This window comes from Phocoena sinus, chromosome X, assembly GCF_008692025.1.
Source record: "Phocoena sinus isolate mPhoSin1 chromosome X, mPhoSin1.pri, whole genome shotgun sequence".
NCBI lineage: Eukaryota > Metazoa > Chordata > Mammalia > Artiodactyla > Phocoenidae > Phocoena > Phocoena sinus.
The window spans coordinates 13196657-13340835 of NC_045784.1; the positions used below are offsets into that span (position 1 = coordinate 13196657).

The 144179-nt window shown below is 41.5% G+C and overlaps 1 protein-coding gene across 2 annotated transcripts; it reads left to right on the forward strand.

Annotated features, from left to right (window-relative positions):
- Positions 1 to 8646: 8646 nt before the first annotated feature.
- GRPR (gastrin releasing peptide receptor) lies at positions 8647 to 106825 on the forward strand. 2 transcript variants are annotated; one of them, XM_032620611.1, is made up of 6 exons: positions 8647 to 9211; positions 38199 to 38550; positions 39968 to 40347; positions 47722 to 47852; positions 105114 to 105175; positions 106801 to 106825. In XM_032620611.1, exons 1-4 carry the CDS (start codon positions 8799 to 8801, stop codon positions 47726 to 47728), a joined length of 1152 nt encoding a protein of 383 aa, XP_032476502.1. In that variant the 5' UTR covers positions 8647 to 8798; the 3' UTR covers positions 47729 to 47852; positions 105114 to 105175; positions 106801 to 106825. The 2 variants fall into 2 exon arrangements, with proteins under 2 accessions (XP_032476502.1, XP_032476501.1); XM_032620610.1 differs by lacking the exons at positions 47722 to 47852; positions 105114 to 105175; positions 106801 to 106825 and having other exon boundaries at positions 39968 to 40357.
- Positions 106826 to 144179: the final 37354 nt, after the last annotated feature.

A 144179-nucleotide genomic window follows, 5' to 3' on the forward strand; every position in this document is an offset into this window, starting at 1 on the left:
CCCTAGCGTCCGTGCGCGCGCCAAGCTCCTGCGCACTTTTTGCTGTTGATGGCTCGGGCCGCCCCGGCAAATATGGCCGTCCCTCACCCTGACACCCGCTGCAGTATATCACCCATACATCGGGCGGGCGCAAGAGCGCAAGGGCGGCCGCAAACTTTGAGCCTAAACTTGCTTTCTTTAAACAAATTGCAAATGTTGTCCTAGTTAGGCAATTATCTCCTTGAGGGTATGGACCATTGCTTGTTAATTTTTGTATTTCCAGGGTCTAGAACTGGTCTGGTAGGGAATGACACTTAATATAAGTAATTTTGAATGGTTATGTAATGTCAACATCATTACTTTGGGTGTGAATACAGTCATATTTCTGGTAATTAAAAGGAATCTATGCCCCCTAAACAATAACTTCACAGTGGAGAATCCTGACCTACACAGCCTTAACAAAGTGTTGAAGATTAACATGGCCACTGATAAATCATATGGATATCATGTACTCTGTGTTGGCTGAGTAATAGCCCCCACTGATATCCAGGTCCTGATCCCTGGAACCTGTGACTATTTTATATGGCAAACCTTATGTGGTGGGACTTCCCTGGTGGCGCAGTGGTTAAGAATCTGCTTGCCAATGCAGGGGATACGGGTTCAATCCCTGGTCTGGGAAGATCCCACGTGCTGCAGAGCAACTAAGCCCATGCGCCACAACTACTGAGCCTGCGCTCTAGAGCCCGCGAGCCACAACTACTGAGCCCGTGTGCCAACTACTGAAGCCCGCACACCTAAAGCCCATGCTCCACAACAAGAGAAGCCACTGCAGTTAGAAGCCCGCGCACCACAAAAAAGGGAAGCCCCCGCTCGCTGCAACTAGCGAAAGCTTTCATGCGGCAACAAAGACCCAAGGCAGCCAAAAATAAATAAATAAATAAATTTATTTTAAAATAATAAAATTACTTTTAAAAACAAACAAATAAAAAACTTTATGTGGCAAAGTGCACTTTGCAGATGCAGTCGAGATGGGGAGATTATTCTAGGCTATCTGGGTGGGCTCAGTGTAATCACAAGAGTCCTTATAAGAGGGAGGCAAAGGAAGATTTGCCTATGGAAGAAGAGAAGGCAATGTGATGACATAAGCAGAGACTGGAGTGATGTGGCCACCAGCCAAGGAATGATGGGGGCATCTAGAGCCTTCAGAAGGAACCAGGCCTGCCAGCAGCTTCATTTTAGCCAGTAAAACTTATTTCAGACTTTCATCCTTCAGACTGTAAAAGAATAAATTTCTGTTTTAAGCCACTAAATTCATAGTAATTTATTATAGTAGCAACTAATACATACTCCCTGATATGATGTGATGAGAAGAGCACCTCACCTCTATGGTTTTTCTACCCCAAATTCACATCTCCAGTCTCACAATGAAAAGATATCAGACAAACCCAAATGGAGGGATATTCTACAAAATTCCCGACCAGTACTATTCAAAAGTGTCAAGGTCACGAAAAACAGGAATGTCTGAGAAACTGTCACTGATAAGAGGAGACTAGGGCTTCCCTGGTGGCGCAGTGGTTGAGAGTCCGCCTGCCAATGCAGGGGACACGGGTTCGTGGCCCGGTCTGGGAGGATCCCACGTGCCGCGGAGCGGCTGGGCCCGTGAGCCATGGCCGCTGAGCCTGCGCGTCCGGAGCCTGTGCTCCGCAACGGGAGAGGCCACAACAGTGAGAGGCCCGCATACCGCAAAAAAAAAAAAAAAAAAAAAAAAGAGGAGACTAAGGAATCATGATGCGTAAATGCAGTGTGGTATCTTGGATTGCATAGTGGAACAGAAAATGACTGGTAGAAAACCTGGTGAAATCTGAATAAAGTCCATAGTTTAGATGATAGTCTTGTGCCCATGCTAATTTCTTAGTTTTATAGATGCTAACAATAGAGGAAGCTGGGAGAAGGGTATATGGGAACTCTTTGTACTATCGTGGCAACTTTTCTATAAACCTAAAGTTATTTCAAAATAAAATGTTTAAAAAGGAATTCATCCCAGCAACATGTTGTCTTGTCAGACATCTATTAGTAGAGGTATAGACATAATACAAGGGATGCGTTTCAGGGGGGCCTGGGGTCTCACTGATCAGATTCTTTCAGGAGAGAAGAAGAGCTGGAAAGAGAGATGGCTGAGAGCAGAGGGGAAGGTGCCACTTTATGTTGCCTTAGGTGCCACTGGGTGATACTAATGCCTCAAGTTGTCCTGAAGCATAGGCCAAGGGAAAATGCTCTGTATTTTATGGATGGGGAATCCATGGCACAGAGCAGTTCAGTGGCAAATAATGTTCACTCAACTGACTTGCCCAAGCTCACTGAGCAGATGGGGAAATGGGATATAAATAGTCTGATTTTCAGGTACATGGTGGCCAGGCAAGAAAGTTCACCTCATTTATAATTTTTTTAAAATACACATATTTTATCCAGATAAACACTCTGGTGGTACTGAATAACAAATGGATTTCGGTCTCCATAACTCTTCTAGATTTGACCATACTTTCCTTCACACTCTAACCACTCAAGGTTCAACCTGGTTTATAGCACTTGCCTTTTCTGGTATTTCTTTTCTGTTTTATTTTGTCTTTTTGGTGGTTCCCCCTGCCCTTCATCCATTCTTCTTACCAGGTGTTCCACATCTATCACTGCATAACAAATTACCATAAAGCAGTGGATTAAAACCAAAAACATTTATTAACTCACAGTCTCTGTGGGTGAGAAATTCGAGAGTGTTTTGACTGGATGGTTCTGGCTTAGAGTATCTCTTGAGGTCGTGGTCAAGATGTTGGCTGGGGCTGCAGTCATCTGAAGGCTTGACTGGGGCTGGAGGATCCATTTCCAAGTTGACTTACTCACAGAGCTGTGGACGGGAGGCCTCAGTTCCTCAGCCTGGGGATCTGTCCATAGGGTCACTTGAGTGTCCTCACAATATGGGGGCTGACTTCCTTCAGAGCAAGTAATCTAAGAGACAGTGCACGGAGGGAGCTGCAATGTCCTTTGTCATCTAATCTTGGAAGTTACACACTATCACCGATGCTTCATTCTGTTTGTTGGAAGCCAGTCACTGAGTGCAGCTCATATCCAAGGGGAGGAAAATTTATCTCCACCTCTTGAAGGAAAGAGTACCAAGAACTGGTGGAATATGTTCAAACCGCCATGCAAGGTGTTCTGTCAGCCTTGGGTCTGACTGAGAGTCCGGTGTTCCACTCCAGGCCTTCTCTGGGCATCGACCTGCCCTTCTGCAGCTTTGTGTGGCACAAAATGAAACCTGACTCTTTCTTTCAGAAGACTCCCCCCATCTCTCCTGAGTTTCCAAGCACCATGAAAAGCCACAGAATGTTAAGAGAAAAGAAGGGACTTGAAGTGATCCCAGCATTACGGGATCTGGATACAGTCATCCATCTCTTTTGTTCCTGCTGCAGCACTAAAATTTGACATCTCTGATTCTTCTCAAGCAAGAGTTGCTGCAATCTTTTCAGCAGCTTCTTCATGGTGCTGCCACAAATGTAATATTGCAATCATGTGTGGTACCCACTGATTTTCAGCACATGACCTTTTCCTCAAAGCCTAACTTCACTTGATTCTTGGTGATTTCTCTGTACAGTTAAACTACTGTCATTCATCATTCTGGTTCCCAGCCAGTCCTCTTAATTATTTACCTCTCTGCCTCCAGACTTCAGCTGTCATTTCCGTTGACTTCCTTCCTTTCCCTTGTTCATATAGTGAACTCGATATGCCTAAAACCAGATTCAGCATTTCCCTCCAGAGTGGCTTCCCTCTTGTTCTTGCTGTTTATACTGAGTCACAAGCCTAAAAAATTTCACCATCTTGGGCTTCTCCATTGCCTAGATTCCCTATGTTTGTAATGGGATTCTGGCCCCTGTCTTGTGGCAAAAACAGCTTGCCTGCCATGCAGTCCGGGACAACTCCCAGCCATTATCAGGGGGATATCAAAAACCCCAAATGAGGGATTCTTCAGTCAGCTTCCAGTTGGTCCAGTTGCTGGTTTCATTCTGAGCTTGAGATTCCAGTTTCCTATCTGTTCCCAGTTCCTGCCCTGGTTTCTTAACCTTTTCTGCCAGAGCTCCCTAACGCCTAGAGCAGTACTTTTCAAACTTTAACATGCACCTGAATGCCTGGGGAGCTTGTTAAAATGCAAATTATGATTAAGGAGATCAGGGGTGGTGCCTGAGTTTCTGCATTTCTCACAAGCTCTACGGTGATACCCAAGCTTCTGGCTCAAGGACCACACTTTGGGTATCAAGGGCCCATAGCAACAATCTCCTAAATGTGCTTCCTTGCTCACCCTCTCCCTCCACAGAGGGCAGGCACAAGGACTGTAATGTTGCCGTGATCTCGGGGTCACACACTGCCTGCATCATTGGTCCCCAGCATAGCACAGGGCTGGAATCCCTTCAGGACCTCATGAAAAATAGTGATTCTTGGGTTCCATCCCTGGAGATCTCATTCAATAGGTCTGGGGTATGGCCTCAGAATCTGTATTTTTAAGAAGCACTCCAGGCAATCTTGAGTTTTTTTTGAAGAACCAGTGTTCTATAGACTGAAGTCCAACCAGAAACCTTAAATGTAGTCTTCCCCAGCAGATCCAATCTCCTTTTTCTCATTTATTACTCCCCTCTACAGCTTTGTTCAAGACTATCTCACAGACAGACCCAAAGCATCCCCTTCTCTTTACTCTGGTTCCACCTACAAATTCTACCCACTCTATAATTAATTTATCTTTTCTGTGTATGTTCATTGTCAGTCTACCAAGAATGCCAGCTGCTGGAAGACACAGTGCCATGCACATAGCTGGTGGGCAGAGACTTTGTCTTTACTCTATTTGGTCCTGTTGAGTCCACCCATCCTCCCAAATTCTACCAAATGACTGTGTCCCACCCCCATATTTAAAAAAAAAATCCAATTGTCTGGAAGAGTGGAAAATGTGACTCTCTTGACTGAAATAGAAGTGACGCTCCTGCCCCAACACGTAAGAAAGGATGCTGAGTCACACTCCAATTCTATTCAGAAACTGGAGTCCCTGAGGACGGGGACTTTGTATTATGTTTGTTCTATGGCATTTTCATAAGTCAAAGGCATCTCATGCTCACCATTAAATAAAAGCTAAGCAAATTGTCTAAGTATGTTTGGTGATCTGCTGGAAGGTGACACATAGTGGTAGGGATAGAAAGAGTCATTATAGCTAATTAGTTGAAATGACATCAAAATTCTCTAATTAGCTTTCTAAAACATCCTTGCTCCCAGAAATATTAGGTTGTTGAACCTCAATATATCCTCACTCCTAAAATACCGTCAGAACAGTCTATAGTGTTGTGGGACACCTAACACCAACAACAGCCATGAGGAACCACTGCTAACTCTCAGCATCAGTGTAACTTACACGGGAAGAAACACTAACAGCCCAGTTGGATTTAAGAGGTGTGGTTGACTCAGCACACGGGTGTGTCTAAAGAAATAAAGGGAAACAACATCTGGGAGTCCTCTTTGTGAACCAAAAACATGCCCTTCAGACCAAACTTCTTAACAAGAATACAAGATCCATCGCAATTTCACCCAAACCTGCCTCAGGCTTCATTTCACACTGCTCTTTCCCTGCCCCCTCTCTTCCAATCTGGATGCCCTTTCCGGGCTTGAAGCTGTCCCCTGCTCAATGCCATGCTCTTTCCTTTAAGCCTCCATCCTAGGTGCATACTATTTTCTCTGTTCAAAGGGTTCTGCCAAATAGCCTTTAAGGTCAAATGTCGGGACTTCCCTGGTGGTCCAGTGGTGAAGAGTCCACCTTGCAATTCAGGCAGCGCGAGTTCGGTCCCTGGTCAGGGAACTGGGATCCCACATGCCGTGGGGCAACTGGGCCCGTGTGCTGCGGCTGCTGAGTTCACACGCCTCAACTAGAGCCCGTGTGCCACAGACTACAGAGCCCATGTGCTCTGGAGCCTGCACGCCACAACTAGAGAAGAGAAAACCCACTCACCACAACTAGAGAGAAGCTCGTGCGCCTCAATGAAGATCCCGCATGCAGCAACTAAGACCTGATGCAGCGAAAATAAATTAAATAAATAAATAAATCTTGAAAAAAAGATCAAATGTCACCTTCTCTGGAGAAAAGGGAGGGGATGGGGTGGAAATGCTGTGACTTTTTTTTTTTTTAAAGAAGCCAGAGTTTATTTCTATTTAAACAATACTCAAGGAACTTTCAGAACGTTAAAAGGCCCAAAGATGCCCGGGTTTCATATAATAATATAGCCAGGTTCTGGCTTTTGCTACCTCTGTTTCGAAATGCTCAGGACTACCCTGGACAGTTCAATGCCTCACTAATTCTTCTAGTCCAAGAGTGGTGAATTTCTCTGAGTTTTGGCATAATTCCTACAAGGCTGTCCCTCTGATAATGACAACAAAAACAATGCCAGAAGCAATGATTGTCATTGAGAGGAAAAAAGGTAACTGATCAGAGAAGAAAGCCACCACAGCAATTTCAAGAAGCAGAATTATGAATACGGTATAGAACGAACAGAAGCATTTGCAGAATCTTCTTGAAAACCCTTCTTGGCATTATTCTTTGAAACCAGGTCCTCTGACTTTACGCTTGAGTAGTTGGGATCATGACGGGTCTTATCATAACATGTATCTTCATGTTATTTTTCTCAGACTCTTACACAGTGCCTGGAAACTGGCAGGTATTTGATAAATGACTTTCAAGTAAATGGAGGACTGGCTGCTATGATAGAACTTTTAGCCTATTGATCTGAGGTCAATCTCTCTTCTGACTTTACTGGGCTTTTCCAAAATAAAATCACAAAAATAGTCTCTTTCAATCACAACAATAATAGTAGGTTTAATAATAGCAGCTGATTATTATTTGAGCACTTACTATGTGCCAAATACTATGAAGTCTTAACACGGGTAATTTCATTTAACTTCACGAAGTATCCCCGCTTTACAGATGAGGAGCTTGAGGCTTAAGACACCAAGTAACTTGCCAAGGTAATGAATGAGGGAGCCAGGACTTAAGCAGGGAGTCCATGTACAGCATTATTAAGCTCTACTGCCAGTAACTCATCAACACCACTAGGCTTGTGGTTACTGACTCATTAATGGTGCTACTGATCACCACTGAGAAGCTCTTCCCCCTCTGGGCATGTAACATTAGACTCTACTGCTGGCTGAGAGGAGCACAAGCCCTTGGGTTTACGGAAGAAGCATGGCAGCCGCCTCAGTGTTGTAAGCTGCCATTGGAAATTTCCATGACAACACACTTGGTGGGCCCTGGCATGGTGATGAGTGCAAGCTTCTTTATTCCTTATGAATCCTGAAAAACCAAACTTTCAGTGGCAGCGCCTGCTAGTAACTGGCTTCCTGTGATGTATCTGGAAGGGCTTGAAGAGCTTCACACGTCTTGAAGATTCACGCTTGTAATGTAATTATACATTTTTGCTAAAGGTCTAAGCTTAAATCTAATAGTACCTCCTCAGTAAAGCCTTTCCTGGCACCTGTCAACTCTAAGTTATTCTTTCCACTCCCCAATTCCTCAGTATTCTATCTGTAACTCCTTTACGGTTCATTTCTCACTCAGAGCTTACGAGGAAATTTGCTATAAAACGCAGCAAACATTAATTTAAAATTGCAAATAGCTGCACCAGAATGCCAATTCATGTACCTTTTAGATCCAATGAGAAAATTCTCCTGGAAAAGACTACTTATCTGTGAGAGTTAGAACACAGCTGGCTTCTGATTTTATTTCTCTCTGGTAAAGGGAAAAAGAATGGCCTGGCAGATCTACAGGACAGAGCGTGTGTGCGTTCTGCTTTCTGCTCTTCCCAGATGTCAGGTGCTGAAGGTTTAAGGCAGGAGTCGTGTGCCTATTTGCCCTCAGTAGCAGTCCCTGTTCAAATAGGCAGTGGGAAGGCCGAGTGGGACCACCCACATGTGGACGCCTTGCTCATCTGTGTGCTATTTAATTCAGGGACAGACCTCATTTTATAGCAACCTTAACATGTCATCCTAATGTATGGGAAAAGACGAAAAAATGCGATGTGAGTCTGGCTTTGGAGCCTAGTATCAGAAAGATTTCCAGTGCTTTGCAGAGTGCTGCATCTGAAAAAGAGAAGCCCAAATTATCTGCTAGGACCCGCAGATTGTTGGGCGAGTCTCATCTGGGCAGAGCAGGCGGCCGGGCAGTGACTGAAGTGTCCAGCAGGGGGCTGGCACTCTCTGCCTATAAGTAGCCCTGTTCCTCTTCAGAGCCTCAGCTCAGCGGAGCTGCCGTTTGCTGGTGAAGCCGGTGACGTGCAAAGCGTTCCTGCCTATAGCATTTCAGGCTTTCTCGGTACAGTGTTTTTCTACCCTCTTTAAACCTTCAGGTTCTAAATATCAGGAAAGACGGGAAATGCCGTGTGAAAATAGCAGGCCAAAAGTTCTTAGTAAACTGCAGCCAGGGAGACTCAGACTAGAATGGAGGTAGAAGGAGTTGGTACAGAGTGGGTTTGATTCTAAGCCCTTTGGGAGCTGAGTTTTTGTGGGTGTTTTGTTGTTAACTTACTGAATTTAGAGATGTATTACATTGGTCACGTAAAGACCAGAGCAGCGCCAGCGTCAGAATAGTGACAATTTTGAATGCCATAGTCTCTATGTACTCAGAGTATTTTTATTAAAGAAGATAAAGAGCCCAGCATAGATTTTATCATCATCTTCACCAAACTGCAAAGTCAAAAGTTAAGCAACAGCATCTAAGGGCACTTTTTAGGTGGGAAAGAACCTAGAGGATGGCTCTGAATGACTGTTGGCTTCTAAACTTGGATGTGGACCATTTCGTACACTGCAACATCTCTAATCACAGTGTGGATCTCCCCACGAACGACGACTGGTTCCACCCAGGGGTCCTGTATGTCATCCCTGCAATTTATGGGGTCATCATTCTGATAGGCCTCGTTGGCAACATCACCCTGATCAAGATCTTCTGTACCGTGAAGTCCATGCGAAATGTACCGAACCTATTCATCTCCAGCCTGGCTGTGGGAGACCTGCTGCTCCTGGTAACCTGTGCACCTGTAGATGCCAGCAGGTACCTGGCCGACAGATGGCTGTTTGGCAGGACTGGCTGCAAAGTGATCCCTTTTATCCAGCTTACCTCGGTAGGGGTGTCTGTCTTCACACTCACAGCTCTCTCAGCAGACAGGTAAGTCCTGGAGGACAGCGACCTTCTCTCTGAGGGTGGTAGATGCTTCGGTAAATGAGCTACCACATCGGGACAAACAGGGCTGTTTGTGTGCAGGGAAGTTTCACTCAAACTCCCATTCCCTTCCAGGCATGTTTCTGTTCTAGGGACTACTTCTTGAGTTTGACATATTGGTTTCAGAAAGAAAAGTCAGTGGATAGCGGGGGGGCGTGGGGGGTGGGGGGGGGCTGAGAAAAAAGATCTCTGAGTATAAAATTGAGGTGCATTTTCTGGAGACAGCTGACTTAGCCTTGCTTCTTCCTAACTTCTCACTCCCTGCAAAATTAATTGACTGGTGAGGAAAAAAAAAAAAAATCACACCTAATAGAGTTTAAACCCCAGGTAAATGTTTCTTGGAAGCAATTCAAAGTCTTCAGAGAACAGAAAAGTCCCACTGCATTTCTTCTTCAAATGTTCTTTCAGAAATAACCAAGAGGAGAAAATAAGCAGCATTTCCTTGAAATCCATTCTCTTCAGACAGTTTAACTTTTCTCACAGCTGATGTTGTATTTGGTTCTCTGGAACCGAACAGTTTGTGTGCTGGTTTTTCTAAGTATCTCTTAGGTGAAACCAAGCATTATTTGGATTTTTTCTTTCCTTGAGAAAGCTCCATTCAAGGTTGATTTCAAATTTTAGTATCTTTATTGATGTACTTCCATATACAATACTTTTAGGGTTTTTGTTTTTTGGGCAGGGGGAGGGAGTCCAGTACAGTGTTTTATTCTGGGAAATATACATATTTGTGAACGCATTCTTGTGTGAACATATTAGCTTAAAAATTCACAATTTATTCATTCTTAACATTCATATTCATTCTTTGAGCATTTATCAGGTGTATATCACGTAAAAAACACTTGCTTGAAATAACCAGTCAGGAAATACCTGCAGATTGTTCACATAAATTGCTGAGCATGTCTTATGTACTTCTGGGCTCTAGAACTGGACACAGTAATGAATAGGCTTCAGACACATTGTCGACCATATGGTCAAATTAAGAAAAACTGGTGCAAGGAAACAGAGACTATCAATTTTTATTTTAAAATCAACTGTATGTTATGGTGTTAAAGATACAAAGGGATTTGAGAGTGTACTGAGGAAGGCATAGAAGCAGCTCTTGAAAATTTATACTCTGAAGAAAATGTCCCACATTTTAATACATAAGGTGCTGGATTCTCACTTTGTAGAGGAACAAACAGTCCCCAGGTGATCTGGGTTTGTGGAGTAATGGACAAATAAAGAGAGTGTTATCAGTATTTGTAGACATGTGTTTATACTTAGCTGCCTGAAGTACACTGCTCAGCACACAGAACTTTTTCAGACTGAAAAATAATAGCCCAGGAACGAGGTTTGCACATGGCACCCACTAGGCAGGGTTTCTCGGTTCCTGCCACTCACTCTCAGCTCGCTCTAACCCTGAACATATGCCCACCAAGGCCTGATGACCACAGGCAGTCTCACTGTTGAGCCAGGGCAGGCAAACTGTGGAGCTGGCAGCAAGTTTGTGGCTGGTTACCAGTGGCCAAGGGCACCTCAGGATGACAGTCATTTTCTTGATGGGATGATGAGATTTTGGTTTCCGGGTTGGTGAGTGCAGTGGTACAGATGGCCTTTCCTGTCTTCCTGGGATGGGGTGGGGAGTGGGGGAGGGGGGAGTGAGGGAGAGGAAAATGAGGGAGTGCAATGGAAAAATACAGCTGCAGGGAACTCTTCTCCGGGGTTTCAAAGCAGACCAAATTCCCCATCAGCAGAAAGGCTCTCTCAACAGCCAGGCTGCACCATTTGGCAGCTCTGGTGTGTCCTCAGTAAGTTTACAGTTACCGCACATCTTTCCCCAAGTTCAGAAATTACTGTAAGCTTCCATATAACTAACTTTCTGTGTTTTGCTAAGGCTTAAAAAAGCTGACCAATTACCTGAATCACAAGTAGTGCCTCTAACCAATTTCAGCAAGAATAGGTATTGAGCTAGTTAAAATATATAAGACTGTACTTATCTATGTGTCTCATCTTTAAAAGCTATTGGAGTTTTATAACAACCTCATGAGGTTGGCAGGGCAAATACACACGCGCATGCACACACACACACACACACACAATATCTGTATTTTTTTCTTCTCAACAAGGTATAATTATATACAGTAAACTGAACAAGTGTACAGCTCAATATATTTTCACATATTCTGTATAACAACATAATCACCACCCAGATAGAGATAAAGAACAGTTTCAGCACTCCAAGATTTTCCTTTATGTCCCTTTCCAGTTAATACCCAACCCCATAGAGAGGCAATCACTATTCTGAGTTCAATTACCATGTATTATTTTTGCCAGTTCTTTAATCTCATATACATGGAATCATACTTCTTATGCTTATCCTTATGTCTGGGATAGTCATCCACGTTGGTGCACATAGCAATGGCTTATTCTTTTTAATTGTTGTGTAGTGTTCCATTGTATGAATATATCTCAGTTTATTTATCCATTTTAATACTGACAGACATGGGATTTTTTCCAGTTTGGGGTTGATCATAACCTGCTCTGGGTATTCTTATTCATGCCTGTTGGGGGAACAAAAGTGTTTCTCTTGGGTATATGCCTGGGAGGGGAATTGCTGGATCATAGGGGCAGGTATTTAGTAAATATTGTCAAAGAGTTTTCCAAAGTGGTAGTCTTTATCTGATGGATTGGTCAAAGGGTGAACCAGAAGACCCTCAAAACTGGATGATCATCGCAATCATTGGGGAGCTTAAAAGTATGCAAATTCTTAGCCCCCATCCATCCCTGACCCCTATAGATTGACCAGCAATGCGAGTACTCATCCCAGCCTCCCTTCTGCAGCTTTCTCTCCCCCAGGTGAACTTGAGTCTTTGTTAATATGAAAAGAATAACATTTTTCTAGAAAAGTTTATACTGGGGCACTAAAGGGAGACTTCAAGGCAGTCCCAGAAACCAGAATTCTGTGTTTCACGAAACTGACCAGTTGCAGATTTGCATTCAAACCCCTTCACTATTGGTCCCAGCCTCCCCCTCACCCCATGCTATCTCCCCCTCCTTACACACACTGAGATCCTCATACACGGTTGTTACACCAACAAGTTCCTGGCTCTGCTTCCTTGCTTATGCTGAGTCACATCCACTCTCCAGAATCCTTTCTCCCTTCCTAAATAGAAGACTCTTCTCCCCAACCCATGTGATGTATGGAAGTGGAATGGATATCAATAGCCCTGCATTTTAGGCTTCTTTTATTCTGCCATTACTACCCATATAAGGGAGTCAGACCAAGTCTCTTACCTCTCTGACCTTAGTTAAATCATCTGTAAAATAATAGACTTGAGCTAGATTATTTCTAAGGTCCTTCCAAATTTTAAACTCATGATTTTTATCTGTCATCTTGCCCATCACTCAGATTCTGGCTCAAGCCTCCTCCTTAAAGCCTTAAGTTGGACCATTCTAGTCCAGATTTTCTGGCCCTCTTCTAAACATGAGGCTTATACATGAATTATCTCGTGACATCTTTCATCTTGCTGTTTTGAAGTATTTCATTCATTTGTCTTATTTTAGTCTCTCGTATATTCATTGCTTTGACTTTTCAAGTAGATTATTAAGAATGTAGAAGGCAGAGATTGCTTATATATTATATCTTACAGTGCCTCAGATGGTTTCTTGTACCTAATGGGTGATCAAAAAATATTGATTAGGGCTTCCGTGGGGGTGCAGTGGTTAAGAATCTGCCTGCTAATGCAGGGGACATGGGTTTGAGCCCTGGTCCGGGAAGATCCCACATGCCGTGGAGCAACTAAGACTGTGCACCACAACTACTGAGCCTGCGCTCTAAAGCCTGTTCGCCACAACTAGAGAGAGCCCGCGCGCAGCAACGAGGACCCAAAGCAGCCAAAACTAAATAAATAAAATAAATAAATTTATTTAAAAAAAAAAAAAAAAATATATATATATATATATATATATTGATTAGGGGCTTCCCTGGTGGCGCAGTGGTTAAGAATCCTCCTGCCAATGCAGGGGACACGAGTTTGATCCCTGGTCTGGGAAGATCCCACATGCCGTGGAGCAACTAAGCCCATGCGCCACAACTACTAAGCCCGCGTGCTGCAACTACTGAAGCCCGCACTGTAGAGCCTGTGCTCCACAACAAGAGAAGCCACCGCAATGAGAAGCCCACACACCACAACGAAGAGTAGCCCCCGCTCGCCGCAACTGGAGAAGGCCTGTGCGTAGCAATGAAGACCCAACACAGCCAAAAATAAAATTAAAAAAATTTTTTAAATAAAGTTAAAAATAAATAAATAAATATTGACTAATTAAAAGTATGGTTAATCATCTGAAAGCATACTCTTAAAAAATATATCACACAATCGCCTGCTTCTTCTCTGTTCCTCTCTATTAAGCTCTCATTATTTGGGCAAATGAGAGAAAATCTATTCTTTGTGAGTCAGTAAATAGATTTGGGGGATGAGATGGGTTGATGGATGGATAGATGGAAAGAGGTGGATGCATAGGAGGATGGGTGGTTGGATGAGTGGATGGGCAGATGGATGGAGAGATAGTGAATGTTTGGGATGGATGGATATTTTTTTTACATACTGGTCTTTGCTACTAGATGCCCATCTCTATACTAGGTGCCTCAGTATTATATAAGTGGAATTTAAGACCTAACAGGAAAAGGGTAAGGAGAGTTTGCGTTTTCTTTTCCAGTATAAAAGCAAAGAATAAAGGTGGATTTAATGTTAATAGCATTTATATTACATGCCCAAGTTATCTTGTGTCTGCTGCAGTATTATTACTCAGTTTTATTTCTGCTAGAATGGGGCTGACAGAATAAATCCTATGGCCAGATGTGCTCCACTGTAAAGTGATCCTTCTTTGATTCCATAGAAAAGACTTTTCCTAAGTTTTCCCCTCCCTTGTGATTTGGAATGTGTAAAGAAACAGGAAAGTATTACATTAATGCAACCTTCCTGAAGTACAGATTCTTTGAATTCACTGCAAGGAATTTATGAGATAATGTAGTTTTCAGCCTTTCCTGACATCTAGAGCTGCATGGTCCAACATGGGAGCCACTAACTACATGTGGTTATTTAAATTTAGATTTAATTTATTATTATTATTATTATTTTGGCTACGCCACACGGCTTGTGGGATCTCAGTTCCCTGACCAGGGATTGAACCTGGGCCACAGCAGTGAAAGCCCAGAATCCTAACCACTAGGCCACCAGGGAACTCCCAAGATTTAATTTAAATAAAACTAAAAATTCAGTTCCTTAGTCAAACCAGCCACATGTCAAGTGCTCAGTGCCACATGTGATTCTGCTGGACAGCACAGACAGCACAGATACAGAACATTTCCATAATTGCAGAAAGTTCTGTTGGACAACGCAGAAAAAAGTTTGTTCTGTGCCTTGGCGTCCAAATCTCTTTCCCAGGATCCATGTTAGCTGCTTTCGTTCATTGAGGTTATCAGGAATCCCTCAGGCAAATAACGAATGCCTCCCAGCTGCATGGGCTCTTCCTGTCTGTAAAATATCTTCTATTGGAAGATGCTCAAAGATGAAGAGAGAAGAATACAGGCAACCAGTGCAATCACCAGTCACAGGCTTGGGGAATTTAGGCATCCCACTGATGAAGTTTTGAGACTTTCTGAAGAATACCTATGGGGTTCACTTTCCAGTCTGCACTATGAACTTCTGTCTGATCCTTCCATTCTCTTTTGCCAGGCCCTCTTCCATCTGCCAGTCTATCTTTTTACCTTCTTATCTCAAAAGTCACCAGAGCAAACACTGCTCTAGGTAAACTCTTATCGCCTCCCATACATGCTGCCTGACTTCTCCCCTCTTTTACTTCACTTCCCCCTCCCTGATGACTGAGCTGTTCCCTCCATCTATCCAAATGCTACCAGTCTTTCAAGGCACAGTTCAAGCCCTTCTCTTCCATGAAGATTCCCCGACCCTTTGGCTTTCATTGATATTTTCCCCTTTCCTAAGATGCTTTTGCCTGTACTGTTCTTTAAATATCAAATTTATCCTACCTTGTATTACTAGGTCCTTTTTATAGATGTGTTTTCTACTTGCTTCATTATATGAGACGCTCCATGGGGTCTGTGCCTGCTACAACGCCCAGGCCCACCTTACATCTAGTAAGAGGACAATAACTACAGCGTGGTTGATGTTTAAGCAGCGACAAGATGATGAAGTGTAGCAGCTACAAGTAGAAGTCATTCTCAAGTTCATACCTTTATACATGGTGTTCTGAGACTCAATTTCCAACATTGGGGGAAGGAGTTCCCCACACATCCAACAAGCAATTCTCAGAACACCAGCTAGGTGTCTGAGAATTCAACTCAATTCTGACACTATTTAACCCAGAGGTAGCGTCGGATTTCACAGGTTGAGGGCTCAGTCCTACTGAGACTTGCACCACCCGCCACTCCCACTTCAGATGCCAGTCACAAACCTGTGCTTCTGACCATCTGGCTAAAAATCAGAGGTCCCCATGACCCCCTGTCCTCAGGTTCTATTAATTTGCTAGAGTGACTCACAGAACTCAGGAAAGCATGTTGCTTATTAAATCACTGGTTTATTGTAAAAGGGTACAATACTTTTATCCTCAGGAACAGCCAGGTGGAAGAGATGCATAGGGCAAGATACAAGGAAAGGGAGCTTCCTGGCCCTCTCCAGGTGCCACTCTCCCTGCATCTCCATGTGTTCACCAACCCAGAAGCTCTCTGAACCTTGTCCTTTTGGGTTTTTATGGAGGCTTCCTTACGAAGTCATGATTGATTAAACCACTGGCCACTGACAACTGATTCAACCTCCAGCCACATCCCCCTCCCCAGAGGTCTGGGGCTGGGACTTAAAGTCCCAGCCCTCTAATCACGAGTTTAATCACTTGGTGACCAGCCCCCAACCTTAACTCCTTTCCCGAAGTCATTAACATAACAAAAGACACCTTTATCACTCTCAACACACTTAGGAAATTCCAAGGGTTTTAAGAGTGTGAGCCAGGGACTGGACAAGACCAAACGTATATGAGAAATATGTATTTGGTCATCTGAATGACCAAATATATATTTCTTATAAATCACAATATCTCACCTTGTTTGACACAGAGACCAAAAGAGGTGATGGAATTTGGCCTCGTCACAACAAATTCAGAGTAGAGTCACACTAGAACCCCGCTTTCCTCATTCCAAGTCCCAATTCCTTCAGGGAAACTGAAAACTTTTCTTCAGAAACCATCAAAACAAAGTCTGATTCCATTTCCCTTCTCTGGGCAGTGGGAGCTACTGATCCTGACCTCTACTGTTCTGTGGAAAGATACCCTGAGTGATTCCAAGTTAGCCCTCTTCTGAGGGGATCACCCCAGTCATTCCAAAGCTCCTCTACTGTTCTAGAGCCCAGCTTCACTGATCCCAAGGAGACTGGCCATTTGTCACAAGGGAGGACAATTTAATCTCTCGTAAAGCAACTTTCCCAGGAAGTCTCTCTGTTGAAGGAGTTTACATGAATCACCAGTCCATAACTTCTCTAGGGTATGATTTTTCTGAAGCATATGCTGCCTCTCCAGAGGGAAACTCAGCTCCTGTCTCGCCGTGGGGCGGGATCTGTCACAGCTGCTGGCCGGCTCTGGGAGTGCTCAGAGGGCAGGCGCAATGGGAGGGGGGGTTCCCAGCAAGACTCTTTGAGTTGGAGTGCTATGGAGACAAGGGCAGCAAAGAAGTCTGACCTTGTCTCTCACACATTGTCTTTTAAAGTGGTAGACTTTTATGTGATTAATGATCATTTCTGGCGACTTAAAATGCATGGAGGCGAGACAGGTCACATGCTTAATCATGAAACATAGAGCATAGACTGAAAGGACTCCCTGGTGAGGTGTTTTTGAACTGTGCTTCTCAATACCGTCCTTTGAAAATAGACTAAATTTGCATTTTTGCACTTGTAAATCCTCCTAGCGTGTGGGGTTTGCATAAATTCTCTCTTAATTAAAACACATGTTTTGCAGAATAAAAGAAAAAATTTTTTCTTCATTCCTTTTTCTACTTCCCTGTAATAGATCAAGGGATCTTTTTTATTACAGTCATCTTTGAAATTCTGGTTATTAAGTATTGGATTAGTATCTGATATTTGCTGCTACATGAAATGATTTGATTTCCCTAGGAACCCCTAAGAGGCTGCAGGTTCATTTTACACATTAAATGTCACCTTCTGTAGGAGGTCTTTGTTGGCCACTGAGACTAAAGTGATGACCAACGCTATTCTATCATTCAGTTTCTTCTTTCAGGTTGATTGAGGTGTAACTTACACAGTAAACTTTTAGTCGTGCATTTCTATGAATTTTGACAATCTTCCACAGTCATGTAACCACCACCAGCACAATCAAGATATAGAACATCCCATCAGCCCCCCCAATTCTCTCATGTCCCTCTGTAGTCTATCCTCTTCCTCCACCCAGGAGGGAATTTTTTTTTCCACATCCAAACTTTCTTTAGTTTATAACCTCCATTACACACTAAGTTGTTCTTACAGAAAATAAAGCTCCTAGAAAAAGTAAAAGAAAAGAAAGAAACAAAGAAAGAAAGAAAAAATAAATCTGGCAGCCACCGATCTTTTCCAAAATATATGAATGACATCATACAGTGTGTAGTTGTTTGAGTCTGGCTTCTTTCAACTCATGTTGTTGCATGTATCAGTAGTCCCTTCCTTTCTATTGCTGAGTCCATTGCATGGCTAGGCCACAGTTTGTTTATGCATTCTTCAGTTAATGGGTATTGGGGTTGTTTTCAGTTTTGAATGATGATGAATCAAGCTGTCATAAACATTCACGTACAGTTTTTGTATGGATGTATGTCTCCATTTCTCTTGGATAAATATCATCCGCTATAATCTTTTTGAGAATTATTTTGTTCATTTGTTTGTTTACTTGCTTACTCTCTGTCTCCTACCACTAGAATATAAGCTCAAAAAAGAGAGAGGCTATGGCATTCATTAGCATATTCACTGACACTAGGACAGTCCCTAACCTGTAGTAGGTGCTTGATAAGTGTGTATTGAACACATGAATAGATGGATACATGAAGGAAGGAATAAAAGAATGAATGAATTCTGGTAGGTTCTACTATCCGTGTTGCTGCAAATGGCAAAATCTTACTTTTTTATGGCTGAGTAGTATTCCATTGTGTGTGTGTGTGTGTGTGTGTGTGTGTGTGTGTGTGTGTGTATATATATATATATATATATATATATATATATATATATACCACATCTTCTTTATCCATCCATTGCTGGACACTTGGGTTGCTTTCATATCTTAGCAATTATAAATAATGCTGCTGTGAAAATTGGGGTGCATGTTTCTTTTCAAATTAGTTTTTTGGTTTTTTTGGATATATGCTCAGGAGTGGAATTAATAGGTCATATGGTAGTTCTATTTTTAGTTTTTTGAGAAACCTCCATACTGTTCTCCACAGTGGCTGCACCAATTTACATTCCCACCAACAGTGCAGGAGGGTTCCCTTTCCTCCACACCCTCGCCAGCATTTGTTATTTGTGTTCTTTTTGATGACAGTCCTTCTGACAGATGTGAGGTGATATCTCATTATGGTTTTGATTTGCATTTCCCTAATGCTTAAGGATGTTGAGCATCTTTTCATGTGCCTGTTGGGTGATATGTTTTTCTATAGAGAAATTAGAAAGATACCTCAGTCTTCTCGCATGGTTGATTCAAATTGACTTATTATTAATGAGAGGTTAGAAAAGTTTCTTTCAGCTTCATAACTCATTATTGGTAATGTCATGTAAGTGTTTAAGATTATTATCAAATGTTTAAGATCATCTGAGAAAGACACTATCAAGTTTCTTTCCTATACGGGCTGTAAAATTTCACAGCATTTCACGTTTTCTTGTGCCTTGAGTAATCTTAAATACTCATTTAATTGATGGCGCCCATTAACCAATTTGCCATGGATGTCTTTGCATTATGAATTTTAAGTTACCTTTGTCAATGTTGGTATTTTGTGAGTATGCATGACATGAGTGACTTCACACAAATGTATTTGCTATTTGTAACTTGGCTATAAGTTTCTGCCCTATAAACACAGACACTCTGATAACCTCAATTTTGCTGATATATTTGGGGGTTTTTTAAAATTAATTAATTAATTATTTTTTGCTTCATTGGGTCTTCATTGCTGCGCGCGGGCTTTCTCCAGTTGCAGTGAGCGGGGGCTACTCTTCATTGTGGCGCACCGGCTTCTCACTGTGGTGGCTTCTCTTGTTGCAGAGCATGGACTCTAGGTGCATGGGCTTCAGTAGTTGTGGCACGCGGGCTCAGTAGTTGTGGCTCACAGGCTCTAGAGCGCAGGCTCAGTAGTTGTGGCACATGGGCTTAGTTGCTCCATGGCAAGTGCCATCTTCTCGAACCAGGGATGGAACCCATGTCTCCTGCATTGGCAGGCAGATACTTAACCACTGTGCCACCAAGGAAGTCCCTATATTTGGGTTTAAATCTACCATTTTATTTGGTTTTTGTTGGTCTCACCTGTTTCATAATCCTTTTTCCCTCCCATCTTGCTTTCTTTTCAATTAATTAAACATTTAAATTATTCTATCCTCCCCCCACCTCCTGGCATGAATTTGTTAATTATACAAACTCAATATTCTTTTAGGGGCTACTCTAGTGTTTACAACATGTATCCTTGACTTATTAAAATTTACTATAAATTAGAACTTTCCTACTTCCCAGACAAGGGTAATAGGACACTTTAACTTCATTCTAATTTCCTCCTGCCTTTTTTTTTGGTTATTGTTGTTCTATATTTCAACTCTATCCATATTTTAAACCCCACAAGACATTATGTTAATTGCTTTTACATACTTACATTTACTCACATATTTACCTTTAGATTTATTCCTGTATTCACCTTTTCTCGCTCTCCACTCCTTCCTGCATCTCTGTGACATCATCTGAGATTATTTCACTTCTGCCCAAAGAACGTCCTTAAGTATTTCACTTAGTGTAAGTCTAATGGGGATACATTTTATGGTTTCATTTGTCTGAAAATGTCTTTATTTAATGTCATTTGGAGAGGACAGAATTCTAGGCTGGCTGTTCTTGTCTTCCCCACTTTGAAGTTGCTATTCATTGTCCTCTGACTTCTGCTATGAAGTCAGATGTCAGTTTCATTGTAGCTCCTTTAAAATTATTGATTTTTTTCTCTTTGACTCATTTTAAGATGTTTCTCTTTATCTTTGGTTTTCAACAGCATTACTATGTTGCACTTAGGTGTGGTTTTCTTTGTATTTTTCCTACTTGAGATTCATAGCTTTTTTTTTAAACCTGTGACTTGATGATTTTAGCCACATTTGGAAAGTTCTCAACCATAACAACTTCAAAGATTGTTTCTGCCCCATTCTCTTTTTGCTCTCCTTCTTTATGCTGTCTACATGTAAATAGAATAACTGCAGGTTAACTTAAAGTTTTTCAAATTTTTTTCCCCTTTTGGTTGTTTTTGCTTTTATTGATGCAGGCGATTTCATACTTCAGTCAGGCCTCTGTGACTGGGAAGTATTTTAAACACAATTTCAGTTCACCATTTTGCCCATTCATTTCTATTACCTTTTCTGTGTTTCCATCCTTCTGTCTCACTGTACTTCACTCTGGCCATTTTCAGCTCAAAAATTCTCTCCAGCTGTGTCTAGTCTGCTTCTGAAGCTTCCATTTAATTCTTAATTTCAGTTACTGTATATTGCAATTCTAGAATTTCCATTTGATTCCATCTTGTCGTCTAATTTCTTGAATTAGTCCCAATATATTGTAAAATCCCTCTTTGGTAACTCTAACTTGTGGAACCTCTATAAATCTGTTTCTATTATATATTTCTTCTCTTGTTTTTCGACCATTTTGTTTTCTCTCCCAGTATATGAGGAAATTTTTGTTTGACAACTTGATTTTGTATATGAAGAAGTGTAGATAATTTGGGGCTCTGGATAGTATTATCTTCCAGAAAAGATTAGCTTTTGCTTCTTGTGGGCAGGTAGGAGGTGACAGTGTATCTGACCTTGTCAGGGATTGAATAGATTGGAGGCTGGGCTTGGTCTTTGTGAGAACTGGTCTATTTCTGGTTCAGTGCTACTATTAGGATGTACCTCTTTGGGCATCTCAACTGTAAGCCTGGGGTGTTTACCCTGGCTTCTCTCCTTTGTGGGCCCTGAACTCCATTTATTATTCCCCTTCATCCTGAAACAGCTAGAAGCTCTTCTCAGCTCTCAGTTTCTCTTGGTGCTGCTTGAAATTTGGTAAATGCCTTAAGGGGAAAATGATGCTGAATAATAGCTTCATCTCTTTGCATTTCCTTTCTCTCCAGGATTTTGGCCCCTTGAATCCTTACTGCCTTGTTATTTCTCTGATGTTTTCAAAGGGATTTTCTAGCTTTTCATTTCTGGAGAGTTGGTCAGCAACAAGCTAGGTTGCCATTATCAGAAGTGGAAAATCCTGTACCACCTCTCTTAAAGACCTGATCTGCTGCCCACCAAGCTATCCACATCCCAGTTCCTCTAAAGAGGAGTCCAGAACCACCTAGTCAGACCTTTGAGATCAGCATTCAGAGAGATCAGAGAGATCAGCATCAGCATTTAATTGCTCAAATTAAATCAGCAATTTAGATGCAGAGAAATGAGCTCTGGCTAACCTCAAAGTGCATAAGTCAGGAATCTCAGCTGAGGCCTGCGGCAGTGGACACTGCCAAGTATTATAGGTACATCAAAGCCTCTGGGATCTTTCAACTAGGCCAGGTCTCTTAGCCCCAATAAGCAGGAGCTAGAGCTGACATTTAGTTATGCAGTGATTGATAAAAGCTGCAATTTTGTGGGAAGGACAGCGCCAAAATGTTGCTAAGATACACTTCTTTAAACTTCAGTTCTTTATTACTTTTTCTTTTTTTGTATTGTACCCAGACTAATTGGCCAGTGGTGATAGCTAAAGGTTACATAGGAAAGAAATAGGGGGAAAATGTGAAATGTGGCACATAAAGAAATTTATTTCCAGTGTGAGAAGAATTTACTGTGACAATAGATAATAGGTCCATGTGACTCACTTATTTCTATGCTGTCTACATATAAATAGAATAACTACAGGTCAACTTTAAGCTTTTCAGGGTTTCTTTATTCTCTTTGGTGGTGCTTGTTTTTATTGTCAGGCAATTTAATACCAGGATCAGGCCTCTGTTATGAGAAATACTTTAAACATAATTTTAAAACAGTATAAAATTATGTAAAAACAAAATTACAGTAGTTTATCCGTGAGAACATATGGGAAATGTTATTTATTTTAACATAAATGGTGGACAGAACAGATTGTTAAGAATTTCATTATTATCTTTTCCCTCTCCACTTTAAATGATTGGAAACATCACAGAAGAGCAGAAAAATCAGAATTTGGCATCTTTTCTTTCCTAGATTGTCAACAGAGGTGAAATTGAAGGTTAAAATGATGGCTTCAGGAATACATATATATACTACAAGATGAAGATAAATGTGGTCAGTATTTAGTTTTAAGCATTCTTCACTTGTGCTTTAAAAAGCCTGCAAATCCGAAGTGCTGTAGACAAATATAAGTGACTTGGGGATCCAGAGACGGAGGTTCTACTCTTGGTTTTCAGCTAACCGGCTGTGGGAACTCTGTGGGCACAAGTTTCCTCTTCTTTAAGTTAAGGAAATGGGACTTGAGGATGCCTAAGTTTTATATTCCATAGTTATATATAAAGCAGGTTTATAATCAAACATATTCTCATATGTCTGTACCATGATGACAGCAGGGCATATACCGACCTAGCATCATCTGTTCTGAGTGTTCCACGAAGGAGAATATACATGTGTGAGTATCATTCTCTTGTTCTTTAAGGACTTTACCTGGATGTATCTCAGCCCCTCGACCAGATTTTAAATCCTTAGTGGCCAGGGACTTTTATATCCATTGTGCCAAGGAGAGCCTGAGATACTAAATTAGTATTTAAATGTGCTGACAGATTGACTAAGCATCCTGAGCCATGAGTGTTTAATACTGGAAGACCAGTGCCAGAGGTTAGTGGCCTGTAGTCTTCACTATCACAAATTAATAAGCCTAACGGGCGGTTCAGTGTGAAATGCAAGACGGGCTTTCCTCTGTGTAAAGAAGGAACCAACAGCTCCAGTGTGGACAGGCAGAGAGCAACAGAAACGTGAGCCCTGGTCACACATTCAGTGCACATAGGCCAGGGACCGGGGAACCTTTTCCGTAAAGGGCCGTATAGTGGATATTTTTGGTTTTGTGGGCCATGAGGTCCCTGTTGCAACCCCTCAACGCTGCCATTATAGCGCAAAAGCAGCCATAGACATGATGTCAGCAAACGGTCATGGCTGAATTTCAGTAAAACCTTATTTATGGACGCTGAAATGGGAATTTCGTGTAATTTTCACATGTTGTGAAGTATTCTTCTTCTTTTGATTTTTTTCCCCCAACCATAAAAAATGTCAAAACCACTCAGCTTGTGGGCCATATGAAAACAGGCAGAAGGCCAGGTTTGGCCAGCTGGCCTTAGGTTGGTGTCCCTGATATGCAGGCGTGTACACACTTGCTGAGGTGGTCATTTAGCAGAGAGAGTTTCCTATTTAGATGGAGTGGGACCTAAGGGGATCCATGACCCCTGTCCACTTAGCCAGGACAGACTTCCTAGGGAAGATCATAAAGACAGATCATACAGCTGTGTGATGCTTTACGGTATGAGGCACCATCATATCAGGCACATTAGCTTTTGGATCATCAAAAAATTGAGAGTCAAGCCAACGTTTTTAAGCCACGTGTCTTTTCCAGCATGCCTGGGTCCTCTGTGACACTAACAGTTGTTTAAATAAAGAAAATGAGAGTTTTAAACCCAGACTTAGCTGGGTTCCAGCTCCCATAGGAGGGAGCATCTTTTCATTATGCGCTCATGTAAGCAAGTCACCTTAAAATTGCTAAAAAGGGAAATTGTGCTCAGGGAGAATCATTTCTTCAGTACCCCCAGGGATTCTTCTGGGCTTGGTATGGTTAGAGAAATAGGATGTGTTTGGGTCACAGGAGATCTCTTGGGAAAAGCCTAATAAGATGGTGTCCAGACTGATCTGGGCTAAGTGGACTTGAGAGGAGGATTTGGCTAGGAGCGTGGCAGCGGAGGAGTGGGTTATTTTGAGCATTGTGAACCCATTTCCTTACCTGCAAGTGAGACAATACAGGCCAGACAAATAGGGTGCACAGTTCTAGATTTTTAATTTTAATTATATATTTGTTCAATAAGCAAAATAGGCATAAAATGAACAAGACATAGACCCAACACTTAAGAAACTCATAGTCCTGTGACCCAGGGTGCATGAGCCTTTTTAATTTCCAGGATGGAATAAGAGAAAATGTCACTGAGTGTCCAGGGCTTATGCTTCTCTTGACCTCTTCTGTACCTAGTACAGGACCGTGCAAAAGTAGGTGCTGAAGATATGCTTTTGATTATTAAAAGTGCTAGTTTTTGAGGAGTGGGGATGCCTCGCTTCATTTAGACGGGACGTGTTGCGCTGGAGCTAATCCTAGAAGGGATCTGTGAAGGCAGGGGCGTTGTCCTCTAGTGACCACCAGGGCTCCTCAGAGCTAAATGGACATGGTGCCCAGAGAGGCCAGCTGGTATCTGCAGAGCGCCGCCTGCTGGCTAGAGGAGTCATGGGCATCTTGAGGCAGAAATGCTTAGGCTATAGACTCTAAAAAAGATCTCAAATTGTATGCTCTGGATTCTGTTCAAAAGACAAAGGAAAGTTGGAAAGAAATATATCAAAACATCACATGTAAGACTTATGGATGATTTTCTTCTTCTTTTTTTTTTTTTTTTAAGAATTCTCTGTCTAAATTTCTACAATGAACTGTTAACACTTTTATATTAAATTTTTTAACTGAAAAAAGTTGTTCAAATGAACTAACTGCCTCTAGACCACCTTCCTTGACATTGTCTTTGCTGAATCAAAGCAAACTTTTCCAATTGGTTCTTAAGATACCCCCAAAATTTCATGGTGACAGACTTATAAACTCTTTTTCCCTCCCTCCCTCCCTCTTCCTTCTTTCCTTTCTTCCTTCCCTCTTCCTTCCTTCCTTCCTTCCTTCCTTCTATTATGTTTTGGAGGTTCACATTTAATAGAGCACTATTCATAGTAAGGATAAATTCAAAAGCATTGAATTTTGTTGAAGAGATGTCTGAGTTTGAGCTCTGATTCTTCTAATTGTCAACTGTGTGACTTTGGGCAAATTATAAGCCTCAGTTTTCTGCTTTGTAAAAAGGGATAAGGGCATTTACTTTTCATATTTCACAGGACTGTTGTAATTTTTGTCATGGTGAGATGAAATAATGTGTTGACTTCTTTATGAAACGTTAGAATTCCCAGTCAAAAAAGTGAGTGTACCATTAGCATGATTGTTGTTTCTGTTCATAAGGGCTCGAGCTACGAGAGTGTGGTTGAAATCTCACCTGATTGATGTTCTAGTGGACAGTCACTTGAAAAGTGTTGGGAGCTGTACCAGGCACACAATAAGTGCTAATAAGTTTTGGTTAAATAAAAATTGAAAAAGAAAACGAAACTGAGACAGCCTGCTTATACAGAAATAGCTAATTATGGAAGTGGGAGTAGAACACGGGGCTCCCAGTCTCCCTCCAGTCCCTCTCTCTCCCTGTCTTGGGCTCCTTCACCACTAGCATTTACCTCCGTGATGCTGGCAGGATCAGCCTTCTGGGCCAGGAGACCTAATGAGCTACAAAGTTGGGTCACCATATCTCCACGTATAAAACCTCTCACAAAAGGTTATTTAGATATAGTGCTCTTAAATTTTTATAATTAGCCACAATGACTCATATGCCATGATGGTATTTTTGAGCTTTAATGATTCTTATTTTGAAATAAAAAAAAAGATAATGTATTTTACTGAGATAATTTAGAAACTTAGAAATTCTTTTTTTTTTTTTTGCCGTACGTGGGCCTCTCACCGTTGTGGCCTCTCCCGTTGCGGAGCACAGGCTCCGGACGCGCAGACTCAGCGGCCATGGCTCACGGGCCCAGCCGCTCCACGGCATGTGGGATCTTCCCGGACTGGGGCACGAACCCATGTCCCCCACATCGGCAGGCGGACTCTCAACCACTGCGCCACCAGGGAAGTCCAGAAATTCTATTTTTATCCCCAATAATTTGAAGTATATTTAAAAACTGAAATTGTCTCATTTTCTGTATATGTTTGATAACTTAACTGGACCAGGGGAAGAACTGACATACTGGATGAGGTTGGTGGACCCCAGAGGTCACTTACAGACCTGGGCTTCCTGTGTTTCTCTGACCGAGGGTGATCCTGGCCAAGGGAAGGTGTGTGGCAGGCCGGAGTGCCCTGAATTAATACTGCAGGACAATTCTCGACCAAAGAGGGATGGGAGTCGGTGGGTAGACACCCCAGCCTCCTCGGCCCTTGGTGGCAAGTTCTGGAATGTGCTCACCACAGTCTCTCAGGGGGTCCCCAACTGGCCTGTGCTCCAGTTGCCCCGTGTGGTACCCTATATTGCATTTCATCCGCTCCCTGTGCCACTTCCCCACTCCCTCCCTGTGCTTCCGGAGAGCCCCTCCCAAATAAACTACATGCACCTAAATCCTTGTCTCAGGGTCTGTTTGGGGGTGAATGACAATTTATATAGACAATTAATTACCCAGAGTCTACTATACCCTCCACGCTAGAGCATGGGTGATTTTTTTTTTCTGTCTTTGTGATTTTTTTCCCGATTCTCTGTGTATCTTCTATGCCACGCAGTAGAGTAAATGCAGGCCGCGTAACTATAATTTGAGATGGGATTTATAAACGTTCTTCAAATTTCTTGGCTCATAAATTGCTGAGGGCTTCCCTGGTGGTGCAGTGGTTGGGAGTCCGCCTGCTGGTGCAGGGGACGCGGGTTCGTGCCCCGGTCCGGGAAGATCCCACATGCCGCGGAGCGGCTGGGCCCGTGAGCCATGGCCGCTGAGCCTGTGCGTCCAGAGCCTGTGCTCCGCGACGGGAGAGGCCGCGGCAGTGGGAGGCCCGCGTACCACAGGAAAAGAAAAAATAAATAAATAAATAAATTGCTGAAAAATTCTAACAAGTTATAAATATATGTTCCTCTCTCCGTAACATTTTTTTTTTTTTTTTTTTTTTTTTTTGCGGTACGCGGGCCTCTCACTGTTGTGGCCTCTCCCGTTGCGGAGCACAGGCTCCGGACGCGCAGGCCCAGTGGCCATGCCTCACGGGCTCAGCCGCTCCGCGGCATGTGGGATCTTCCCGGACCGGGTCACGAACCCGCGTCCCCTGCATCGGCAGGCGGACTCTCAACCACTGCGCCACCAGGGAAGACACCTCCGTAACATTTTTGAGGAATGGCCTTCGAACAACTTGTGCCAGGATGTTTGCACACCTACTGAAATTTAACTGGGTTGCTGCTTTCCTTTGTCGTTTTAAACATACCCTCTGGCAACTGTAATATTTCATCCTGTTTATACCCCTTCTGATGGGCTCCTTACAGGATTAGCACTGAGCTTTGGAATTAGATCATCCTGCTGAAACCCAGTTTGGGCCCAAGGGTCAATAGTTGCTCAACTCTTTCTGCCAGAGCACCATCAGATGTCCAACAGTTGCCTGTGTTTGTCTTCCCATTTTATACCTCAGCTTCTACATCCCTCAGAGCCCTACACTTCTGAAACCTTCCCCATGTCATTGGCTCTTTCTCTAGCCTCCTTCCAGCCTTTGGTTTTTAGTCCTTCCCTGATGCCTTTTTACCTCTGCTCCAGTGTCTCACTGAGATGGCCTCTTTAAGCCCTGCGAGTTCTGAATATATGAAAGAGTCCAGACCTCACTCTTGGCCTCAGGCCACAGAGAACTTCAGGGTGTATATATGGGGGTGAAAATGCAGGAGATTAGGTATAACAGACTCAAGGAGGAAGAATAAAAATTTTGTGTCTGTCTAGAAAGATACTACTTTCCCCATGGCTGCAGCAGGCAGGGAAGAGACACTCTGATCCTTTCTTTGGTTTTCTTCCTTAGTTCCAATACCAGTAAAGGGGAGCAGAATTTGCCCCAAAATGTGCCTCATTGGCATAAGGATAATTTTCGGCTTTTTTTTTTTATTCTTTAAGAAAATAGCATAGGAACTTCCCTGGTGGCACAATGGTTGAGAATCCTCCTGCCAATGCAGGGGACACGGGTTCGAGCCCTGGTCCGGGAAGATCCCACATGCCATGGAGCAACTAAGCCCGGGTGCCACAACTACTGAGCCTGCGAGCCACAACTACTGAGCCCACGTGCCACAGCTACTGAAGCCCATGCGCCTAGAGCCCATGCTCCACTACAAGAGAAGCCACTGCAATGAGAAGCCCACGCACTGCAACAAAGAGTAGCCCCTGCTCGCCTCAGAGAAAGCCTGCGTGCAGCAATGAAGACGCAACACAGCCAAAAATAAATAAATAAATAAAAATTTAAAAAGAAAATAGCACATATAGGAGAAGCTCTAAAAACTGAGTAGAAGTTACCCTGTTATAGGAAACATTTACATTTATAAGGGAAATCTCCATTTGTAAGGGTGTCTCCCTTTTGGTACCAGGAAAAAGAGGATGACTCTAAATCTCTAGAAACTTATCAATGTAGAAGGCATGGACTGAAATCTGTAGAATGAGCTTATACTTTACTGTTCTTTGCCTGGTAACCTCCTAGGACTGGCTCCCCCACCCACTTCTTTTTTTTTTTTTTTTTTTTTTGCGGTACGCGGGCCTCTCACTGCTGCGGCCTCTCCTGTTGCAGAGCACAGGCTCCGGACGCGCAGGCCCAGCGGCCGTGGCTCACGGGCCCAGCCACTCCGCGGCATACGGGATCCTCCCGGACCAGGGCACGAACCCGTGTTCCCTGCATCGGCAGGCGGACTCAACCACTGCGCCACCAGGGAAGCCCTCACCCACTTCTTTGGTCTTTAGCTGAAGATGGTATTTAAGGTGATGGCTCGGGTCTTTTCAGGGAGTTAACTCAGTTTTTCTGGGTCTCTCCCATGTTGTCAAGGAGGTATACATGTTATTAAACTTCTGTTTGTTTTTCTCCTGTTAAGCTGCCTTTTATTGTATGGGGTCTTAGTCAAGAACCTAGAAGGGTAGAGGGAAAATGATTTTTCTTCCCCTACACTAGAAAGCCCAGGTTGCCTGGTCAACCACAGGACCATCATTATAGGAAGCAGTAGGGCCTGGTGGTAGAGGCTTAGGGGAGAGCCTGCATGGGCTCAAATCTTGTTTCCACTGCTTAGCACTGATGGCCGTGGAAAGCGTACTTCACATCATTTCCCTCATCTGTAAAAGAGCAATAATACTAGTACCTGCCACATATTATTTTACTACTAGAACTGTTGTGAGGATAAAAAGCAACATTTTAAACAAAATTCATAGCTTAGTTACCTGATCCACAGGAAGTCTCCAGTAAGTTTTAGCTATTATTATTGTTGTTGTTTTTAACAGAATCAATCTAATTGAAACCCAGGTACAAAATGGTCTTGTTCCTCCGCAATCTGTTACAAGAAAGAATCCCCACATGATAGTTACAGAGTAAGCCTTTGAAGAAAGTAAATATTTAGAAGTCTAACTGCCTGCATCCATTGTACCCCAAATGTCTCTTCCATCTGCTGGATGGAGGAATAAACAAAAATACCTTGATTGGGAAACAGAGCCTTCCTTATATAATCAGAGGTAGAACTCTACATACAGGAAGGTCATCTCATTGACTTGAATCCATACTAAAGAGCAAATGACTGATACACACTCCCTTCCTCAAAGCAGGGAGACAGTGGGCTCCTACAGGGGGAGAACACAATGGAGGGGAAATTTTGATTCACAAAGGTGTAACTTCAGGATTTTACTCAGAGGTGGTCCTGCGTGGATCCACGATCTGTATCTGGATCTCTCTGAAGAAAATAAGAAAAAATATGAGTACACTTTGTAATGTGGATCTTGATCCTCTGTCTTGGTCTGAGTTTTAAGCTCCCCTCTTCCGGCGACAAGAAGGTCTTCACTGCAGACCCTTAGAAAGCCCCCTGAAACCTTAGCTAAATTTTCTGGAAAGTGTGTTCTGGGACAATGGACCCCAAAGTGGAGTTCACTTCTACTTATTTTGATTTTTATTTAAAAATAAGGATGAATTAAAAGTTAATACTGTGTAGTATCCAAATTGAGGCTCAACCTGTCACTGAGTCCACGTCAGAGGGTCCCTTGTCATGTGCAGCTCAGGCAGCAGGAGTGGGGTTCCCGCCATGTACAAGTCTCAACAATGACCTTACTCTTCCCTGCACTTTCAGCTAATGGAGAGGCATTACAGACTGACATCTGCTTGTGCATGATCTAGTTTTAATTAACCTCCCTAAATGAACGTTAGCTTAAAAATATTCCTGCCAAAACAAAACAGAGCAAAACAAAACCCCACAGATTGTAGATGATACTAAAATTGCAACTCCAAGAGAACAATATGAACATAGCAGAGAAGACACTTCCCTCATTCCTGGTAGAGTCGCTAATCAGATATGACACATTCAATCCCATTGAAATTATAATTATAATAAAGTTTTTCCCATGACAACAGCATTTACTGTTAATAAAATATATACTACATTATCTTAAGATTATTATTTTACTACTTGCTCATCTTTTAAAAATTCTATATTTTAGAGTAAGTTTTCTCCCCAACCTGTTTATGAACTCTTGTGTAATACCCACCCACATTCCACAATGAACATTTCCTAGATTTTGTTCTTACTCTCTTTGTAGCACATATATATATAAAGTATATAATAATTATATGTCTCTCTAGTATATATATTTGTTTGTTTTGTTTTATTTTGCTGAACTCTGGAAAGTAAGGTACAAACATCCTGACCTTTCACTTCTAAGTATGTTTGTGTATTTCCTAAGAACAAGGACACTCTTCTACATAACCCCAATGCTGCTATCATACCCAATGAAATTAACAATAATTCCTTAATACCAAGTAATGTGTAATCCATGATCAAATTTCCTCCATTGTCCCCAAAATGTCTTTTATAGCTTTTTTTGCCCCCTAAATCTAGGACCAAATCAAGGCATATGCATTGCATTTGGTTATTATATCTCTTTTTTTCTGGTTTTATTATGATATAATTGACACATAACATTGTATAAGTTTAAGGTGTATAACATAATAATTTGACATAGGACATATTGTGAAAAAGATTACTTGTTATATCTCTTTAATCTCCTTTAAGGTAGAATAGTAGCTCCCCTACATTCATCTAAAACAATGATGTTGACTGTTTTGATGAATCCAAGCCAGTTATCTTGTAGAATGTGCCAGAAGTGGATTTGTCTGATTGTTTCTTCAAAGTAGATTCAGGTTAAAAATTGGAGACAAGAACACTGCATAGGCAATGTTATGTCCTTCCCATTGCATTGCATAGGAGGCACAGGATCGCAGATTGTCCTGCTATCAGTGATGCTAAGTTTGATCAGGGCCACATTATGAATTTCCTGGGCCCTTTGCACTTTTACCTTCATGGGATCCTTTCGCCATAAAACATATAAAAAAGTATATTTTATAGTTGTATTGGCACAAAGATAAATATAATCCAAGGTGGATTATGTTTATTTTTTTCCTGATTTTAAAAGAAATTAAAACATTTTCCCGAGCCTCTAAAGTTATCATGGGCTCCAGACCCGTGCCTGCCTAATGGAGAAGTTCGCCCTGGGTTTGACCCCTTGATTAGAGAGGTGACCTCTGGACCTCCCCAACATAAAGGTGCATTTTCCTTTTGTAATTAAATAGTAATCTGTGGGGAAACTCTTTGAGACTATGTGTATATCTTGTTCCCCGAAAACCTCTCCCTCAGTGGTTTTACTATTTTTGCTTGAATCAGTTATTACATTGAAGGTTGCAGGAATTATGTCCTGTTCAGGGATGAGAATACTGAGGTGCAAGGAGTCTGTGATTTGTCCAAGATCATAAAGCTAGTGGGTAGAATCACCATTAGGAACTAGGTGTCTCTGCTCCCAAATTCACATTAGAGCCCCAAGGAAACTGGAGTATATTAAGAAGGAGTGAAAAAGAGCATTGGAGTTATTTGGCCCAGAGAGAAGAACAGAAAAGGATGACTATAATCTGTTACATAACTAAAGATAACAGTTGATGGGTACCAAGGACCAGCAAACTCTCCATTTGCAGTGTAATAGCTCAAAGGAGGTAAGACTCCATTGCTCTGGACTACAGTCATTTTACAAACCAGCTAATAATTGCCTCACATTTCTTCAGAAAAGTTCTTGGCATTATTCTCAGGAGGAAATAAAGCCAATGTTTAATAGTCTTGTCAAATCTTATTAGGTATTCGGATTCTAATTTAAATGCCGACAATGTGTCAATTACCCTAGAGAACATTTAGTTCATTTCGTCTTCTCTTCACCTCAGGCCTCTCCAGGTAGCGTGCATTAGGATTGTAATCGAGGTTTTAAAATATTGTTGTTCAACAATTCCTACAGACTTCGGTAGGTAATTGTGAACAAATAGGGGCTGAAATGCTGGATCCTTAAAACTAAACAAACTGCCCGTGTTTGAATAAAAGACATACCTTTCTGTGGGCAAAGGTTGCCAACCCTGGGTGTGGAAGCCAGCTACTTCTACTTGCCAAGAATCCCTTTGACACGTTAATCTTGCACAGAGAATGTTTTTGACCTTTCCGGTGTTTGCATAAGAAAAATGAAGCACCGGATGTTTTCAGAAGTGGGAAGCAATTGTCTTTGGCCCCATATTGTCAGAGAAGTGAATTGGTCATTCTGTGGAAGAATGACTCTTACTAGGTGTGCGAAAGTGAATCTGCTGTCGCTTACTTATGAGAAGTTGAAAATAAAAGACACATCTGCAAGTCACATATTATTAATCTTAATTGATTAGCAAGTATTTGCTGAGCCTCGACTTTGAAATAAGTGGTAAGAGGAACAGGGGACCTGGAGCATTTTCAGTGATACAGAAAGAAGAGAAGAGGAGAAGATATAAGCTTCTGACCTCAGGAACTTATGAGAAAGTCAGGTAGAAAAGACATGCCAATGGAAAGCTAGCAAGCAATTCAAGGTAGTGCAGAGTAAGCGTAACACGAGAAGAGTAAAATTAGACAGGTTGGGAGAAGGAACGGGAATTATCGAGGCCTAGGTTGATCAGCAAAAGCTTCAAGATGATATTTATAAGCTGGAATTTGGAAGGACAGGCTTCAGATGAATGGAGACTCTGGAATCAGGCATGACGAAAGGGCAGAGGCAAGAAAGTGATGGCGAATTTAAGAATAGGACATAGACTAGTCTCTCTCTTGAGTACAATCGAAAGTTGACAGCTCTTTCTTTCAAAGAACCAGAAGTGGGGGATAATCTATGCGAAATGATCCTGGAAATAAAATCTGATGATGGCTTTAAATGACCACCATGTCTAATCGTTCTAAATAAGGCTCTTTTGTTGACAAAGAATGGTTGCCACTTAAACTAACTCAAGTGAAAAGGGAACGGGAGAATTGTAAGATTATAACAGAACACCTCTTGGACATTCAAAAGTGGTTTGTGGGCCAGGAACCAAGGACCCTCTGTATGACTTAGAGCCACATCATCTCAGCTCCTTCTGCTTTTATATCTGCCTGATTCTCTTTGTCTCACTCTACCTACTTTGCTTATTCATCTTGCACTGATCCCTTACTCAGCATCATAATATTTTATTTCCATCATCTACGATTGACTAACTACATCCTCTCAATTTTTCAGTTTAAATGCTTAAGAGAAAGAGAGACTCTTTGGTAGTTGGCCAGGCAGTTTATTGGCTGGTTTCGATTATTATTGGCTGGTATCCATCCTAGTCCAACTAGTCATCACTCTTAAACAAGAACCGCCCAGTGGGGTCTCCCTTCATTGGGAGCTCCAGGCAGAGCAGCCCAAACCAGAAGATATAGACTGCTATGTTCCAAGCTCTATAGAACCATTAGACTTCCAGGGAACAGTTGGTATGTTCCGTACACATTTGGGAAATGGCTGTTCTATTTTTCTATCTCTAGGAAGGATTTTCCCAGAGCTTTCTTCTTAAAGAGCTGTACTATCCTGAAAAGAGCTGGTCCCAAATTGAATATTGACTTCACCACCTCTGAAACCATCTGAGCTTCAATTTGTTGCCTGTAGAGTGGGGATAATAGCACCTACCTGTTGGAGTTGTCTGGAACATAAATGAGATCATTTCAATGCTATTCTCTGCTTGGCACAAGGCAAGAGCTTAGTAAATGGGATTTCTGTAATTTCTTTGATATTTTATGAATATTTCATAATAGAAAACTGTTGGCAATGCATTTTTACTTATTTTTTAATTGTACAAATGATATATGAATATATATGAGTATTTTAAAGCAAACCCTAGACATTATATTATTTCACTGATAAATATTTTAGGGTGTGTTTTTGTTTTGGGGGGTTTTTTTTGGCTGCGTTGGGTCTTCGTTGCGGTGCGCGGGCTTCTCATCGCAGTAGCTTCTCTTGTTGCGGAGCATGGGCTCTAGAGCGCAGGCTCAGTAGTTGTGGCACATGGGCTTAGTTGCTCCGCAGCATGTGGGATCTTCCCGGACCAGAGCTCAAACCCGTGTCCCCTGCGTTGGCAGGCGGATTCCTAACCACTGCGCCACCAGGGAACACCTAGGGTGTGTTTTTAATAAATAAAGATTTTTAAAAAGCACAGAACCACAATACCACTATTATACTTAATACATTAAAGATAATTCCTTGATATCACCAGTACTAAATCTATATTTGATTTTCTTCAATAGTCTCAAAAATATTTTTTTATGGTTGTTTGGTTTGGATCAAAATCCAAAAGGAGTCTAAATATTGCACTGATATCAGTCAGTCTATAAACCATTTTCTCTGCTCTTCTATGCCATATATTTGTTGAAAAAATGGGGTCATTATTCCTGTAGAATTTTCCAGTTCAGGATTTGACTGACTGCATCATCTAGCAGGTTCTTCTATCCCCACATTTCTTGAAAACTGGTACATAGATCTAGAGGCTTATTTAGATTTAGATTCAAATTATTTCTCTGGCAAAGCTATAAAAGAAATATTTTATACTATCTTTTATGTTTTAAAAGTTGTGAATTTGAAATAGTAGCTCAATAGTTCCCATGGCATTTTGCACTTAGGAATAGAAGACTCCCAAGAGAGAAGGAGGTAAGCCATTCGCTCTGGTTTCTGCTTCATGCCTGAGGGAATCACCTTCCCTTGGAGAGTTAATGGTACTTGTGACTGCTATCTGCCAGAAAACGCACATGGAAGTCATAACTACCAGTTTATCTCTAATGGATTTATCAGAGATATCTTTAGTCATATACATCTCTGGCTGAGGATATTCACATATCTTTCATTAAAAATATCAATTCCGGGCTTCCCTGGTGGCGCAGTGGTTGAGACACCGCCTGCCGATGCAGGGGACACGGGTTCGTGCCCTGGTCCGGGAAGATCCCACATGCCGCGGAGCGGCTGGGCCCGTGAGCCGTGGCCGCTGAGCCTGCGCGTCCGGAGCCTGTGCTCCGCAACGGGAGAGGCCGCAACAGTGAGAGGCCCGCGTACCGCAAAAAAAAAAAAAAAAAAAATCAATTCCTTGCCTACATTCTAAACTAGGAATTAAAATGTTTGAAATGACTAGTGACTAGAGAAAGCACCACAGGACAGTAGAACCGCCTTTGAAATTTTTTTTTTTAATAAGTGTTTTGTTTGTTTGTTTTGTTTTTTTCGCCATGCCGTGTGGCATGTGGGATCATAGTTCCCGGACCAGGGATTGATCCCGCCCCCCTCCCCTGCATTGGAAGCGCGGAGTCTTAATCACTGGACAGCCAGGGAAGTCCCTGTAATTGTTTTAAATGCACTAATACAAATTATGGACGGAAAAGCAAACCCGGGTACACAGAAGCAGGACTACAGTGTTGTTCTGGAGTGTTGGGGATATCTGATAAATAGTCACCTTTTCTCCCCTACCTGAAGTGGGAACAGAGAACTAGATATAGAAATAAGACAGATGACAATAGAAATAGTTGCTTCTATATCTGATAAAGCTGTTTGGAGAATGTGACCTAGGTGCCCAGCAATAATGAACTTGCAGACACTCTGATCTCCTATATTAGATATGCCACTCCCCTTGTCAGGGACACTTAGATAAGCACAGGCCTCTCGAAGCCCAATGCACATGCTGGGTTCTTTTTCCCAAACTCACCACTCAAAACTCACTCCCCCTCCCTGGAGGGACGCAGAAAGTGAGCGAGGAGTCAGAGTGCAGCCAGGAGTGGTAACTCAGTGGAGGTTTAATCAACATGGAAATAAGTGGAAATAACTGTTCCTTTCTCACTGAAGTCCACTATATAGAAGAGTATCACAGGTAGAACCCAGTGTCAGCACGGCGTTTTCAACAATGAACACCCTCACATTTAGGTGGTCCCAACTCATATTACCTTCTACACTATAGTAGCTCTTGTGCAGTAGAACAAATGTTTGTGCCATGTGTGCAAATCGCAGTGCTGGCAGATACCAAGATAGAAAAAGACCCAGTCTTTGCCCACCAAAGGTTCATCCTCTAGTGGGTTCTCAACAGGTGGACCCAAAATAAGTGTGTGGCCCACTGTGCTAGGCGTTGTATGGGGAGTTGTAGCAGGCGTGGAGATGCTCTGCTCAGACCTCCCTTGAAGGAAAGACTTGCTGTTCAGCTCTCAGCTCCTTCTGGGTCCGCTTCACCTTTCAAGCTACGGTCATGCTCTTCTTGGGCAGCTCCTGCCTAGTGACAGAACCAGGTAGCAACTGAGGTCACCTTCTTTTTGGGTGGCCCCAGCCAGCGACCAAGCCAGGTGACGATGCAAGGGCTTGGCCATTTCCACGAAGACAGGACCCCTTCATTGGGCAATCTTTGCTCCTGAGCTTCCCATTGGGCTGTTGTAGGGTGACCAGCTGTCACGGTCACTGGGAGTGAGAAGTTTCCCAGGGCATAGAACTTTCAGTGCTAAAACTGGGAAATGCCCAGGCAAACTAGGATGGTTGGTCACCTTGGTTGGTGTAGACCTTGTCAGATCTGCATCAGGGTCTGACAGCTCCCTCTGCCCAGTCCTGCCTCCTTCCCTTTCCCCACAGGTGTTCATCAACAATAAACTCTGTGTCCTCCTGACTACATCTCAATGTCTCATTCCCAGAGCACTCGACCCACGACAGGGGCACAGGTAGCACAGAAACCAGGAAGGACCTAAATATTGCAAGAGAAGATAAGGCTGAAAGAGAGTGGGGGGGGGGCGGGGAGATTCATTTGTTAATTACACGGATGCTTCTGTGTGTGACTTTTTCAGCGGACTATTTGTTCTGCAACCTTTGAAAAAGAAAAGAGGCTTATGTAAATACTCAGTGACTAAAGGTTTCCTAAACTGCATTTGAATACTCAAAATGAAGGCTTTGCCAAAAAAAAAAAAAAAAAGCCAACCTTCTTGTTCCAGCATCCTTTGTTAAACATGCGTTGTTATTCATTTCTGTGATTTAAGAAGAAAAATAAATGGAGCTTCAGCTTTTCTGAGAAGTATTCTTAAAATCAAGAAAGAATGTGGGCAGAATATTACTGCAGGGGGAAGGGAGCAGCACCCCTCAGGGCCAGGACTAGGATGAAGTGAGCCAGGTACTTGGGGTGCAGCATTTAAGGAGGCGCTCGCTGTGAGTTCAGAGTCAGCGCTTGCATGAACATGACAGTCAACGCCTCCTTAAGTATTGCACCTCAGGGGCCTCACTGGCCTCACCCTAGTCCCGGCCCAGGCACCCATAATAGTAATAGATAACTTCCCTCTTCCCTGCCCCAGGTACAAAGCCATCGTCCGGCCAATGGATATCCAGGCCTCTCATGCCCTGATGAAGATCTGCCTCAAAGCCGCACTGATCTGGATCATCTCCATGTTTCTGGCCATCCCAGAGGCTGTATTTTCTGACCTACATCCCTTCCACGAGGAAAGCACCAACCAGACCTTCATTAGCTGTGCCCCGTACCCACACTCTAATGAGCTGCACCCCAGAATCCACTCCATGGCTTCCTTCCTGGTCTTCTACATCATCCCGCTGTCGATCATCTCTGTTTACTACTACTTCATCGCCAAAAATCTGATCCAGAGTGCTTACAATCTACCCGTGGAAGGGAATATACACGTCAAGAAGCAGGTGGGTGCTTAGAAGTGATTCATTTCCTCCTTGGGGATTTGATTCCTTGCGTTTCTTTAGGACTCCACTGACAAGTTCAGTATTTGGGTGGTCATGTTGCCTGATTCTGCAGTAGAAGTGGTGAGTGATCTGTGGCCAGATGGTAAACAGGAACTCCTAGCTTCAGAAGACTTGGCATGCAGGTGTTCTTTAAGAATCTGGTTCTCCTATTAAAGAGACCTAGGCTAGCGAGGTGTGGAGAACCTGAAAGCTTTGGAGTATGGGTTTCTTTTTGAGAAAAATCTGTTGTTGTTTTTTAAAAAATAAAATGTTGAGGCTCCTAGGGATGTGACTTCTTTAAGCTCCAATCACATTGTTTGGGTAGGAAGACAGTTACCACATGTGATAAAGCAGAAAGGGCAGGACAACGAGGCTGGTTGAAGAAAAAGCAGTAGTTTGATTAAGATGGGTTCACATTGGTTTGAGTTCAAATCCAGGCTTCCTGACTTACTTACCCTTTCTGAGAGTCAGTTTTTTATCCATGATGAGGGTAATAACCCATATATTGTAAGGCTGTTGGAGGATCACAAGAGAGATACATGTACCCCCAGATGGCCCAGAGTGCAGGATGCCCTCCTTATGTGTTAGGCTCCCTTCCCCAATCCCCCTGTCACCCCCATAATTTCATCCTGTGGTATAAATGGTAGAAACCAGGGGCTCTGGCTTTGTCGTCTTCATCAGTTTTTGTCTTCTAGTCCAAATGTAGATCATGTGGTATTTATGATGGAAAAGCAGAAAGACTCTCCCTCCATTTAAAACGTGTAGCTGACTCAGTTAGAGGCTTCACCCTCTAAAATTCTTTTTTTCCCCTCATCAATTATGGGGGGAAAATGGCAGTTCTCAGTGAAACTGTCTCCCTGCTTGAAAGACCTCTCAATGGTGAACATCCATTGTACCCCAGATTCTTTAAAGAGAACAATGTTTCCCCTTGCTGTAGCAGAGGGAGCTGGGAAAAAAAGGAGATGTTCAGCCCACTTTTCTCTGAGACCCTTCCTGTGTTATATAGGCCAGAAAAAACTTGAGAGTAAAAAAAATAATAGGCAGTTATCTTGGTTTGGCGAATGAGGAAGAACAAAGCTGGCTGCTTTTGTAAGCATCAGAGGGAAGAAGAAATTATTAACTGTGGAGCCGAGAAAGACATGAAGTCATATGGCTGATAACTGCACCAATGCCCTCCTGAGGACAAAGGGGGCACTTACTAGAATTTCATTGTGCAGTCCACTCAAGCATGTAATCAACTTTGTTTAAAGAGCTCAGAGGCACATTGGAACTATTGAACTTGTTTTCTGTGGCCTTGTGAGCACGTCCATTTCCCTAATTCATTTTCCCCATCTTTTGCTCTGCCCACATCTTTGCCTCTGTGTCACTCTGTCCTCAGATCGAATCCCGGAAGCGCCTGGCCAAGACAGTGCTGGTGTTTGTGGGTCTCTTTGCCTTCTGCTGGCTCCCCAACCATGTCATCTACCTGTACCGCTCCTACCACTACTCCGAGGTGGACACCTCCGTGCTCCACTTCGTCACCAGCATCTGCGCCCGCCTCCTGGCCTTCACCAACTCCTGCGTGAACCCCTTTGCCCTCTACCTGCTGAGCAAGAGTTTCAGGAAACAGTTCAACACCCAGCTCCTCTGTTGCCGGCCCAGCCTGATGACCCGGTCTCACAGCTCCGGCAGAAGCACCACCTGCATGACCTCCTTCAAGAGCACCACACCCTCCGCGGCCACCTTCAGCCTCATCAACGGAAACATCTGTCACGAGGGGTACGTCTAGACTGACCCTTGACCCTGCCCCCTAGGGACTCCTGGTTTTGCCTTATGGCTGGTAAGGAACCCTCGCCTCTGTTGTTGTCTCTGTACCCTCCGAAGACCCTTTGGCAGGCTCACGAGCGATGTGGGCGGGCTGGGGGGAGGCCCAAATGGGTCACCATTATGTTGGAAAGGCCCATCAAGGCGTGTGTTTTCCATTTCAACTTGTGAATGCTGCTTCTGACGCAGAGCAAACTTTCCCTTTTTTAGAAAAGGGAACAAATAGGAAATCATTATTTTAAGCATTAAACCCTGACATACAGATGTGCTCAACTAAGTCATAGAAACTATATGAACAACCAGATTTATATAGCAGAGAAATTGTACACTGAATGTTCACTCTGTGAAAGACTTCACTTTGTCATTTCTTTAAGCAGAAGTCAGTGCTTTAAGAATACGATTTGAGTCGTTTTTCAGGAATACTTATAATCACAAACAGAGGAACTTTTTTTTACACTTGTAATATGAAAAGTCAACCCTAGGCGAGTCCCATGTATAAGGGACAGTCCCCAAACTGATAACACCGGAAGCCAATTTAAAACAAATCCCTGAGTGTCGATTGTTTTTAAAAGACATTGCTGAGGACATAGGAGAAACACTCACCACATCATTCTAAGGCAAAAACACAACCAAACACACTGACACATATATTGAGGTCCAGGTGTGGCTGGGGAGTGATAGCTCACACTCCGAATTCTAACTCAATGCAGGTCCTTTTTGCTGTTACCCAATTGCAATCATCCATGGTGCGGTTCCACCATATCAGAGAAATCCTTCGCGGGGAAAATTGATCATACTATCCATTCATCAAACATTTATAAAAGTGCATAAAGTATAGTATTTATTTTAGGCATATAGGTTTTCAGACAAATGTATTTACTTCTATTTGGCTGTCCTTGTCTGCTACAGTGAAGAAGTAGTTTCACATGAGAAGAAAGGGATCATATTTGAGTGGAAATAGAAACATGTTTACATTTAATGCCTGCTTTACCTAAAGTCTGTGGCAGGAAATGAATTCAATGTCAGTAATATGTGTTTCTGTCTCAGTATGTGTAAGAAAGTTGTGGGGGGAGGTCTCAGCTTTAAGAACTGATTGAAAGACAGCTACAGATACATTAAGTTTCTACTTATAAAGAGTATTTATGAAACAGCCCATGTGCAGAAAAATACTGGACTTAAATCTTTTTTGTTTTCTAAGTGAGTAAAAGGATTTGACTCTCTTTCTTTAGATACCCTGAATCAAGTTTTTCTTGACTCAAGGACAGGCCAATTCTGACAGATTGCAAATGTGTTACCCCACTTTCAGATAAATCCAAATTCTGCAAATGTGCCCTCATGTGTAGCCCTTACCCACTAAGACAGTTTTAGTTCTGGTTTTCTCTATCCAGGTGAGATAGAACAGTCAGCTCTCTTCCACATGAGAGTTTTATAAGATTTTTGTGTCTTGATACAAGGAAGTGCTCACTGTCTACAGAGCTTTAGCAGTTGGGACCAAGACTGTTGTAAAGATCGGTATTTATAATTGTATTAGCTGGAGTGAACCTTTGCACTTCTGTTTGCTACATGCACTTACATACCATACACACCTGCTTTCCCGGTGCTCCATAATTACGTGGGACAGTTTGAAAAGAAGACAGGTAGTATAGCTGAAAGAACCAAGATTTTTAGCTTGACATCCCAACTCTGTCATATATGTGTGTGTGTGTGTGTGTGTATATATATATACATATATATACACATATATATATGTATATATATATATGGCTATCATTTTTTTAAATCTCTAGAATGAGAGGACAGTCCCTTCTATTGCTGAGATCCTCTGAGCCCCATCATTGTTTCGATTTCTGTCTCTTAAGCATGTATGTAGCCACCTACTCACAGGTGTCCCACTTCTGCCACCTTTGCAGCAACTCCTCTTGAGAAATCCTTCAACCACCATTCTACACGCATGTTCCCAATAGTGGAATGGAAGGAGACAGACAATTCCATTGCTTTGAATAATTTGTATGAATGATATCCCGTTAGCTTGTTATGTTTTGTAATTAGAGCTGAAAGAGATAGAAGAAAACACCTTGCTCAATCTCCTCCTTGTACAAAGAGTACCTTTCCTATTAACACTTCTTCAACCTCCACGCACCTGTTATCTTGAACTGCTGTTCCACAATTTTACCCTTGGCTTTCTTCAAAACTCTTGAGTATAAGTGACTCCATACCTAGTTAGTTGCTAAAGTGCATAGCATTCTGGGTTCCTAGCATGACTTGTTCAAGCATCTCTGATCTCCCTGCTTCCGAAGACATTTTGGGAGTAGGACCTATCTTAATGCCTCCCTCAGTTAACATCATGGCATAGACTGTGTCTGGCCTCCTTTCTAGTTTCTGAATAAACAGGAGATCGATGTCTGGGTCTAGCTGTGTGTCCTTAGGCAAATCTTATCACCTCTTTGAGACTCTTCAGTGAAAAGATTGGAGGAGGCCTTTGCCAGCCAGTGACCTAGAGGACTGATCAAATTATTTTGTGAATCAACTGATGGATTGACTCCAACTTTCTCACTGGGATGAACTCAGCCGGGCCCTTCTTTAGGGAAGTCAAAATTTTTATTTCACCTCCGGAACCTAAAATCACGGTGAGGGAGACCCAAGCCCACACGTGGTATCACCTCTCTGTTAGGGCTGAGTGTGGCAGCGGCTGGAGCTAAGACATTTCACTCCTCGCCTCCAAAGATAATCACGTTTAGAGCTAATGTCTTTGGTGAGGGAAAAAAAAAAAATCAATTTTGGCTGTGGAAAACCATCTGTGTTTATTCAGTTTATTCAGACACTACCTTTCAATCTATCTTAAATTGAGCCTCCCTGAGGCAGGCAGCTCAACAGTGACAGATTAAGCAATAAACAAAGCAGTCTTCCCACCAACGGCTGCTGCTCGGAGGGATTTTCCACAGCAAGAGATCCCGGCCCCGCCCTGTTGTTGACGTGATGATTCCCCATAAGTGCAGATGGCTGAACCCTGTTCTTCTGGCTGCCCTCACTCCCCCACTGAACCTGGCCTTCCGCCTCATTAATAAGCCCTGGATTTCCCTGCTTTGCCCCACAAACAACTTGGGTTCATCTTGAAGGATGGAGAGCCCTTAGATAAATAAACAGTTTAGAGGCTACTTCACACAGACCAAGTTCAGCTTGTTATGAAAATATACGTTAAATAAAAATAAATAAACTTGTCCACAAGACATGGGCGCACTTAAGTTATAAAGTCTTCGTTTGTGCCCAAGTAGCCGTTGGTTACTGGTTTCGGAGTCTACTCACGTGCCAAGTAGCTTCTGGTAATAGTGATTAGCTTTGTTTGGGGACTACAAGTTGAATGACACCCTCAATCTGTGGACTGCAAGGTGGCTAAGTCACTTTCCCCAGGAGCCACATAGAAACGATGGCCCCGGGAACCTGACTGTATGAGAGTGGAATAATTGTACATACGGTGTTGTGATGAGATGGGGAGGTGCAAACTTTCTTGCCATTTGAGCCCTTCACACCCACACCAGGAAGGAGCTCCCATTAAAGAGTAGCTTAGAATTAACCCTGCGTTGCTGAGAGGAATGGAGCACATTTGAAACATTCGTCTAATATTTGGCTGAATTTTCATAAAATGGATTAACAGCTGAAAACAAAGGAATTAGTCACTCTCCTGGGACCAGGCTTTGTGTGAGCTAGTCAATGAAACCGAGCCCTAACAAGCTCTACTTCATTCTGTATCTGGATGGTCACTTCTCTCAGCCCCAACCTCGACAACTCCGCCCCCCGCCCCTGACACACATACACGCCAAACACAAACACTGTAATATCAAGCAATCTCTTACCGTGATATTTGGCCTTCAAAGACACCCTTTTTTAGGAGCAATCAACAAACCGCACACTGAGAACAAGTTTTTCTCACGTGAAAGTTCACATCAGAAATGCATTTGGTGGAATTTATCTAAATTTTTAAAAAGTTGAAGAGCCCCTCGGTTAAAATATTACATAGTCACAATTAATTCAAAATATACTTTGCATTGACCTAGTGTTCATGGTCTACATTGCCTCATCTAATCCAAGCCTTCGCTGCTGACCAGAGAGCTGCTTTACATCCTTTACTGTGGAAATTTGTAAATGACATTGACTAGTGACCATTCACTATTAGATTAAAAGGCCCAGGGAACTATGAGGCCGAAGCATGAAAGTGTGGGTATGGGACCAGACTGACGTTAAAAAAGATGATTTCATATGGTTCAATGTAACCTGATCTCATTCATTCTCATGGTCCATTCTGTGCTTTTGAAGAACAGTGCTGATCGTCGCCACCCCAGTTTACAGGATAGTCTGTTGCCCCCGCAAGTGACTCTGTTTAACTGGGCACGAGGGAGTGAATGGAGTTGTCGATGGTTGCCTCAGGAGAGGCATACTATTGGGAACGGCATTCCGCGTCTGAATGGAGTCCTGTGGCTCTAGAAGTGCTGGAAGGAAGGGGCTCAACTTCCCCAAGCCCCCAGGACGTGCCACATGCAGTGCTGAGCACATTGCTGTTCATCCTAACCAGCACCTTGGAGAGCATTCAGAAGATGATGCCAAGGCCACATGGCACAGCTGAATGACAGAGCATTAACCTGGGCCTGCATCTCTCTTACGTCCTCGTCCAGTCCACTGCTCAGCGTTGCTTCCCAAATCCAGCCCACGTGAGAAACTCAGTCCATGGAACATAATAGACCGTCCTGTTCCCTACTCTAGATTTTGTCCAAAGGCCTGAACTAGTGATAAAGTCAAAGAATATGCACAAAGAGCATCGAAGATGTTTCTAAGCATATAAGTTAAGGACTCACTGCAGGCAGAGGCTGAAATGCAGCACAAAGTAGGTGGGCAAGGAGGTCCCTTAGTTCAGTTAGCCCCAGAGACACAATTCAGTTGCAATCGAAGGCCCTGGGAAGAATTTCCCACCTGGTTATGTGATTAACTGAGGAGAAAAAAACCTTGGTGAAGTGCCATGTTCAGAGAGAGGACCCCAGTGAGAGGAATCAGTCCAGGCATCCTTCTTCAAATCAGGATTAGTTGGCGAAAAGGTGTCAGGAAGAGGTGGAACCACCCACTTCCCCCTCAAAAGAGTAAGATATGACAGTGGATGGTTTCCTGGAGTCTGGAGATGCAGGCTACATGAATAGCCTTGAATAGAAAACGATCTCCTGGACTAAGGGGCCAAGTCATGGGCTCAGGTATGGACCTAGCTATCTGAGTGCCCAGCCCCAAGTGCCCTGTTATAATCCCAGACATCACTGTCTCTCTGCTCTCTCTGAGCTCATGTTCTAGAAAATAAGATTATTTTCCTTTTTTTACCCAAATTTAAATTTCATTCCCAGAGCTATATAATGCCATGGAAGGACTCACGTAATTTTATGGTCTTTTAAAAGGATCATTTTAATGGATAGTAAAACCTCACACACTGAACACCTCATTAATTCCCAGACAAGCTTGAAAATTTTGGTATAATCCAGGAGTTCAGTGTTCAAAGTACATTATATAATTTGGGCCTGTTGTGAATCTAAATTTTTCATCACTTTGCTTCAATTTTAGCTACTGATATTGATATATCAATATTGACCATGTACAACATTAAGAAAGTTAAACTGATTTTCTTTAAAAATGTTTTTTCCTTTAATTTGGGCTTAACTGATTCAAACATGACCTTTTTGCATCCGAGTCAGCAGGGTTTTGGGTAATAAAGTTTGTTGAAATGGTCAATTTAGTGAGTTGTAAAAATACCTGGCACAAACTTCTTTAATGTCATTTTCCATTTTGTTTTAAATATTATACTCATATTTTGTAAATTATAATTGTACTTGTTACTATTAACTGTAAATATTTATTACATTAAAAATGTGCTCTGTATTAAATAACTCGGAACAAGTTCCAGGTGTGGTACTTAGTATAAATAATGTCATGGCTTGGATTTGCCCAGACTCCTTAGAGTAATGAATTATTTATAAGAAATTCACAATAATAATGTGAATGATTCAGATCCTTTTAAATGTGCAAACTTAACTGTGTGACCATGTAAAATTTTGTCTATGAATCGTGCTCATTGATTGTACTCTTATTTTTCAAGAAATGTTCCCAGTGCTATCACATTGTACCTGGTCTGTATGACATTAAGTCAAATCCAGCGTAGTAAGCTGAATATTCAAGTCACAGAAGATAAGAAATGTGTTTTATTTCTTAATATAATAAAGCATAATTTATGAAATGGACAGATGCATGTATGCAGTGTTCAATAAAAATATAGATGTTGCATGAATGTAGTCTGTGGCTATATGCCCCATAGTTCCTTGGTTCCAGAACCATCTATCAGTACACCAGAAGCACCCAGGCTGCTTGTCGCAAAAGGCAGATTCCCCAGTTCGATCCCTGTTGATTCTGGACCATCTGAGGGCGTGGCCTAAAAATCTGCATTTTAAAGCACCCTAGGGGGTTCCTTAGAACGTGAGAGTTTTGTTTCATTAAACTTTTAAAATACGTATTTAACTTTTGAATAAGTAAGCCATTCTCATGATTCAAAATTGAAAACACAGAAAGGTATTCAGTGAAAAGACACTAGGCTACTGCAGTCCCCTGTCCTCACAGTTCTCAGCATCCATCACCACCTTCCTCCAAAGGGTGGCCACTGTTATCAGTTCCTTACATGTGTATACCCCTGAACATTATTTGTGCATATGCAAATAAATACAAATATGTGTTTTCCTGTATCCCACCACCGTTTTACATTTTACAGAAATGGTAGCATATTATATGCATTGTTTTGCCTCTTGCTTGCTTCACTACACACTGTATCTTGGCGATCTTTCCATATCATTATATAAAGTTCTTCCTCATTCTTTCTTTCCTTTTTTTTAAAAAAATATTTATTTATTTATTTGGTTGTACCGGGTCTTAGTTGCGGCACGCGGGCTCCTTAACTGTGGCGTGCAAACTCTTAGTTGTGGCACGCGTGTGGGATCTAGTTCCCTGAGCAGGGATCAAACCCAGGCCCCCTGCATTGGGAGCGCAGAGTCCTAACCACTGCGCCACCAGGGAAGTCCCCTCATTCTTTCTTACACCTACAGAGTATCTCCTAATTTATTTATCCAGTCTGCCATTGATGAACATTTAGGTTGTTTCCAATATTTTGCTATTACGAACACTGTTGCAGTGAATCACATATATAATTTCATGCATGAGCAAATGTTGGAAAAAGAAATCCTAAATGTGGAACTGTGGAACCAAAGACCATGTATCTTAATATTTTTGACAGTTATTCCAAATTTTTCTCTTTAGGGCTTGAATACCAAAGTTTGAGAGCCTCTGCTTTCTGGGATAATCCTAATCATCAGAGAGCAGGAAAGCCGCAAAGAAACGACACAACAGCTGGCCGCAAATGGGGGCTGTCCATGCTCCCTGCGCCCTAGGTGAGAAGGGGTAACCAGGCATGCCCATCGGATGCGGTCAGCCAATTCTGGGAGGGGCACACTGCCAGCCAGGCCCAGGGGCTCCAGCGTGTGGAGGTGCGTATAACCACCACCATGGGGTCATCTTGGGATAAGGCTCTCTATTCTCAGGTATATCACCACCTCCCCTGCCACGCACCCCACCCTTGTGAACTATAGCACGTACACCCCCTGGTTAAATTGTAAATGCTCTCTGAAAGTGTCAACGCTTTAAATAGCTAAAAGTGATGATTCATATTTGTGCCTGAAGTATACTCTGTATCTCTAGTTCTCCTGTATTATATGGGAAGACTAAAATCTTTGAGGCACCCAGGGCATAAAAACCCAAATTGACATTTAAGATTGATCCATGTTAATTGCTCAGAGCTCCACCCAAAGCACAGGTGATTTTTCCTATTAGAAACTCTGAAGCATGCTGCCTACTATGTCAGAAAAGAAAGCTTTATTAATGCACAGATTGTAGTTTGAGAATTTAATATTCTCTTAGAGTCATGGATTATTGGAGTTGGAAGACACCCCAGAGAATGCCCAGACCCAACCCCACATCTCACAAATGAGGAAGTTAAAGGAAAGTGTCATGATTTGTGTTTCCACACGTCATCAGGCTTTGGGAAAATGAAAACTAATTGGCTTGGAGATGACTTGGATGAGGAGAGGTCATCAGGCCCTTCTGCTAGAGGGAAGGTGAATCAGGCAGGACTATCCTATCACACACCAGGCAGAGAACCTTCCTGTTCACTGGGGTCAATATTGAGAAACAAGAGAAATGGGATAATATGTTGTCAAGAGAACGACACAAAAGCAGGAGTCCTTCCCCTTAAATATGGACTGAACTATGCTCAGTATTACAGAAATGAATTTATAAAAGCACAGCCCCCTTCCCAGAGCTGAGATTAAGGAGGTCAAGCATTTTGCTTCCTATCACTTGTCAACTTTGACACCTACCCAGTGTGTTACCCAGTGTGTCCCTCCCACCTCAGTGCCTCTCAGAGGGACTAGACTAGCTCTGACTCACTAGGGTGCTGTTTGCTAGAACACTCTATGTTGGTGTGTCCACTCTTGAGGAGTTTCCCAGGATATTGCAAAAGTATGGTCAGTGGACCAGCAGTGTCGCCATCACCTGGTAGCTAGTTGAAAATGCAGACTCTTGTGCCCGGCCTCACACCTATTGCATCAGAATTCTAACAGATGCCCAAGTGAATCCCACCAGATGCCAAGTGAATCCCATGCATATTCAATTTGTGGTCACTGGCAGAGGACATCATTTACTGTGAAGAAATCCACATTGGGCTTGATATTTTTTTCTGTGCCATCTGGTGATGTCTACACATTTCCCCAAAGCACCTGGGTTGAGAGCCTTGGAATCCCTTTCCTTATATGGCCTGAGTTCAATTCAACACCTTAGTCATTTGGACCTAAACTCTGTCCATACAGAGTGGCAAGGTCCCCCAGCGTCCCATCCCTGCTCTCTAAGAGCTGGGAGTATATGAGTTGAGGACATCAGCCTTGCAGGACTGCTCGCCCTTATCGACCTAGAGTCATCTTAGAACTCACCACACAATTGATTGTTTTTCCTTTCTGGGTGGTACACAAATGAGGTCAACCAACAGTGGCTGTTGTCTGTTGTACTCAAGTCATGCCTTACTCAGAAAGACTAATTTTACCTGATAGCAACTAATGGGACATGTCATGCTTCCCACGTTCCCATGAGAAACCTTTGTAAAACAACAACAGCAACAACAAAAAGTTGTATCTGCTTGTTGCTTAATGTTTCTTTTAAAGAACTGAGAGCTATCTGCCCATTAAACCCACCTCAAAGAAGGTACTGCTTTCCTGATTAGATGTTGCTTTTCCAATTTTACCTAGGTCAAAAGAGGTTGTTCTAAGTCCAGTGTACCTGCCTTTTCAGAAGTGGAATCCTGACTGCAGGCAAAAGCTTCTTTGCTGTTCCTTTAAAGCAGGGGGTGCAGTTCTGCTTGAACAAATGGAAAAGAAAAACATCTCACAAGCCAAGGGCTAAAACCAGTTGGGTCCTATCTGAATGTCGTGGCAAGGATGAAGGGGCATCACCCCCTTACTGGTCTCTAGGTCTCTTGAAGTCTCTGCCTTGTTGCACATTTTAAGAGAACACAGACAAGGGATCACTCCAAATTGTACAGGTGCCTAATAATGAAAGCCAGTCCTCCTTTGATGCCAACTGGTTATTTATATTCACGACCAAAATCACTGTCTCTCAAGATCCTTCACCTCTTTTTGTGGCCCTTTTGCCTTCTAAGGGCCGTCAAAACTCCCCCAATCACTTAAGTTCAAAACCTCACCATCGTCTCTGGCTCCATCCATTCAGCACCACCCACATCCAACTAGCCCCCAACGCCTGCAAATGACCATCCAAAATGTCTCGGGTAGCAGCCGTTTCCCAAAGGCTATGTTCTTCCAGTTCAAAAATACTTCTTCTGCTCCAGGGCCCCACACTTCTCCATGATCCACAAGCTAAGGGAGTAAGTCCCCAGAGCAGGGGTCTCTGAGGCTGGAAAGTGGAGGCCATTCTGATGGCTTGGCACCCATGTCACGCCCAACTTGTTATAATTTTGACCCTCACCCCTGAATCTGCCCAGCCACATGTCACTGCCCTAGATGAGATATGCTCCTTGTTTTGCTTAAACCCTTGCAAATAGTCCCTAACTGGCTCTTATTTTCTATCTATTCTTCACATTTCTTCTAGATTATGCTTCCTTATGTATACCTCTAATCATGTTGCTCTCATGCCCACATTCTGTTACTGTCCCTTTTCCTGGGACAAAATCCAATGTTTCTGGCCTGGATGTCAACTCCCTACTCCCCAAGCTTGTGTCCCACTCACTACCCTTCCCCCTGCACCTAGAGAGTTCTTCCATCCACACTTTGCTCCTGAGTGGTCCCCGACACCTCTATAGCCCACTGCTTCTCAACCTGGGCCACCCTTAGAATCATCCGGGGAGCTTTAACAAAGCCTGATGCCCAGGCCCTGCCCCAGAACAACTGAGTCAGAATCTCTGGCTTGGGGGGAGAACCAGGCATCCCTATTCCAAGCTCCCCAAGTGATTGCAATGAGCAGGCAAGGTTGAGGACCACCTCACCTGCAATGCCCTCTTGGATCTCAGCTGGCCCGAATCCACCCCATCCCTCAAAGCTCAGCTCCGGTGTTCTCCCTCCGAGAAGCCCTCCTGCTCTCCTCTGCTCACACAGCACTTTCTCTGTGGGTCCCAGCTTTTATCATATCCTGCCTTGAATTATATTTACTTGTGTGAATGCTGGTCTCTCCTGGTAGATCAGGGACTGACAGTCATTTTCTATAAAGGGCCAGAGAGTAAATATTTTAGGCACTGTGGGACATACAGTCTCTGTCAAGACTACTCAACTGTGCCCTTGTAGCATAAAAGTAGCCACAGAGGGCTTCCCTGGTGGCGCAGTGGTTGAGAGTCCGCTTGCCGATGCAGGGGACACGGGTTCGTGCCCCGGTCCGGGAGGATCCCACATGCCGCGGAGTGGCTGGGCCCGTGAGCCATGGCCGCTGAGCCTGCACGTCTGGAGCCTGTGCTCTGCAACGGGAGAGGCCGCAACAGTGAGAGGCCCGCGTACCGCAAAAAAAAAAAAAAAAAATGTAGCCACAGATAATACGTAATGGATGAATGTGGCTGTGTTTTAAGTAATCTGTATTTGCAAAAACAGGTGGTGGGCTAGATTTTGGCCTGAGAGCTGTCATTGCTGACCCCTGCATGAGACTAACATAGTACTTTAGGGGCAGGAATCTTTTCTCCTCCCTCCCTCCCTTCCCTCCCCCTCCCCTCTCCCCCTCCTCCTCAAAAAAATCCAAAAAACCCCTTTGCGGAGCTCTATGTGGTCAGTGTCTCACAACCACAGCCTCCAGCACGAGCAGGCAAAGTGAAGTAGGAAGAGTCAGCGCTCATCAATTCTGCCCTTTAGGCAAATATTAATATTTACCTAACTTACTCCCTATAGAACTGTCAAACAAATGATTCCATCTGCAGTGCACAGAATCACTCACCGACAGTGAGAATGCATTTCCTATGCCAGGACTAATTTCCAGCAGTACGTGGACTCCCTTCTACCGTGCTGTAGGCCGGAGAGCATCTTGAGAAGGTTAGTAAGGTGCAGGCATCTGAATAGAAGTCAGTGTCTGTAAGAGGCAGCTGTCCAGTTTACAAACCCAGACTGGAGGAAAGCACTCTGATTAGCAGAACCAACTGACATTGACCTAATCCACCCTTATTAAAAAAACTATGCCCGCTCCAGACATGAGTGAAAGGAATCAGGGCTCCCTGGCCTGTAACCACAGACAGGTGAGGCTTCTGTCAAAGTTGTTATAAGGTGTCTTAATCCATTTGGGCTACTGTAACAGAAATACCATTGACTGCGTAGCTTATAAACAACAGAAATTCATTTCTTACAGCTCTGGAGGCTGGGAAGTCCAAGATCAAGGTGCTAGGGATTTGGTGTCTGGTAAGAGCCCACTTCCTGGTTCAGAGATGGGGCTTTCTAGCTGTGTCCTCACACAGTGGAAGTGGTAAGAGAGCTTCCTCAGGCTGCTTTCTATAAGGGCACTAATCCTGTTCATGAGGACCCTACTCTCATGACCTAGTCCTGTCCCAAAGGCCACCGTTCGTAATATCATCACCTTGGAGGCTAGGATTGCAACGTATGAATTTGGGTGGCAGGGGGGTGTGAGGACAAAGACATAGGGGCTCATTTCCATTAGGAAATATGCTGGTGAAAGAGGTGCAAAGACAAAAGTAAACTTTCTCACGCACGCTCCCAGAGAGTGGCTTATTTAAAATAAAACCACTCTCACACTATCCCAGTCATCCCAGCCTTGTATCTCTTAATTCCCCTTTCTTCTCTCTACTTCAAAATGTATCTCAGGCAGTAAGAAGAAAGACTGTGTACAAACTACTGGACTGGAATACACAGACGGAGCGATGAGAATACCAAAGTAAATGAAAAATATGAATAAAGAGAAAAGATAATATTTAGTGACCACGTGATCATCTATATATGCAATGTCAGATCACCTTGAAAGGACAGAGGCTCATAACATCTTGAGGCGCTACCCCTTAACTGTAGAAAGTTCATATATTCGAACTGAAGTAACCTAAGAGGCTAAGTGTGGCTGGTGAAGAGAGGGGATGGGTCAGCTTGCCGTTTCTCCCACAGCGTGCCCCCTGACCTGGGCCTCTTGCCTTAGGGCCAGCTGCCTCACCGCTCATCACTCCAGGACAAGGAACCATTATCTGTCAGATTTACAGAAAGGGAAACTGCTTAAAAGTTTGCAGGGATGTGGCGTTTCCCAGGAAGCCTTTAATCAAGGAGACAGGAGCCAAAATTAGGACCCCCCATGTAGGAGGACTGGAGAGACCAACCCCGCAGAACACAGACAACCCACAGAGCCCAGCCTACGGCTGCTCCGAGACCTACAGGGCCCAGGCAGGCCCGAGAGGCTGAGCATCCCCTCACTTGCCCTTAGGACCCGCAGGACCAGGAGGGCCTCGGTCTAAGGAGGGCGCCCTCAGGTCAGCAGAGGGCGGAGTGTGAGCCTCTGACAGACATCGAGGTAAGCACCTGGAATGAGGAATGAGGAAAGGACTCAGAGCAGTGGGGTCCCATAGAGCCCTGCCCTGGCTGTCGCCCATGGAGGTCTGGAACAGCCGTGGCTGGATCTGGGTCACCCTGACTGCCAGCTCAGAGGTTCCAGAAAGGTGAGGGTCTTGATCCGAAGCGAGCAGCCCCAGGTCAGCTGAGGGTGGCATCCCAAGAGCGGGCCTGACACCACAGCACTCGGGGGCAAGGTGAGGATGGTGAATGAGGAGTGAGGGAGCCACCCCCCCGGACACGGGAGGCCCCGCGAGTCCCTCCCCTCCCGCCTCGGCTGAGCACCGGGGGAAGCCCAGGGAAGAATCGTCAGCTTGAGGCGCCTCCTCATTTTGGCCTGGAGGGTCACAGGGAGAGGAGGGCTTTGGTTTAGTGGGGTGGCTCCAGTTCTATGGCGGTTCAACAAGAATAAAGGTTAGCGGTCTGAGCAATGTGAGGGGATCCCCCCGCAACGAGCAGAGAGGTTCACACAGAGTCCCAGTTGTTCTTATCCCTGGACCGCCCGCGGCAGAGCGCTCAGCTCAGGAGCCCTTCATTTTTGCCTGGAGAGTCACAGGGATTGGAGGGCCTTGGGATAAGGCGAGGCCCCAATTTTGCAGAGGGAGGAGCTTTAGCCCCAATTGGTACCCCAGTTAGGGCCCTGAGTACTAAAGGGCTTCTCCCCAAAACAGGGGGCCTGTCAGAGTCCCATCCCTGTACTTGGTCTTAGGAGACCTGAGGCAGGGGTAACCAGATGTGCCACGGCCAATGTCCTAAGGACTCATTGCAGTGAGGACCTTGGTTGGAGGCTGCAGAGGGAGGAGTCCCGATACGTATCAGTGGGGTCCCAAACAGACCTGCCCCTGCTGTGGGCCCTCAGAGGCCCTGCACAGCCTTGAATGGATGTGGTTCACCCTTTCTCCTTGGGGAATCCGAAAGGTGGCGGACCGTGGTCTGCTGGACACAGACTCAGGAAAGTGGAAGGTAGATAAAATATCTTAGTATTCTTTGCCCTTTAGACTCTCCAAGGATTGAGAACCCTTAATCACAACACTAGCAGGGAAAAACAGGAGCGCCTTTTCTTTTCTGGGTTAAGATTAATAAACAAAGTCAGAAATTTCAAGACATCGGTGCATTGAGATTATCCAGAGGGATTTGATATCACTCTTTTTTTTTAACTCTGAAATTTACGGTGCATATAGAAAAGCATATAAGATACGCATGTAGAGTTTAAAGAATAATTACGTGAACACCTATGTACCCACTTGTACATTAAGAAATAAAACATTGCCAATACCTCAGCAACCCCCAGTGGTCCTTTCCCAATGGCATATCCCTTCCTACCTGGTATGGATTGAATGATTATGCCCCCCAAAATTCGTATGTTGAAGCCCGAATGTCATGGTATTTGGAGGTGGAGCCTTTGGGGAAGTAATTAGGTCTTGAGGGTGGAGTCCTCATGATGGGATTAGTAGCCTTAAAAGAAGAGGAAGAGAGCTAGCCCTCTCTCCACCTTGAGAGGACATGACAAGAAGACAGCCATCAACAAGCCAGAAAGAGAGTCCTAGCGAAGAACCAAATCTGCTTGCACCTTGATCTTGGACCTCGCAGCCTCCAGAATTGTGAAAGATAGATGTTTGTTGTTTAAGCGCCCCACTCTATGGTAATTTGTTATAGCAGCCGGAGCTAAGACACTACCCCAGAGGTAGCCACTATTTTGAATCTTGTGTTACTTGTTTTCTTACTTTTCTTTTTCCCAACTTTGAACGTGTTCCTGAACAATTTAATCCTTTGTCCAGTTTTACCTGCTTTTGAACTTTGAGTGGAACTACATTGTAGGTAATCATCTGTGACTCGCTTTCTTTCCTCTCTGTTATGTTTGTGATATTCACGTGTGTTGAAGCATGTGCTTCTAGTTTGTTCATCCTCATTGCTGTATAGCATTCTGTTTTGTGCCAGTCTCAGCCTATCAATAACCAATGTTGTGGTTGGACTCGCCCTTGTAGTTTTTATTATGATGACAAGATGCCCTTCAGCAATAACCATCAGGAAACCGAAAAAATAAAGGTTTATTACTTACAGGACCTGGAAATTACACAGCACACCTGGGGCCACACAACGAGGTCATAGGTAGAGGGAGGGGGAGAGAGAGGGAGAGAGAGGGAGGGAGAGAGAGAACACAGGACTGGGGTTCTGCTTTTGTTGGGGTCGGGGGTGGGGTCGGGGCACTAGGGTTTTGAGGGCTCACTCTTTATTGGTGAATTTAAAACATAAGTGGGGGGATTTAAAGCACAGGAAGAGAAAACAAAAAGCAGCCCAAATGGTCAGTTATTGAAATCAACCAAGATCTCTAAAACAAAGGAAACTTGAGGGGGCGGGGTCGGTGGTCAACTGGGCTCTTTATCTAGTCTTGTGGCTGGTGATGTCTTTATTCAAGATAGCCCTCTTTGAAGTGGGCTGTCAGAGCTTCAGTCAGGTCCTTGCATTACAAAAACAAAAGCCAACTGTCAGGGCTTACACTACACGTTCCCGTGTCTAAATATACCATAACGTATTTATCCACTTTACTTTGGTTAATATTTGAGTTGTTTAATGCTGCTGTGAAGATTTTTGTAGATATCGTCTGGTTCATCTGCACAAGAGTTTTTCTAAGTTTCATATTTAGTAGTGGAATACTGGGCCATAGGGCATGCATAAGTTTAACTTCAGTACGTGATGCCTAACTCTTTCCAAAGTGGTGGTACTCATTTTCACCACAGTAGGAGAGAATGTGTTGATCTATATTTTTCACCAATGTTTGGTATCTTTCCACTTTTTAATTTTTGTTCATTTGATGTGTAGTGATGTCTCATTGGGGTTTTAGTTTGCATTTCTGTTTACTAATGAGGTTGGTGGCCTTTCCAGATGTTCATTGCCCATTTGGATATTCTCTTGTGAAACATCTGTTTAAATTCTGTACTCACTTTTCAGGTGGGTGATTTCCTTATTGATTTTTATATGAGTTCTTTACATATTCTGAATATAATCCTCACACAGTTAATATGTTTTGTAAATATCATCTCATACTACATGACTTTCGTTTTTTTCATAATTTTTATGGTGAGTTTTAAAGAAGTCTTTAATTTTAAGAATTTCTCTCAAATTTATCAATGCCTTCCTTAAAATTTTGTGGTTTTTTTTTTAAATTAATTAATTTATTTTTGCTGTGTTGCGTCTTTGTTTCTGCGTGAGGGCTTTCTCTAGTTGTGGCAAGCGGGGGCCACTCTTCATCGCGGTGCGCAGGCCTCTCACTATCGCGGCCTCTCTTGTTGCAGAGCACAGGCTCCAGACGCGCAGGCTCAGTAGTTGTGGCTCACGGGCCTAGTTTCTCCACGGCACGTGGGATCCTCCCAGACCAGGGCTCGAACCCGTGTCCCCTGCATTGGCAGGCAGATTCCCAACCACTGCGCCACCAGGGAAGCCCAATTTTGTGGTTTTATTTCTTGTTTATGAAATCCTGCCCTACTTTAAGATGATAAAATATTCTTTCATATATTCTTCTGAAGCTTTGTTATTTTGCCTTTCATATTATTTCTTTAATTCAACTGGCATGAATCTTTGGAAAAGTTGTGAGAAGTGTATTACATTTCTATTTTATCCATATTCAGTATCAATTACTGAAAAATTCATCCTCTCCCCAATGATATGTGCCTCCGGTCATGCACTAAGAGTCCACACATTAGTGTATTTGAGGGCTCTGTGTTTTTTAATTGGTTTATTTGTTTATCCCTGAGCCAACACTACATTGTTTTAATCATTATAGCTTTATAGTAAGCCTTGCTATCTGGGAGGGTAAATCCCTCCATCTTGATAGCGACAGAGTAAAGAGACAAATTAGGTAATTAAATAGTTAATCCCACGAGGGTACTGTAAGTAAAGAAAAAAGTATGGGAGACCCCTGTAAGTTAATGATCACTCAAGAAAACAGGTTTACTTAACCACAAAACCAAGCAGGCTTGCTTAGCAACAAAACCATGTGACAGAAGCACGAGACATGCCCCCAAACAATAAAACAATGGTGGCATGAGACCCACATCCTGCCCAGTGAGCTAAGTTAATGATCCCTAGGACATGCTCTCTGTACACATAAAAAACAATAATTTATGGAAAGGTGCTTATTGTACAGAGACCTGAAATAATTTTTACAGACATGGCTTGACCATGTAGGGACAAAAAAAACTCCCCTGCCCAACGTGGAGGAGGAGCTGATGATGGAAGCATGACGTCTACTCAAGAGTGAAGAAGAAAGTGGTCTTTCACACCCCCCACCCCCACTTTTCCTTGGATTATAAAACTGTAGCCCCCTAAGTTCTGGCGGCACGGCACCCTCTCACCCACCTGCCTGCTTGTAAGTCTCACAAGCGTCCTATTCTAATAAATCACTTCTTAGCTATCACTTTGCCTCTCACTGAATTCTTTTGCACTGAGACATAAAGAACTGGGCTCCTCGGGGTCCCCTGAAATGACCCATATTGGTTTCGATATCACTCTTCTTCTTCAAAAGTTTCTTTTTTCTTCTTGGCCCTTTATACTCTTCCACATAAATTTTATTTTTACTTAATTTGTATTTTTGGTGAAGGAAAGTGCTGCATTTATTGTAAGGCACCAGACAATGAGTCCAGGACAGCTAATGTTCAAAAACACCTGAGCTCCCCAATGGGTTTCAGGGAGGCATTTTTAAAGGCAAGGTGAGGGAGGGGAGTCCCAGGGTATGTGATCAGCTCGTGCACAATTCTGTGATAGGCTGATGGTGAGGTAAGAGGGCGGTGTCACAGGGGTTAACTTTATCAATCCCGAGGCTCCAGTAAGTCTGGGGGGTACGTGTTTATGGTCATCAAGTAGTTAACCTCTTCCATTTGGTGGTGGCTTCAGCACCTGTAAAACAACTCAGGAAATCTGCATCACATACTGTTATCTAGGTACTTCCGAGAGGAGCCAAAGCAGAGGACTTGGGGGGAGGGGTCTGGCCTGGGAAGGCCCCATAGGTGCTGCTTGGTTACAAGAGCATCGAAGTGCTTGTGTTCAAGAAACCCTTATTTTACTTAATAATGGCCCTAAAGTGCAAGAGTAGTGGTGCTGGCAATTCGGAGTTGCCAAAGAGAAGCAATAAAGTTCTTCCTTTAAGTGAAAAGGTGAAAGCTCTTGACTTAATAAAGGAAAAAAAATACAAACATATGCTGAGGTTGCTAAGATATAGTAAGAACAAATGTTCTATGTATGCAGTTGTGAAGAAGGAAAAAGGAAATTTGTGCTAGTTTTGCCGTCACACCTCAAACTGCAAAAGATACGGCCACAGTGTGTGATAAGTGCTTAGTTAAGAGATGGAAAAGGCATTAAATTTGCACAATATTTAGAGAGAGAGGGACCACATTTATATAACTTTTATTACAGTATTCTGTTATAACTTCTGTTTTATTGTTATTGCTGTTAATCTCTTACCGTGGCTAATTTATAAGTTAAACTTGATCACAGGTACGTATGTACATGAAAACCTTTATACATAGAGTTTAGCTCTATCCTCAATTTCAGGCATCCACTGGAGGTCTTAGAACATATCCCCCACAGATAAGGGGGATCTACTTATTTCCTTAGGTATTTAATATTTTTTCATACTCTATAATGGAATTGCAAATTTTTCGTTGTTGGTATATGAAAATACGACTTTTGTTGATTGATCTATCCAGAGACCTACCTAGCTAAAATAATATACTAGTTCTATCGGTTTGTATGTAGATTCTTTTGACTGTTTTTTAAATCTAAATATTCTCATAAACTGCAAATAATAAAAGTTTTACTTTCCTTAAAAACAAAACAAACAAAAAGCAAAAAAACGGGGCACCAGACATTAAAGCTGGGGCACCTGACGTAAAACCGGGCGAGTGACATAAAACCGGCACCTGACATAACCCCGGTGCCTGACGTAAAACCGGGTGCCTGATGTAAAATCGGGCGACTGCCGTAAACCCTGCTCCTGACAGAAACCCAGCACCTGAGGTAAAGCCGGGCGACTGACGTAAAGCCGGCGCCTGACATAAAGCTGGCACCTGACCTAAAACTGGGTACCGGATGTAAAACCGTGACACCTGACGTACTACCGGGTACCTGACGTAAACCTGGGACCTGACGTAAAACTGGAGCACTTGATGTAAACTCTGGGGAACCTGACGTAAAACCCGGCACCTAACCTGAAACCGGGTACCTGACCTAAATCTGGGGCACCTGACGTAAAACCGGCGCCTGACGTAACCCCGGTGCCTGACGTAAAGCCAGGCGCCTGAAGTAAAACTGGGTGACTGCCGTAAACCCAGTGCCTGCTGTAAAGCCGGGCGACTGACATAAAGCCGGAACCTGACCTAAAACCGGGTACCGGATGTAAAACCGTAACATCTGACGTATTACCTGGGACCTGACATAAAACTGGGGCACTTGATGTAAACCCTGGGGCACCTGACCGAAAACTGGGTACCTGGTGTAAAGCTGGGGCACCAGACGTAAAAACGGGCAACTGCCGTAGACCCAGGGCCTGACGTAAAGTCAGAGACGGACGTAAAGCCAGACTGCTGACGTAAAACCGGCGCCTGACGTACACCCGGCACCTGACATAAAGCCAGGTTCCTGACGTAAAACTGGGCACCAATGTAAAACCATGACACCTGATGTATTACTGGGTACCTGACGTAAACCTGGGACCTGACGTAAAACTGGGGCACTTGATGTAAACCCCGGGGCACTTAACGAAAACCCAGCACCTGACCTAAAATCGGGTACCTGACGTAAAGCTGGGGCACCTGACCTAAAACCGGAGACCTTGACGTAAAGCCAGCGCCTGACGTGAAATCGGAAGCCCGACGTAAAGCTGGCACTGACGTAAAACCGGGCGCCAGACGTAAAGCTGGCACGTGACGTAAAGCTGGCACGTGACGTAAAGCTGGCACGTGACGTAAAGCCACGCGATCGACGCAAAACCGACTGCTGACGTAACCCCGGCGCCTGACGTGAACCAGGCGACTGCCGTAAACCTGGGAGACTGCCGTAAACCCGGCACCTGCCGTAAAGCCAGGCGACTGACGTAAAGCCAGCACCTGACGTAAAACTGGGCGACTGACGTAAAACCGGCGCCTGACGTAACCCCGGTACCTGACATAAACCTAGGCGCCTGATGTAAACCTGGGAGACTGCCGTAAACTCAGCACCTGCCGTAAAGCCGGGCGACTAACGTAAAGCCGGCTCCTGACTTTGCACCTGACCTAAAACCGGGTACCGGATGTAAACCGTGACACCTGATGTATTACCGGGTATCTGACGTAAACCTGGGACCTGACATAAAACTGGGGCATTTGATGTAAACCCCGGGGCACCTAACGGAAAACCCAGCAGCTGACCTAAAATCGGGTGCCCGACGAAAAGCTGGGGCACCTGACCTAAAACCGGAAGCCTGACGTAAAGCTGGGGCACCTGACGTAAAACCGGGCGCCAGACGTAAAGCTGGCACGTGACGTAAAGCCACGCGATCGACGCAAAACCGACTCCAGACGTAACCCCGGCGCCTGACGTGAAACCGGGCGATTGCCGTAAACCTGGGAGACTGCCATAAACCCGGCACCTGCCGTAAAGCCGGCGCCTGACTTGGCACCTGACCTGAAACCGGGTACCGGATGTAAAACCGTGACACCTGATGTATTACCGGGTACCTGACGTAAACCTGGGACCTGACATAAAACTGGGGCACTTGATATAAACCCTGGGGCACCTGACGTAAAACTGGGCGACTGACGTAAAAACGGAAGCCTGACGTAAAGCTGGCACTGACGTAAAACCGGGCGCCAGACGTAAAGCTGGCACGTGACGTAAAGCCACGCGATCGACGCAAAACCTACTCCGGACGTAATCCCGGCGCCTGACGTGAAACCGGGCGACTGCCGTAAACCTGGCGCCTGACGTAATGCCGGCACCTGACGTAAAATCGGGCGCCTGAAGTAAAGCCGGGTACGTGGCAGAAAACTCGGCACCAGTCTAAAACTGGGGCACTTGACGTAAGTCCAGGGCACCTGACGTAAAGCAGGGGCACCTGGTGTAATAACGGGGCACCAGATATAAAGCTGGGGGACCAGACATAAAACCGAGCACCTATGTCAAACCGTGGACCTGACGTAATACTGGTGCACCAGAGGTAAAACCGGACTCCTGACGTAAAACCGGGTATCTGACATGTGTGAAAACTCACTCCTGGGAGATCCTGGCCCTGGAAGGAAGGCACAGAGATGCCGCCCGCCTGTCTCCTTCGTAGAGAACCCCAGCAGGCTCCCGAATGTGTCAAATCAGACGCCTGCCCCTCAGACCGATGCTTCAGGACCAGCAAACAGAGCCTCTCCCACACTGTCCGGAGGCAGCTTCGGCACTGGGCCCTGGGCCGGTGAGTCTGAGTGCAATCCTTACAGAACTGTTAGCTTCTCGGATGGCTGTAGTGTGGGTCTCCTGAAGTGAGCCCTGTTGGTTTTCAAAGTTAGATATTTGGGGGCTCATGTCTCAGGTGCAGGCCTTAAAAGCTGGGGGTGCCCCATGGGGAGTTCAAAGCCTTCACAGGGAGAAGCTCGGGGTTTGAGTTCCCTCCTGACTGCGAGTTGCTGCTCAGGGGTGGCGTTTATGGTGATCTGTGTCCAGACTGTCCTACCCCCTCCCTGTCTTCTTCTCTCCTTCACCTGAGGCGTAGGCGCTGCTCAGTCAGTTTTCAGGTTGTTTTCTAGAGAAAGTTGTTGCATATGTAGCTGTAGGTGCGGTGTGTATGTCACTGTCTTGGACTGGAATCTCCTTAATAAGATTTTCTTGAATGTTCTATGTTCCACTGCTGTTGTTTCTTTTAACAGGAAACTGAGGCCAAAAGTGGTCCAAGAGATTGTAGTACAACACGGGGGCATTGGTATCAAGATACTGGCATCTTGATTTACAAGCCAGCGTCCCATCCTGTTGGTGTTTTGAATCACTTTAAGCAGGACCTTCCACGTAAATTTTAGAATCAGCTTGTCAATATCCGAGATTGTTGGAGTTTTTTTTTTTTTTTTTTTGCGGTACGCGGGCCTCTCACTGTTGTGGCCTCTCCCGTTGCGGAGCACAGGCTCCGGACGCGCAGGCTCAGCGGCCGTGGCTCACGGGCCCAGCCGCTCCGCGGCATGTGGGATCTTCCCGGACCGGGGCACGAACCCGCGTTCCCTGCATCGGCAGGCGGACTCTCAACCACTGCACCACCAGGGAAGCCCGATTGTTGGAGTTTTGACTGCTAAGAATTTAACTATAGATCAGTTTGAGACTTCGTACCCTGATAATACTGAGTCTTCTAATCCATGAATGTGCTATATTTCTCTAATGATTTGTCTTTCATAATTTTCATTGAAGTTTTATAATTTGCTCCACATTGTTTGTTAGATTTAGAGGCACATATATTTTTGATGGTATCAATATTATACATGGGAATCTCATTCCCTCCCAATTTTTTTAATTGATAAAAAGAAATGTGAGAAATATATATATATGTATATATCATACATACAGTTAAGTAATCTTATTAAACTCTCTAAATTGATTTTCATTTATATGTGCATAGTTTAGACTTTTTTTATAAACATAAATCCCATCCCCTGTAAATAATGATATTTTGTTTCTTCCTTTCCAATTTACCTTATGTTTGTTTTTCATGCCCTACTGCACTGACTAGGACATCAGCACAATGTTTAATGGAAATGATGAGTGAACCCCTCACCTTGTATCTGAACATCAGAGGGAAGACTTTTAGAATGTCCTCATTGACTATGATATTTGCTATAGCTTTTTGTATTAGATTGAAAAATATAAAAATCAGTGACATTTGACCATTTTTGATTTACAAAAACAGTGATTTCATATATATTTTAACATAATAGTTGCTCTTACCAGGTTAAAGTAGTTCCCTCCTATTCTGATGTTTTCTAAAGGTTTGGGATAATTTTTTATATTGATATTATGAATGGTGCTGGGTTTTTTCAAAAGCTTTTTCTGCATCTACTGAGTTAACATATATTTTCGCATTTTCTTGTTAATGATTGATTTCTAAGTACTAAAACAGTCTTGTGTTTCTGGATTAAACTCAACATTTCTTATTTAATATTTCGTATTTATGTTCTGGAATGAACATGTCCTGTGAAAGTGAATTATGAATTCACGTTGAATGAATTATGTGCTGTGACTCTACTTTATTATACTGTTTGTTCAAATATTACCAGTGCCTATTTGCTTTCTCTTTGCCATCTATAATCCTATTAGATGTATATTAGTTTTCTTATGCTGTTCTCCATATCTTTTAACCTCTCTTCCACATTTTCCTTGTGTTTGTCTTTCCCTTATGCATTCTGGTTAATTTCTTCAGATAAATCTTCCAGTTTATTAGTTTTTTTGTGCAACTGGGTCTGATTTCTGATAAGGTCCTCTTTTTTTTTTTTTTTTTTTTTTTGCGGTACGCGGGCCTCTCACTGTTGCAGCCTCTCCCGCTGCTGAGCACAGGCTCCGGACGCGCAGGCTCAGCGACCATGGTTCACGGGCCCAGCCGCTCCGTGGCATGTGGGATCTTCCCGGACTGGGGCACGAACCCATGTCCCCTGCATCGGCAAGCGGACTCTCAACCCCTGCGCCACCAGGGAAGCCCAGGTCCTCTTTTGAGTTGTTTATTTATAACTTCTAGAAGTTCCATTTCAAATCTGCATGGCCATTTTTCACAATTTCTTGTCCCCTGCATGTATTTTTAAAATTATTCATTATTTAAGTATAGTAACCATTAGCTTTTTCATATTCTGTGACTAATGTGTGAAATCTTTGTAAGTCTGTTACTCCTTGTTGTTATTTTTTTCTGCTATTTCTCACTCGTGGTACCATACTTTCTTGACTTTTTTTATGATTTCTTTTGTCTCTTGCTTGTATTCCTTAAGAATTGTATCTGCTGGAATCCTTGGAGATTTGGAATACACTTCCTAGTATAGGGAGAATTGGCTTTTGCCAATTCAGCGAAGTGATTCAGCTTGGCTTTTACTTTCATCTGCCAGTTGTGGGCACTTATCAAGCCTGTCTTAAACCACTTGATTGGTTTCAGGTTTTGTTGAACACCCATATGTGTTATAAGAAGTATGAATTTGGGCTGCCTAGGCTCTAAAGGGGCAGCTTATGATTGCATTTTCCTGAGGGCTTCTCTTCCCTCTCTTCTCAGTGCAAAGATTTAGAGAGCAATTTTCATTGCAGTCCCTTGAGACAATAGCCCTTTGGGTTCCCAGTGTTATGACTGGGCCTTCTGTTAGGCCCTTGGTTTCTTCTTCTATATCCGTGCCACACAGGAATGTGACACTGAAGTTCAAGTTCACATCAGTTTGGCCACCACTCTCAATGTCAAAAACTGCTTTGGTGCACTACATACCTCTCCAGGTTTCCATCTTTAATCAATTTACTACCTACGTTTTCCTTTCTTTCTTGCCTGCCATCAGCTATTTTAATAATTTTATTAATCCAGTATTCTAAATTGTTTTCAGCAGGAGGGTCAATCTGAAATCTTTGTCTACTCTATTACTGGAAACTGAAGTCCAGATGCAATATTTTTTGCATGATTACTTTATAACTGGTTACTTTTCTACTGTGACACCTATCATGAAGTCAGTGAATATAATTAGCAACCCTCAGGCTCAAACTTATGTATTTCCCCGGGGAAGCTGAGACAGAGGCACAGAGAGAATCACGTATATTCTGCTACTTAAGAGGATAGTATCCTGCTCCATCCTGCCCCATCATTTGGCAGTAACGAAGATTACAGCATTGACTTGGCATAGGGGTCCAATAGAATCCCTACTGCCTCTTTATTCTCTTCCCCAAACAATGTTAAGCAGTACAGGCAGCCCTTTGGATCCCTGGGTCCTGCATTTGCAGATTCAACTAACTGCAGATCGCAAATATTAAAAACAAACAAACAAACAAAAAAAAACAATTCCAGAAAAGTAAAACTTGAATTAGCCATACACCAGCAACTATTTACATAGTATTTACGTAGTTTTAGGTATTATGAGTAATCTAGAGATGATTTAAAGTATATGGGAGGATGTGTGTAGGTCATATGCAAATACTACGCTATTTTATATGAGGGATTGAGCATCCATGGATTTTGGTATCTTCGGGGGGTCCTGGAACCAATCCCCCTAGGATACAGAGGGATGAATGTATTCGTATTGTGCCTGCCATGCCTTAAGGCTTCCACTTATGAGATTTCTTCTCTCCCTCACCCATGTCCGAGTGCGTCTGAATCGAAATGCTCAGTGGTTCTCAGACAGAGTGATTTTTCCCCCCAGAGCACACGGCACAAAGTCTGAAGACAGTTTTGGTTTTCACAACTCGGGGGCGGTGGGTGCTACTGGGGTCTAGTGGGTAGAGGCCAGGATGTTATAAACAGCCCCCCCCAAGAATTATCTGGCTCCAAATGTGTGTAGTGCTGAGCTTGAGACATGCTGGGAATTGATGAACCCAGAGAGTTTTGCCCGTGAGAGGATGAATTCCTTAAAGAGTGTAGGTGGCAGAAAATATGGGCTACATCATCAGCCAAATGCAATTCTATTGCCTCATGAGAGGAACGTCTAATTGTTAGGTCCCTCTCTAATGTAAAAATATGACATTATAGCAGGCTAGCACCACCTCTGGGCTGAGAGAAACCTTTCACAGAAATATTTAAGCAGTACATGTTTCTTTCATTGCAGTGCATGAAACGGTCTTTAGGGACATGCACACAGTGTTACTTAGTTAAGTACAAAAGAAAAAATCCCAATTTCCAGTCCTATCTGTTTCCCATAAGAGTGGAAAAAAATCACTAATTGTATATTGAGATATTGAGTGTTAAGTCAGGGCAATCCAGGACCATTGAAACTTCCACACAAGGGAATTTGATCAAGGGTCTCCCAGGACAGCCATGTAGTAATTTGACTGAAATCTGATTATTAGAGTTGCTGAATCAGTATACATCACCAGCAATTTCAGTGGCTTCCATTCAGGAGACCATTTTCCCTCAGAAAAAAATAATTCTCTAGCACTTGAGAAACAAAGAGATTTTCTTCAAGCTGATTCAATTACATTTTAATATTGATGTGTAACTTAGGACATAAAGTATATAAAATTTCAGTGATTCTGTACCAAATAATATTGTATCAGCAGACTTGCTGAAGTCATTAATGAGAAGGGGTGAAATAATTTCTAGGAGAAAATCTGAATCAATCATAGTTCAACAGAGAAGCCAAAACATGATGCGTGACATAGAGTAACGGGTTTATTATAGGGTTTATTGTGGGGATGGTGGAGCAGTTCATGGAAGGCTATTTTCTCTGCATCTAGTGTTGAGCCAGAAGTTCAGCCAGACCAGTGATTGGAGGTGAGCTGGGCATACATGAGAGCCAAGACAAACCGGAAGCTGCATCTGTCTTTCTCAACCTCCAGCCTCAGTGCCGTGGGTAAGCTTCAGGGCAAGCTGGCTTTGCCATGGCACTGCACATGCGCTTGTCCCAGAGGAGCTAAGGCGGGAAACTGTCAGGAGCTAGATGAGCTGTGTGTCCAGGTGCTGCCCCCAGCTGACAAGACGAGCCGGCAGATCGGTGGCGACTCTCCTGGTGCTCTACAGCAGGGTTGTAAATGTAGCTGCTAAAGCATAGCTGCTGCTTAACTTCTGAACTTCTCAATCTCATGCAACTTTCTGCTGTGGCCAACCTCAACCTGGAAGCGTACAGGGAAAGAAATCATGGGAAGCACAATACAAAGACACCACAAATACCCTGCTTTCCAAAGGAGGAGCAAATACTTGTGGCTCACAAGCATTTCCCACCATAAAATTAGTGGATGACAGTATGAGAGGCTGGCAGTAGCCTTGGGAATGTGGATGTTAGAGAATATAATCCCAGAGGATGACAAATAAAGACAAAATGACACTGGGAGTCTTTCTCAGGGAACTCTCTATCCAAGAGGTTGTGAACTGTGGAAGAGGCCATGGGCATCTTGTTTAAGCTGGCAGCTAGAACTGAGATTGGAACTAGGCATCAGTGGGAGCTGGAAGCTATTTCCTTAGACACTATGACGTTTGACTCTACCTTATAAATGTGGGAGTGTACAAACATGTTTGAAAGACTAAGTAAGCTGGAGATTGGAAGGTTAACAAATCAAAAGAAAATGACACATAATACTTTTTATAGACTCAGAGAAGGCATTTGATAAATTCAGCATATATTCATGATTTTATTTTATTTTTTTAAACATCTTTATTGGGGTATAATTGCTTTACAATGGTGTGTTAGTTTCTGCTTTATAACAAAGTGAATCAGCTATACATATACATATATCCTCATATCTCCTCCCTCTTGCGTCTCCCTCTATTCATGATTTTAAATGAACTATTAATAAAATGGGAATTGATTAATTTACTTTCTTATTATGATAGAATTTAACCAAAAACTCAGTATTACGATTTATGGGAAAATGGTAGAAGCTTTTCTCGTTAAAACTAGGACAAGGGACTTCCCTGGTGGTCCAGTGGCTAAGACTCTGTGCTCCCAATGCAGGGGGCCTGGGTTCGATCCCCGGTTGGGGAACTAGATCCCGCATACATGCCTCAACTAAGAGTCTGCATGCCGCAACTAAAGATCCTGCATGCCACAGTGAGGATCCCGTGTGCTGCAACCAAGACCTGGTACAGCCAAAATAAATAAATAAATATTTAAAAAAAAAAAAAAAAAAAAAAAAAAAAAAAAAAAACTAGGACAAGACAAGGATAGTTTTTATTACCATTCTTAATATTATTATTTTTTTTTTTTCTTAATATTATTTTTAACCAAAACAATTAGACTAGAGGATAAATCAAGAGGCATAAAAATTGGGAAGGAGGAGGTAAAGTTATCATTACTCATGGATAAAATTATATGTATAATTTTATATATTATTATATAGTGTATATAATAATATATATATTACTGCTAGAAAACCCAACAGAATGAACTAAAAAACTGTTACAAATGATAAGGAATTTTAGTACATTTCTGGTGATAAAATCAAATACAGAAAACAATAGCTTTCATACAAATAAACAATAACCAGTTACAAGTTATACTGAAGACCCTACTTGAGCAGTTGTGATGTGAACTGTATATGCTGCAAAGGTGAAAATATCTCTTATCTGACCCTTTATAGAAAAGGTTTGCTGACTCCTATTCTAGATCACGAGAAAACACTAGAAAACAAAACACCCAATGCAATACAAAACAAAACAATCTTTGCCCTCATGGAGCATATATTCCAATGGATTCTAGAAGATGAGAACCACCTATTAGACAAAAAATATAAAATCCTAAATATCTTTACAAAGTCTATGAAACCTAAAACAAAATTTCTTTATTAAAGGTATTCTAAGTATTTACCACTTTGCAGAGAAAACGTATCTGATCAATTTTCTAATTCCTTTCATCCTGAAGGAAATGCTACCTCTCCATGATTAATCTCTGTGTGAAATAACTAATTACTTCCTATCAAAGGCCGATTTTCATTAATGCTATTTATCTTATGCTAATCTCTTATGTTGATGTCAGTGATATATCCTGAATTTCAAGTTCATTACCTGTTAACTTTAAAAATGTACTTCTAGCTCATGTCTCTGAGGTCCTTTCCTCCATGCAACAAAATCAAGGCACTTAAAATATGCATGGTGCTTACAATAATATAATTTAAATATTTCCTCCGTTTTGATCTCAACAAATTAGATTTAATCTGTGAGCAAGGTTTCTCAGTCTTAGCACCATTGACATTCTGTGTGAGGTTACTGGAGCCCAGGGCAAAAGAGGCTCTGATTAAAAAAACAAAAAAACTATGGTAGATTAATTGCATATTCCGGACATCTTTGTAATTGGCAACTCTATAAAATATGATATCCCCTCTTTCCTGCCAGAGTAATAGTTCAGAGAGCGAAAATTAAAAGCCAACTTTTTCGCAGCTCTGCGTTTCCTGGTTCCTAAGCCTCACTCTGTGTTTATGAAATGATATAAGTATTGGTCTAAAAGTTCATCACCAAGCAAACAGAATAATATACCTGCTTCACAAACCCAGAGGGCTAGATAGAGCAGGTCATTCCACGCCTGCAAAGACTTGTTCTGTTAAATGCAAATACCCAAAGGGCACAGACATTAGCTTTCTTGGGTCGATGGCTACTAATTCAGACTTTGAGAAAGAAAGCCTTCTCAGTGATTGGGTTCTCAATCTTACAAGACCTAGAACAGCAGCTTCTCCAAGATTCTTATTCCTCACAATCTGTAGGAAAGAAATAGTGTGGTTAATATAACAGGATTGATAAGTGTGAGGGTTTTGATTAGGCAGACCTGGGTTTGAATCCTTGAACCATCACTTAGTAGCTGGATGACCTTGGATGCGTTACTTAACATCTCTGTGTCACATTTTCTCTACCTATGACATCGTGATGTTAATCCCTAACTTACAAGTTGTTGTAAGATTTGAAAATGACATGAAGAGATGCACCACTTAGCTAGTAATCAAGAAATGGGAAGACAAGACTGCAAGGAGATTCCATTTTATACACATATGATTGTGAAAAATAGGAAGCCTGGCTATACCGAGTGTTGAGAAGGAGGTGGAATGATGGATCTCTTATATAACACATCTCTCATACATTATATATTGGTCCAAATACTTTGGAAAATGATAAAACATTATATCCTAAAGTTAAATATTCTTAAATTCTATGAACTAGAAATTCTACCCCTAGATGTATACCCCAAGGAAACTTACAAGTGGTTATCCACAAATATGTACAAAAATGTTTAATAGCAGCACTGTTCAAAATAGCAAAAAATGTGAAACAACCCAAATGCCATTGACAAGAGAATGGGTAAACTAATTTTGATACATTTGTACAATGGAACATTAAACAGAAGTGAAAATAATTGAACCATAGCTGCTTGCAACAATACATTGGGTGAAGACTAAGTAAAGTACAAGATCCTGTCACAAAGTTCATTGCAAGTCAAAACAATTGTATATTGTAAAGCATATAACTATATGTGATGAAACAAAACAAAACAAAACGACAAGGGAACAATAAACACAAAATTAATACAGTGACTCCCTCTGAGAGAGAGGCAGGATGGGAGAGGGGCAGAACACAGGGTAGAAGTAAGTTGTTGGTGATTCTCAAATTCCTGGGTTGGGTAGAATGTCCGTGGACGGTCACAAACACTCAGTAACAGGTATTATTGGCATTATAAATGAAGGTTGGGGTGGATCCAGGTATTGTGGGAGTACTCTTTAAGAAAAATAATATGGACTTACAAATATCCAGTGTTCTTGGCCACTTCAGTCTTCCCTAACGTGAGGGGGAGGTGTGACAGAGAGCAAGTCAGAATGGAAAGAGACAGTGGTCTTAACTAATTCTATTTCAAACATCTTGCTTTTGCAAATTTTACCTATGACTCTGTCAACACATTTCTCAGGCACTACTAGCGATGTGGAAGAAGCTTCTGCAAGTTAGGGCCCTGAAGCTTAAGCTTCACCGACTTCATGGTAAATGTACTTCTGCCTGATCAAGGAGGATAAATGTAAAGAGGATTGCATGGGTCTGGTCTTAGCTCTACAACTACAGCTGTGTGTCAGGCAGGTCACTTACCCTCTCTGGACCTCAGCTTCCTTCTCTGTGAAATGAATGGATAAGGTAGGTCAGTCAAACAATATCTTCAATCTCAAATATTCTGCAACTCTATTAGTGAGGATCCAGAGACTCATTTAATACACACAAACAGTATGAACTGTGTGTCATTGTTTTAACGTGCTTATAGTAGGTTATAAATTAAAACTCTGTCATCCCCTGTGGAGCCTGTGATAATGGAATTTACCGTGAGCACAAAAGAGAGTCCTTTGGCATGGAATTTTTATTCCCTCAGGATGTAAATGTTTTAAAATAAAACATCATGAAAGTGTAAGGCAATGTAGTAAGACAGGAAAAGTAAGTTATATATGAAAAGAGGTGACAAAATGAAAGTTAACCTCAATTAACATGAATGTTTGCTTAAAATGTTAAGACAAAACAATGTATAATTAAAAGTACTAATAAAAGGGTTCAATGGGAATGAAGGGTGATAACAAAAACAGACAAAATGCAATCACTTTTCTTTTAATTCCAGATACAGAAATCTGATTTCTTTCATTCCCTAGACCACAGAATACTATCACCATGGGATGGTACATGGTCACTTGTTTTATTTTTCTTCATTACCAATCACTAGTCCCGTGGCTCCATCTCCTCTCAGAAACCCACTTGAGTGTATTTGTTCTCTCTCCTTTGATGTATATGCATCTTTGCAAACTAAAAACCATGTATCTTTAAATTTATACAATGGTATTGTCTTATAGATCTCATCTATTTCTTTTTCTTTTAATATTTGTTTATTTGGCTCCTCTGGGTCTTAGTTGCTGCATGCAGGATCTTTGTTGCGGCATGCAGGATCTTTAATTGCAGCATGCGAACTCTTAGTTGTGGCATGTGGGATCTAGTTCCCTGACCAGGGACCGAACCTGGGCCCCCTGCATTGGGAGTGCAGAGTCTTAGCCACTGGACCACCAGGGAAGTCCCTAGATCTCATCTATTTCTTTTTCTCACTTGAGAATGTGTTTTTAAGATCTTTCCACAGTGCAATTGCTTTTAATTCCAGAATAGCATGCATTTTATTTATCCATTTCACCACTGATGAACAGCTAGGTTGCTCCAACTCCTTGTTTTCCCAAACAAAGCTCCAGTGAGCAAGCTTATTCAGTTACCATCATGGATCTGCGCAAGAGTATATCTACATTCTGTACAAAGGAGTGGGAGTTCCATTTCGTAGGGAATATGTGTAATTTCACTTAGAACACCACAATTTTTGTCCACAATAGCTGCACCCTTCTAAATCCCTGCTGGTAGTCCATGAGTCTTCATGTCTTCACAAACACCTGATGTTTTATGACAATAAAATGACGACAAGGTGTATCACTATTTTACTTTGCATTTTTCTGATTACCAGAGAGGTTGTGCATCTCTTCTTGTTCTTGTTTGGCCAGTTACAATTCTGTTTCGGTGACTTGTCTTTTCATACAATTCATCCATTTTCCTATCTCCCCTGCCTTTTTTTTTGTTGATTTGCATTATTTCCCTGTATATTGTAGATATTAATCCTTTGACTCTAGTTTTTGATGTTGCAAAAATCTCCCACTAAGCCACTCATATTAATTTTCCATGTGATCTCTTTCGTTCTAAAAAGGTCTTTAGTGTTGATGTAAACAAGTAGTAACATCTCTCAACTAGACAATAATTAATTTTTTATATAATTGGAAAAATCCATTTACCAGGAGAAAATCATGTGGAAAGTGTATGATGTTGAGATTGCAAAGTGAAGAAGTTCAGCACATGTTTCCTTGAACTAATTTTGAACTACCTTCAGGTTTTTGTGAAAATCAAACACCTTGTCTGGATACAAACACTACTCTAAAGCACAGTGAGTAAAATACCCAAATTTCCAGGTCGTATTGGCTTTGACAAAGAGCAGAAGTCTATTTAAGAATCATGTTAAGCTGTTTAAAAAATCTATTCTTTGATTTGTAGATATATTTATTTTGTATATAATTTTTTTTTTTTTTTTTTTGCGGTACGCGGGCCTCTCACTGTTGTGGCCTCTCCTGCTGCAGAGCACAGGCTCCTGACGCGCAGGCTCAGCGGCCATGGCTCATGGGCCCAGCCGCTCCGCGGCATGTGGGATCCTCCCGGACCGGGGCACGAACCCGTGTCCCCTGCATCGGCAGGCAAACTCTCAACCACTGCGGCACCAGGGAAACCCATATTTTGTATATAAATTTTATACACAATGTTTGTGACTCGTATTACACAATAATAGAAATTAGTAGATGTGATTTTTGGTAGGTTTTTAATAGATCTTTATCAGATTAAGGGGTTCCTTTTTCTTTTCTCTTTTTTCTTTTTGGCTGCGTTGGGTCTTCATTGCTGTGCGTGGGCTTTCTCTATTTGTGGCAGGTGGGGGACTACTCTTCTTTGCAGTGCGCAGGCTCTAGGTGTGTGGACTTCAGTAGTTGCAGCACGTGGGCTGAGTAGTTGCGGCACGAGGGCCCTAGAGCATGCGGGCTTCAGTAGTTGTGGTGCGTGGGCTCAGTAGTTGTGCATGGGCTCAGTAGTTGTGGCACATGGGCTTAGTTGCTCTGCGGCGTGTGGGATCTTCCTGGACCAGGGATCGAGTCTGTGTCCCCTGCATTGGCAGGCAGATTCTTAACCATTGTGCCACCAGGGAAGTCCCGCTTTTTCTTTCCCTTCTATGTTTTGTGGTGGATTTCTACTGTTACTATAATATTATATTTCTCTTTATTTCTAACAATGCTTTTTAAATTAAATTCCACTTTACATATTGCTATCACTACCCAAATTTTAATTTGATTACTATTAATCTGGTTAATTTCTCTTAGATCCTTGTTTTAAACCTTTATGTGTGATTTGATTTTAGGAGTTTATTTTATAAATTAAAGATAGCAGATTTGGGTTTTGGTTTTAATCCAGTGTGATTAAGTCTATGCCTTTTATTGGGTGAATTTAACTCATTTAAATTTATTTTTATTATTTTGTATTTGAACATATTTTTTTTTATTTTTTGGAGGTCACCCATCAACTTTTTTTTTTTTTTTTTTTGCGGTACGCAGGCCTCTCACTGTTGTGTCCTCTCCCATTGTGGAGCACAGGCTCCGGACGCGCAGGCTCAGCGGCCATGGCTCATGGGCCCAGCTGCTCTGCGGCATGTGGGATCCTCCCTGACCGGGGCACGAACCCGTGTCCCCTGCACCGGCAGGCGGGCTCTCAACCACTGCGCCACCAGGGAAGCCCCCCATCAACTTTTAAAAACATATTTAAGTATAAATTTTTGTAAGCAAAAGTTATTCAGTTTTACTTATCCTCCTTCCTAAGGCAAAGATTTTAACATGCTGTAACTATGCCTTGAACAGCCCCCACCATTTTATTGTTGTTTTGAGATTTAGTTTCACTCATGTTTATAAAAAATGATTACTTTTTAAGTCATTAATTAAACTTACTGACACTTTTTAAGTCATTAATTAAACTTACTGACATATTTTATCAACTTATTTGTTCACTGTTATTTCACACATCTTAAGCATTCCCTCTGCACTCACTTCTCTTCTTGCCAAAGTATATACTTTAATATTTCTTTCAGGAAGGGTCTGTGAGTCATAAATTCAGCCTATGTAAATCTGAAAATATTTTTATTTTTCCCTCACTCTTAAATACGAATTTATATGCACATAAATTTCTAGCTTGAATATATTACTCCATTGTATTCTTGCAAGTATTGTTAGTGAGAAGCCTACTCTCTTTCTAATTGTATCTAGTTCTATTTGGTAGCTTTTAAGATATTTTCTCTTTATCCTTGCTGTTCATTTCCACTACAGTGTACCTAAAGGTGGTATAATTTTATTTGTCCTGCTCGGTTTCAAAATGAACTTTGTTCTGAAGATTCAAGTCTTTCTTCAGTTATGGAAAGTTTTCATCAATATTTCTTTAAATATTGCTTCTTCAACTTCCCTTTTTTTTTCTTTTTCTCATGGCACTTGCATTATGCTTATATATTTCTCAATCCTTCTACGTTATAACTTATCTTTTATATTTGGTATCAGGATCTGTGTGCTAGATTCTGGATGAATTATTCAAGACTGTTTTCTAGTTCACAAAGTCTCTATTCAAATGTGTCTAGATTTCAGGTTATCGTATCTTTTGAGGAACTATCCTATCCTATTTTTAATTCCAGTAACTATATTTTTCATTCTAAGTTTTCTCTACGGTTCCTTTCATATGTACTGACTCTTACTCTTTTAAGTCTGCTTTGTTTCATAATTTCCTGTTTAATTTATGAAAATTTATTTTTTAACCTGTCATCTTAGGCATACTTATGAGCAAATCTTTTTTAAGCTGTTTTCTTATTTCAGTTTCATTTTGAGTGAATTTGTGTTTTGATCGATGGTTTTGTCAACTGTCTCTCATAGCATATGGTTTATTTACTTTCTTTGGAATTTTAGTTTCCAAGATCGTCTTGAGACTTTGAGAGGAAATTCTTTCTCTCCTCTTGATGCTCTCCAGCAGGTTTTTAGTCCTGCCTTTGGGCTGATGATACAGAACTAGGAGTTATTTGGAGGTTCCGGGGTTGGGAGGGTCTCAGTCTTGTGACGGACAATATCAGGGGCATCTCAAATCCAGTCAGAATTAGCCTGTGGGCATCTTGGCTCCATTCTGGTATGAAGGCTGCCTGCGTCCTCTCTTCCCTCACAGGCCCACCTATGAACTGCTGCTGCTAAACCACAGCCCCAGGTGGCGGTGAACAGCAGGTCTTTACAGCTGCCTTCACCCTTTACTATCTTTTCCTTCGGCCTCTCTAGGCAAACAGGAGGAGACAACACTTGAATCCTATTTCAAAAAGGTGGCTGAACTTTGTGCTACCCCACTGCCTGGGTAATGTTCAGCATGTACAGCGGGGCTTCAATAAAGACAGAGAAGCAGACAGTCTATCCAGATAGAGAACTTTAGGAGTCAGGCTTTTAAAGGCCAAGAAGGAATTTTACTTAAAAATGAATCTAACTGGTTTTATGTTGGGTTATTTGGCTACAGATGACATGGAAAGATTTTAACCATAACTGCTTTTCTTTGGGGGATATATCAAGGACTCGGTAAATGAACCTACTTTAAAGAATGTGGGAACATGAGAAAATATTCCAAGGACCAAACGAAGGAACCAGAGCAGAGGAAGGGGGCACAGAGAGAGAAAGAGAATCTAGGAGATGGAAAGAAGGAAGCAGAAAGAAAAGCAAGGTAGAGAGACAGGGACAGGAGCAGAGGAAGGGAAGAGACAGAGGCAGAGATAGATGAGGCAGGGTTGCGGGGAGAAAGAGTCAAAGGGAAGAGGAAGAGAGAAATACAGGCAGTATAAGAGAGCCAAAGGCAGACAGAAAAGGAAACGGCTAGCAAAAAATATTCTGAATACGTTGAAGGAATTCCATTTTCTTGCTTTTAAAAAATAAAACATAGCCACAACCATAGGAGGAGATGTACCCTATTTGCTGAGTCTATTGAGGGGATAACCCAGAAGAGCAGAAGTAGTGAAAATGACTGATCTTCCCGTCAGTGGTATGACCCCCTCCAAGCCTGAGACAGAAGACTGCTCTCCACTAGCTGTTGCCAGGCACAGCCAAGGAGCACTCCCACTGCCTCTGGTCACTTCTTCCAGCCGGGCTGATCTGATGGTCTCTTCAATAACACATTCATCCGCAGCCTTATTAGTTTTCGTCCTGAGCAACATTAATTGCCCTCCGGCTGAGAGCATGTGTGAGGCATTGATTGATGACATTGCACTGTTTTCCGCTTCAGCAGCAGCCATATAGGTCTTGGCTGACGCACACACCCCTCCCCACATGGCAGGTGGGGTGATTCCAGGACCAGTGACTGCAGGGAAAGTGAGCCCTCATCAGCAAACTAGTAGTTGGGTTAATAGAATGAACCGCAAGAGATTAACCCCATCCCAGTGACTGATCTTCCTTTGAAACCACAGGGTCAGCTCTCAGCATGAGGCCAAATATTTGCTTTTCTCCAGGAGTGCTTCCATTTATCCAAACCTGTCTTTGCTTGGGTTTCCCCAGAAGCAGAGTCTGAGCAAAGCATATGAGAGCAAGTAGTTTATTTGGGAGGTGCAGATAGCACTGGTAGGAGAGTGGGGAAATGTGAAAAAGGAGAGAAGGCAGCCGACAAAGCATGCATTATCAAGCCAGCTTCCACTGTGGACAACTAGAGCTTAATCCTACAGGAAAACTCAGAGAAATGGTATAAAACCCATGCCCCAGGTTACTTAACTGAAGGGGCATGAGAGCTGGGTTTTTTTTTTTTTTTTTTTTTTGGCTGCGTTGGGTCTTCGTTGCTGCGCGTGGGCTTTCTCTAGTTGTGGCAAGCGGGGGCTACTCTTGTTGTGTTGCATGGGCTTCTCATTGCAGTGGCTTCTCTTGTTGCGGAGTACAGGCTCTAGGTGCGTGGGCTTCAGTAGTTGGCACACGGGCTCAGTAGTTGAGGCACACGGGCTTAGTTGCTCCATGGCATGTGGGATCTTCCCAGACCAGGGCTCGAACCCATGTCCGCTGCACTGACAGGCGGATTCTTAACCACTGCGCCACCAGGGAGACCCAGCTAGGGTATTTATACGCTAACTCTTGTCAGTCATTGGCTGCTACTGGATGGCATTCTGTCCAGGAAATTCCATCCTGTTCTATGTATGAGCAGAGTGGCCTTCCACCTAAGGCAATGTTGACACTGGCAGGTGGAAGTTAGCTGGAGTAGACTAGGTGGTAAGGCCTGAGGGATGTGCGGGGCTCCTACAACACTTGCCCAAAGCCTTAGTGGACACTTAGAGGCTTCCTAAGCTCCTCAGAGAAAAGCTGCCCATTTCTAAAGTTTTATAACATAGGCTCATCTACAGGCAGTATAGCAATGATTCCTATGGTCATATGTTTTTATCAAATTCACACACGCAAGCTGTTTTAACCACAGTTGGTCAAGGTCGCTATCTTTTTCCACTCTGGAATCTTCCCTCACACTTCCCTTGTATTAGGTGGTTTCTCTGATCCTCCCCTTCGGAAAAGCACAGTAAACTAATCAACAGTCATTCTAAACTAGTTTTAATGAAAAACATTATCACTGTTTGGACTTTGGAGTTATGGTCTATTGGGACTGCTTTAAAACAGGCCCCCATGGGAGAGGTAATGATTAGCAATAGTTAAATAATTATTCACTGTGGCTCTTTGGTGTCCCTGTGAACCAGAGCACTTTTGGGGAGGGCTGGTTTTGATAGTCACGATTACTTCTGGTTCAAGAACTAGTGGTAAATGTAAAGTGACGAGAGGAGCTGTCTGATTCTTTAAGGAAGCAAACTACTAAGCTTAGGGAAACAGTTTGGGAAAATCCAAATACAATTTATCATCACTAAGATTTGGAAATTTATGAAGCCACTTGTAGCACCTGACAGGTTTTTATTCATCCCTGAGCTAACATGGGCCCTGTAATTTGATAATATTTGCCCATTCAAGTACCAGTATCTATGAAAAACCCCATGTATGATACAGACACATATGTATTTGAGTGTATATGATGTACCCATGTAACTACGTAAATATACATGACATCTATGTAAAACTCTCCAAAAATAAAAATTGAAATATTAGGAATGGTCAACATCATTCTGTTTCCAAATACAGACTAAGAGTATAGGGAGTCACTACCATTTGTTGAAAGCTTACCGTGTGCCAAGCACTATGGAAGCCCTTAAAATCCACAAAAGCCCACAAAGTAGGTTCAGTTATTATTGTCTCTGTTATTCAGATAAAGAAACTAAAGCACAAAATGTTAAGGAACTTTCCCAAGATCAATTTGTAAGTGATGGAGCTAAGATTTAAAATCGGGTATTTCTGACTCCAGAACCTGATTTTTAACTACCACTGGTAGCTTTAAGTATAAATAGCCTGTTGGGACTTCCCTGGTGGTCCAGTGATAAAGAATCCACCTTCCAATGCAGGGGACGCAGGTTCGATCCCTGGTGGGGGAACTAAGATCCCACACGCCATGGAGCAACTAAGCCTGAACACCTCAACGAGAGAGCCCGCATGCTGCAAACTACAGAGCCCACGCACTCTGAAGCCTGTGCGCCACAACTAGAGAGAGAAAACCCACACGCCACAACTAGAGAGAAGCCCGCGTGCTGCAACAAAAGATCCCACATGCCTCAACGAAGATCCTGTGTGCCACAACTAAGACATGACACAACCAAAAAATAAAATAAATAAATAAAGTATAGATAGCCTGTCAAAAGGACAAGGTCTTGGCAAAACTGCCTAGAGCCTTGGGCCTGTAACTGTTCAAGAGTCTGCAGGAAATTGACATTTGTATGTATAGGCTGGGGCAAAGGTTAGAGGACGGATAACATTTTCTCCTTGTGTAAACACTAGGGGCATTCCAGGACTCAATCTCACTCTGCCTTTCTCCTATACTTTTTCTCTGTTAAGGTGATCACCCCAGGGCTCATCTAACTGTCCTCCAGCTTCCGTGAACTTTAGCTTCTGGCAAGGATGTCTATGCGCTCAGACCCGCTAAAGATTGGTACCTCATACTTCTCCCCGGGCATATTTGTCTAGAACAGACACATAGTCTATACAAGGTTTCTCTATGAGGTAGACAAGTTTTATTTGTTTGTTTCTGCCTCTACTAGCAAAGAGCTCAGGTTAAAAATGATTGAGATGCAAGAAGTCTCATTAAGTGGTATGTAACTGACTTTTGGTACTGACCTTTATGCAGATTATACACAAGGTGCAATTCTTCTTGGTCTTCATGTTGTCTTAGCAATTCCACTCAATTTCTTTATACTTCTGTTAACGTCCTCTAGCTAAAGACCATCAGAAACACACCTAGAGTCAAAGTTGGTTTTATTGATTTATTACAATGAGAGTGAATGTACACATTGGGGAACCATAGAGCATCTCAATAAGAGGGAGTTCAAAAGGATTTATTACAGTGTTTGGACTTGTAGTAGGTGACTTGGGGCAAAGTTCAGGAAATAGGGCTTTATTCTGGGTTAGGTGCTGTCAGGAAATGGGGATAATTCTATAACTGGGTACTTTAATAATTCTTTTTTTTTTTTTTTTTAATTTATTTGACTGTGCTGGGTCTTAGTTGCAGCACTTGGGATCTTTGTTGCAGTGTGCGGGATCTTTTAGCTGTGGCATGCAGGATCTAGTTCCCTGACCAGGGATCGAACCTGGGCCCCCTGCATTGGGAGCATGGAGTCTTAACTGCTGGACCACCAGGGAAGTCCCAATAAATCTCTTCTAAAGGAGGGGAGACTAGGGTGAGGCTTTACTGTAGTTGGTGAAGCAGCGGCAATCACTTATATGAGCCAAGATAAGGGGATGTTTGATCATTTTTGTTGTTTGAACACTGTTCACGCTTTCGTCTGTTTTCAGACATGATTGCAGGGTGGTCTTGTTTTTATCTTGATCCGTCTTGGTCTCAGCATGGGCTTATGTGATGCTGGTGTCTGTGAGACGGCTTATGTTCACCAGGGGAGCGCTGGGGCCCGGCTACGAGCAACGCCAAGGCTTAGCTGACAGTTCTGGGCCAACTTCTGCCAGTAGGGGCGCCTTACTCTTTCTCAGTTTTCTTATCCTTAAGCTGGTATTTCTGAGTCTCATCTTTTGGATGAACTCACCTCTCCTGTATGTAGACCTCATAGGGAAAGACAAAATACCACAAAGATGCTAACAATGGGCCTTAGGCCTTCCAAAAGATCTTTCCACATTGCAGCAGAAAATACTGATACCATGTTTTCCTTTCCTTAGTTTTCCATTTCCTCATAACATAGAAATAATTCCATCTGGAGCCATACCTAGAACAGACCAGGAGATGATGCGCCAAGGCCTGTGGTCTAATTAAAATAGATTAAGGAATGAGAAGTAAGGATCAATGTAAGCTAAAAGTTGAAATGCAACAGTTCAACGGTCACACGATGGCACGTAGTAACAATAATCGGTAAGGAAAGCTCAGATTAATCTGTGTCATAGCAGTGATTGTAGCTAAGTGGTCGGGGAGAATGCAGAAGACTGCTTAGGACAGTTCTCAGAGTTTGCATTCTGGCTTTGGAAGCCCTTTATGACTTGCCTCTCCCTTGGATAGTAGAGGGAACCCTCCTCCTTCTCTTAACTTTATCCCCCCTATAGCCACACAGACTGGTTTCCTTTGAGCCAAAAGCTTCCAGATGCCCTTCTGTGCTGGAGAATAAAGTGTCTGACCCAGCCACTCTCGATTTATGTTCCCTGGGCTGCTAATAATAACAGTTGCTATCTTGATACTCTCAAATAGATACTGAAGCTGTTTGCCAGTAGGATTTGTGTTTGTGTTTCCGACAATACAATTTTTCTCCCTGCACTGTTCATATCCTCTGTAGAGTTTTCCCTGCATTAAAAATATTTGCTAGAATTGAGACTTGTTAGCTTGTTACCCCATATTGATTTGCAAGTTCTACAACTTCATATAAATGAAATGTTGCAATGCGGTATGTGTTCTTTGTGTCTGCTTTCACTTATAATATTTGTGAGACTCATCCACGTTATTGCTTGTAGTAATTTTTTTTTTTTGCTGAGTAGTATTCTCTTATATGAATATACCACAATTTGCTTATCTCATTTGTTGATGGGTATTTGAGTTATTTCTAATTGAAGGCTATTATAGTTAAAGTTGTTACAAGCATTCTTGTACACGGCTTTTTTTATGGACATATGTTTTCATTTTTCTTAAGTAAATACCTAGAAGCCGAGATTTTGGGTCATAGGGCGGGTGAATGTTTAAATTTATAAGAAACTGACAAATAGATTTCCAAAATGATTGTACTGTTTTACACTCCAACCAGCAGTGAGACTTCTCGTTGTTTCACATCCTCACCAACATTTTTTGTCGTTAGTTGTTGAACTTTTAGCCATTCTAGTGGGTTTTATAGCACTTTAAAGTTTTCTGATTGTCCACATCAATAAGAATGCTGGATTCAATTCTTACCTGTTTTTTGCTTATATTTTTATGTTTTTCAATTCTTACATTTTATGAGTGAAATTAGAAAAGGTACAACTTTTTTCTTTAAAATTGTACAAAAAATACTAACCATAAAAGAAAAGATTGATAAACTGGACTTCAGTAAAATTAAGAACTTCTATTTATCAAAAGACACCTTTAAGATAATAAAAAGGCAAGATAGGAAGACATTTTATGTATACAAAAGATGACTCATATCCAGAATATATAAAGAACTCCTACAAATCAATACAAAAAAGACAAGTGACTAAATTTAGAAATGGGCAAAAGATTTCAACAGGCATTTTACACAGAGAATATTCAAATGGTCCATTAGCACATGAAAACATGCACAATTTCTTTAGGCAAACTTAGACCACAGTAAGATATTACTAAACAATGAGTAGAATACCCCAAATTAATAAGATTGATAATACCAAGTGGTGGCAAGGATGTGGAGCAATTGAACTTTCATATACATTTTTGGTGGGAGTGTAAATTGGCAAAGTCATTTTGAAACACTGACAGTATCTACTTAAGCTAAACATGCATGTATTGTATGAGCCAGCAACTCAACACCTAGGTATAGAACCAAGAAAAATGAGTACATGTGTCTTCCAAAGACATGTGCACATTTGATCATAGTATCCTTATTCATAAAAGTCCAAACAGAGACAACTTGAATGGCTATCAGTAGGAGAAAGATATATAAATTGTGTTATATTCAAAAAGAGAAGGAACTATGACAGCACACGATACAGATGGCTCTCACAGACTTAATGATGAGTGAAAGAAGCCAGACCCAAAATAGTACATTCTATATAATTTCTTTTGTATGAATTCCATGCATAGGCAAAGATCATTACTACTGATAGCTGTCAGAATACTTGTTGTCTCTGGGGAGAGGTATTGACTGGGAAGGTGTTTAAGACAGCCTTCCATGATGCTGGAAATGTTCTGTATCTTGACCGGGTCATAAAAATTCATCAAGCTGTACACTTATGATTAGTGCACTTTATTGAATGTATGTTATACTTCAGTATCTTTAAAAAACTTCTCATTGCAGTGTCTTCTCTTTGTTGCGGAGCACAGGCTCTAGGGTGCCCCGGCTCAGTAGTTGTGGCTCGCAGGCTCTAGAGCTCAGGCTCAGTAGTTGTGGCGCATGGGCTTTGTTGCCCTGCGGCATGTGGGATCTTCCTGGACCAGGGCTCAAACCCGTGTCCCCTGCATTGGCAGGTGGATTCTTAACCACTGTGCCACTAGGAAAGTCCCATGGAACAAAATCTTATTGGAGTAGCAAGAAGCCCTTTGGAGACACTAAAATGCCGACAAGGGATTATGACTTATAAATTACAGTAATACTCATATTTAGACACTCAACCATAGTGTCAACATGAGACTGTGTATAAGTTGCAGTGTTCCATAGAGGAAAGGCTAAAAGCAAGATAAATTCTGCATGCATAATGAAATTTCAAAATAGATTTTTTAAATGTAAATTTTCTTGTCACTAAGGCAGCTTATTCTGCTCTTAGAGTGTTCACTCAAGTTTGCCATGTGAATCCTTCCTTTGGAGTAAATGTGACACTAAGCAAATCAGTTTCTATACATAACTGATAAGCTCAGGTATTTGGGCAGAATAATGTAAGGTCTAATGATGAAATATTCATTAGCTGGGGACAAACTTGAGAAATATCTTCTACTTTGACTTCTGACAGTTGACTCGTGGCACTTTTTTCCTTGAGATGTCTGACTGGAGAACACAGTATTGGTGTATCATTGTCTGGGGGGCAAAAATTCAAAAGTGAATTGTCTCCTGTGGGAATCACATCCATATCCTAGGCTTTCCAAATGGAATAGCCAGTCATGTACAGGAGGTCTCAATTCTGCTGACTCTCCCGCGGACACAATGAGTGAGCCCTCTTATAGCCAATCTAATGCATAGAAGCAAGGCTGCCGCTCAGCAGGAGAGAAAAATGGACTTTGTCAGCTGCTGACTTTAAACCCTTGGACTAAACATTTTTTTGCAAAAATGTCCAAAGGTGGAGGATTTTGTAGGAAAAAACACTGTATCACAGCACCCCCCAAGACATCCCTCAAAGTCACAAAAGGAATATGTCAAGTAATTGAGGGCTTCTCCCTAGATTGGTCATCACCACTTACTGTGAAATGAGTAAGTCTGATTTTATAATATGTTTGCTTTCAGTAGATTTTAAAATTATTTTAATTCATAGCCTTTGTTGTTTTGATGGTGGGCTTTCAAGAGATGTTTGACGAAAGTTTCATTTGAGGACCTTTTGGGGTATTGGGGTAAAGTAACACCTGTTACACAATGTCAAACAGTGAGTGGCCGGGAGTTCCCTGGCAGTCCAGTGGATAGCACTCGGCGCTTTCAGTGTCGCGGCCCTGAGCGTTCAGTCCCTGGTCGGGGAACTAAGATCCCACAAGCCAAAAAAACCACCAGAAAACAAAAACAACACCAAAAAAACCCTCCCAGTGAATGGCTTTTTAAAGTTTTTAATAAAATTTATCTCTGCTATGCAGTGTTAAGCTTATAAGTGCGGAGTGCGGGGGGATTCATATTAACCATCTGGCTGTCTAAAGGGAATGTTTCGTCAAATGGGAACGTGACACTAAAGTTTGAAGCAGACTTACACTTCGGTCCACAGTCTCAAAGGTACATGAACTATCACTTCTTTACATATACACTTTTTGTATTTCAACTAAACTTCTGACTCCAAATTCCCATTACAACAGGCTAATGGATTACTAAGTCTGCACTTCCCCATCTTCTCCATAATGTTATCAGGCTTTTTATTTCTTGGGACATAATATTGACTGGAGGCAGGGGGTGAGGAGGGTTTAGAATGACCATCTGATCTTCAGTCACGGTCCTTGAAGGCTCCCTCAGTCAGCCCCTACCTCTGAGAGTATTACCATTGGGACAGGGACATCATATTCTACTTTCATCTGTAAGATGCACCGTTGAGCCAGTCACCTTTGGGGTCTTGCCAACCAACAGGAAAGCCAGGAAGTAGTTTGTAGATCCAAGATATTCCGAGATCCTTGGATTCTTTCTCATCCCATTTCCCAACCCCAGGGAAATTAATCTCTAGTCCAGGAGGGAGAAGAATCTCTCTTCCTTCTGCTTTAATGAAGCTCTGAATATACCTGAAAATGAATGAATGTATGAAGAAGTGAATAATGTTTCATAAGCCCCATTTCCTAGTTAGTCTGTCTTGTACCACAGGGCAAGTTCACTCTGTCATTTCTGCTGTTCTGTGACCTTAATCTAAACCTTATAGAAGTCTTCTAATTATTACCAAATTCAGCATTTTGTGCCAGGAGTTGTGAGGATCACAAAAGAAGCAACCTCATTGTTGCCCCCAAGGAGCCTCTTGTCTAGTTAGAGACAGGGCTTATATCCACACACATTAGAGAGCAGTATGCGGCAAAGAGAAAAGGAACATTCTGCTTGTTAGGGGAGAGCCAAGCAAAAGGCGATCACTTGCAGACTACGGTAGATGGAGAACACTATGAGGAAACAAAGGATCTGGACCACAGATGTCTTTGGTAGGTGGAAAGGAGAGAGGAGAAAAAACATTTGGTAAAAAAAAAATAATTCATTTCTCTTGCTATATCTTAGCTCCGTTACAGGTCCTACCCCAAAATTGAAAAGATACTCAATAATACCTCGTTAATTGATTGATTAAGGTATAAAGGTCTTTAAAGCTAGAGTGAGGAAACATGGACTCCATTCGCAGCTTTGCCACTAACTAGCTGTGTGATGTTAGGCAAGTCACATAGCTTTCCTTGGCATCAGTTTTCTCAATCAGAAAATGAGGAGACTGGATTTTAAAATACTCAATTCTCTTTGAGCTCCAAAAGCATATAATTAATTATCATTCAAACTAAGGAATCAAGTTGCAAAAGATTTTCTGGAAGAAATGAAGCCTGGGGACTTCACTGGTGGCGCAGTGGATGAGACTCCGTGCTCCCAATGCAGGGGGCCCGGGTTCAATCCCTGGTCGGAGAACTAGGTCCCTTGTGAATGCTGCAACTAAGAGTTCACATGCCACAACTAACGAGCCGGAGCTCCACAACTAACAGCTGGTGCTCCACAACTAAGGAGCCCACCTGCCACAACTGAGACCCAGTGCAACCAAATCAATCAATCAATATTTTTTTGAAAATAAAAGAAATCTGTTATAAAAAAAAGAAAGAAATGAAGCCTGAAGTGATTTTAAAAAGAAAAATATCAACGAGCAAAGATGGAAAAAGAATTAATGAATCTTCATTTAATAATAAGGGTAACACATTAATGAAATTACATTGTAAGCCAGAACTTGTATTTTCAGCAAAAGAAAGGAAACGTAAAAACATGTTGCTTCCTAACTGGAGAGGAGACTGTGTGGGTGAGGCACTCTCCATTATCGCTCCAGAGTAAGTATGTTCTCAGTGATGTGAATTTTCTGCTGTGACTTCCGCTCCAAGCTAGAAGTCAACAGGGACTTAGTAAAAGTTTCAATTTAGCAAAAATCAATTGGAAAGTTTAAAATCAATCGTAAGTCTTAGTTACTGAAATCAATTAAAACCTTCTCACAGAGTGTAATTTAGATAGTTCTCTGCTCAATATACCTTTTGGCGGGGAGGGGCCGGGTCAGAATGCCATAGTTTGAAAAATCCATCAATAGAATAAATATTTGAGCTCATTTTTCTTATCGTTCAGATTCCTATTTTACTGTAGAGCCTAAGGACACAGCTTGTGTATTTGTACTCCTCCCTAGATTTTTATCTCATTGTGCACTGTTTTTTATCAATGAGAAAAAAGACAAAGGCTAAGAAGGGAGTGGAAGCACTCTGAACCTATCACAGTTGATCCTTGGATCTTGTCCTCCATATGTAAGGTGTTAGAAACACTAGAGGATCGGTGTACAATCACTTATGGTGAGCCTGTCTTTACCCTCCACACCTTCCAGGAAGCTTGTCATAAAAAGATGATCAGGAACAATAAGATTGTCTTTCTCAGGAATTTACACTGGGAGATATGGAATGCATCAGTTGTTTGCAACGTCGACTTAAAAAAAAAGTGCACAACATGAGAGTTGTGAGTTAAGTTTTATTTGGCACAAAAGGAGGACAATAGCCCAGGAGGCAGCATCTCAGCTCTGAGAAACTGCTCCAAAGAGATAGGGGGGAAGGTCAGAATATATGTGATTTTTGGTGAAGGGAGAGTACATGCAATCAAGCACACATTTTTTGCAGAAGGTTTCTTCTAGTCTTGTGAAGCAGACGTCACAATGAAGGGTTTTACTGCTTTTCTAGATGTGAGGAGATATAAGAACTGGGCTCATAAAATCGGTTCCTGAAAATATCTAACTATCTGAAGACTTGTTCTGCCAATTTTTCCCAGAGCACAGAGTGCCTCATTTCTGCTCTCCACCCTGAACTCCTTTCAAGGGGTGTTGGAAGTCAGCGGCTGCAGCAAGCAGCACATGATTTAATCCTTGTAGAGGCAGATGGCAAGTGCCAATTTGTAGTTGACAGAAGAATGCATACAGGGAATGTCAGAAGGTAGGATCCGGATCATGAGGGACCACGGCAAATTCAAATAGTGAGAAAGTAGAAACTGTGTAAGTAAAAGGTGTGCGGAGGGGAAGACAGAAGGCAGAGGAGAACGGAGCAGACTCTCAGAGCAATGCAAAAATGCCATGACTAAATCTCCTCAGTCTAAAAGGAGTAAGTTCCCAGAATCACCTGTCACCTCCCATTTCAGTTCAGACCACCTGGGTCCTAACTACAGATGACCACTTTCCCTGCAAGACCCTACTCCTTGAAACCAAAAAGCCTTAATCAACACAGTAAAAATATTAAATGCCCTATACTTATATTCAACAAATAAATCCTGGAAGTAGGATATACTTAGTAACATCTTTTGAACTCTGGTGGCAGCTCAGTCCAATCACCTCATTTTACAAATGAGAATAATGAGGGCCAAACAGCAAAACAATGTAGGCAGTGCCATAGTGCTCGTTACTGTCACCCGACTGAAATCTAAGTCTCCTATGATGGCAGCTTCTAAAATGACTCCCAGGGATCCTCACCTCCTGGTATTCATGCCGTTGTGTGATTCCCTTCTTGAGTGTGAGCTAGACTTAGTGACTTGCTCCTAGTGAATAGAATGCGGCAAAAGTGATGCAGTGTCACTTCTGTGATTAGGTTATAAAGGACTGTGACTTCCATCTAGCTTTTACTCTCTCCCTGGCTCTTCTTGCTTGCTCACTTTGATGAAGCCAGTGGTCATGTTGTGAACTGCCCTATGGAGAGGCCTGCATGGCAAGGAAATGAGGGCTGCCTCTGGTCAAGGGCCATGCAGGAGCTGAGGCCCTCAGTCCAACAACCCACCAAGAACTGAATCCTACCCACAACTGTGAGTGAATTTAGAAGCCAGCAAGCCTTGAGATGACTTCACTCTCAGCCAGTACTTTGTTTTTGACCTTGTGAGAGATTCTGAGCCAGAAGACCCAGCTAAGCCATGCCTGTATTCCTGACTCACAGAAATTATGGGGTAACAAATATTTGTTTTATGAAGCTGCTTAGTTTCTGGGTAATTTGTTAGGCAGCACTAGATAGTTAATACACCCCAGTTCCCAGATCAGTGCTCTTTGCTGATGCCTGCAGAGTCAACAGTAGCCATGCTTGCCTCCAGCTGAAGGAAAGCTATGCCTGTGATTAATCTATGATCCTAACACCAAGTGATTTCACTGCTGACCGTGGCATGGAAACAATATTAAAATGACAGTGCGTCAGGTAAAGCTCAGGTGTGAGATTAAAACAAACAGAAACAAAATAGAGTTGCTGTTTCTAAAGTGACTGCAGATTTCTGTGATCTGGAGGCACAGACTCAAATTATCTACTGCTGCCCCTTAAACATTTCATCAGTAAATGCATAGCAACAATCTTGTTCCTGGTGATGTTCACAGTGAAAACAAACACTTGATTGATTTTTCCCTCCAATAGAATGAATTATCCGTGTTCTTTGTCAAGGTGGGCAAACATGTGTGCATGTGGTATGGGGAATATGCACATCTTTCTTGTGCAGTAGAGAGAGTTATGGAAAACTAAGATTTGAATTGCATTTGCAGAGACTTTGATAGCTAACAGCACCACAGTATAAATTAACTGAATGAAAATTGCTCAGGGAGAATAATTGTATCATTCTTTATTCATCCATCTATTCATTCAGTTATTCCCTTGCTTATTCAACAAATACTTATTATGCATCTACTATGTATCAGGCAATGTTCAAAGGTCCAGGAGATCAAACTATGAATAAGATAAATTCCCTGGTCTCTTTTCACTGGATGCCAGTAGCAACCCTCTCCTCACTCCCACAGTTGAGATAACCAAAAATGTCTTCACACATTGCCAAGGGTCCCCTGAAGGTCAAAACCACGCCCCAGTTAAGAATCACTGAACTAGAGTTCTTGGGGCCAAGGAAAAATCAACTGACATCCCAAGTATTTAAACATTTCACAGAATAAACTTACCAAGAAAAAATAGCTCTTTTGCTGTACACCAGAAAATAACACAACATTGAAAATCAACTATACTTCAATAAAATAAATTTTTTTTTAATGAAAAAAAAAAAGCTCTTAACTCTTGGGATCTCATTTCAAATATATCAATATTACCCTTTTGTGGTATTGTTAATATAGGAAGGTCCAGATTTTATAGAATAAATACATCTTTAAGCAAGTTTAGAGTTGGTTGTGACCTCAGGTATGTAAAAATTATGAAGCGTTAGACCAAAGCTGCACGCCTGTCTCAGTCTACTCAAAACTTCCCACGTCAACCTCAGCTTGCTCAGCGTACTGCACCAGAAACTCTTATTAATGACTGTAAATGCATGTGCCCTTGTGTTATCTGTCTCCTTTTGCTTTATGAAAATTGATCTTTTCTTGGTGGCAAACTTCCAAATATTCTAATGCGTTAATGTGCTATTCACCGATCTAATACGGAGATTTATCTTCAGAGATATGCTTCCGAGTCTTCAATACTAATTTTCTTTCTGTTTTGATTTAACCTATGTCATTGATAACTTTTCTTTTTCTTGAATACCTCTATTCTGGAAGTTCTCAATCTTGACTTTGTAGGAGCCCAGTTACATCCAGTTAGAAGGGGGCATGGGACTGGAGGAAGGCAAAAATGACCAAATAAAGCTAATTCAATTCCCCTTTGTTTATATTATAGGGAGGAAAAATAATTTTCCTTCTACCCTTCTAGCTTCTTGGCCGAGACCTTCTGTAATAAAAGACAGATTAACGAGAAAAAACAAACAGAACTTTAATAACATATATGCCTCCTGTATTACATGGGAGAGACCCAGGGAAACTGAGTAACTCCTGCAATGGCCCAAACCACCACCACCTTCAATACCTTTCTTTTGTCAGCTAAAGACCAAAGAAAGATGTTGGGGGGTGGGGAGAGCGGCAGTTATGGAAGGTGACCAGGAAAAGCACAGTAAACAAGGTTATGGTTGTTATGCAGACTTAAGTCAGTGCCTTCTCCATTGGTAAGTTTCTAGAGATTTAGTCATACTCCTGGGGAGATGTAAATGTCTTCCTGGGGAGATGTAAATGTCTCTCACAAAAGAGTAACTTTCACTTGGTTTTTAGAGCTTCTCCTGTGTCTGCAATTTCTTAAAAACATCCAGCTCAAGATAATCCTTAAACCAAAGAGCCATATTTAAAGGTGTTATATTCTGCTCCCCTTCAATATGAACATAATTTTTTTAAAGGTGAAGATTTAAAATTCTCATGTCAAATGCTGGCAGAGTTTTCTTCTTCAGAAAAATTGGGAGTTACTGACTCTACACATAAAAAGTATAATTTAAAAACTTAAGGAAAATTTGGCATTAAAAAAAATCTGTGAACACTTATTTAATGTGGACTCTGTATAAGACCCTAAGATAGGTAGTGGGGATACAAAGATGAGAAGACAGACCACTGAGTTCGGTGTAAAACGTGGCAAAGGAGAAAACAAATGGCCTGGAAGAACGTCCCAATGAACCTGGCACACTCTTCCTTCCACACTTGAGCCTTTTGGTATTAGGCAGTGGGCTTCAAGGCAAGACCAAGCCTGGGGCACTGGTCTTTAATGGTTGTCTCAATGGAATCTCAAGAAACTTCAAAACTTGTAAGAAGCTGGAAACCTCTTTGGATCGTATACTCATTAGCAAGGTTATTTCTTCTTTAAATCCAGGACTTTTAAGTATATCTATTCCTTCATTAATTAATTCCCTGAAAATCCCTGCTGCTAAGTGAAAAGCCATTAAAATTTTAAAATCTTTAATTCTTTTAATTTTTTTAAAAAAATTATTTAAAATTTTTTTATTTTTGGCTGTGTTAGGTCTTTGTTGCTGTGCCGGCTTTCTCTAGTTGCGGCTAGCCGGGGCTACTCTTCGCTGCAGTACGTGGGTTTCTCACTGCGGTGGCTTCTCTTGTAGAGCACAGGCTCTAGGTGCGTGGGCTTCAATAGTTGTGGCACGCGGGCTTAGTAGTTGTGGCATGCGGGCTTAGTAGTTGTGGCTTGTGGGTTCTAGAGTGCAGGCTCAGTAGTTGTGGCATACAGGCTTAGTTGCTCCGTGGCATGTGGGATCGTCCCAGACCAGGGCTGGAACCCGTGTCCCCTGCACTGGCAGGCGGATTCTTAACCACTGTGCTACCAGGGAAGTCCCACTTCTTTTAATTTTAATGAGAATTATAATGCCTTCCATCCCAGTCCAAGATACCCAAACACAATTTCACAGATGGAAATACATGTCAATTCAATAACAAAAACAACTTTATATAAGTAACAAAAACAATTTGAAAGTAAAACTATGCAATTTGTATGTAATATATTATAAAATGATTTATTCATATCTGTTCTCAATGACATTTTCTCACTATAAACACTATAATGCCAAATGAAATCAGTGGGTACAGTTTTGTCTGATATTGTAATGCTGAAAATTTACTTCTAATGGAGTTTTCATTTATTGTTTTGGTTTTTGAAAAATCATAATTCTGAAAAAGAAAAGAAAAGAAAGAAATTGTCTGAATGGTGGTGTAACTAAAGAAAGGCCATTATGGTGAAAAGTCTTAACTGACCAGTCATTTATGTGCCAGAAGCCTGCACATTATTGTAAGGTCAGATCTTAACAAAGGGCACCACGAAACAGAGGAAAGCTTCAAGTGAGCTTTATTAGGGAGCACTCCCAGGCGAGGTTCACTGGTCCGAGAGAAAGGGGGCCAGAGAAGTCGCACCCGGGCGAGGGTTGGGCAAGAATTTATAGGGGAAGAAGGGAAAGGGGTGTGGTGAATCTGGGAGGGCGCAGGGTATTCCTTATTTGGTGGTCTTTTCGGGTATCCTGGGGGACTGTTAGTCTTGCCCCTCGAAAGGCGGGGAAGGCTGGGCTGGGTTCAAAGTCCCCAGGTCAGTTCCTGGAACTGGGTGGTCCGGAATGCCTCTAGGGCAGTTTCTGGAACTGGGTGGTCCCGAGAATTTCGGTCTGATGCAACCTCTGAATCTGACTGTGTTCCCCTGCCTCGGGCCAGTTGGCCTTACAATTATCTTCCCCATTTATGATCACATAGGTGCTACATCACTACCTCTACGATGTAATGTAAGAGGACACAAATCTTCAGATCTTGGCAGCCATCCATGGGGGAGGGGGCCACATCTGCATTGTGATGCCTGAGAAGGTGAATTTGACCTTGCCCTCCACACTTTATCTGATTACCTACTACTCAATAACAACCAAATCAATTAAAAGGTTAACTCCGTAACTATATTTGGCCTCTTGTAGAGTCTTCACAGGTATGATTAAAAAATCATCATAGGTATTCATCCCATCCAGCAAATCAAGATAATTCAAGTTCATGCTTAAGATAATTTTTCAGCAGAAGTTCAGACACCAGGTAAAAAGTGATCAGTTTTGAGTTGCAAATGTCAGAGTAACTTGAAAATAGACTCAAGGGACAGCTTCCTTCCCTGATAGATACTGCTATTACCTAAGAATTACCCCAGACACATTTTGTAACAGTTATTGTTCCTCCTCTTCTTTCTTCTTCATCAGCTCTCTTCTCTTTACTGGGTGCATTCTATAAATGCACATAGTGCAAAGTATTTGACAGTTAGAGGACCTGGAGTTTTCCAGGCTTTGCCAATGAATCCAAAATGTCATCAGTTATAAGTTGCACCTTTATTTATTTAACACTAAGAAAGAAAAAATGGTTCAAATTAATTTATGACATAGTGCTTCCTAATTACTTTGAAATTTTATTGTATAATTTTTGAAAGAAATTTTTAGACTTAGATTTTAAATATAGATTTTAAGAATCCTTTGCTCTTATGCATACATCAAAAGGGACGTATGAACGAAATGAACTGATTTAATTCCTAGGGATTTTTCAAATTTATTGCCAAACTCTTTTTTTTTTAATTGAAATACAGTTGATTTACAATGTTGTGTTAGTTTCAGGTATACAACAAAGTGATTCAGTTATACATACATATACTTTTTTTTTTTTTTTGGCTGCGTTGGGTCTTCGCTGCTGTGCGCAGGCTTTCTCTAGTTGCAGCGAGCGGGGGCTACTCTTTGTTGTGGCGCGCGGGCTTCTCACTGTGGTGGCTTCTCTTGTTGCAGAGCACGGGCTCTAGACGCGCGGGCTTCAGTAATTGTGGCATACGGGCTCAGTAGTTGTGGCTCATGGACTCCAGAGTGCAGGCTCAGTAGTTGTGGCACACGTGCTTAGTTGCTCCATGGCATGTGGGATCTTCCTGGACCAGGGCTTGAACCGGTGTCCCCTGCATTGGCAGGCGGATTCTTAACCACTGCTCCACCACGGAAGTCCCATGGATATACTTTTTCAGTCTTTTCCATTATGGTTTATTACAAGATATTGATTATAGTTCCCTGTGCTACACAGTAGATCCTTGTTGTTTATCTATTTTATATATAGTAGTGTGTATCTGTTAATCCCAAACTCCTAATTTATCCCTCACTCCCCCCTCTTTCCCTTTGGTAACCATAAGTTTGTTTTCAGTGTCTTTGAGTCTACTTCTGTTGTGTAAATAAGTTCATTTGTATCATTTTTTTAGACTCCACATGAGTGATATCATATGATATTTGTCTTTCTCTGTCTGACTTACTTCCCTTAGTATGATAATCTCTAGGTCCATCCATGTTGCTGTAAATGGCATTATTTCATTCTTTTTTATGGCTGAGTAATATTCCATTGTGTATATATGTACCACATCTTCTTTATCCATTCCTCTGTCGATGGACATTTAGGTTGCTTCCACGTCCTGGCTGTTGTAAATAGTGCTGCTGTGAACATTGGGGTGCATGTCTCTTTTGTTGAACTCTTTTGAGTTAATTTTCAACACAGCATTTCCATGTCTATGTTTTGTTTTTATATCTGTGTTATACCATAGAATACATATGATCTTGTCTTACGTGCCATTGAGAGCTTTAGTAATACAGCATTTCTTAAGATGATACTTCACTATTATCCTCGACATTTTCTTTCAATCTGCCAGTTTGGAAGAAAATTCTGCAAATGCAGATGTTGGTACAGTCTTGCTTCGGAGAGATAGGTAAAGCTTTCTGCATAAATGTGAATAACAAAACGTAGCAGAATTTCATCTACCTATGATTATCTTCCTTTCCTATATCCCATAAAGCACATGGCCATTGCATTGAAAGAAAATGTGAAATTGTCATCACTCTTTCAATGACAGCTATTTGTTTCCCTGATATCAAACTTACACCCTGATGCTGTTTCTTTGTCAATCTGCATTCACAATATCTTAATGTCTCAATACCAAATCATGGAATAATCTATGTAAGATATTTTAAATGCCAGTTAAATTTAACATGTGTGGTAATAACAGTGTATATAAATCAACTGAAATGACAACAACATAAACACAGTGATGGAGCTGGTGCCATAAATAACATGACAATGACCACCTACCTGGCTGCCAATACTTGTAAGATACAACCAACCAAAAAAAAAAAAAAAAAAAAGATACAACCAACCATTAGAAACACCTCAACTGCAAAAATGTTAAAATGGGGAGGTGGGAGTGCATCGGAATTGATGAAATATGTAGATTGCAAATAAAATCAAGAATGTGTTTAGATTATTTCATTTAAGCCTCAGCTCCAGTGTTTACCCTTCCCTCTATGTAGGGTCTTTAATGATTGCAAAATGAGAATGAAGAGAAAAATCTAGGGATTCTACCTACATTTTGCATAATTTAGATAAAACTATTCAATGTGGTTGTGTTTGCTAAGAACTGCTGCCTCTGTCAGCAAGGATTTAAATCCAACTTAGTCCTAAGTGTGGTTTAGGGAGCTTGATTTGAAGAGAAACATCTCATTTCAGAACTCTTTTCTCCTGGTTCCCTTCCTTTATTACAAGAGCACATCAAGGGAACCCTTCTTGCAGAGAAAACCCTTGAATATTACTTAATAACATCTGAAATGACTCAAAACGATTCTTTAGGATTATGTGCATTTTAATAGGGAATTCCAAAAGTGAGAATGAAGCTTTCAGTATCCAGAAGAATTAATTTCTCAAAACAGATATGTATGCGGTGATGTTTTTGTTGGGAGAGATTTTCTAGCACACCTCATCCTTCTGCCTGCTCATGAGGATGGCCCAGCTGCCTAACAAGCATGAGGGTATGAGCTACAGATGCCCTCAGTGAGTAGTCTCACCAGGGTCAGTCCCTTGGACTGCGCCACCAGGGAAGTCCCTGTGAAAGCATTTTAATGAATGTCCTTGGAAGGAAAATAAATAACTATACTATCAGTCGAAGGGAGGGTTAACAGTGTGCTGAAAGAAAAAAAAAAAAAAGATAAAACCCACTGAAAAACTAACTCAAAACCCCCTGTATGGCAGAATGGTGATGACTTGGGAGAAGAAGTAGCAGCAGCAGTACAAAGTCCAAAGTGATAGCAGATGCAGAGCAGCTGACTTTGAGGGTGAGGTTTCAGGGCAGACATAGAAATGATAATAAGATCTTCTAACATAGCTCCAGTTACAAGTTAGGGGGCAGCTCTACTACTAAGGGCGCTGTGAGAAGCCTGACCAAACTCTTCAGTCCTCTGATGGCGATGGCCAGCAGCTGTGGTAAAATCAGTGATCACTTTTGAAATACCATGCTCTGGGACTTCCCTGGTGGCGCAGTGGTTAAGAATCCGCCTGCCAGTGCAGGGGACATGGGTTCGAGCCCTGATCCAGGAAGATCCCACATGCCGCAGAGCAGCTAAGCCCGTGTGCCACAACTACTGAGCCTGCACTCTAGAGCCCACGTGCCACAACTACTGAGCCCATGTGCCACAACTTCTGAAGCCTGCGTGCCTAGAGCCCGTGCTCCGCAACAAGAGAAGCCACTGCAATGAGAAGCCTGCGCACCGCAACAAAGAGTAGCCCCTGCTCGCGGCAACTAGAGAAAGCCCGCACGCAGCAATGAAGACCCAACACAGCCAAAAATAAATAATTTTTTTTAAAAAGTCCCATTAAAAAAAAAAAAGAAAGAAATACCATACTCAAATTTCTACCAGGTATCCTTGAAAGGTATTCGTATCTCTATAGTAAAGCTATTTATAAAGTATTTATAAAATAATGAATAAATATAAAAGAATATTTGTAAAATAATTTCAGTTGACCAAAGAATGTTAATGCCTGCTGATGGTTCTTTGTGGTGTAATGAAAGTAATATCAACACAACAATAAATGCAAGAAAGGACAGAGTTCTTCACTGTTAGTCAGTTATATATGAGGGTGTGATGTGTGCTCTGACCCCAAACAGGAGAAGAAGATAGGAACATAAAATTAACTTTTGATAGTTACAGCCCCTACAAGCAGAGGCTACGTTTTGATTATATTTTCTCTCTTCACCCATAAATTCACTCTTTGAGCTATAGCCAGTTCACATACAAGACAATCTTCTTCTGATTAGTTTTTACTTTGTTCCCCCAAAGCTACATCAAAAAGGTACCAAGTTAGACGAGGAAGCCAGGCCTAATGGCCTAATAGCTTCACACTGAAGGAGCTACATGGATTCCAAAAGCTAAGAAAAGCAATCCTGGGTTTAGGTTTTTTTCTTTTAGAGGTCAGATTCAAAATCCAGTAAGATTCTTCATTATGTTATTTCTATTCTGCTATGTACCTAAAATGGTGACTCAGTCTGTAGCCCATTAGACAACACCTGAGCTAAACCTTCAAAGCAATCAGAAAATGGCCCCAAAGTTTGAATAACAATCATTTAAAAGTATATATCGAGCTCCCCTTATAATCTAGGCACAGGCACAAGGGACATGGAAGAAAACAAGATGTGTTAGTAATTTTTTTAATATAATAAATAGCTTCACAAATCTCAACAGCTTGCCACAATGAACACATGTTTTATACTCGTGGGTTTCAAAGTTGGCTGTCATTTCAGTGATCACAGCTCACGTAGGCCGGACTCCACACAGTGCTCCTGTCTGCTCCACATTGTCGGATTCAGTCTGAGAAAGCAATGAATCTCTGGGCCATGCTCTTCTCATGGAGGGTAGCAGCTCAAAGAGCCAATTACTGATCTATTGCTCTCAACTCCAACTTCACCCTTCAGTACCTGCTTTGCAGTAGTAGACCGGACTCTTTCGTCATTTGTCCTGTACAGTAAGCTTTGTCAGTGAAGGGAGATTTTCAGGAGGAAGGGGGCTTCTTTTCCTGCATCCAGTGTGCTTTTACTTTTTCTTGAATAGTACATGTGTGTAGAAACATCTAGTAGGGCTCTGTCCCAGCTCTGTGCTCAGAGTGCACCATCACTCAGTGATTACACAACCTGGCACAGGGACCTACATGGCATGACTCTCCTAATGTGGACACTCGTATACTCTAGGCCTCGTGCTGGCAGTGGTGCCCCAGCTCTCTCTGCATACCCACTTGTGAGCCTTGGCTCACTTGTACCCCCGAGAGTGTTTCCTTCAGCCTTCTCAACACAGACACCATGTATCACTGGCTTTGTACCACCTTGCTAGTGAGTGGGCTCCAGATACGCTGTCTCACTCTGTGCTCCTGCCCATCACTCTCAGCTCACCTGTGCCCCAGAGAGTTGTTTCCTGATACCTGGTGATTGTGGACCAGCTCTGGCCAGGGCAACCCAGCAAACATCTCCACCATCCAAAGGGCTGCAGCCATACCCTCTCCACTGAGATCTAAACCTCTCCTTGGGAAGCAGCCTTATTCCAAGTTTATCCTTCCTTGAGGTACTCTTTCTTATCCCTAGGGTATCATTTAGAGTTCCCATTATGTCTATGATGTCTATCATGGTTTAATAATTCATTATACTAAACTTTCCCTATTCAAATCATTATTTTTCCTGATTGGATCCAGACTGACATACTGTGCTTTTTAATGCTTCAGTTCAGAACTGGTATGTTGTCATTTCTGTCCACATTTCATTGGTCAAATCAAATCATACGGCCAAACGCAAGTTAATGAGGCAGGGATATGGTCTCCACTTACTCCAGTGGGAGCTACTGCAAGGTTGCGTGGCCACAGGCATGGGTGTGTAATTCTAATACAGGGAGTTACCAAGGGATTAGAAACAATAATCCAACGTGCCATATGGAACCTGCTTAATGGAGCTTATTGGGGAAGGAAGATATTAAGAAATTCCTGGGAAAATAAGAGCTATGAAAGGAGAATATAAAACACTGGGGGAGAATGTAATCTGTAGCATCATAGCAGTTCATATCTCAGTTCAGTTTCTTTAGCCTCAGCTGCAAGCTTGGGTCTTCACCATGCATGTGATGCAGAGTCAGATTGTGAGTGGGGTTTAAATGTAGAATTTGAAGTTTACCTACTCTGGCTTTCTTTTTTCTGGGCCTTCCTGGACTTTCCAGCAGCCATGGCCTCTCTGAATTCTGTCCTTTGGTTGCCCAGGTCAGAAAGAAAGCAGGTAAAGACAGCACCACACTGTGATCACAGCCTGCCGTTGTGCCATCTGCAAAAATTGGGAACTCACAATGTGTCAGTCATTTCTTCCAAATTTGAATGTCCTTGCAAAATCTGCCTATCTTGCTTTATTATGCAGAGTTTTCATCTAGTTGTTTTTTGTAATTTGTCCAGAATTTATGGTTGTCATCCACAAGAGATGGCGTCTGTTAGGAGTTTATGCCAACATATGAGAAATGAAACTTCAGCACTAGATATTCAGATATGAATTTTAAAAGTCACTTGTCTCAAAGAGCTTAGGTCTAATAGAGTAAGCCTACAGATAAACAAGTAACTTATAACACAAGATTATGAAGTGCAACATTGGACATATAGTCAAGGTATAAGGCTGACCAAAAAAGAAAAAGAAATCAAGAACGCTTTGGAGGGAGGACATATGATCTGATCAGGAGTCAGGAAGAGCCATGGGGAATAGCAAGTTTGTGCAGAGTTAGAGTGCAGAAGGCAGGACTGGGAGCGGCAGAAGGGATCCAGACCATGACCTGACATTTATATAGCATGTCCCACATTTCAAATTACAATCATATCCATTATCTCATCTGATGTTTAATGAATCCAGTGAAGTCAGGCTGTCGTGCCAATAGAAATATTTTCCATTTTCTTGAGATGAATCCAAGCTTAGATCATTTCTACTCAAAGTAGAACAAGATTTTAAAACTGTCTTTTATGTGAGAAAAAGAATGTACATATTAACCCCATGTGGGAATTGAGAAGAATAATATTCTATCCATTCAAATTGCTTCTAAATGTTAATCAAATGTGACATTGGCTCCCAAGATATGTGCAGCATGTCACCCTTTCTAACAGAGAAACGTTATTGTTTTAAAATCCTGCTAAAACTCCCCAGAGAACAATATTTCCTTCACTTTGTGTTTTCCATTCTCTCCCTAGAAGAAAGTTACAAAAACATTGTCTTAGTCTTTTTTACACACACGCACACGCACACGCACACGCACGCACGCACACACGCACGCTCCTCATTCTGCAAAACTTGAACCCTATTTTAAGGGTCAGTTCAAGACCTACTCTTCTGCTTTCTGCTTTCCATCCTTTTCTTGAACTCCCATTTCTTATACTCTGCAGTAGCTCCCCAACCTGGCTGTGAACCCTAATTACCCGGGGGGCTCCTTCAAAATAAAATTTTTTTCTGGGCCCCACTTGAAATTCAGTCTCTGGAGTTGGTCTGCATGTTGAAGTTCTCCAGGTGATTTTAATGTGTCCCAGCACCCATCAACTGGGAACCATTAATTAATACGCATTACATGATTAATAATTAATTGTTGCCTGGCTAATTTATGTAGCTTGGCCTGTGTTCTATATCACGACTTCTCAACCTTTAAACTGCATGTGCGTCACCTAACTATCTTGTTAAAATGAGGATTCTGATTCAGCAGATCTACGTGGGCTTCAGATTATGCGTTGCTAATGAGCTCCCAGGTGGTGCTGATGCTGCAGGTCCAGGGACCACACTTTGCGTGCTCAGCTTGTAGGTGTTGAATACTCTGGGATTGGGGTCTCTGCTTTCAGATTTCTTTCCTGTTTCAAATGATACAATCACTAAATAGCCAATTCAAGGCCATTGTTTAAAAATATGTGCCTTTTATCCAATGCTATGTACAATTATCGTCCTTGATACAGCTTTACAAAGTGATCCACCCTTTTTTTTTTCCTAAGATTTTCTGCCCTTTCTCTCAGGATCTCAATAATGAAGATTCTATTACCACTTAGGGAAGTATTTAATCTGATATTCCTGTTAAGAGGATTTAATGTGGAAGGAAAACACAGCGATGCTCATACTTAAAAGACACATTTTAAATCCTCTAGTGGAGTCCTCCTCAATGCAAAATCTTCAAATTCAGTTGCATCAGAATCACCTGGGTGCCTGTTACAAAGCTACTTTCTGTACTCCATTCAGACCTCCTAAGGAGAATCCTTGGGGGAGGGGTTTAGGAATGCCTTTTAAGCAAGCTTCGCAAGAGCAAGCACATTGAAGTTTGAGTAACACTGATCTAAGCCAGCCTCCTTCTTCTGACAGTTGAGGAAACTGGGGTCTAGAGAATAATAATGATGATAATAATAAAGACAGTCAGCAGCAGTCGACATTTATTTTGTACATACTCCTTGCAGGCCACTGTGCTGATCACCTTATATGACAGTTTCATTTCATTGTAACCCTCATAACAACCGTAGGAGATAGTATTATTATTTGAGGAAACTAGAGAGGTTAAGAAAGTTACCCTAGGTCACACAGTTAATGAGTGTCAGAGTTGAGTCTTTTTTTTTTTTTTTTAATATTTATTTATTTATTTTGGCTGTGCTGGGTCTTACTTGCAGTATGTGGGATCTTTGTTGCCACGTGTGCGATCTTTAGTTGCCACATGCAGGATCTTTTAGTTGCGGCATGTGGGCTATTAGTTGCAGCATGCAGGATCTAGTTCCCTGGCCAGGGATCGAACCCAGGCCCCCTGCATTGGGAGTGTGGAGTCTTAACCACTGGACCACCAGGGAAGTCCCCAGAGTTGAGTCTTGAACCCAGATGTCCTGGCAGTCTTTCTATTGTATTTACTTTCTTGTGTGTGTGTGTGTGTGTGTGTGTGTGTGTGTGTGTGTTTACTTTGTAGTTCCCTTCTCCTACTATAAACTGTTTCACTAAAGGGTTCTTTCGTATATTCCCTGCCTCTATCCCATTCTTAGAAATAATCAGAAGAGAACCGCGAGCCACCAGCACTGAGGGCCACTCCAACTCATCCCTTGGTCCATAGCTGCTCTTTACCTTTAGCTCAGCCAGCCCCACCCTGCAGTTCAGGCTGCTCATTTACAAAGCTGGGGCAGGGATTATTTGGTTTATTAAGGATGTTAAAGGATAATGTTCAAAAAAAGCAAAATCACGACTCTCATACAAATGGAAAATGAACAAGTGGCACATATTTTTTATTGAACTCATTAATTGACAGAGAACTAGAAAAGACATTACAAAGAAGGCAAAGAACCACAAAATTCTATACAGTAAAGGAATGTTGAAATGAATTTGCAAAAACTGGTCTAATCATTGGACAATAATAAATTGCATTCCACTGCACACAGCTAGTTTGTACTTCTGTGGACAAGAATTATTTATGTTGTCATAAGTTTTCTGCTAGTTAATTTCAATCTCTTCAGAGTCTTAGCCTTGTCAAAGGCAAAGGCCTATGCACTGGTAGGCTGAGAGAATCCTGAGACTCCAGCATTCCATTGAAAGGATACTCAATAATTTCTTTTGCGCATTCCAAAGTCTTACACTTTTCCTTATACTCTCTCTCTCTCTGCCTCCTAGAGATCAAACTAATCTCTAAGAATGGTTATTCATGGTCACAAAATAAGGCTGGTCTCAGAAGGTTTGGCCTGACTATTTACACAGATATCACAAGTATTAATTTACTATATAGGCCTTCCTAAGTTAACTTTGCTGGAAGTTTTCATAAGGAAACTCAGATTGGACTTTTAAAAGCCTCTATTATTTGCTACCTTGAAGCTAGGAAACCAAGCCGAAGAAACTCTGTATCAGATTTCACTTGCACTATCTATAAATTCTCCTCAAGGTCCCCCAAATGTACCAAGTTCCCAGGCCTGCAGGAAGTAACGTTCTTGATCTCATGTAAGGCTGGACCCTCTAAGTACTGTGAGCATTTTCCTGGGAGGGTTTTGTAGGTATTAGTTCCGGAAATAAAATCAATTTGAGTTCCATAAAAGTGTCTGGCCATACCTGATTCAATGAGCATAATTCTCAAGTATGATACTCCAGAGAATATCTTGGTCATCTAATTGTGTCTTCCAATTAATTCTAGTAATAAGGAGAACAGGTTCTTAATGAAACTATGCCATAAAAAATAAGGAAACTTAGTTGAAGTTTTGGGATTTGGGGGCAGTGGCAGAGAAAGGAAAGGTATCAGTTAGAATCAAGTATTATTTTAAATGTTATGGGTTACAAAAACATCTATCAACTGGTGAAAGAATAAAATGTGGCAAACCTATACAATGAAATGTTATTCAGCAATCAAAAAGAATGAAGTGCTGATAGGTGCTACTGCACGCGTGAACCTTGAAAGCGTTGTGCTAAGTGAAAGAAGCCAGACAGGGCAGACCACACATATGATTCAATTTGTATGAAATGTGCAGGATAGGCCAATCCATAGGGCCAGAAAGTAGATGAGTGGTTTCTAGAGGCTGGAGTGATGGGGGTAATAGACAGTGAGTGACTGCTAAGGGGTGCGGGGTTTATTTTTAGGATGATACGTGTTCTAAAATTGACTGTGGTGATGGCAAAGTTCACTGTGTGAATATACTAAAAACCATTGAATTGTATACTTTAAATGAATGAATTGTGTGGTGTGTGAATTACATCCCAATAAAATTGTCAGGAATGTTATAAGTTACAGACAGCTTAAGTAGAAAGGGAAAGGTCTTTCTTATATAATCTTAAGGGGAAAATATTTACAAATATCAACTTTATTTCAAACAAGTAACCACAATAAAAATTTTCTCATCAGTTCATTCACTCCGGTGTAATTAGTTCTTGTTCTGATGGATCTTGGGTCAATAGTGTCATGAGACCATCTGCTTCTTGACTAAAAAGAGTTCTGGAAATCCTGATCCAGTGCACTGGTATGATCTTAAAGTTATCTAAGCAATGCCATCAGAAGCCTGTACCTGACAATCTTTCTTTTCAAAGTGTCAGTAATTTGAATTACCTGTTATAGTCCTTTTTCACAAGGCTCTGAGATGGTCCTTTTTTGTTGTAGACTCAAACATGACCTGTAGCTTACAGCAGAGTTTTCAAGCAAAAAATTCGAGTAAAATAAAAACTATCTGCAGAGCAAAAAGACTGTCACTGAAGACTAATGTTTACTGAAAATTTTCATATGTGAAAGGTCTGATGAGAATTCATAATAAGCATAATGCAACTGACTAGGAAATTAGATTATTTCCAGGCCATGAAAAGCAAAGATAATAACGTCATTCTAAAAATGTATGCAAATGTCTTTAAGCATAATGATTATGCCTATTTTCAACGAAGTTAATGAATGTTACATTTGATGTGTACAAAGGGATGAACACCAAAAAATGGATGAACATAATTATTCAGAAGGAAAGAAATCTTGAGATATATAATAATCCTGAAACACAATGTATATAATATACCAAGACTGTTGTAAGCATATACTAAGAATATATCAAGAATATCAAGTTAAAGAGATTCAGTGAGTCTGGAACAGCTTTTTGATATCTGTATTTTTATAAAATCCCATGGGTAAATCTGATATATATCCCCAGTTGAAATCCACTGTCCTAGAAGATGCTAGATCCAAACTAAAGAAACAAGGCTGTGGTCTAGTTGACTTTATTTTTTTTTTGGCTGTGCCTCGTGCCATGTGGGATCTTAGTTCCTGACCAGGGATCGAACCCATACCCCCTGCAGTGGAAGCACGGAGTCTTAACAATTGGACCGCCAGGGAAATCCCCCAAAGCATTCAATTTCTAAAATACTTACATTCATGACATTTACTTAAGCACATTTAACCTAGGGAAGGCTGTGCATCTCTTCTTATTTGACTACTCTTCCCATGTAACTCACCAATGGTAACTAATAAAGAAACCTAATATTTCCAGCATCTCTCTTTTTGGAAGGTAAGAGAACAAACCTTTGTGATTTTTCCAGAAGCCCTACAAGAAATCACAAAGATAGTTTTAGGTGTAAAATATATTCTGAAAGTTTTGTTTATCTTTTTTTGTATTAAGGATCTGATTTGGAAGGCAAAAGTCAAAGAAGTTGCCACAAGAGCCTGGGACACTTGATCAAGGTAGGATTATGGGTACCTGGGAAACAACATCTGGTTCTGTATTTAATCAAAGTGGCAATAAATATTTTAAAATAAAAAAGAAAGTAACACAATTGTAAAGAATCTTAGTTCCTTCATAAGTAAAGAACAAGAAACCTTTATTCTCTTTTTTCCTTAAATAGTCAAGTAAATAAAGTCAACATAAAGTGCAGGAAATTACTCTGTCACACACAATCTCTGCTATCTAGGAAAAAAAAAACCCTTCATGTTGTAGGCAAAGGCAGTAAGCAATAAGCCAAGGAAATACAGCCATTAAAATTAAGTACACTTTGTCAAGATTTTAACACGTTATAACTTTTTTTCAGGGCAAATAAAATTTACTTTCTAAGTTTTGTCCCTCATTAGCTCCTTCATAGTCTAGAACAAGGTGACACTTTAAGACAGATCTTAGGGGCTCTGCAAGGTTAGCAACAGTTTTATTATAATTTTAAGATGATATTAGGTTAGGTTACAAAGAGACTGGGCTCTCATCTTAGGTACCTTCTCTTGCCCTCTCACCTACTCCCTCTGAGGGAAACCAGTTGCTGTGTTTTGATCTTCCCTATGGAGAGGCCTACACGGCATGGAATAGATAGATGCCTCTGTCTAACAGTCAGCGACAATCTGAATCCTGCCAACAGTCATGTGAGTGAGCTTGAAAGCAGATTTCCCCCCAAGTTGAGGCTTGAGATGACTATGTCCTTAGCTGCCTCCTTGTCTGCAGCCTTGTGTCAGCACCACCCAGCTAAGCTGCCCTCAAAAACTGTGAGATAAATGTTTGTTGTTTGAAGCTGCTATGTTTTGAGTGGGGAGAGGATAATTTGTTATACAGCAATCAGTAACTAATACACCCCTCATCCCATCTCACGTGTAAGGTTTTTCAGGTTACAAAGACTTCCACATACTGATTTCATTCAATCCCCACAGTGGTCATTGGAATATTGTCCCCATGCTCGCTTCGGCACCACATATACTAAAGTTGGAATATTGTCCCCGTTTTACAGATGCAGAGGAGTGGTCACCCAAGATTACAACTAGTAAATTCTAGACTGAGGACTAGGAAGATCTTGAGCATTTTAACTCTCAGCCCGGGCTACGTAGTTCTACTACAAGCTACCAGTGTAAAGAGTGTCACTCCGAACCCATCTGTCAAGGTTGTCACTACAGTGAATTTCATATCTGTAAAGCATTCACTAACATGACTTTCCCTAAGATAAATAGCCATTAAGTATGTTATAAAATACAGCAGAAGGGTCTAAAACAAAGCCATCTTTCCAATAAAAAAATAATCTATTGCCTTATAGAAGTGTTTGAATATCAGCTTTTTTTCCAACTAGCTGGCCCAATACAATCCAAAAAGGATTGGGCCAGAGAAAAATAAAAATTAGTATGCTTTTGTTTCAGATAAATTTCAACAGCAGTTCACTGATTATGGTAATAGTGCCCTGTTATGAAAATGTCCTAACAGAGCTCCTTATGTAAGGCATTTAAGTAACTAGGCAGATTATTTCCTCAGAACGTCTTGAAATATTCAAGTAAAGACACTAAAATGATAAGAAATGTGGAATTCTTACTGAGGAGTATAATTAACAGGTATCTTTATCCAGTTCTCAGTTATCCACCTGGTGATCTGCCTCGTGAGTTTCCTGAGGGTGAAGACCTGAGCCTGTTCATTTATGGATATCACCAGCAGCATCACTTGCTTGGCACGCAAAAGGTGATCATATATTTTAATCTATTAATTGTTTAGTGGTTTTGAATCACATTTTACTCACTTCCCCGCATGATACTTTCTCAGAAACATGCTTTATAGTGGCAGAGGAAGAATTAAAAATATCAATATTGAGAAGAGGGATATGAGGGGAAGGAGATGCAAAACAGTTTTATTGTTGCTCTTGGTAGCCATAATAATATATATTTTAAAGGAATATTATTTAAAGTTATAATAACAAATATAACCAAGAAAACAAAAATACTGACCTTGCTAAATATCAAAAGAACTATGATAGAAAGCAAAGAAAATGATGTAAAAGTTATGTCGATCAATATAACACCAAAATAGGAAAACCAAGAACAAATGTATCCGTCATATAAATACATGTAACTGCACTTAACTCACATTTTAAGGAAAAAAACAGACAGATCCTCAGATTGGGTGACAACCCTATGCTCTATTTAAGATAACCCAAGACAGAGCAAGATGACCAAAACCAAAACCAACTGTCTTAGATCACGCTGCTATAACAAAAATACCATAGACTGGGAGGCTTATAAACAAAAGAAATTTATTTTTCACAGTTCTGGAGGCTGGAAGTTCAAGATAAGAGTACCAGCATGGTTGGATTCTAATGAGAATCTTTTTCCAGGTTGCAGACTGCAGACTTCTTGTTTTATCCTCACATGATGGAGAGCAGAGGGAGCTCACTGGGTTCTCGTTTTCAAGGGCACTAATCCCGTTAATGAGGGATTCAACCTCATAGCCTAATCACCTAGCAAAGGCCCCACCTTCTAATACCATCACATTGGGGGTTAGGGTTTCAGGATATGAATTTTGGAGGAACATGAACATTCATGCAATAGCACCAAATGTTACAGAAGACCCAAACCATATAATATGCTACATATGGAAATATATTCAGTTGTACACACTGAAAATAGAGAATTTAATCTTCTTTTGAGTATCCAAGAGAAACTGACTACATATGATGTCACCAGAAAAATTCAATATCTTCTGAAAGACAGAATTGGTACAGGAAATATTTTCTGAACATATTGCAATAAAACTTGAAGTTAATTAAAAAAAATTTTAAGGCCTTTCACTTAGAAATTTAAAAAAAACTCATAAAAATAAATTTTAAAGAATTAACTAGCAAAAAAGTGATAAAGAACACACTACATATCAGTACCTATAGGCTAGAGCTAAATCAGTGCTCAGAGAAAAATTCATAAATAATTATATAAAAATAATAAAGTTTAATTAAGTATCCAACTAAAGAAATGACGGAATTAATAAAGAAAAATTTGAAAATAGTCAGAACCAAAATAAAACCAGTATTATTAATAAATAAATCACCAAAAAATGTTTGTGTTAAAAAGTAGAATTAAATGGGTAAATAACAAGCTAACCTCATTAAGAAAAATTGGGAAGAAATCACAAATCCACAAAATAAGAAATGACAAATTAGAAATAGCCACAGAGGGACTTTGCTGGTGGCACAGCAGTTGAGAATCTGCCTGCCAGTGCAGAGGACATGGGTTCAATCCCTGGTTCAGGAAGATCCCACATGCCGCAGAGCAACTAAGCCCATGCACCACAACTACTGAGCCTGTGTGCCACAACTATTGAAGCCCGTGCGCCTAGAGCCCGTGCTCCGCAACAAGAGAAGCCACCGCAATGAGAAGCCTGCACACTGCGACAAAGAGTAGCCCCCGTTTGCCGCAACTAGAGAAAGCCCACACACAGCAACGAAGACCCAACGCAGCCAAAAATAAATAAATAAAATAGCCACAGTGACAAAGGATTAGGGAAAAAGAAAGAAATTAAGAGATGGCTTTGCCAAATACCTTGCAAATAAAATCGGAAACCAAAAATTTAAAAAAAGACTAATATTATACAAAAATTTAATTTACCAAAAACTGCCTTCAGAAGAGAGAGGAAGCTTAAACTGATGATTTTCATAGACCAACACAAGGTGTCAATTACTTTCACAGCCCAGCTAGCTTCACAGGGGAATTCTAAAAAACCTTGGAAGAACAGACTATTCCAGTGATGTTTGTACTAATCCAAAGCTTAGAAACACAACATTTTCCAAATGTTCTTTATGAAGAAAGTATAGCATTGGCACCAAAAACCTGAAAAAGATTGCAGTATGATCAGACTTCCTGAGTTTGAATTTCAGCTCTGCTACTGTGTAGATTTGTTATCATAGATAAGTGACTAATGTCTTTGTGCCTCAGTTTTCTTATCTGTAAGGAACTTTCTAAGTCACGGACCACTGCTTGGTCCCATGAGGGCTCTTACACGGGCACTGGCCTCGACTGTCACCCAGCAATGCAGCAGAGGACCCAATGGGAGTGGACTTGTGACACACCCCTGGGAATTCCAAAATATACTTGGAACAGGGAGGCTTTGCCTTAAAGGGAAGTGCTGTATTACAAAGGTGGAAGCAATGAGCAAATAAAATTTCCGTTGCTGTGACTTCATTTGTGTGGGCACAGATTGGCGAGGCCAAAGGTTATTTGAGTTAAATATAAGTATGCAAAGATATTCCCTTACACATGCTGGGGTTCAGAAAGAGGAACAGAGCTGGGACTGTGGGGTCTGGAAGGGTTAGAGACAGTAGAGAAGGAAAGGTGTGGCTCATCTTGGTTACTTCTCTAAGTACCTCACCAAACATGTCACCTCACATCTCAGAGCCTCAGGTTCCTCATCTTCAAAGTTAGGCTGATTAAACTATTTATCTGAAGGATTGTTGTGAGCCTCAGATGGGGATGTTCTTTGTCCTTCCATTAGCTCCCAGTCTGTCATCCCACTCCTGGCCTCCCTACCTTCCCTACCCAACTTGGACCAGTACTTCAAATTCCCTCATATCCCCATCCTATGATTATTTTCATACAGATTTTTTTTAAAGCCTCTGGGTTAAAGCCACAATTTGTATCCTCTGCTTATATACCCAGAGGTTGAACACTGTTGGTAGAAATCATACAACCACAAAGCTAGACGCTACTGCCTACTCAAGGATTCAGTCTCAGGGCCACAATACCATCCCTTGATCATTTCTCTTGTTCTTTCTCGTATTCCTCTCACATCTTCTCAGTGAGCATAGAAAATTGCCACCATGTTCCTCAAGCCATTATTCAATCCATAAGCCCCACACTTTCAGCAGATGACAAAGCTTCTTCCTTGGTGGAGAGTGGTTGAGGCCCTCAGGCATGATTTCCTTCAACTTTCAGCCCAGCCTCCCCACGAGCACGTCTTCAGACATGCCCACACTTAACTCCTGTCCTCCAGGCTCAGAAAGTGCTGCTCCCCTCCTCTTATTACCAACCAACCAGCCCTTCCACTTTAGCCGCCATCCACATGCCCTCCATCTCCTCCTTTACCCCAGGGTCCTGCTCCCTCAGTCATACCTTCTCTTGAAAGGCTTTGTCTTGCTGCTGGCTCTTTCCCCCCAGCCAGTTAACATCCTAGAGGCTCTCTCTTCTTGAAATCCTTCTTTGAACATTTGTCCCTTGTATTGGGTTGGCCAAAAAGTTCATCTTACGGCAAAACCCGAACAAACTTTTTGGCCAACGCGATATTTACCATCCAGTCTCTCACCTATGCTTTTCATCTTTCCCACTGCTAGTTCCACTTCCTCACTTTCCATTCATGTCTCAACCCACAGCAATCTGGCTTCTGTCTCTACCAAACTGCGTTATATAAAGTGACTGGGGACCTCCTCATTACCAAATCCAATGGACACTTTCCATCCTTTATCTTACCAGAACACTCAGTTCCTTCCATCTTACAATGAATTAGAAGGCAAAACAATCAGCTAAGAGTGAGAAAAGAGATAGTAGTGGCTTCTCAAAGAAACAGCCTTGTGAATCCATTTTTCAAGAGTGTATCTTAGCCAAATAGTCTTTCTACTAAGTTAGAAATGCAAGCAGCAACAGAAACCATGCGGCGTGCATTAAATTGACGAAAACAATGCCATCAATTTAATGACGGATTCTTCGAGTAACTTAAGTATCAAAACTACCAATTATCGGGCTTCCGTGGTGGTGCAGTGGTTGAGAGTCCGTCTGTCGATGCAGGGTTCATGCCCCGGGTTCGTGCCCCGGTCCGGGAGGATCCCACGTGCCGCGGAGCGGCTGGGCCCATGAACCATGGCCGCTGAGCCTGCGCGTCCGGAGCCTGTGCTCCGCAACGGGAGAGGCCGCAACAGTGAGAGGCCCGCGTACTGCAAAAAACAAACAAAACTACCAATTATCTACTTATCTGTGACAATAAACAAGAATTAATTGATGAAAACAGTGCTATTTAAAAGTCCTTGTGTTTTCAGTATCACTGAAGCCACAAAAATCTCTTCACAAATTTTTATTTAAATAATGGAAGGCTTTTTCAGAAGACCAGAACATGAAAGTGTTAATTGACAAAGAAGCACAGGCCACCTTGTTCTCTGCTACCAGCTTTACAGATTTCACTAAATATCTTACAGACCTGGAACATGAAGTTCTACAGCTGTAAGAAAAATCACATGAAATTGGAAATGACAATATCTAGAACTATGTGGAAGTGCAAATTAACAATACAGCCCAGGATCTGCCCAAGGTGAATAAGAAATGAAAGTCAATAGTTAGATGCACTTGGCAAAGTTAATAACAGAAATGCAATTAAGGGAGAATGTAATAAAAGAAAAGGTTGTTTAGGGAAAGTGAAAAGTAAGTGTCATTCTTAGATGAGCAGTTTAGATGTCCAGAGGAAGGGAACTGTTTGATTTCCATGCGCTTCCCTACCATGATATCCAGTGAAGAATCCTAGGGATTAATCACACAGATGAAAACAAGGTATTAGCAACTCATGAGGTTAAGGGAGGCAGAGGTGCTAGGGAATCATATTCAGAAAGGATAGCCAAGACTGTAAGCCAATTTACAATGCCAAATGGGTACAGACCAAACATGTTAGATGCCAAGGTGACAGACCATGCCATATCTCACAGTTGTTGAGGATCAAGTTTCAGGATGAGTTGTGTACAGCTTCTGGAAATTTCTAGCAGAGAACTGGCAAGAAGGCAGCAAAAGTAGTAGGGTATCCCATCAGCTACAGAGTGTGAGTGAGGGCACATCACATAGGAAGACCGAGGGAGGTGCCTGAAAACAAAAACATCTTTGGATGGAGCCCTGGCATGATCCAAACTCTCACTTTCAAGGATTTTTTTTTTTTTTTTTTTTTTTTTGCGGTACGCGGGCCTCTCACTGTTGTGGCCTCTCCTGTTGCGGAGCACAGGCTCCTGACGCGCAGGCTCAGCGGCCATGGCTCACGGGCCCAGCGGCTCCGCGGCATGTGGGATCTTCCCGGACCGGGGCACAAACCCATGTCCCCTGCATCGGCAGGCGGACTCTCAACCACTGCGCCACCAGGGAAGTCCTCAGGGATTTTTTAAGACCAAATCTGGATCCCATGTTGGAGATTGTATTAGTTTCCTATAGCTACTATAAGAACTTACCACCAACTTGGTGGCTTAAAAGAACATTTATGTAGATCCTCATCCTCCAAGATTTTTGTTCAGAAGCCTAGACTGTAAGGAAGCCTTCCAGATGATTCTGATGCAGGTGCTTGTAGATCACATTTTAAGAGACACTATTATTGAGTACTGATGGGCACGGTGACCTTTAGGATTTCACGAAAGTCTTTGGAAACAAAACTTTCTAAATTAAAAAATACATACTCTTGGCTTAAGAATAATTTTGAAAATAGAAATTAAGATTTCAAAAGCACAGGTCAGAATTATGCAATGCGGCTTTGCAGTTATCAGAAGCTGTGTTAAGCAGGGCTACTGCAGTATGTGAGATAACACAAGATGAACAAACAGTGATTAATAACATTTAAGAGAGGCTGGAATCAATAGGTCAGTTATAATGGCTATTCTAGTTATAGTAACTGAGTTAGCATATGATTTACTGTTACTAGATCAATAAGGATGAAGGGAGTCTTTAAACGTTTAGGCAAGTGTGTATGTGAATAGAGGCTAAAACATAGGACCAGATAAAGAAAAAATACAGTAGAAAATTTATTCAAGGACAGTTTTTTCTCAGAGAGATTTTGTTGCGTTGCTGTGATACCAGTTGTCTTGAAAGCAAAACCAAGCTTCAAGGTTCTCACTTGTTAATATATCACGTACCTATACTTGTAATTGCATTTTTCAAGTAAGTTTAGCACTTGATGAAAAATCAGAAAACCACTTGACTGGTGATTTGTATTGAAAGGGATCTTTTGCACTGAAAGGGATCTGTTTTATTTGACATAACACAGACAGTGAAGGTAACAGGTTAGAGCATTTTGAAAGAATGGGCAAGATTGGCATGAGAAACTGTTTATCATCTCTGTTCCAAAATCTTCCACAGTTTAAAAAAAGGTTTTGTATTGACTGTTTTATTTTTTAAATAAATTTATTTATTTAATTTATTTATTTATTTTTGGCTGCACTGGGTCTTCGTTGCTTTGCGCAGGCTTTCTCTAGTTGCGGCGAGCGGGGGCTACTCTTCATTGCAGTGCGTGGGCTTCTCATTGCAGTGGCTTCTCTTGTTGCGGAGCTCGGGCTCTAGGTGCGCGGGCTGCAGTAGTTGTGGCTCATGGGCTCAGTAGTTGTGGCTCGCAGGCTCTAGAGCGCAGGCTCAGTAGTTGTGGCGCACGGGCTTAGTTGTTCCGCGGCATGTGGGATCTTCCCGGATCACGGCTCGAACCCCTGTCCCCTGCATTGGCAGGTGGATTCTTAACCACTGCGCCACCAGGGAAGCCCCTGTATTGACTGCTTTACAGGACAGGTGCTAAGAAATGAAGTAACTAGATAGCTAGTGGGAAGCAGCCGCATAGCACAGGGAGATCAGCTCGGTGCTTTGTGACCGCCTGGAGGGGTAGGATAGGGAGGGTGGGAGGGAGGGACACGCAAGAGGGAAGAGATATGGGAACATATGTATATGTATAACTGATTCATTTTGTTGTAAAGCAGAAACTAACACACCATTGTAAAGCAATTATACTCCAATAAAGATGTTAAAAAAAAAAAGAAATGCAGTAACTATGTTGAGGCAAATTACACAAAGGCAGATTCTATGAAGGTTGTTCAGGAATAGTTGTTTTTTTTTTTTTTTTTTTTTTTTTTTTGCGATACGCGGGGCCCCTCACTGTTGTGGCCCCTCCCATTGCAGAGCACAGGCTCCGGACACGCAGGCTCAGCAGCCACGGCTCACGGGCCCAGCCGCTCCGCGGCACGCGGGATCCTCCCAGACCGGGGCACGAACCCGTGTCCCCTGCATCGGCAGGCGGACCCTCAACCACTGCGCCACCAGGGAAGCCCTGGGAATAGTTGTTTTTAAAAGATGACAGTAGCGGGACTTCCCTGGTGGGTCAGAGTCCTCTCTCCCAATGCAGGGGGCCTAGGTTCGATCCCTGGTCAGGGAACTAGATCCTGCATGCATGCTGCAGCTAAGAGTCCGCATGCCGCAATGAAGATCGTGCATGCCACAACTAAGACCCGGTGCAGCCAAATAAAATAAACACATAAATAAATATTTTTTTTAAAAGATGACAGTAGCAAGTTGAATGGCAACCTCAGAACCTCAAGAAGCAAAAGAGGAGTGCCTTTTGTTTGTTTTATATCCAGGATGTTGCAGATGATTAACTGTTTATAATGAAAGAGAGGAGAGGATATTTGAGGAGAAACTGGATAGCTTTGAAGATATCCCACATTTGGGTGCTTGCATTACCTGAAATCCTCTTATAAAGTGATCGGAACAGATCTGTAAACTGAACAACTCAATGTTAGGAATCATAAAATGTACATATCATAAACTTGACATTCACTTGCCAGTCCTTTGCTGTAGGGGTCATGGCTTCTTCCTCCAGTGTAGGTCTGATTGGAATTCCAAGTTGTCCCACTGATGTCAAGAGACGGTATTAGGTGTTTGTTTGTTTGTTTAAATAAATTTTTTGTTTGTTTTTTATAATTTTTTTTTTTTTTTTTGGCCATGCCACACGGCATGTGACATCAGTTCCCCGACCAGGAACTGAACCCGTGCCCCCTGCAGTGGAAGCAGAGCCCTAACCATTGGACCACCAGGGAACTCCCGGTGTTAGGTGTTGAGCGCGATTTTCTCCAGCTTTTTTTCTAAATCTTGAAAATTAAGTCCCATAGCTGAAAGCAAAAGGGATTAAGTGGGCCACACCTTCAATTTACAAAAGTGGCCATGACTCTAGCTGACCATTTGCCTCAGGACTGTGGAAAAGAGCCAGTAGAGCTAGCTTCTATCCACTCCTCGCTAGACCCTGCTCCATGCAAATAGAAGACCGGGAAGAGGAGAGAGGTTAACTTTGGGGGAAGAGTAGTGCTCAGGAAGAGAGGTGACTCCCCTCTTCTCCCTGTGAGGGGAGGCAATACCCTGAATAATTGGGGAACATTTTCAGGAAAGAAGGCTGACCTCACATTCCCGGTTTGGACATCTGCTCAGTTTACTGACCTGCCCTGCTGATACCCAGGTTGGGGAAGGAGCATTAAGGAGTAATGATAAGGGCCACCCTCTTGGAATTCCCTGTGAACGTGGAAGATGGATTTTGGCTGTCCCCAAAGGAGCTGTTTTGGTTTGAGACCCTGCTTAGCAAGATCTGTTGAGACCCTCATCCATCTGTCCATGTTCAGCCTTTAAACACTTAGTTACATCAGTAATGATGACCAACCTAGCTGAGAAGCACATCTTGCTGGGGAAAGAGACAATGTCTATTTTTCCTCTCCCTTTTCCCCATCCTCTCACCAGAGGGATAAATGGGGAGAAAGGCAGGGAAATTGGAGAGCCACAGAGAATAAAGAGGAAAGCTTTAAAACAGATAAAAAATTGAAGTTGTAACAAGACTGCTGTAAAAACTGGAATGAGATAGTTTTAAGGACCAAAAGTGATTAAGAAGTTTTACTATAAAAATGAGACTCCCAAAGGGGTGGCCAGAGCACAGTTGGTGGCAGTTACTCCAAAATGAAAACTTTTTCACATTTGTACCCAACATATTGAAAATTTTACTTTAAAAACTTGAATAATTGAATAATCTACTCCCATAATGCATAGCCTGTTCTTTCCAGTGGTGGGTTTTTTTTCCTTAAGTGAGAACTTAGACTCCAGGGATGCAAACTCAGTAAGGCACACTGTGAAATTGTTTTGCTCCACTAACTCCATCTTTTACTTTTTTTCCATCCATGTCTAATTTGGCAGCAATTTTTAAAGCAATTTGCATTTATTGAGTTTTTCCAAAGGGATTTAAGTTTTCATAACAACAATGTTCTTTTTACACTAACTCCTTTGGTTCATGTAATATTTTAGTTGAATCAAAGAATTAGGAAAACAAGTTAAATGGCATAAACAAGCTTGGGAGCCAATATAACTGATTCTTCAGAGGTAGACAACCCGAATGTTGTGAACAGAGTGATGGGCATATTAGAGATGCTTTTTCCCCTGACTCCTCTCTAGCATGTCTGACCCTCCAGGTCAGACTGACTGGCCCACAGGACAGAGGGTGCTCACAGCTAGTTGGCTTCTCCTGCATATTTTAAAGCTGTGAGAGAAAACATTTTGAACTTCAGTAGGGACATCTGGGCTTACCTTGAATAAATGTAAACTATTTCCTTTAATCCACTAAGTGATCCGCACTCTCCCTGCTTGAGAATAATGCTTATTTAATATAAATTACTCACTTTTGATGATCGCCAAGGTAAAATGAATAAAATCTCCCTGAATGTAGGCAGTAGGAAACAACACCATCCCTCTCTGAGCAGTAGAAAAGAACACCATCCCTCTTTAGAGATCCTTCAACATGGCCCACCTCTATTTTCAACCGCATTTTCTGCAATTTCAAGCCCCAATTTAATCAACCTTAGGCAGTATGCAATAATATGTTAATGTCTCATTTTGTCTTCATTGATCTCTCTAGTAAAGAGAGCTGATATTAAGAGGCTATATTCAGATGAATGCCTATTATTTCTAGTCCCCATTCAAGAGTTTCGTCATTAGAGCTATTATCTTAATTTTACCTAGAATAGCTGTTCATTGTCTCTAGGAATCTGGTTTCTTTTCCACTCCTCTTTCAGTGGGAGTGACACAAATCTAATCTCAGTCAATTCAGGGGTTTCCTCCAAAGCACATTTTTAAGACCGAAGGTTCTTAAATATCACCAAGGAGACGAAAATGGGAAAAATCTGATCCTGAAGTTCCTCTGTCCTGATTTTTTCTCAACAGCAGATCTGCTATTTGTGGCTCATTGTTTAGGACATGGGGATTATTTTGTTCCATTATCACTCCACTGGGGCACAATGATGGCACCTCCCTCTGAGGCTGCTGGGGCATCACCTGCCCAGACTCACCATGATTCTATTTTCTGTCACACCAGGAGCAAACTTGCCAGCAGGGCTGCAAACACTTTTATTCCTGTCTTCAGAGTGTGTGTAAAAGCTAGGAAGACATTTGGATTTCTCTCTTGCCCTACTCAGGATTAGTTAGAAGCCACTTTAAGTCACTTAGTTTTTGCAGCATTCATTCATCCAAAAATATTTGTTGAATGCATACTATATGCCAAGCACTACACAACGCAGTATGTTCCTGATGACCTAAAGATGTGCTTACCTCTCCCTGGCAGACAGGGCAACTATGAGAGACTTGGCTAGGCATCTTTCTCTGAACATTTCAAGAAGGGCTATAAGCTTAAAAGCCAGGTGCAAGGTGAGGGTTATCTGGATGACAGTTTGCAGAACTAGACTGGAGTCTTAATTCCACTGATAATGTTAAATTCTTTGTAAGAGGAAGACTTCTTTATCACCTACCTTTGTGCTTCTCCCCCCGCCACCCCCCACCATGATACCTAGCACAGTTTTTCCTGCATGTGGCAAATAATCAATAAAAAGGTTTTAAATGAGTATAACTGAATATTTTATGTACCACTCTATTTTCATAAAATTTGAAATATACCATGCATTTTACTAGAGCAAGATAAAGCTCAGAAATATAGCTTCCTAGCTTTGTGCCATATCTACTGTTTCAAGATAATCAGCCTCTTGGTTTTGACAAGTGTTTTAATAATTATATCCTAAAGATGCTGAGGCAGCTTCCAAAACTAACAAATGCATTATGACTATTTTTTAAAAATCAAAGCTTTTTGAATGGGACGCCTAAAGAGAAAGTAACTTTTCCCTGAAGGAAGTAATTGTCCTATCACGAAAAGAAATTACCGTTAAATGCTGAATTGAATTAACCAGTAAAGAAATACCTTAATCTGCAGTTAGTAATCCCCATGCAGCCCTTCTGGAATTCCAATTGCCATTATTTTTGTGACTCCCCCCCAAATCTACAAATACTCAAGAGCCACTTTGTCTTCTGGAACAAAGCTATTGCTTAAAGTTATTGTGGATTTTAAGAGAAAGTTCAGGATCAAAAACTAAAGGTGAGAACAGGATTTCTATGATGTATTACCTAGAATTGTTTGCTTCAGCCAACCTGGTTCCTGGTCATAGATTCTGAAAAGCATAGTAAAATTAATGCTTTTGAACAAGTAAAGGGCTTTAAATTTTCACTTAGCTCTGTTATTTTTTAAAAAAAAGACATGGAAATTAATAGTTCTAAAGTAGAACTTGAACTCTTCCATGTGAACTTGTGGAGTGTTTTCTTTTAATCTTTGACTTTTTCTCGTCGATATAGAGTGAAACTAGATAGGATGAGAATTCTGGCTCATTGATTCTAGTTAAATAAGGCATTACTACAGTTTGAAAACTGAATGAGTCGTTTTGCTCAGCACAAGTCAGTAGCCACCCAGCCAATGGAATACTATGAAAAAATGATCTATCGTGGCCCTTTACATGTTTTATTTTATTTGGTCTGATGCTTATTTTATACCTGATGGAGAGAAGGATGAGGAGTTTTGCAAGCAATGTATGTAGCAATGAATGGGACGGCATCGTTCTACTTCCTCTTATTTTTCAGTATCCTGTCATCTCTTCCTTTGGTGAATTTGCGTCCTTCTATTGTATTCCACAGATGATTTTTAAGAAATAAAATGTCAAAACAAAGACTCTTTTTTGTTGAACAATTTGTAGAACAATTAAGGTAGTACTATCAGGGACTGTAAGGAAAGGTGAGATCTTTAAAATAAATAAATAAATGAATAAATAAATAAATATATATGTAAAGTATTATTGGTACTTTGGCCTCATAGTTTCATAACAATGAAGGAATGAAGGAAATGTTCTAGTGTGAGAATTTAAATATTATTTGTAAAACACAAAGAAAGCTTACTGGATTATCACAGTTGTGAGGGGAAAATACATCTCTCCTTTTCCTTAAATGAAATAGAAAAGATGACACATTCACAGAAAGATAGAGAAGATGAAAAGGCAGAGGGCTATGTACCAGATGAAGGAAAAAAATAAAACCCCAGGAAAACAACTAAATGAAGTGGAGATAGGCAACCTTCCAGAAAAAGAATTCAGAATAATGATAGTGAAGATGATCCAGGACCTCGGAAAAAGAATGGAGGCAAAGATCGAGAAGATGCAAGAAATGTTTAACAAAGACCTAGAAGAATTAAAGAACAAAGAAACAGAGATGAACAATACAATAACTGAAATGAAAACTACACTAGAAGGAATCAATAGCAGAATAACTGAAGCAGAAGAATGGATAAGTGACCTGGAAGACAGAATGGTGGAATTCACTGCCACAGAACAGAATAAAGAAAAAAAGAATGAAAAGAAATGAAGACAGCCTAAGAGACCTCTGGGACAACATTAAATGCAACAACATTCACATTATAGGGGTCCAAAAGGAGAAGACAGACAGAAAGGACCCAAGAAAATATTTGAAGAGATTATAGTCGAAAACTTCCCTAACATGCGAAAGGAAATAGCCACCCAAGTCCAGGAAGCACAGAGAGTCCCAGGCAGGATAAACCCAAGGAGAAACACACCGAGACACATAGTAATCAAACTGACAAAAATTAAAGATAAATTGTTGAAAGCAACAAGGAAAAAACAACAAATAACATACAAGGGAACTCCCATAAGGTTAACAGCTGATTTCTCAGCAGAAACTCTACAAGCTAGAAGGGAGTGGCATGATATACTTAAAGTGATGAAAGGGAAGAACCTACAACCAAGATTACTCTACCCGGCAAGGATCTCATTCAGATTCAACTGAGAAATCAAAAGCTTTAGAGACAAGCAAAAGCTAAGAGAATTCAGCTCCACCAAACCAGCTCTACAACAAATGCTAAAGCAACTTCTCTAAGTGGGAAACACAAGAGAAGAAAAGGACCTACAAAAACAAACCCAAAACAATTAAGAAAATGGTCATAGGAACATACATATCCATAATTACCTTAAACGTGAATGGATTAAATGCTCCAACCAAAAGACACAGGCTTGCTGAATGGATACAAAAACAAGACCTATATATATGCTGTCTACAAGAGACCCACTTCAGACCTAGGGACACATTCAGACTGAAAGTGAGGGGATGGAAAACGATATTCCATGCAAATGGAAATCAAAAGAAAGCTGGAGTAGCAATACTCATATCACATAAAATGGACTTTAAAATAAAGAATGTGGGGCTTCCCTGGTGGCTCAGTGGTTAAGAATCCGCCTGCCAATGCAGGGGACACGGGTTCAAGCCCTGGTCCAGGAAGATCCCACATGCCACGGAGCAAGTAAGCCCACGTGCCACAACTACTGACCCTGTGCTCTAGAGCCCACAAGCCACAACTACTGAGCCCACATGCCACAACTACTGAAGCCCATGCGCCTAGAGCCCGTGCTCTGCAACAAGAGAAGCCACCGCAATGAGAAGCCTGCAGGCACCGCAACGAACTGTAGCCCCTGCCTGCCAAAACTAGAGAAAGCCCAAGCGCAGCACCGAAGACGCAATGCAGCCAAAAATAAATAAATAAATAAAAAGAAAGAAAGAAAGAATGTTACAAGAGACAAGGAAGGACACTACATAATGATCAAGGGATCAATCCAAGAAGAAGATGTAACAATTATAAATATATATGCACCCAACATAGGAGCACCTCAATACATAAGGCAACTGCTAACAGCTATAAAAGAGGAAATTGACAGTAACACAGTAATAGTGGGGCACTTAAACACCTCACTTACACCAATGGACAGATCATCCAAAGTGAAAATAAATAAGGAAACAGAAGCTTTAAATGACACCATAGACCAGATAGATTTAATTGATATTTATAGGACATTCCATCCAAAAACAGCAGATTACACTTTCTTCTCAAGTGGGCATGGAACATTCTCCAGGATAGATCACATCTTGGGTCACCAATCAAGCCACAGTAAATTTAGGAAAATTGAAATCATATCAAGCATCTTCTCTGACCACAACGCTATGAGATTAGAAGTGAATTACAGGGGAAAAAACGTAGAAAACAGAAACACATGGAGGCTAAACAAGACGTTACTAAGTAACCAAAAGGTCACTGAAGAAATCAAAGAGGAAATCAAAAAATACCTAGAGACAAATGACAATGAAAACACGATGATCCAAAACCTATGGGATGCAGCAAAAGCAGTTCTAAGAGGGAAGTTTATAGCTATACAAGCCTACCTCAAGAAACAAGAAAAATCTCAAACAATCTAACCTTACACCTAAAGGAACTAGAGAAAGAGGAACAAACAAAACCCAAAGTTAGCAGAAGGGAAGAAATCATAAAGATCAGAGCAGGAATAAATGAAATAGAAACAAAGACAACAATAGCAAAGATCAATAAAACTAAAAGCTGATTCTTTGAGAAGATAAACAAAATTGATAAACCATTAGCCAGACTCATCAAGATAAAAAGGGGAAAGACTCAAATCAATAAAATTAGAAATGAAAAAGGAGAAGTTACAGCGGACATCACAGAAATACAAAGCATCCTAAGAGACTACTACAGGCAACTCTATGCCAATAAAATGGACAACCTGGAAGAAATGGACAAATTCTTAGAAAGGGATAACCTTCCAAGACTGAACCAGGAAGAAACAGAAAATATGAACAGACCAATCACAAGTAATGAAGTTGAAACTGTGATTAAAAATCTTCCAACAAACAAAAGTCCAGGACCAGAGGGCTTCACAGGTGAATTCTATCAAACATTTAGAGAGGAGCTAACACCCATCCTCCTTAAACTCTTCCAGAAAATTGCAGAGGAAGGAACACTCCCAAACTCATCCTATGAGGCCACCTTCACCCTGATGCCAAAACCAGACAAAGATACTACAGAGAAAGAAAATTACAGACCAATATCACTGATGAATATAGATGCAAAAATCCTCAACAAAATATTAGCAAACAGAATCCAACAACACATTAAAAGGATCATACACCGTGATCAAGTGGGATTTATCCCAGGGATGCAAGGATTCTTCAATATACGTAAATCACTCAATGTGATAAACCATATTAACAAATCGAAGAATAAAAATCATATGATCATCTCAATAGATGGAGAAAAAGCGTTTGACAAAATTCAACACCCATTTATGATAAAAACCCTCCAGAAAGTGGGCATAGAGGGAACCTACCTCAACATAATAAAGGCCATATACGACAAACCCACAGCAAACATCATTCTCAATGGTGAAAAACTGAAACCATTTCCTCTAAGATCAGGAACAAGACAAGGATGTCCACTCTCCCCACTATTACTCAATATAGTTTTGGAAGTCCTAGCCACGGCAATCAGAGAAGAAAGAAATTAAAGGAATCCAAATTGGAAAAGAAGAAGTAAAACTGTCACTGTTCGCAGATGACATGATACTATACATAGAGAATCCTAAAGATGCCAGCAGAAAACCACTAGAGCTAATCAATGAATGTGGTAAAGTTGTAGAATACAAAATTAATGCACAGAAATCTCTTGCATTTGATACACTAGTGATGAAAAATATGAAAGAGAAATTAAGAAACACTCCCATTTACCATTGCAACAAAAAGAATAAAATACCTAGGGATAAAACTACCCAGGGAGACGAAAGACCTGTATGCAGAAAACTATAAGACACTGATGAAAGAAATTAAAGATGACACAAACAAAAGGAGAGATATACCACGTTCTTGGATTGGAAGAATCAACATTGTGAAAATGACCATACTACCCAAAGCAATCTACAGATTCAATGCAATCCCTCTCAAATTACCAATGGCATTTTAAAAAGAACTAGAACAAAAAAATCTTCAAATTTGTATGGAGACACAAAAGACCCCGAATAGCCAAAGCAGTCTTGAGGGAAAAAAACGGAGCTGGAGGAATCAGACTCCCTGACTTCAGACTATACTACAAAGCTACAGTAATCAAGACAATATGGTACTGGCACAAAAACAGAAACATAGATCCATGGAACAAGATAGAAAGCCCAGAGATAAACCCACGCACCTATGGTCAACTAATCTATGACAAAGGAGGCAAGGATATACAATGGAGAAAAGATAGTCTCTTCAATAAATGGTGCTGGGAAAATGGGACAGCTACATGTAAAAGAATGAAATTAGAACACTCCCTAACACCATACACAAAAATAAACTCCAAATGGATTAGAGACCTAAATGTAAGACCAGACACTATAAAACTCTTAGAGGAAAACATAGGAAGAACACTCTTTGACATAAATCACAGCAAGATCTGTTTTGACCCACCTCCTAGAGTAATGGAAATAAAAACAAAAATAAACAAATGGGGCCTAATGAAACTTCAAAGTTTTGCACAGCAAAGGAAACCATAAACAAGACGAAAAGACAACCCTCAGAATGGGAGAAAATATTCAGAAACGATGCAACAGACAAAGGATTAATCTCCAAAATATATGCTCATGCAGCTCAATATTAAAAAAACAAACAACCCAATCCAAAAATGGTCAGAAGACCTAAATAGACATTTCTCCAAAGAAGACATACAGATGGCCAACAGGCACATGAAAAGCTGCTCAACATCACTAATTATTAGAGAAATGCAAATCACAACTACAATGAGGTATCACCTCACACCAGTTAGAATGGGCATCATCAGAAAATCTACAAACAACAAATGCTGGAGCGGGTGTGGAGAAAAGGGAAGCCTCTTGCACTGTTGGTGGGAATGTAAATTGATACAGCCACTATGGAGAACAGTATGGAGGTTCCTTAAAAAACTAAAAATAGAATTACCATATGATCCAGCAATCCCACTACTAGGCATATACCCAGAGAAAACCATAATTCAAAAAGACACATGCACCCCAATGTTCATTGCAGCACTATTTATAATAGCCAGGTCATGGAAGCAACCTAAATGCCCATCGACAGACGAATGGGTAAAGAAGATGTGTATATTCCATATATACAATGGAATATTACTCAGCCATAAAAAGGAACAAAATTGGGTCATTTGTTGAGACGTGGATGAATCTAGAGACTGTTACACAGACTGAAGTAAGTCAGAAAGAGAAAAACAAGTATCGTATATTAACGCATGTATGTGGAAACTAGAAGAATGTTACAGATTAACCGGTTTGCAGGGCAGAAATTGAGACACAGATGTAGAAAACAAATGTGTGGACACCAAGGGGGGAAAGTAGTGGGGTGGTGGTGGTGGTGGTGGTGTGATGAATTGGGCGACTGGGATTGACATGTATACACTGATGTGTATAAAACTGATGACTAATAAGGACCTGCTGTATTAAAAAAAATTTAATTTAATTTAAAACTTAAAAAATAAGACATACAAAAGATAATTAAATAACCTTCAATTAATTTAGTTAAACAGAACCTATTCCTTGAACACATAAGTAAAATTAAGATTCAGATTTCCTTCTTGCAAAATATACAAAGAAGTGTAAAATTAATAGAAAATTGTATAGTTTGGTAAAATAAATACACATGCAAAGATATTCAGTATTTTTGGCTTGAACACTGTAGTGCTAGCTCACATTGCCTGTTTCAGCAATGTTCTTAGCTTTCTAAGGTCCCATTTTACAGGATTGTAAATACCGTTTAAGAAATTTGAACCTATTGGCCATTCACACCATGGTGCTTTCATTGGGCCCACACCCAGCTAAAATGTGATCGAAGGAGGTGATTTGACCTGGTGTACATTTTTGAAGAAACCTCTCACTATTCTGTGAATACAGTGTTGGAAGGGGCATAAACAAACAGGAGCTCCACTAAACAGGAGCTTGAGCTTGGGTAAAAGGAAGAAGAAATTTTGCAACCTGCTTTGCAGCCCCATGCAGCCACTTTGAATCTGAGGGTAGAGTTCAAAGGGAGATGGGAGGAGGTGGAGACTAAGGAACAAATCTGGCATTTTGCTCAGAGCCCCAGTGGTGACCACTAGGTGATGGGAAACTATTTCTCTGCAGTGCTTTTAGACATTTTTGGTAGGGTGCCGTTTTTAAGTTACTGATCCATAATTTTCTCTTGACGTCCGTGGCACACACTCTTCTGGTTTTCCTCCTACTTTACTGGCTTCCCCTTCTCCGTGTCCTTTGCTAGTTCCTTCTCTAACCTAAATATTGAATATCTCATGGTTCATTCAGTCTTAGGTTTTGTTTCTTCTTCTACTTTTTTCCTAGTTAGGCTCATCCAGAACCCTGGCTTTATATACCACCTATAAGCCAATGCCTCCCAAAATATGTGTCCAGTCCCAGAGTCTCACCTTCAAATCCTAACTCCTATTCCAGATGCCCACCAGATATCTTCACAATGAATAAACTGAAAAGCATTTCAAACTTAACACATTCAAAATAGAACCAATGGCTTTCTCCCTCACTCTGTCTCCCTGCTGGTCTTTCCCATTTCAGTTAATGGCCCCACCATCCACCCAGATGCTCAAGACACAGACATCTAATCCATTGGCATTTCCTATTGGTTCTACCTCTATAATATGACCATGCTGTTGTCTGCCACCTGGACTACTGCAGTAGTCTCCTGAGTGGCCTGCCCTCTTCCTCCCTGGCCCCCTTCCAACACTGTATTCACAGAATAGTGAGAGGTTTCTTCAAAAATGTACACCAGGTCAAATCACCTCCTTCGATCACATTCTACAGTGACTCCCCAGAGCACTTAGAGTCTGAGCTCCTTCCCTAACATGGCCTCCGTGGTCTTACTCCTACCTCCACTCCAACCTCGTCTCATTTCACAATTGCTCTGCAGAATCGTTCCAGACACATTAGCCTCAAACATGTCAATCTGTTCCCCATTCAAGGTACTTGCACTGTGTGCTCTCTCTTCCTAGAATACTTCTTCCTAGACTTTTACATGGTTAGGGTGTTCTCATTCTTCAAGTCTTAGCTCAAACCTGACCACAGAGAAGTTTCCCTGACTTTCTTCACTTTATAATAGTTGGCTCCTGCCACACCACATGGTTATTCTTGATATACTACTCTGTTTGTTTTCTACATACAAATAATTGAAAATTGAAACGATCTTTATTTGTTTTATTTTCTGCTTTCTAGTTTTTTCACAGAATGTGAGCTCCTTCAAGGCACATACTTCATCAAGTAAGAGACACTTTGCAAGCCAAGTTATCCCATAGAAGTATTTCAAGAAATAATTAGCTCATGGTGGCACATGTTTTGTATTGCTCAAAACTATATCCAGTTCTATCGCAGTATCTGGCACAAGTTTGGTATTCAGTGAATATTGTTTCAATAAATGAATGACAATGAATAGAATAACAGAAAGATGGAAGGAAGAAAACAGCCTTCAGTCTTCAGATGTCTGGTTCAGGAAAATCTAGTCTCTTGTAATTGAGCCCAGTGTCCCTTCCTTCACCCCTACTCACATCCCTCCAATCCTGGAAGAAGGAAACAATGAGAGAGAAGAACAAAGTGGAAGAATTAATATTATTGTCTTCTTTCTAGTGAAAGTCGATCTTTTCTACCGCAGGATCACTGCCCTTTGTCTCCTCCCTCTGGATCGTAAAAGGGTCCCCTGGGATCCCTGTATCAAAAGAAACTCCAGAACTTGTCTTGCAAAAAAGCTGGGGGTCCTCTTTATTTAGTACAACTTTTTTGAGAAATAGAAAGAATATTACCACATAGTTTCAGTTTCTACTTCCTTTTGAACAACATTTCCAAGTAATTCAACAAAGCTATTTATTTTACAAAGAAAAATATCACTCTTGAATTTTACTCTCTACTTTTATTAAAAATTTTAAATAGAAATAGATGAATTATCCAATTCATCTCTAATTAAATTGGATAATAAGGCCCCCAAAGGATCATTTCTCACAAAGTCTTATAATCAATATCTGAAAATATTGCATAATGATAACCATCCACCATAGAAATGGGCTATCAGTTCGTTGATAATATTCTCAGATGAATTTCGTTGCTATAATTCCCTTTGAGTAATTCAATAGTAAACCTGTATCTCAAAACCAAAACTAGAAATGGCCATACAACTTAGATTAGCTCATTTGAAAAACAAGGGGAAAACATATTTAATAAAAAGAAATTCACAGTTGGTCTGGTAATTTCAAGGTACTATAGCAAAATAGCCATAAGCATATTTTATTTCTCATATACACTTATCAAATTTTGAATGGTCTTGTTTACTTCCCTGTGTGAGCTAGCTGTATGTAGGATGTAAGTTAAGCACTAATACTTCCATCTTAAAATCTTTTTAAAAACTTTTCCACTTAAAAAAAAAAAAAAAAAAACTTTTCCACTTAGACAATTAGCTAATTCAACAGCTAGTAGGTACATGGTGGGAACCCAAGAGATACGTGTTAATGACTTTGATTCTGCAAGTATCTATTGTGCATACCCTATGTGTAGGGCGATTCACTCAGTGCTGGAGAATACAATGGGAACTAAGAGAAGGGCCAGTAAAGCTCAGTGGCTGACAGGATGGACTTTGGAAATATGGCCCTGAGTTCAAATCCTGAGTCTATCACTTGGTAACTGAATAATATTGGCAAGTTATCTTACCTCTCTAAGCCTCACTTATCTATCTCATCTATAAAACTAAAAGTATCACTTGCCTCCTGGGATGGTTTTAAGAAATAAATGAAGTCACATATGTAAAGGGATTAACACAGTGACTGACACATCTTAAATGCTCAAAAATGCTTCTTGTTGCCACTGTAATGATTGGTATTACATGGTCCCTGGCTCCCTGAGAGCCTAGGATTTAAGGAGAGAAATAAGCATGTATGTGATTATCACATAGTGGAACGAAAAGCACACCATCTGTGTTTGTCCATAAATGAGTCAACCCAAGGCTCTAAGTTTATAAACTAGATGATATTTTGCCACACAATAAAATGTCAGTTCTGTCTACACATAGCAATCAGGTGTAGTGTTGTCTTGGATTAGTATGAACAATCTGATTTTCTGAGTATGGAATTTAATTTCAGTCTATGAGTTAAAAGATGATTATTCTTCCTTTCCCTTAAAAAAATTCAGATAGATAATGCTGCTTTGCCAACAATCTTCTATATGCTCTTATAAAATTATGAAAAGATATCATGTAATTCTTAAATAAGAAATATTATTCTTAAAGTCCAACCTCCATTTTTATCCTCAGCATCCAAAAGGATTGTAAAACGTCAGTACTACAAGAACAAATGAAATAAGTGGCATTGCTAAATTAAAAAGAACATAGACTGAATTTTTTTAAAGAAGCATTTTGGGTGTGAGTCATACCTCTCCAAGCCCTGGTAATGAGCAAATTCTTTTTCTCAAGATTTCCCTCAAACTAGGCCTTTCTGTCCAATTGTAAAATTATCTGGATAATTCAGTTCAGCAAACATCTATAAAATATTTCTTACATGTTAAGCACCATGGATGCCCAGAGCTCAATAAAACACAGTTCTTTCACTGAAATACTTGTCATGCTAATGGTGAAGACAAACAAGTAAACTACTTCTCCATTTATTCTAAAATGTTGATTATTTACTCACATTTATCATCTCTAAAATTGAAATGCATCTTTCAGTCAACAGCAATTTATAACTCCTATCAGCCAGGTGACATTCATGATGTATTGCCTGCATATGCATCTTAGTTATCTGCATAACAAATTACCCCAAAACTTAGTGGCTGAAAGCAGCAATGTTTATTACATGAAATATTTTGTAGATCAGGAGATCAGGCATGGCTCAGCTGAGTCCTCTGACTCCAGAACTCTCAGAAGCTGCAATCAAGGTATCTTCTGGGGCTATAACTGTCTTAAGGCTCAACAGGGGGTGGATCTGCTTTCAAGCTGACTCAGGTGATTGTTGACTGGATTTAGTTTCCCATGGGCTATTCAAGTGAGGTCTTGGTTCCTCATGAGCCATTGGCCAGAGACTTCCTTTGGTTCCTTGACTAGTGGTCTCCAGATTGGGCAGCCCATGACATGACAGATGGCTTTACTAGAGTGAGAAAGCAAGAGGGAGAGAGGGAGAGACAGAGTCAGATAGCCAGAAAGAAGTTGGTCTTTTGTAACCTAATTTCACAAGTGTCATCCCAACGCTTTGCTGAATTCTGTTCATGAGAAGCAAGTCACTAGGTCCAGCCCATACTCAGTGGGAGGAGACTATACAAGGGTGTGAATACCAGGAGGTGAAGATCACTGGGAGCCATTTTAGAAGTTGTCTGCCACATTGCCTGTGATTATGGAATTTAGTTTATTCCTAGGGGTATGACTGGCCACAGCAATCCCTTGACATTTCAGTCCACAAACCATTTTTAAGGACAATATGAGGAAGGAAGATGAATCCTAGTTTTCCGAAAATGGTTTATTAGCACCTTCTGGTAGCAGAATGGATGTCAGGGGCTTGGGAGGAAATTCAGAGATAACTGGTAGAGCACACTTTAAAGAAATGCTTCAGCAACAATGCTGTTTTGCGTATATTCTCTTCTAGGAGTTTTAGGTGTCATGTCTTATATTTAAGTCTTTAAGCCATTTTGAGTTTATTTTTGTGTATGGCATGAGGGTGTGTTTTAACTTCGTTGATTTACATACAGCTGTCCAACTTTCCCAATACCACTTGCTGAAGAGACTGTCTTCTCCATTGTATATTCTTGCTTCCTTTGTTGAAGATTAATTGACTGTAGGTGTGTGGGTTTATTTCTGGGCTCTCTATTCTCTCTGTTCTGTTCCATTGATCCATAAGTCTGTTTTTGTGCCAATACCATGCTGTTTTGATTACTGTAGCTTTGTAGTATTGTCTGAAGTCTGGGAGGGTTGTGCCTTCAGCTTTGTTCTTTTTCCTCAGGATTGGTTTGGCAATTCTGGGTCTTTTATGGTTCTGTATAAACTGGGATTATTTGTTCTAGTTCTGTGAAAAATGTCCTGGGTAATTTGATAGGGATCGCGTTAAATCTGTGGATTGCTTTGGGTAGTATAGCATCAAAGCTGTTGCTGGGACAATACTATGTGGGGAAAGGTGAACATCAATGCTTCTGAATAGCAAATGATTTAGAAAATTTAGACCCTGAATGGGAAAAGGTTTTAGGAATACCTTGACCAATTTATTTCATGTATATTTTTCATTTTATGAATGCAAAATAATAATATATGATTAAACCCCATGTCTAAATAAGTATAAAACAGCTCTTTCAATAAGCTTAAAATTAAAAACTAAATAATATTGAAAGCATCATATCAGAGTTTAATTGGCAACATTTTTTTCTTTTTAGTGTTATATGAAATAATTTCCCACAATTAAAGGCATCTTAAATTCAATGACTCAAGAAACAATTACAATGCAGCGTGATGAGTTTAAAAACCTGAGGTAAGTTATCCCTACCTATGGACTCTCTAACCATGCCAGGGAGTCTGCAGTCTAGCCAAGATGTGTCTTCAGTGGATCACTCATATGGACATTTACATACCTCATTTAAAGTTCAATGAAAGTGAACAACTAAAACTTCTGAAACACTAGAGAAAAAGTTAAAGGTGATCGTAAACAATCTCATATATTGTGCAATGGAAAGGAAGACTTGAGAGATGACAAAAGTGTCCTGTCAAGCACAGTAGAAGTGATTTTCATCAAAATGAGATAACTTTTTATAACTCCCAACTGTGGTTCCCAGTGTGCAATCACAGACCCCAAGAGTTAGGAATTATTGCAGCGGGCCCGTGAACCCATGTGCACATGAAACATTTTATGTAGAATGGCTAAATAATATCTCAAACTTTTTTTTTTTTTTTTTTTTTTTTTTTTGCGGTATGCGAGCCTCTCACTGCTGTGGCCTCACCCCTTGCAGAGCACAGGCTCCGGACGCTCAGGCTCAGCGGCCATGGCTCACGGGCCCAACCGCTCCACAGCATGTGGGATCTTCCCGGGCCGGGGCACGAACCCGTGTCCTCCGCATTGGCAGGCGGACTCTCAACCACTGCGCCACCAGGGAAGCCCTCAAACATTTTTAAACCACTGTTTTTCAAATGCATTAAAGGTGCTTTGTTATTAATTCAATACACATGATTTTCAAGTAATTTTTGACATCATCCTAACTTTTTTATTGTGGTTTATTTAAGCAACAAGCATTAGAAATATAACTATTAAAGAATCCATGAAATTTTTACTATTAAAAAATACCCTCTATGACAAAAATTCTGGGAACTACTGTCCTCAGGCTTCCTGAGTTTCAAACCTAAGCATGTTCAAAAATGCTTCATTTTCTATGTCCCCATAGCCTTAGGAAATCATTTATCTCCACATTACTGGTTAAAGACCGTTCTCTTGCTATCACTCTTTCTATTTGAAATTTCATACCCATAGATAAAACTTGTCACGATTTTAGAAAAAACTCCATTTTTATTCCAACACATTAAAAGGAAATCCATTTTGTTTCTGAGAGTAACGAATTGAATTTTAAAAGAATTTCTTTTTCTCTCTTGGTTCCTTAAAGTCAGATTTTTTCCTCTAATTAATGTCAGGCCATCTTTCATTTTTAAACAGCATTACCCTAAGAACGTTGGTTTAATTTTTTTCAATTTAAATGGTTGAGTCACAGTGCAATGATGATTTTATTATACAATTAAGAAGCCAGAATACCAAAAATTAGCCAAGATGGTAAAACTATTAGTGCTCTGTCACAGCCAAAATGATTCATTTACTTACCACAAGAGATTAAATTGGTCATAATTCAGGTATATACTTGATAAAATGGAAAGAGAAAATTTTAGTAAGTATACTCTTATTAACATGTTTTCTATTCATAAGAGACTTCAAGTGTCTCTCTCTTTTTTCTTTTTTATAAATTTATTTATTTATTTATTTATGGCTGTGTTGGGTCTTCGTTGCTGCGCACGGGCTTTCTCTAGTTGCGGCGAGCGGGAGCTACTCTTTGAAGCGGTACGCGGGTTTCTCGTTGCAGTGGCTTCTCGTGTTGTGGAGCATGGGCTCTAGGCACGTGGGCTTCAGTAGTTGTGGCATGCGGGCTCAGTAGTTGTGGCTCATGGGCTCTAGAGTGCAGGCTCAGTAGTTGTGGTGCATGGACTTAGTGGCTCCGCGGCATGTGGGATCTTCCCGGACCAGGGCTCGAACCCATGTCCCCTGCATTGGCAGACGGATTCTTAACCACTGCACCACCAGGGAAGCCCTCAAGTATCTCTTGATATGAGCTCTAGGGTTAACAAAAAATTCAAATACATGCTCATATTGTTCTACACATAACTTGAGCACAGTTGCCATTTATTTGTAGGTTCAAGATCAAGAGAGTGATTCAATTTAAGCATGTGTTGTTTTGAATAAAGCAGGCTTGAGGACCATGTCCTACTGATACAAGGCAAACTAAAAGACATCGTTCTACACCCCTGTTCATCTGATACATTTCTCAAATATCCACTTGATAAGGAAAACAGAATTAAGGAGCTCCATTTTCAGTTGGCAATTCAGCATTAAGTATAAAAAAATAGGTCTGGATAGCTGGCCAATCCATTATTTAAGTCATCAAACAACAAATATTTATTGAGTGACTCATATGCTTCCAACACCAGGCTAGAGCTGGGCAGACAGCAGTGAATGATACTTGATGCCCCTGCTCTCAGGAAGCTTGGAATCTATTTGGGATTCAGAAAGGAAAGAAACTAATTACAAATTAGTGTCAATGGCACTACCAAAAGGTTTCCTCCAGGATGCTTTGGAACCACAGGAGAGGTTCCCAACCCAACGGTAAAGAATCAAGGAAGACTTCTCAGGGAAAGTTAGCCCAGCACCTGGTGGGGTGATGGGTGGGGATGGGGTAGAGGAGTGGTCCAAGCAGAGGGAAGAGCATGAGACAGAGCATGGGTGGGATTGGGGAACTGAAAGTAAAGGTTCAGCCTATTGCTATTAAATGAAATAGGAAATAAAACCTCTAAAAGGCTTTATTGGCTTTTGTGATAAGCTGTACATCAGAAAAAAAGTGGCATGGTCAGTGTGACGTATTACATACTCCAGAGACTTTAAAGTGATGGATAACTTAAGGTTAACACAGGAGTGAAGAACGCGGCAAACTTTGAATACATGAATACTTTTAAAGGACTACCACATATACTGTGTTGGATTAAAAGTTCGAGTGATTGACATAGCCCTCTACCAGCTAAAGGAAAATATCCTTCATTGAAATGCTGAGATGCCTCTATGGATTTTTCTTCTTTCATTTTCTGAAATACATTTTTTGTGTAGATATGCTTAAGTCAGTAATAAAACATGATCCAGACTACAAATGTTTTTTGACGCAACAAATTTTAGTAAGTCATCTAGCACCGAAAATGAGGTTAGACTGTGGTCAGGGAACTCAATTCAATGTTAGAACATCCATCAGTGATGCTTTCATTCAAGGTAATATGTCAATCTGTCAAGATATCTAGTTGATTGACATTTTTGTGGAGATTCCAAATTTCTTCTTTTCCCACCTCTGAGTTCCCACTTCTATCATTGTATAGGCTTCAAATGGAAAACCCAGCCAGAAATATGACACCTTTCAACAGTCTCCTGACATGTTATTTCAATTTCTATTTGTCAATTCTAACTGAGATGTAGGCATAGCAAACATTACACTGCCAAGCCCCAGACTGAGTCTGGTGCTGGGGGCTTGAGAAGGTGAAATCAAGCTGTGGGTTGTCAGCAGATCATGTAGTTGTCCATAAGGCTGATCATATCAAAACCACATGTTCGGGACTTCCCTGGTGGCACAGTGGTTAAGAATCTGCCTGCCAATGCAGGGGACACGGGTTCAATCCCTGGTCTGGGAAGATCTTACGTGCCACGGAGCAACTAAGCCTGTGCGCCACAACTACTGAGCCTGCGCTCTAGAGCCCGTGAGCCACAACTACGAGTCCACCTGCCACAACTACTGAGCCCACGTGCCACAGCTACTGAAGCTCGCATGTCTAGAGCCCGTGCTCTGCAACAATAGAAGCCACCGCAGTGAGAAGCCCGCACGCTGCAACGAGTAGCCCCCACTCACCACAACTAGAGAAAACCCACGCACAGCAATGAAGACCCAACGCAGCCAAAAATCAATCAATTAATTAATTAAAAAAAACCACATTCTATTCTTCAAAGTATATATACTTGGAAGAATATTCAACATATAAAGCATGAAAACTAGCAATATGAAAAAAAAAAAAAAAACTAGCAATATGCTAGAGCTATTTGACACATCGGTTAGGATTATAGTTAAATTATAACTAAAGGGTCACAAAGTCCAATCAGGATATATATTCCTAGAATTCAACCTTAGGATGCCATTTGCATAAACTACAGTGTAAACTGTACGTCTGGGAGTTTTGTAGTGTGCCTGTCCTATTAGCAAGAATATTTAGACGATTGCTGCTTGGCTACAAAGTATCTCTTTCTATGAGTTAATATGCTCTGGGGATGGTACTTATTTTTCCTTTTTTTTTTTTTTTTGCTAAGGTGTTATGATACAGTGACCCCTGGAAGAGTAGAGGAAAAGTGAGTGGAGAGATAAAGAAGGGATAACTTTCCCTATTCCTTTCTCCCCATACACTCCTACCCAAACACACACCAGCCAGACAGGCTACTTTTGTACCTCACTGGAGAGGGAAATTGGGTATGTAAGCCAAAAGAGAGAGTTGTGTTGATGAGTTTATAAGACTGGGCTGTTCCTTATCCAATTTAATGGAGAGAGATGGAGAAGACATTCACATCACTTCAGTGCTGGGAACCCACAGCAGCAGGTAATGCAGACCAGGCAGTAGCAGTTACGCCCAGCTGAGAAGCCACAGAGGCATGTAAGGACCAGAGTGGCTGCAACGGGCACAGATAGCCATGGTGGAGCCAGAGCCAATCAGGGTCAGATTTGTAAAACACTGTTGCAGGAAATCCTCCCACATAACAACATGGAGAGCCTTTGAAAAAGACAGAAGGGCTGGGAGGAGCAAAAAATTGGGGGATATTACTGTCAATGTGACTGCAGACTTCCTCAGAGTCTGGAGTGACCTGGGATATTTAGGTTTCAAAATGTAACTTTGATTTGAAAAGTAAGCCTATAAACTTAGAACGCTGTTGTTTCCTAACATACCATGAAAATAAACACAGGGATTGAAAAAATGAATAGAGAAGGCAAAAACAAAGAGTCTTCGATGTCACTTAATAACTATTGCAACTGCTCTTTAAAACTCATTGTAGCCTTATTGTCACAAATTGAAAAACACTAGGATGGGGCTGGTGGAGACAAAAAGAAAGGGAGAGACCCTGGATGGATGAAAAAAGTGAGGCAGAGAGAGGTCCAGCCTCTGCCTCCTGGGGCTGCCCTACATGCCTAGGTTACCCCTTCCCAAGTGCCGCCTCCTAAAATGCCTTTGACACCCATCTCCATTTGTCTCAGGGACAAGCCGTGCAGAGCTGGCCTAAATAGCTGTATTGATTGATCTTTACTTCTGTAGGCATTTGCTCAGATCATCAGCAGCTTTTCTCCGCCTCCAGTACAGCTCAGATGCTCAAGAGTTATCCATGTGTGAGATGATATTGCAGTGTGATAAGTAATTCCACCAGCCAAACTGAACCCCTCGGTTAACAAAGTGTTTATTCAGCTTCTCTTGCTGGATGGAACTGAGCCCAGGGGTTAGAGCTGAGGGTTTCCTCTTTGTACCAAAGCTATAACACCCAGCTGGGAGGTGATCAAAAACTTTAAACCACTAAGCAAGAAAGTAAACAAGCTAAAACAAGGATGAGATTGCTGGCTCAGAAAGTGGCTTAAAGAATAGGACATCTCGGGACTTTCCTGGTGGCACAGTAGTTAAGAATCCGCCTGCCAATGCAGGGGACACAGGTTCGATCCTTGGTCCGCAAAGATCCCACATGCCGCAGAGCAGCTAAGCCCGTGTGTCACAGCTACTGAGCCTGTGCTCTAGAGCCTGCAAGCCACAACTACTGAGCCTGTGTGCCACAACTACTGAAGCCCGCACGCCTAGAGCCCGTGCTCCACAGCAAGAGAAGCCACTGCAATGAGAAGCCCACACACCACAACTGTAGAAAGCCCACGCGCAGCAGCAAAGACCCAACGCAGCCAAAAATAAATAAATAAATAAATTTATTTAAAAAAAGAATAGGACATGTCTTGAGTGGCCAATCCTTTCTGTGTTTGCTTTAATCCATTCTCTAGATTGTAAGTTTTTCAACGTTGGCACTACTGATATTTGGGGCCAGATAATTCTTTGTTGTAGGTGCTGGCCTGAGCTCTGTAGGATGTTTAGATGTCTCTACTCACTAGACGCCAATAGCAATCCTGGCCCCTAGTTATCAAAGTCAAAAATATCTCCAGAGGTTGCCTAATGTCCCTTAGGGGCCAAATAATCCACACCTGAGAATCAGTGATCTAAAATTAAAGGTCTTCCTAACTGACAGCCTATGCTATATCAACAACAGCACACACAAAAACAAAACAAAAACAAAGAACCTGCCAATCAAAGTGATTTATGGGATTTTTTTTTTTTTTTAATAAAAAGGCCAAATGCCAGCTTTCTCTTTTTGTTTTTGGTTTGCTTGTTTGTCTTTTTCTGTTATTCGAGGAAAAGAATCAGGTAGAAAGAGAAAAAGGTTATGTCTCGTGTTGAGCACCTAACATATCCACATTTCTTGCATGTGTACATTTAGTCCACGTTAGGAGAATACAAATGCAAAAGAAAATAATTGAAGTAGAGAAGAATTTGCTACTCCAAGATATGCCTCTTTGGCATAAGGATTATTTTGAGCTGGTTATTTTTTTAAGAAACAGCAGACATAGGAAAAGCTCTGAAATATGAGTAGTAGAAGTTACCCTTTTTGAAGAGACATTTACATTTACAGTTATAAAAAAAATCTCCATTTATAAGGGTGTCTCCCTCTCTGTACCAGGAAGAGAAGGATGGTTCTAAATCTCTAGAAACTCTTCTCAATGGAGAAGGCAGGGAATTAAATTTGAAGACAACCCTGTCCTTGTTTACTGTGCTTCTCCTGGTTGCCTCCCACAACTTCCCCCACCCCCACAAAGTCTTCTTTTGTCTTTAGCTGGAAATAGTATTTAAGGTGGTGACTTGGGCCATTTCGGGGAGTTAGTCTTCCTGGGTCTCTCCCCTGTATACAAGAGGTATACATGTTATTAAACTTCTGTTTGTTTTTCTCCTATTAATCTGTCTTTTATTACAGGGGCTCTCAGCCAAGAACCTAGAAGAGTAGAGGAAAAATTATTTTTCCTCTCCTACAAAATATTGTAATTCTAAGAACCAACCTCCAAATTTGCACTAAATTTCTCAAGAATGAGCCAAGCAGACATCTAATACTGTTTTAGAGCCTAAAAACAAATGTAAATTCATAATATACAGTGGGAGTAAAACTGATCTTCAAAAGAATCATTCAAACTGTTTTTTCAACAGGATTCTTTCAAAACTAGACAAATGACTCCCTTAGTACATGGACTCTGTAGCATCAAAATGACCAATGATTGGAGTTTTTTGGCCAAACTACTGGACAGAGTGAAGGAGGGAGGAATGGAGAAGACACAGGGCTGTTAAGACAGCCCAGTCCATCATTCAGTATCATGAAGGTAAGAAGAAATTGTTTGGCAGCTACTTTTTGCTATCATCAATTTTTTTTAAATAGCATTTTTTTTTTTTTTTGCGGTACACGGGCCTCTCACTGTTGTGGCCTCTTCCGTTGCGGAGCACAGGCTCCGGACATGCAGGCTCAGCGGCCACGGCTCACAGGCCCAGCTGCTCCGCGGCATGTGGGATCTTCCCGGACCGGGACACGAACCCATGTCCCCTGCATCGGCAGGCGGACTCTCAACCACTACACCACCAGGGAAGCCCTTTAAATAGGATTTGATTTTTTTTCTTGACTGTGAAGTTACTCATTGTAGGAAATTCTGAAAATACTCAAAAGAATGCCCCACTTTGAGATAATGACTATTAACTTTTTTCCTTCTAGCCTTTTTCCATGCATATGCAGTAAACAAAATTGGGCTTATACTACAAATTTCGAAATAATATTTTTTTAAAAATAAAATTGTAAAGCCCAATTTTTGACTTAACTTTGTATTGTGGAAGTGCCGTCATGTCACTGGAGTTATTTATTCTTTCATATGTTTGTTTTTCACTCCATTATTCAACAAGTATTTTTGAGTACCTCTGACATACCAGGCACTATTCTCATGGCAGGAGATACAGCAGTGACCAGAAGGGACAGAATCCTCTGCCCGGATGGGGCATATGTTCCAAAGTGGGACAGCCAGCAATAAGCAAATGAATAAGTACTATATTTTGCATGTAAGACAGTGATAAGAAAAATGGAGAAAAATAAGACAGAAAAGGGTTGAGAGAGCAGTTTGGTGTGTGTTTGAGGGACTGCATCTGCATTAAAAAGAGGTCAGAAAAGTCTTCAGTGAGAAGGTAGCATTTGAGCAAAGACCTGAAGGAGGTGAAGGAGCTATTCTTAAGGATATCAGGGAAATCCTTCCAGACCAAGAGAATTGGGCAGGAGCCCATCTCCAGTGTTTCAGGGGCCACGAGAGCTGACAGAGTGGGAAGGGGTGCCACTGAAGGGGGGTTGGGGGAGAGGAGTTTTAAGGGCTTGGGCTTTGATGGTGTATGAGATGGGAGACGTGGGGTCCAGGGATGGCTTACCATCTAACTAATTCACAGATAGTGCTTGAGGAAGAGACTGACTCTATGCAGGGGGCAACACCAAGAACAGAAAGCCTGGTTGGGAGGCTACCACAGGATCTAGGTAAGGCCTGATGTAGGATTAGACACAGGTAGAGGTGACAGAAGTAGTTGGATTCTGGATATATCTTGAAAGTCAAAACAACAGGATTCCAGAGGTATCAGTTATGCAGGGTACAAGGGAAAAAAAGAAGAGTCAGGAATGACTCGAAGATTTTTGGGCTTGAGAATATTGCTCTAAATTACAACTTTAGTAAGTGCATAATTTATGACAGTTCTTTTTAAGGTATTCTCATTCTGTAGGCAGTTTCAAAATTAAAAAGAAATAACAAGACTAATCACAAGAAGGTCATCTTTATTTGAATATAAGTTTGACAACCAGAAATCAATAGTGTAAGTTCAAATAAATCAAAAGGGGCTTCCCTGGTGGCACAGTGGTTGAGAGTCCGCCTGCCGATGCAGGGGACACGGGTTTGTGCCCCGGTCCGGGAAGATCCCACATGCCGCGGAGTGGCTGGGCCTGTGAGCCACGGCTGCTGAGCCTGTGTGTCCGGAGACTGTGCTCCACAACGGGAGAGGCCACAACAGTGAGAGGCCCACGTATTGCAAAAAAAAAAACAAAAACAAAAAACAAAAAAAACAAATAAAAGCATCCAACCCCTTGGAAATGAAAAATAATTCATTTTAAAAAAAGGATCGAAAGAAAAATAAACAGTTCAGTAGAAAATTCAAAACCAAAATCATCAAAATCTAAAGGGTGAGATGACTCTTGAAAGATGAAAAAGAGTTCATGAAGAGAAGAAAGAGCACAAAAGATTCCAGGCAGGAGGACAAGCCATGTCAGAGCAAGTGAGACAAACTAGTGCGACAACATGGTGCCCTTGGGGAACATTAAATGTTAAGGGAGGAAATGAAGGAAGGATAGGCAGGGTCCTATCACCCATGGCACTGTATGTCATGCCAGATATCCACATTTCATCCTGAATGTAATGCAGAACCACTATAGGATTTCAAACTGGGAGAAATATTTAAACAATGATGACTATTGGGCCTTCATGAAAGGACCCAATATTATTGGGCATGTAGTTCTGTTTTTTTCCTCTGGTTATTAAGAAAACAAAAGGTCTTGCTCTTATTTACCAATCTATGTAAGAAGATATAAAATTCAAAAACACATCACATCTACTTTGTTTTCCAGGAATCTTTCCCCTAATGTTACTCAAGCTTAGTATCATTCACATGGGAATTTACCAACACTCTTATCATCTAACCAGTTTTTTTCTTAGTTACTGTCTCAAACCCACTTTTGTAATTAACGTAAATGATTTCAAATTAAATGTAATGATTGCTGCATTATTTTGGTTGACTATTTACCCATCTCATCTCTTCCATTAAGGTTGAAGTAGACTGAGGGCAAGAACCCCCATTTTCAGAGTTTTTTGGAAATGACAAAATATATGTTTTGTCAAAAAGAGATCATATTTCTTCCAGAGCCCCCACATGGCTGTTACTCAATAAACTGCACTGAGAATCTCTATCACTACATGATTCTTTTCATTGGTATTTCATTTACAGTTAAGGATACACTATGATTTTCCAAGGAATTTTCAGGAGAGGAGGTTTCCTCAATCAACTCTGAGTATGCCAAAACGTTCATTAAGTATCTCTGCTACTTCAAAGCCTTAGTTAATTAAGCTTCTCTCTATATATTATCCCCATTCACACAAGTAGCCTCTTTAAAATGAATATGAATGCATTTTTTATTTACCTGTCTCTCTGGTTTCTGGTTCTTCACGCTACTTTATTATCCTTTGACTGCCTGCAGTGACTATATTCTAACATTGTGATACATGTTACCCTTTGAATTCACAGCCATGTATGTATGTGTATAATTACATACTCATGTGTGTATGCAAATTAGGGGCTTTATGCCTGTGTACAAATCACAATTAGTTCATTTCTTCCAGCTCGGCCATAGAGTTTACTGAAAAAATGTTCAAGTTTGTCTTTTGGTGATTACCTTATGCTTAAACTAGCTCTCCTTATTTTCAATATAGAAAAATATATTGAATTACATAACCCCAGTTAGCTCTAAAATGGACAAAGCAAGACAGGCCAGTAAGGACATGTAATGCTTTGGAAAGAAATGCCAAATGAAGACTCCCAAAGTTTAGGTCACCAGGGGCCCCTGCCAAGTGTCTTGGCCTGGGTTGCACATAGAGCAGAACCTCCTCCATTGATAAGAGTTTCGAGAGATTTAGTCATGACTAAATCTCTAGAAACTCACGACTAAATCAGATTTAGTCATGACTGTATGGTCAGGCTGCTCAAGATGGCTGTTCTCTTGTTCTCTGTACATCCTTTGCTGCACCAGTGCCTGCTTCACCTACACCCCACTCACATGACTGACCTTCCTATGTACTTGCCTGGCCCCAGCTAGTAATTATTCTAATCTTTAGGTCAAACATTTCCACCTAATAGCTTATCAAAGGGGCCGTGAGGGGCGTGCCCCTCGGCTGGTTTCCCTGGAAACTGATGAGCCCACCTGACGTGAGTTCCCCCTATAACTGGTAACCTCCCCCTGCCCCGGGAGGAAGCCTGCCACCGCGTCCTGCCCGCCATCCAGCCACCGCACACAGTGGGGTGTCGCTCCGGGACCTTGCTTCAGACGTGTAAGCTCCCCCATCCATTAAACCATTGATGTTGCTGTCTCTGACTCTGAGCCCTTTCTTTGGTCTTGAAGCTGGGCAAGCACAGGCCTTGCAGGCCTGCGGGGTGCAGCCCAACAGGTACGGAGAGGGAGGCACTGTTATAAATGGAGGTTTCCCTCATAAATGTAAGTATCCACAACAGAAGGGTAACTTCTACTCAGTTGTGTGTCGCAGGGCCCAGCGGTAAGGCCAGGGAAGAATCACAGCATTGGAGATATACAAAATGTGGCCAATATTGAATTCACAAATCACGTGGTTTACTGCACACAGTCAGCACACAGCACAGGTTAGTGAAAGTAGGGAAAATAGAAAAGTGGGTAACGAACCATTCCAAGGAGAAGTCTGGGAAGAAGGCATCTGGCAACAGCGTGGGAAGTCGCCCTCTGCTCCCACGGAGCCTCCAGCAGTGTCCATCTGAAACACTGTCACAGGTGTGGAGTCAGGTCCTCCAGCGAAGAGCCTTCAAGTCACTGGGCTCAGTGGTTTCTTTTTAAGGAGTAACAGTTACCCCAGGGGAGGGAGTCTTGGCTCTTTCAGTTGCTCCCTCTGTTCCAGTGATGTACGTTGCCAAATAAATTTCTCATCTAAAGTTGCTGCCACTCTTAGTTTATCAAAGACACCCACAGTCCTACAGTGGACGTTTCAAAACAACTAATATGAAAGTTTACATTGGCCACTATGACTCCATTTTGAACTACTTAGCATAGCTTAATGTAGCTTAAATTCTGTTTCACACAGGATGAGTAGGAATCATAACACAAAAGAAATCACATGAGAGCATCAGTTTTCAGAGCTTTTCTTATGTCTGCTGTTTCTTAAATATAACCAGCTCAAGATAATCCTTATGTCAAAGAGGGATGTTTGGGGGTGGCATATTTTGCTCCCCCTTAGAACCTAAGACTGCCCCTTAGTGAGACAAATCACTATGGGCCGTTCAGTCCCAATATGGTCTTGGAAAAATGTAGTAAGTTTCCACCATCTATCCTCTGTTTAGTAATGCAGTGTAGACTTTTTGAAAGATACAGTTGCTGGAAAGGATTTTCACTATAGCACCAAGCTCTTTTTCAATTCTCTGGAACAATAGTAGCCTTTGTTCCTTCTCTGGATCTATCTAGATCTTAGTGTTAATCCAGGCCAAAAAAATATGTACATATATACAGAACAGCCCTCTCAATATGCTAGAAGAAAGCATTTATTTATTTATACTTTATACTTTTTTTTTTGCTTAGGCCTATTGTGTAAGAAGCCCAAGGTTGTGTTTACCAACCCTCAAAGAAAAAAAAAATAATAAAGCTTTGCACTTCATTATAAAACTGAGTATTCAAAGACCCAGGAGAGTCATGTTCTCCATATTTACAAGGTAAATAAGCACCTTGCTAGAGAGGCCACAAAAGAAACGCCGATGAGTCTCCCATTGTAATAACAGGCCAGCAAATACAGTAATCTAGTCAGGTATGCTGAGTTGCCAAAGGTTCCAAGAAAGTCAATTTGTATATTTTTTTAATAGCAAAGGAATCTTGTTTTCAGAATCTATTACAATATTTGGATTCTAGAGGATTAGCCTCAAATGGAAATTACATTTCCAAATTGTTTATTGTGATTTAAATGGTGAATGGTTAATTAGGCAGCATGGAGTTGGTGCAGCATGACCAGCAATGCCATTTCCTGCCATTCCCAGCCGGCAGCTATTCAGGGAAGAGGGAGGATGGAGCTTCAAGGCATTACTTGACTTCTCTGCCAATTAGTCATGCACTCAAGGGCATCTCCATCAGCCCTTCCCACCTCCAATTGATTTCAAGACATCACAGAGATTTGAAAAAAAAAAACAAAAAAACTCTTCTCTGCAGAAGGAAAGGGCCTTCTGACCTAGACAAGAAGGGACGCCTTGTTTTAGAACCTAGTAACTAAAAGTTGGAGGGGGAGGGAACATGCTGGTGAACAGGGTACAGAGAAATGAAAGTAACAATTTTTTAAGGGGAGCTTATAAAAATATGGGGAAATCTGGGTACTCAGACTGGTTGTGTATCATGAAACTGATTTCCACCCGGCATTTGTCTCTTCTTCTGTTATCTTAATTTTTATTTTCTTTCTTCTTATCTTAGGACTAGTGACAAAGGAAGAACTCATTCAAGTCCCATATCTTGGCTTCAAAAACCAAGGCGGTTTCTCAGTTACATTCGGGGCTTTTTTTTTTCTTAGCTAGTTTGAGGCTTTGAGTCTAATGTTACAAGGAATATGACAGAACACTTTTAGTTTCAAATGAGTTAATGGAGTCTAGTCCTACTTTCCAAAACACTAGCCAGGCCAGCCTCCTTCATGAATCCTTGCGCATCTTGCTTCTGTGTTCTGTCCTTCATTCTTGTATTTTCATTGCCTTGTTTTTTCATTTACTGCTTATGCTGAACCTCTCTCCATTAATGCATTTC

Bases quoted from the DNA above. Each gene is read 5' to 3' on its own strand.
- GRPR (XM_032620610.1), top strand. From the start codon at position 8,799: ATGGCTCTGAATGACTGTTGGCTTCTAAACTTGGATGTGGACCATTTC. The intron at 9,212-38,198 runs GTAAGTCCTGGA...TCCCTGCCCCAG, and splicing joins ACAGCTCTCTCAGCAGACAG to GTACAAAGCCATCGTCCGGC. The intron at 38,551-39,967 runs GTGGGTGCTTAG...CTCTGTCCTCAG, and splicing joins ATATACACGTCAAGAAGCAG to ATCGAATCCCGGAAGCGCCT.